The sequence below is a fragment of the Pygocentrus nattereri genome, chromosome 9 (assembly GCF_015220715.1).
Source record: "Pygocentrus nattereri isolate fPygNat1 chromosome 9, fPygNat1.pri, whole genome shotgun sequence".
Lineage (NCBI taxonomy): Eukaryota > Metazoa > Chordata > Actinopteri > Characiformes > Serrasalmidae > Pygocentrus > Pygocentrus nattereri.
Genome location: NC_051219.1, coordinates 32381576 through 32525754, shown reverse-complemented (window position 1 = coordinate 32525754; position 144179 = coordinate 32381576). Strand labels below are relative to the sequence as shown.

Below are 144179 nucleotides of genomic sequence, written 5' to 3'. Positions count from 1 at the left end.
TCATGCCCTGCTGAGGCACAAGTGCATGGCCTTCAATGAGTGGCCTCCTCTACTCTTGTGAGTTTAACCCCACACTTCCAGGTGAGGGCCTCATCATTAATTTGCTCAGCATGTAATAAGCTGTGAATGGCTTTGATTATGGGGTTGGAGCTGCTCTGAGTGAAGAGGGGGGAGGAGGAGGTGCCGAGTAGAGGTGAGGGAGATGAGGGAAAGGCCCCTCCAGTGTAAGATGAGGAGCGCTGAGGGACTGAGAGGGAGGAACTGCACACACAGCAACAGATGGGCCCCAATGGCGCTCTCAGGTTGTAAACTTTCTGTTAGGAACATCTGTCCGTTTGTCCATATGCCACTCACTTGCAGGAGCTGAAACGAGTAAGCAACCCGCCACTGTTTGGAGCAGGCCTATGGGCACCCGTCAAACTCAGAGTGACGAGACAGAAAGCGACGGGCTATGAGCAAAACCAGGAACAGAGCCGATTATTGTTCTCCATTCTTTTTGTGATGATGGGGATGAAAATTAATAACAGCACTATGGTGGGCTGCTAATTGCCAATGCTAATTGCTTGATTAACATAAAGACTAAATACTGTACAAATCCCCAGCACCTGCTACAGTTGGCATTTACAAACGCAGCTGGTGCACAACACCGTATCCACGGATCAGGATTTTCAATTATGTGATGCAATTAAAAATCACAAATAGAAATTAAAACAACCAAGAAATCTATTTTGTGAATATAAGAGGACTCCTCTGAGCTCTTCCTCTTGACTGTTACATCATCTTTTTTTTTTTTTTTTTGAAAAAAATGTCTTATTTTTCTATTTGCTCCGTAGCGAGGGGATAAAGGAGAATTAAGCAGCTGATCGGGGCTCAGTGTCCAGAGCGCTGCATTAGACATTAATCCAGGACAGGGGAAGGGGGGAGATGGGATAGTACCTCTAATCCCCCCCCCTCCATCCTACCACACAAACACTTCTCTACAGCAGAAGTGACACATTATCATCCCTCAATACACAGTGAAGCAAAAAATACATTACATGCAAGACCACAGTACATCAATAAAGTTGATAAATAAAAGGGGGGCTTAAAGGGGAATTTCACTGTTCATTTTTTTTAGATTGTATTAACTTGACTTCACAACAGCTCAAAATGAAATTCACTGTTTTAGAATAACTTGCAATTAGAACTGTTTACAGTGATGGTAATACAAACCAGACTACTGAAGAGTTCTATTGCCTTCAAAGCTATATCAAGTTACAAAGCTGCAAGTTACTGCATGAAACTTATGTAAATGCTCAGATGAGTGACCTAAAATGTGGTTTTGTAAAAGTCATAGCAAAGCAGTATGCATAAGGTACTGCAAGACAACTCCACCTCTTAGAAGTACCATTCATTATACCATTATCAACAATACATACAACACAAGCATATTCAATAGTAAGTACGATACATACACCTTTTTTGGTTGTAGATATTGTGAACATTGTCCTATGACCACCACTAAACAAATTCAAGTTGGTTACTTTCTCTACAATGAATCATTTCACACAAAACTACTCAGAATTATTTTGGTTACATCACAATTAAAATATGCAAAAACTATCAGTAATGATAGTTATAATGATAACTGAGCAGTAGCACTAACATTCACCTGATCATCACTTTAAATGACAAACTTTGTCTTCTCCCTTTCCTCCCCTATACGAAGAGGTCTCCACAGTGACAGATGTTGCTGGGGCAACAGTTGGTATTGAGAAGGAGGGGCTTAAGACCATCTGCCCAGGGTCAAGGTTTGGAGGGGGGGGGCTCCCCCACCCCCTCCCAAAAAAAAAAAAAAAAAAAAAAAAAAAAAAAAACAGCTAGTGTCAACTTCAGATAAATGGCTAGAACTGTGGTAAACATTTCATTTATTCAGTTATGTAGCTGCAGGCCTGCGCTCTTGCTTTGTGGGAAGGTGGAGCAAATATGTAAAAGAACCAGAGTTCTTCAGAACTTGCTCTGTTGTATTTAAACTAAACACTGCATGACACTGCCTCCTTGTGGTGAACTGATAACTGTACAAGCAAGGCAACCATTTCTTTGCATTAAATGAAAATGGTGCTATAAAAGGGTGTAAAAGCAATTTATTTAAGTTAATGATTGAAGATCAAGCACAAAAGCAATACATTTAAAAAGAAATCAAGTTGCAATTTCAAAAATAACTCGCAGATTTTTGCTGATATTTTCCACTTCATCACGGAAATGTGCAATCTTCATGTGTACCATTTTCCTCTGGGAAGAAAAAGAATTGGCATTAGAAAGTTAAAGAACAAGTTCACAGGTGTCTTTGCATTAGTTTTAAATGCAAACTGAACAATAAAGGATCCTAAACTGTTCCTGGCATCGATGTGTGGTATACATACATACATACTTCTTAAAACAGCACACTCCTACTTACTATGTAGTTGCGGATGCGCCCATGCTCCAGATGGAAAAACTCGATAGCTGCAAGCTCATCCCAAGATTTCATCTGAAGGAACGCACAGTCTGGTGAGCGCTTGGCGTGCTCAGACCTTTTAAATTCAGACAGAGTGAAAGAACAAAAGGTAGACAAGGTGACACCATGTACACCCCTTCTAATGCACTTTCCCACCTCCAGACCTGTAGTTCACCACCTGCACTGCAGCTTTGCGTTTCCCTGCCTTAACAGATCCAATATACACTGCTCAAAAAAAAATAATGGGAACACTCAACACATCCTAGATCTGAATGAATTAAATACTCATTGAATATTTTGTTCTGTACAAAGTTGAATGTGCTGACAACAAAATCACAAATCATCAATGGAAATCAAATTTATTAACCAATGGAGGCCTGGATTTAGAGTCACACAAAGTAGAAACACACTACAGGCTGATCCAACTTTGATGTGATGTCCTTAAAACAAGTCAAAATGAGGCTCAGTATTGTGTGTGGCCTCCACGTGCCTGTATGACCTCCCTACAACGCCTGGGCATGCTCCTGATGAGGTGGCGGATGGTCTCCTGAGGGATCTCCTCCCAGACTTGGACTAAAGCATTCGCCAACTCCTGGACAGTCTGTGGTGCAACGTGGCGTTGGTGGATGGAGCAAGACATGATGTCCCAGATGTGCTCAATCGGATTCAGGTCTGGGGAACGGGCGGGCCAGTCCACAGCTTCAATGCCTTCATCTTGCAGGAACTGCTGACACACTCCAGCCGCATGAGGTCTAGCATTGTTCTGCATTAGGAGGAACCCAGGGCCAACCGCACCAGCATATTGTCTCACAAGGGGTCTGAGGATCTCATCTCGGTACCTAATGGCAGTCAGGCTACCTCTGGCGAGCACATGGAGGGCTGTGCGGCCCTCCAAAGAAATGCCACCCCACACCGTTACTGACCCACTGCCAAACCGGTCATGCTGAAGGATGTTGCAGGCAGCAGATCGCTCTCCACGGCGTCTCCGGACTCTGTCACATGTGCTCAGTGTGAACCTGCTTTCATCTGTGAAGACACAGGGCGCCAGTGGTGAATTAGCCAATCCTGGTGTTCTCTGGCAAATGCCAAGCGTTCTGCACGGTGTTGGGCTGTGAGCAAAACCCCCATCTGTGGACGTCGGGCCCTCATACCATTCTCATGGAGTCGGTTTCTAACTGTTTGTGCAGACATGCACATTTGTGGCCTGTTGGAGGTCATTTTGCAGGGCTCTGGCAGTGCTCCTCCTGTTCCTCCTTGCACAAAGGCAGAGGTAGCTGCTGGGTTGTTGCCCTCCTACTGCCTCCTCCATGTCTCCTGGTAGCACCTCCAGCCTCTGGACACTACGCTGACAGACACAGCAAACCTTCTTGCCACAGCTCGCATTGATGTGCCATCCTGGAGCTGCACTACCTGAGCCACTTGTGTGGGTTGTAGAGTCCGTCTCATGCTACCACGAGTGTGAAAGCACCACCACCATTCAAAAGTGACCAAAACATCAGCCAGAAAGCATAGGCACTGAGAAGTGGTCTGTGGTCCCCACCTGTAGAACCACTCCTTTACTGAGTGTGTCTTGCTATTTGCCAATAATTTCCACCTGTTGTCTGTTCCATTTGCACAACAGCTGTGAAACTGATTGTCAGTGTTGCTTCCTAAGTGGACAGTTTGATTTCACAGAAGTTTGATTTACTTGGAGTTATATTGTGTTTAAATGTTCCCTTTATTTTTTTGAGCAGTGTAGTTCAAGTCAGACTTGATTAACTAGTGACGTGAGAGTTGCAGGTAAACCATGAAACTGCAGTGCAGACAGACTACATGATTTTGGTTTTTTTTTTTGCATTAGAGCAGGAATCTAAGTGTTTACATGCTGAAATCTCTCAAATAGTCTTCACATGGACCTGGGTCTCCCATTTTATTTCCCCAAGCTTAGGTCAAAGACCTTGGTCAGAACATGATAAATCAAACCATGCTGGTTATATACACACAGCTTTGTTAGACCAGCAGGTATGGCTAATTTGTACTGAACCATTAGTGTGCATGTAAACAGTATCTGTTAATGAAAGTGACAAGAAGCCTACCAAGGAACATCTTGAGGCTCCCAGCCCTCAAGCTCTTTGAGGCAGTAGAAACAGCATACCACATCAGGCTCATTCTCACTGGGACAGTGCACGAAACCTGCCTTGGCCATCTGAAGGCAAAGAGAGACACGTAAATACACATGACTGGCAAAAGACATTTGGAACGAGCAGTTGTGCTACAATGGGGCCTTTGCTTCATCTGATGTTTTGTTTAATTAGTTAACAGTAAAAATCACATTTTCCTATAGCAGTGAAATGTTGCCTCATTGAGGAATTGCTCTTCAGACTGAAGGTGAATGTGCTATAATATAGTTCTACACAGATTCTTCTGCTCTTACAAGCTTGGACATTGTAACAGCAGAACCATTTTGGTGCCATTTTCAAAGAAAAAGTTTATAGACCTCTATGCAGCACATTCCCCATCAATCTAAAGAGCCATCTCACCATGCAATTGTCTTTACTAAAGAGCCCCTGAAGAGCCACCTTTTTAAGATTCTCTAAGCTTTTTAAATAGGCCCAGCTCTTTTTCCACAACTCGGAACAACTGAGCTCAACCTACAGGTCAACTGGAAGTACAGCTACTACAAATCATAAGTTCAGCTGCTTAGCGGTCTTTTGAGCCATGTGGGAGACCGAGCTCTACATAAATCTGTAGGCAGGATATTCTGATTGCCTAAATCACATGAAGCTGAAGTTGGCTCCTTATTCACCAGCTTCATGCTCGAATCTCATTCCACCTTAAATGGTGCAGCAGTCACATTCTGGCACCTGAATCGGCCCAATCAGGCACGATTTAAGGTGGAGCAGGAAAATTCAAAGAACAATACAGCAAACAGAAACCCGATTTCAAAACAAGTTTGAACTACACGCAGATATTAAATGAGCACCATTTTCCCCCAATCTGCCCTTTTGATGGCCTGGATCCATAATCTGTAGTGTTTAAGAGTTTTTGAATTCTAGTCCTAAAAGTTTAAATCAGTGTCATGTTTGATCAGGAGGTCAGTGAACAGCCAGTGAGCTGCTCCTCTCGTCAACCAATCAGCCCTCAGTAGCAGTAATGATCGCGTCCTGCTGCTGTAGAAAAATGGAGACACGCAAGTAGGTTTTCTTTGCGAAATACAAACTTCTGTTTTCTACAATTAAAGGAAAATTCGGGGGGAAAATCAATAGAAACTTAACTTTGTTTTATGCCACTCAACTCTCCCCATTCACTGAGGACTCGCTCGCGGGCGCCCTCTGCTGTTTTGCAGCCATGTTTTTGATTAAAAAGTGGCACAGAGGAAGACGCCAGGTTCCTCGTCAACCAGCTCTGATCTGGTTGAACTTACGTGAACTTAGAGAAGCTGCACGTAAATCTAACATTATGGGTATCCCCAATCTGAGTACTATATGGTACATTAGCTGTGTACAACTCATTCCAGTGCATTATTGGATTGTTTGAGTGCTGTGGGCCTACTGCACAATTTTATCTAGACACCACTACGAAGCGGCAGGACCTTAGAATAGTGCATTATATAGTGAATAGGGCACAGTTTCGGACACATGTGAAATGTGCTTTTCCCCCCTCAAATAGTACTAATTCAGAAGAACATTCACACCTGGAAGCAGTTAAACCAAGAAGGAAACACATGAAGCATGCAGGGACGCGAACTCAGACGGGGCTTCGAGCATAGCCGAGTTCAAAAACGCGTCAAGACATTTCATAACGCAACGCAAGCTGCATAGTGAGCGTTACACCAGGGGGCGCTACAGCGACAGCCAAGCCCGTACAAGCGGTTTTATACCGAGAACATGTTCTCAACTGCTATAGCGGACGAGCAGCTGAGATTCACATAAAAACGATACTCTATCGTCTTTTCATCCCCACAGAAGAGGTAAAGCAGCTCGCTTCCCTTTACCATCAACCGGCACAGTAACATAAGAATTTGTACAGATGGACCGAGCGCCGTCATCCGCCTTACTTGAGTTCTGGACTAACTTTAACAAAAAAGGCGCCGTTTGAACAAGTTGACGGTGGGCAAACTCGTGCTGAAACCGACAGAAGACACAAAACGAGAGAGTCATGTTCAGCTTAGCAATGTTGGTGAATGCATTAGCGAGTTGCGGCCGGTTGTAACGACAGTTTTGAACGAGTGGCACCTTTACGGTAAATTAGCCACCCCAGCTAACGTTAGCTAGCCGAGAACGCGTTCGCCACAAACGAGGTTATTTTTTCATATAAAGGATGATGTTCCTGTATCTTTGCGGTAGAAGCTGGCGCATTTTACTCACCAGCTCAGGTGTACATTGACAGTCTTCGCGAAAAGGCCAGTCGGAGAAAGTCTGTAAGCGCTTCTCGAAGCTGTACATTTGGTCAAAACACAGGAATCGGCACGAGAGTATTTCAGCATGAGACATGTTGACACAAGCGTTACATAAAACTAGCCACTGTACGTGAACAGAGCGGCCCAGAGAACTGCTCAGTCACACAAAAGCTCTAACCAGCAAAGATGAGGATCTAGTTTAGTTCTCACGACTGATTAAGGGGTTTCAGCTGAACCGCCCACGTGATAACTCAACATTTCAACTACAGCCGCTTCACGTACGTCAGAGCAGTCAGACTAAAGTGCACTTTTCCTTTCTTTTCAGACATACAACTACAGCTTAGGTTAATGTTTCTCAGCCCTGTTTCTGGAGATCCGCTGCACACACACATGATCCACCTAATCAGCTCATTATTGAGTTGAAGTGGGTGTGTTAAAGGAGGACAATGAGCAGGGCAATGGGCCTCCAGGACTAGGCCTGAGAAACCCTCGCTTAGGTGACACTGCTGATTCAAATATGTCATAAAATTGTCAGAAGGCTTAACTGTTGAGGTTGTTGGTCGCTGTTCCTGAATTAGGAGGGCTTCAGGTCAGGCTTCCAGGTTTTGTCTTCTAAGTGTGTCACTGGAAGTAGCTGCTGAGGCATGAGAGGATCATTTGAGAGGAAAGCTTTTCGGTCCAAATATAAAGGCACACGTGTGCAGTTTTAGCTCCACTTATTGCCCTGCCATCTTCTACAGAGACCAGACTGTCTGTAATGTGATCCACATGCCTCTCAGTTACTTTATAGCTTCAAAATAAACAACAGTACCAAAAATAATATGATAAAGCTGCAACTCAGAAGACTGTGCTGTATTTGAAGTAGAAGCCGCTTAGTAATACAAAACTGAAAAGGATTCTCTTATTATTACTACTACTTTACATGATTTAAAATCTGCTATGGACTGGAGACCTGTCCAGGGTGTATCCTGCCTTCCGCCCGATGACCGCTGGGATAGGCTCCAGTACCCCTTATGTACTTATGTTCCATTCAACATGTTCACAAACATTTGTTGGGCAACTCTTATAAACAGTTCACAGTCTGGAGATGTGTGTCATTAAGTCGCCTGTGTAGTCTCACGCATTCCTTTTATCCATTGCACCTGAAGCTGATCGGGAAGTGATAGGATAGGCCTTTTTCACAGGCCTTTTTCCGGTCAACTTATTTCCCGGTTTCCGCGGCATTCCACTACGAATATGGCTGCATTTCATTATTCATACTCCCGTGCTTTAGGCAGGACGATGTGTTCAGAATTGTGGAAGAGCTATCGAGCACCAAACATGCAAAACTCGATAAGGGATATAAATTCTTTTTTTGAGCACTTTATTTTTGATTATGAGGGTAAATCGTAAGCTGGTTCCCAGTGTTGTAGCTACCTTACTTAATGTCACAGATAGGATGAGTAATGTTAGGTAGTTTCATCATTTAGAGATCTTTAAATATGTGTCTGTTTAAGAAGTAAATAAACAGTGGCTAACATGAATTGTTGTGTTAAATTGTATCCTTCTCAGTGTCCAATGCTATAGACAGGGAGATCCAAGTAAGGGCTCGGTGTTACCAGTCCTTAAAGAAAAGCGAGGAACCACAGAGACTAGAGGTCCCAAGGCTTGAAAGAAGTTTGAAGGAGTTTAACCAGTTTATTGTTACGACATTGCAGTTCACAAACCCATTTTAATGTATGCAGTTAGAGTTACTGTTTTATAAGATAATTCACTATTAGGTTTTTATGTAGCACATGTAGTCACACATCTTTCCAGTAACCATCTGGGTCACGGAATGATGATTCTTTGATGCCAGTCTCAAGGGTCCCGTACACAAGCCATGATTTCATTACATAACAAAAAACCCACGCATACATGGGTAGAACATGAAAACTCAACACACATGACTGTTCAAATGTAGTACAAAGCTAAATGAAAATAAATAAACGTGTATTATTACAATGGGAGCAGACTACAGTTGTTTTTGAAATTTTAAGGGTATATTTTAATAACAGCATTTCACACACAATGTAAGTAATGGTTGCCTCTTATATAGGTTATATATATTATATATAATACATATATATATTATATATGCCTGCCCTCCTTGGTTTGTTCTTCCTCCTCTATCCTCCACCACCCCCTCCTCCTTGTTAGTAGAGTCTCCAAGACGAGGCAGGCCCTCTCTCTGCTATACACAGACTGCCTTGCTTGTTGACTCCAGCTGAAGCAACATGGTACTGCAGCCCCTTTTCACCCATGTTTTTCCCTTCAGTGTAACGTAGATGTCCGACAGGTTGAAATGAGCGATGCACACGTGCATGCTATTTCGGATTACTTTGAATGTCGGCTTCTCGCTCTTTTTCATTGCGATTAACCATTTCTGTCTGAGCTTATCAGATGGAAATAAATGAAAACTCAAAACTGGAAATGATTTTACACAGAACTTCCCAAACCAGAAATCTTGACCCCGGAAAATAGAGAAAATAGAGAAAGGCTCATTGACCTCACTTGATATCCACAGAAACGAGTAGAATGACTCAAATTGTGTGTACTGTCAATGGCTCAGGTATTATAGGTGTTAAGTAAATAGAGGGTAATCTTATCCTCTCTAGTATAACTTTGCATTTGAGACTTAAACATTGAGTCTGACTTTCTTTTGGAGCCTCTGAGTGTGATGTTAATACATAAAGATGTTGGACTGGGTTCAAAAACTTCTGTGACATCCAACCAAACACCCCTGACTTTTAAATGACTATTTTCGGTTTTACAGGGTGACTCACAGCTACACACATACTCCACATTTTAGTGTGTTTTTTTTCTACTGAATACTAATTCTTTCAATTAAAAAAAAACTAACATACTCCAGCTTTAAGAATTTCTTGTTTAGACTAACTGCTTGATAGAAGATTCTTTTTAAGGGAAATGCTGTTAATAGGCTAAATGAATTATGGATTTTTTAAATGAGAAATGATAAGAGAATGTCGTACTCCTGATATTATCCATCACAGTGTATTGTATGACCTGATAGCCAATAATACATGAATCCACCTGACATCTAAAGTCATAAAATGTTTGAAGGGCTCCCTCTGCTGGTGGAAATGATTATATAGCAGTAATGGAATTGCCTCTGTTACTTCAACAATGCAGGTAACTAGTGCAATTTTTATAAAACAAATAAATAATTTATTCATGGTCTGGTGTGATCGCTTGGTCATCTGGTGCTAGAGAACTGTACCCAGTAGTCAAGATGTAATCATGAATTGCGGTCTAGGAGCAGCAGACAATTTTAATGGTTTGTGGTGTGAACATTTGGGAGCTGTTTATGATAGGGAGACACGGAGAAGGCCTGTGACTGCCGCTGTGTTCCTGTAACTCTATCCTCCCTGCCCTAGCTGCTGAAATGTGCTTACTGGTCCAAAATGCAGCTTCTCAAACCCCCTGTGCCCTTCTCCCACAAAGTCGTGCTCAGTGTGTGGCCTAGAGCAGTACTTATATACTCTGCACTAGGCTTTACTGCTTCTCTGTCTGTACCAGATTAACAGTTTCTTCCAAGTTGAATTAATTTTCAGAGATGTTTAAAATTCATGTACAGTGCATTGATGATTTGGCCATTTCATCTTGTTTTTATGCTCTTTGATCATCTTCTTGCATCTGCTGAGAGGAGCTACAATGTTGTATGTCACTTGATATTCTGTCTAGTGTTTCATATTAGACATGACATTTGCCACATTCATTTTGAGGCTTGGCTTCTGTGGGTTTGACCCTTCACAGTCCGAATGGATGAGTCATAAACTGAAATGAACTACTGTAGATGTTGTCCATAGTGGCAAAGAAACCGTCATGCAGAGTGACTGGAATTTTCCTCATATGTAACAGCAGTTGGAAAGTTTGATGGAATCATTAATGAAAAGTAGAGGACACTGGACTTGTTCGCTTTACTGCTATTGTGGCACAAGTGGCCTTTTACCTTTATGCTCTTCTCCAGTAATATTGTGACATAAGAACTTGTGAACTCAGTGTACATTAATATGGTAATATTTTATTCCAATGACTTTTGGACTTGCATTTGTTTTGGTCCATTAATTGCAAAATATCCATAGAATGTAAAGAAGTGACTGCATTTATTTTGCCTTTGAAATACACAGTTGTATGCAGTCATTTGAGCATCCTGGTCAGATAGTGTGTTTTGTTGATTTTCTGAATGCAATTAAGTGAAGACATCCTTTACATGTTTTAATGCACAATTATGGTATATTTGAATTCAAATAGCATGGTAAGTCAGCAAGTAATAAAACGTATAATGTAGCCATTATATTTTATTTTTTACAATATGTTAAACTCATAAGAAATAATCGCTGCACACTAAATGTGTGAACTTATTTTCAATTAGAAAATTAGCTGAACAAAATTTGACTTGGGTGTTTACACTTCTGTACACAATTGTTTATAACCCTGCACAGCAGCAGCTACACGCACTGAAATTGCAGAAGATTAAAACACAGTAAAGCCCATTAAATCTATTTCTTTTGTCATGAAAATAGTTTTTTAATGCTGTAAAAATATGAAAAAAATCCAGTAAGTTAGTTTTGAGTCTCGCTCTCCTGAGACCAGATATTCACTCCCCTCTGCAGAGGAGACGCTTTGATGGAGCAGATTGGAAAGTGGTGAATGTTTGCGGCGAACTGTGATTCTACATGCATTGCATCACAGTGCCCTGGGGAAAGATTAAAGGGCAATCACACCAAATTTCTGCATAATTCAATCACTGATATTTACACAAAATCATCCAGAATGGTTTGATGTGAAACCAGTTGTAGAGGACATTAGTTAATTGTAGAGGAAATGATGCTACAGATTTCTTTACAGTGGTGGAGATATGATCCAGGTGTTTCAGTGTGTATTGGGGTGCACCGATTATTCGATTTAGTCGACTAAAATCGGCGACCAAATTAGTTGGCAACTAATTTAGCAGTCGATTAGTTGGTGACGTCATTACGCGTCTTTCTCTCCCTCACTAGGAACGTTTTGACATTAAACGCTTCTTGGAGAGTTAACGAGAGCACAATGACAGCCTCATGAACAAAATCTCGAAAGGTGTGCGATCAAAACTTAGAAAAAAGGTTGTCAGTAGAGCTGTTTGTAAAGCCGAGCTTGGCTGGCACGGAGCACATCTTCCATGCTGGAGCGTGTGAAGAGGAAACTCGGCAGCTACCGGACGGCGAAGAATCGTCGCGGGAAGATGCGCCGCGTCCTAAACTGCATACTAGCTCACTATATAGTGTGTAAAAATAGCGCATATACCATTAGAAGTGCACTCAACAGGGTAATGTGTGAAACACAGAAGTGTGTGGTTCGAGACGCGGCGATAGTTGTGCTAGCGAGCTAGTTAGCTAATGTTAGTGTTAACTTCCGTCCTTTTGTCGAGCTGTAACATTTTCTATTTCGAAATGCAGGTTATCTGGTATCGTTAATGGAGCTGGAACAGAGAAGCAAGTAACTATTATTCACAGCGACCCTGTCCATTTTACAGATAACATTTACAGTTGTAAACACTGCATCGTCTTAACGTCGACACAGGAGGTCCCAGCAAGTTTCTGTTCTCCGCCAACGTTTGGCTCCACTCGCTAACCGTTTAAGGAGGTAGTTCTTCGTGAACACGCAGGGCAGCTGGACAAAGGGACACGTTGAAATTTACACAAAATCGTTCAAATTTAATTGTTCATAGAGAACGTTCTCCACTTTCCAATCCGCTCCATCAGAGTATCTGCTCTCAGGAGAGCGAGACTCAAGTGTAGCTATTATTTTATCCAAATAACCAGTAGAACCTACGTGTTCCCTATGTTTTTATCTGTAATGTTGAAAATGGCACAATAGTGTTGAATCTGAGGAGAAAAAACAGTTTGTGTGCTGTTTAGTCATACAAGGCTCTACATGTATCTTTCCACTGCCAATGTATTTAAAATATTTTAGGCCAAAATGTCCAAATGTCAGGCAGCATATTTGTAATCATCTGTGATGTAGCTTTGAGAGGCATCAGTCTCTTTAGACGTCTGGTTCCTATCATCACTACTGTGAACAGTTCTGACTCGGTGAAACAGCACAACGGCAACTACTGTGAATGACTTCTCAATCATTTTATTACGTAGAAACTTTGGAAAACTGACGGAATGGCACTGCAGTTTTTCCACATCTCCAAAGCTGAAGATATGTTTGTTGCGTTGGGTGTACTGTATGTCTCTGTACCGTATGTCTTTCCATGCCTTCATTGACACTTGACTCTTCTCCCTGTCACCCACCAACCCCCACTGCGCTGCTCTCCAACCCCGTCACTCTCTCTCCTTCTCTATCTCTCCCGCTCTCCCCTTCCTGACACAGTTGTCCTCACTTATTAAGGTTCTGCTGTGATTAGCTGCTGGAATGTCTTGCACTTGTTCTGTATTCTCAGTGTGGTGAGATCGAGTGGAGGGAGAGAGAGGAGGGACGCAAAGGGGGCAATGTGTTTGCTCACTCTTTTCTCTTCACAGCATGGCCTGTGTCTCTGCAAATGCGTGCTGCCAGGTGCGGGAAAGTTCCTCACTTTCACTTGCAGCTGACCAGAGTTCACAAGGAACAGTCTGCTTCTCTGTTCAACAAGCTTGTTGAAGGTACTTTGCAACCCACAAGGTGTTCATGCCAGAGAGGACCTCTACGAGACGTTTTTTTTGTCAGGGTGGAAGCAGAAAGCCTTGAGGGTGTGAAAGAGGAGAACTAGAGGAAGGGAAGAGGCAGAGGAAGAGAGTTTAATGTGGGGCTCAGGTAAGAACGTCCATTTATTTCCTGTGGCAGCTTGTGTGGAACAGTAGACTGCTGTGCAAAGTAGATGACCCTCTACACCTGAAAGGGATCTTTGGGACAAATTCCTGGAACCTCTTTATTAAATAACCTTTCAATTGATTGTTCTTTTTTAAAATGAGATGTGTGAATGTGAAGAACCTTTTAAAAGGTTACAGAAACCTCTACATATTGTACATGTTCTATACCAATTAAAAGTCTTAATACCACACATCAATCCCAGAACCATTTAGGAACCCTTGTAAGAGTGTACTCTTAATTACATAGTATGGTATTTAAGAACCATGTTTGTGTCCTTAGAGGACCTTCCCATGGAACTAGTTTTATAAATGAAATGTGTTTTAAAGAACCTTTCAAATAAAGAGTTCTATACCATATGTCCAAGCCCAGAACCTTTGCTTTTGGGGGCAGTCATGGGCTGGAGGTTAGGGATCCAGCCCTGTGACCGGAAGGTTGCCGGTTCGATCCCCAGGGCCGACAGTCCATGACTGAGGTGTCCTTGAGCAAGACACCTAACCCCCAACTGCTCCCCGGGCGCCGTGAATAGGGCTGCCCACCGCTCCGGGCAAGTGTGCTCACTGCCCCCTAGTGTGTGTGTGCTCACTAGTGTGTATGTGGTGTTTCACTTCACAGATGGGTTAAATGTGGAGGTGGAATTTCCCTTGTTGTGGGATCAAAAAAGTATCACTTAATCAAGAGTGTACTCTTAATTATAAAGTGAAGAACAAATTTTGGTACCCTAATGAACTTTTCCAAGGCACCAAATTTCTTATTTTGATGTGTGAGCATTTTTAAGGGTGTACTCTCATTTAGAAGTCACATTATAGTAGAACCACTTTTGGTTCCCTGTCAAACTTGTCAGTGGGTGGTTGTTTAACTTTTCACAGAATGTAAAGGTTCTAAACCGATTTAAAGGACCAAATGTCCAAGCCAAGAACCACTTCGGCACCATTTTTACGACAGCACTCTTAATTACAAATAGCACAACTACTTTTAGTTCCCTTAAGTACTCTAAAGAGACATTTTGTAAATTAGAAGTGTGAGTGTTAGGAGGTCTGTTAAGGTTACAGGATCCACATAATGTGAAGGTTCTATAAGAATATAGGCCCTAGTTGCAAACCTCAAGGCCAGTGACCTTTTTTTTCAAAGAGTGTATTCTTATTAAAAAATGTACACTGTAAAACAGAGGTGCTCAATCCTGGTCCTGGAGATCTACCACCCTGGAATGTTCAGATCCAACTCATCTCGCTCTAATGCCCCTAAAGAACTGCGTTGCCTGGATCAGGTGTGCTAGATTAGGGTTGGAGCTGAAATCTGCAGGGTAGTAGATCTCCAGGAGCAGGACTGGGCATCCCGAATATAGAAGAACCATTTTTGGTTCCCTAAAGAGCACTGCTGTAAAACCAATTTTGGATGCACAATGTGTGAATGTCATATGTAGTTTAAAGAACTTTCTGGAGAAAGTAAAGGTTCTGTACCAATTTAAGGTCATTCCTAGAACCATACTTTCAATCCAAGAAGTGTTTAGTGGCATTTTCTTTGCACAGTGTAGCTACAGTAGGACAGTGCAGCTGAACAGTGTAGGGTCAGTATTGCTTTGAAATTTGCCGTTCTTAGACGTAAAGCCTCGTCAACAGATTAACAGTCCTTATAGTAGTGGGCAGTATGGTGGTTCATTTGGTGTACCAGTTGAAATTCTTTTTAAGGTAGTAGTTTTGTCATTACACTTACATTGGTATGCAAACAAATGTAGATAACGCAACATACAAACAGTGCAAAACACACTGATTCCCTCACCTCTTGTGTAGTGAGCTGCAGCTATAAGTTAGTCCAGTTTAGAACAGCCTAGCATAGAGACTAGCTGGCTTTCCATGTGCACAGCCTATGGCGCTCCTCAGCTCTGCAACTTCTCAGCTAAAAGTGTGAACAACTAATATTTACTCATTTTCAGCAAAGTCTGGTGGTTGTTAATTAAAGCTTGAGCCTAAGAGACGCACATGAGATGAATGACTTTCTGACATAAAACAGCACTTGCCAGGTTCAGAGAAGCTGCTGTGGGCTTTACATACACCCCCTTTTATTTCATTAGGGTTAGAAAACATATGGTTACATATTGCTTGTTTGTGCTATTTTGCTCAATTGAAATATTTTATATTTACTTTAATATGGTTCTTGTTAAACTAATGGGATGTCCATAAAATATGCTGCTGTTATTTTACAAAAAAGGTTTTCTTAAGCATCCAAAAGGGTTTTATTTGAAGAAAATACACACATAAAAACACTATACTGTAATCTTCAGTAATCTTAATTATATGGTAATATAAATCTTTGCCCATGCCTCAAACTACTAGGTCATTAGAATGCTTTCAACAGTACATGTAATACAGATCTTTCACAATAAGAAACGAAACACTCTAGTTGAGTTATGTGCTGTACCTCAAAGACTGTAGGCTGATATAGCTGCAGACATGCACTAAATAACTGAACTATTAACTAAAGTATTTACAGTAGTGTTAATGTCATGATGTAACCTCTGTGAGCTATACATCAGCATGTAGGACATAAACTGATAGTATGTGATCTGATACATCTTATGAGGTTACAGCACTCTCCGTCCTGCAGTCTTTCGGTCTCTGAATATAGTCGTGTCAGTCTTGTCAGTAACAAGCTTGGATTACCTTCAAGGATCAGTGACACACTTTAACATTTAACACAGCTTTCAAAAAAGTTTGCTTCCTTTTTTATACCCTCATATTCTTGGTCAGCATGAACTCATATAGTTCTCATGCAGTCACTTGTCTTATTAATAATGCACTGATGAGTTTATGAGTTTGACCTCAGAGGTCATGAATGTGACCTGTTCAAAACCACAGAACATTCCGCAGAGAATGATCGCACAGTTTTTAAACTGTAAAATGCAATGCATGAATTAACATGTGTACATCATTTATACACAAATAAAATATATTACATGCCATGTACTTCATGTGTAAATGAATGTACACATTTGTAAATAAATGTGCACATTTCATCATCATCAACATGTTTTTTTATTTAAGCTCATGTTAATAGTGATGGGATTGTTAGAAAGGGGCCATCCTACACCCCCGACAGAGCGAGGCCAATTGTGCTCTCTTGGACTCCCAGCTACGGATGGCTGTAGCATCACCAGGGATCGAACTCGTGATCTCCTGATGATGGGGCCAATGCTTAGATGGTTGTGCCACTAGGGAGCTTCTTGCAGATTTTAATGCCCTATTTTGCACAGGCCACATTTTTTTTCTAACATGTTACATTAATCAAATTAACAGTAATTGTTCATAAGTTGTGCAAAAGTCTGTTCTCTGTTGCGGATGTTTTCACTTATTTTCACTTTGAAAATCAACAAAACATGTAATTTGATCAAAGCTTTTGCATATGACTGTATAGCCTATATGATCATCACTGCTGTCTGAAATTTAATGTGGGGAAATTTGACCTACAACCCCAATTCCAATGAAGTTGGGATGTTGTGTAAAACATAAATAAAAACAGAAAACAATTATTTGCAAATCCTTTTCAACCTATATTCAATTGAATACACTACAAAGACAAGATATTTAATGTTCAAACGGATCAATTTTGTTGTTTTTTGCAAATATTCACTCATTTTGAATTTGATGCCTGCAACACGTTCCAAAGAAGTTGAGACAGGGGCAACAAAAGACTGGGAAAGTTGAGGAATGCTCAAGAAAAACACCTGTTTGGAACACTCCACAGGTGAGTGTCATGATTGGGTATAAAGGGAGCATTCCTGAAAGGCTCGGTCGTTCACAAGCAAGGATGGGGCGAGGTTCACCACTTTGTGAACAACTGCGTGAGCAAATAGTCCAACAGTTTAAGAACAACGTTTCTCAACGTGCAACGTGCAAGGAATTTAGGGATTTCATTATCTACAGTCCATAATATCATCAAAAGATTCAGAGAATCTGGAGGAATCTCTGCAAGTAATGCCTAGTTCACACTACACGATTTTAGCCTGGTTTTTCAGTCGCTGACTGTTTTTAGTAGATCGCTGACAGAAACCTGTGGTCGGAGGCATATCGGCGATCACTTGGCGCTCGCTCAGTCATCTAGTGTGAACGGCTGAAAGACGCTCGCTGAGTGGTCGCCGACTAATCACAGACAACTGGCAAATATCTAGCATGTTTAATATCTAGCCCAGTCGGCGACTGTGAGTCAACAGCAGTGTCTAGCTACAGCCAATGGGAACGCGTAGAGAGAGAAAGTCGTTTAATTCGTGAGCCTGTGTTGCCAATCAGTTATGTAGTGTGAAAGCCACAACAACTGAAAGACTACATTACAGCACAACCAGTCATGTAGTGTGAACGGCACAAAAAAACCTGACGACTGAAAAAGTCGTGTAGTGTGAACCAGGCATAAGCGGCAAGGTAAAAACCAACACTGAATGCCTGTGACCTTTGATCCCTCAGGCAGCACTGCATTAAAAACCGACATCATTCTGTAACGGATATTACCACATGGGCTCAGAAAACCATTGTCAGTGAACACAGTTCATCGTTTCATCTACAAGTGCAAGTTAAAACTCTGCCACGCAAAATGAAAGCCACATATCAACACCACCCAGAAACGCTGCCAGCTTCTCTGGGCCCGAGCTCATCTGAGATGGACTGACGCAAAGTGGAAAAGTGTCCTGTGGTCTGACGAGTCCACATTTCAGATTGTTTTTGGAAATCATGGACGTCGTGTCCTCCGGGCCAAAGAGGAAAAGGACTGTCCGGATTGTTGTCAGCGCAAAGTTCAAAAGCCAGCACCTCTGATGGTATGGGGGTGTGTTAGTGCCCATGGCATAGGTAACTTGCACATCTGTGAAGGCACCATTAATGCTGAAAGGTACATAGAGGTTTTGGAGCAACATATGCTGCCATCCAAGGAACGCCTTTTTCAGGGACGTCCCTGCTTATTTTAGCAAGACAACACCAAGCCACATTCTGCACGTGTTACAACAGCGTGGCTTCGTAGTAAAAGAGTGCGGGTACTAGACTGGCCTGCCTGCAGTCCAGACCTGTCTCCCATTGAAAATATGTGGCCCATCATAAAGAGCAAAATACGACAACAGAGACCCCAGACTGTTGAGCAACTGAAATTGTACATCAAGCAAGAATGGGAAAGAATTCCACCTACAAAGCTTCAACAATTAGTGTCCTCAGTTCCCAAACGCTTATTGAGTGTTGTTAAAAGGAAAGGTGATGTAACACAGTGGTAAACACGCCCCTGTCCCAACTTCTTTGGAACGTGTTGCAGGCATCAAATTCAAAATGAGTGAATATTTGCAAAAAACGAAAAAATTTGCAAAAGTTTATCCGTTTGAACATTAAATATCTTGTCTTTGTAGTGTATTCAATTGAATATAGGTTGAAAAGGATTTGCAAATCATCCCTTTCTGTTTTTATTTCTGTTTTACACAACATCCCAACTTCATTGGAATTGAGGTTGTAATTATAATGAGTTTATGACCTGCCTGTTGATAAGTTAGGCCATTAAGAAGCAACCAGACACCCACACTGTGTACTTAACACAACTACAAGTACTTGGCAGTAAATGGCAGTATTCAAGCCTTAAGCGAAAAAAAAAAAGCAGGTATGCTGTTTTTTCCTGGACAAAAAGAATAGGCATGGACCCTCACATATGGATCCCAGTGGTCATTGAACGGAAGGCAAGGTCGCAATCAGAAAAATTGCAATTAGATATTTTCCATTAATTGTACAGCCCTAATCTACAATAGTGATCCAAAGTTTGGAATCACTGATTTCAATAATAAACATAGCCGGAAGTGGCACTGAGCGGGTTCAAGAAAGCAACAGCAGTATGGGCCCTTCTGCAGATTTAGCCCATTAGCCCTAAAAAGGCCTCAAGCTGTTTGGGTCGTATTTATAGGCAGAGTGAATAGAACTGAAAGGATGTCAGTTCATCAAAAGGCCTTCATTTGGCATAAACAACAAGCAGAGGTCTTTAAACATTATATACGTTTACATTCATATGTACTGATCTGTATTCATTTGTAGAACATCCAAGAGATTGTCAACATAGATGTCAAAACTACATGAGTAATGGCTGCATTTCTTACATAGTAGCACTTGCACGGAGGTTTGGTTCTACATATTTAACCCTTTGATTTGATGTAGGCCATAATGAGGCTCAATGCACTCAGGGGCCCTTTAGGTGTAGAGGAGCTCAGTGAAAGTGGGTCAGAATTTGTCAAAAGGCCTTAGTGTGATGTGACTATTGATCAGGGACCATAACCAAAGATGTTTACCAAGATTTGGTCAGATTGACCTTTTGACCTTTGTGTAATAAATCTTTGTATAATGTAGTCTTTGAATGAATAAGGCAAAATACAACACAAAGCAGTATAATTTTTGACATAACATGAATTAAAAAGTTGTTCATGTGAATGAACTGAGTCACATTGCACCAATTGTGTATATGTTGTTCTTGTAATGACATTGTAATAGCATTTTTTTATTTTTAAGTGTTTATGAGTGCTGAAGAGCCACCTAAAGTCCAATCTAAACTCAAATTGGTGTACACCATTAGTATATGTAAAAGTTCTCAGAGTTTGGAGATGATGTGACCAATGACTGTTGAGCTATAGCAAATCAAGCTAGCCATGCAATGGTCACAGTAATTAATTGACTGTTCCACACCACCACACTGAGTAAAAAACTCAATGTTTTTGATAATTATTTACCTAGAGAGGCCACAGAGTTTTTTTTAGACCAATTTTGTAAAGTTTTGATCAAAATCTAAAGACAAGTTTGAAAAGTATGGTTTTCAAACAGTTGATGATTACTAAAAGCCTATGCAGTTTTGTAATAAACATGTGTTTGCAGAATTGTTTGGATTAATGTACTACATATGATACATAAGTGCTTTCTGGCAAAATTGTGATAATACAATAATAACGTGTAATAATAGGTTTATTTTTATGAATAGCGCCACCAGTGGTCAAATCTTTTGAAACTTTACTGGTTGTGGGTACATGTAGACACCTTTCAAGTTTCATGATGATTGGTCAATGCTTAGCCTGTGAAAAGCCTGCTAAATGCTGATTGACCGATGGTGACCATATACTTGAATGAATCAAATTGTCCTCATGGACTCACTTATAGTCTGGCCAGCAGATGGTACTTGCAGAGTTTCAGCTTGATTGGATGTTGGGATGCTGAGAAACAGCCATGTTGCGTTAAGTCCACCCCTTAATGACATTTGCGTATAAAACTTGATACGCTCCCTCAGAATCTTCTGCCGAATGTACTTGCCAAGTTTAACAGTTTTTGGCTGAAGGATTGTGGAGTTACAGAATTTTCAATCAAATATGAATTATTCTTAATTTATCCAGAAGGGTTCCTTTGCATATGGCAGCCATACTGTATAGAAAATAAATGTTTTTTGATGAATATTGAGGTTCAGGCTTTTCTGAATTTTTTGACACCAAATACATGAGGATGGGGAAAAAAATGTAGGACTAGTTTGCAAAAGTAGGTTTTGCATATTATGCAAATTAGCAAAAAATCTTTGGGGGTGAAGTTAAATGGTCCAAATTGCAAAGTTGTTTGTTTGGACCCAAGGAATCAGAAAAAAATGAATTTTGTCTGTAAATATTTTGGTTTACTTAGATTTTTCTGTGCTATAGCACCCCCTTCAGGCCAACGGTTCTGAGTTTGTGCGCCTGAGTAGCGGGAGTGACTGCTACCTATTGATCGAGTTTTATGTCTCTAGGATGGGTTTCAGGGTGCAGGAATCAGAAGAAATATCTTGACAATTCCATTGGGGTTCAGTGCACTGCGTGGTTAAGCCCGAAATAAACCAGTTTCATTTCAGATAAATGTAAATCTACATATTATGCAAGTCCTGTGCAATTTATAAGTTATTACTAGGTGGCTGTTAAGAATGAAATGCTAGCTGTGTCCAGAATGTTGACCAGACCTGTAGAGCATTCTAAAATGACTTAGAAAGTTGTATTGCATTGAGAATTAACATTAACAGAATGTAACAGAATGGCTCATATTTGACAAGTGAGGTAAATAACTGGAAATATTGTAAACAGATTACAATATAGAATATAGTCAATAATTGATTGTAACCTTTTGAATGGTAGTGTTTGTGTCTGTAACAACTTTGTTTACATATTGTTCAACTTTTAAGTCACTTTTTCTAGGACATGAAATGAAACGGTTTGCTGACTGGTTGTTGAGCTGAATGAGAATATATTAATGGACCACAGTTAATTCTGATACGAACAACTTCTATATGTTGCTGTTTACTGGGATGGACTTAGGGTATGTGTGTGATATAGAGATCAGTGGGCTTCGAGGCAGAGTCAAGAGTCTCTATATTTTCTGCCAAAGGTGTGAAATTAGTGTCTGTGTGTGAGAGTGTGACAGTCAACATCTACATTCTCTCCAGAAACAGACCTGGAATGATTCACACATTTGCTACACATTTGGAGGCCTGACATATTTCCCGTGTCACTTTCTTTCCCCATTTAAAAAAAAAAAAAAAACTAAATCATATCTTCTTTTTCCTGTTTGTTGCACAGGAAACTCGCATATCTACTCATTCCTGATCAATGATCTAATTTTAGTGTAACCATGCAAACTGATACTCATGCCAGTTCTTCTGACTCTGTGCTTTTTCAAGGGCACTCTGAAGCACAGGGACTTTTAGCAGCAAGCATCCGGCTGGAATATCGCAAGGAAAGCTTCACATATGCAACCAGATATGCCTTAAAATCTCACGTTTTAATAATGTGACTGAATTGAATGTACAAGTAGCCCTACAAAATGTCAAATGAATGGACACAGGTGATGCTTTATGTCCTATTGGCAGTTTGGATAAAGCAAAGAGAATGAAACCAAACGTCTTTCCAGCTATACATTCATAAGCTTTAACTATAAACTTTTATCTGTGGCCAGAGTAGTTACAGTGCAAGCGTGTCAACGTTAACTGTTGTAAAATGTATCAGAGTTTAGAATTGGCGCTTTCTGCGTAACTGCATTTTCTATCACTGTATTATAAAAATGCACAGGGCTGTTTAATGCACTGTAATGTGAGCTTATCCAGGGCCTTGAAGGGATAACAGGACTGATGACACTGACAGCCAAACACAGTACAAATGATGTAATTGAGAGTTAAAAGATAAAGTTTCATTTCTTTCAAATACACAATTAAAATGCCTTTTTGTTAGAGAGAAAAACCAGAGAAGTATACATTTTCTCAGCAGTACTCTTAAGCAGTTGTGCAATGGCAGAAGCATGGTGGAGTTTTAGACGCTTGTAGCTTTTTATTGAAAGATGCTCAGAAATTATGATTAGATTTTGATTAAAACAATGATTTTACAGAAAGAAAATTAAATATGCAGAATGCAAAGTTGTGTAAATTTATATACATAAGTGTAAATATACACTGATCAGCCATCATATAAAAGCACCTCTTTGCTTCTAGCATTTTTGTCCATTTTTGTCCAATTGCTGCTCTGCATACCTTATTAGTTCACTTTTACCCTGATCAGGAACCCCACAGGACCACCACAGAGCAGGTATTATGGGGTAGTGGATCATTCTCAGCACTTCAGTGACACTGACATGGTGATGGTGTCTTAGAGTGTGTTGTGCTGGTATGAGAGGATCAGACGTAGCAAGGGCTGCTGGACTTTTTAATCACCTCAGTGTCCCTGCTAGACTAAAAATATTCCATCAACAAAAAATATCCAGCCAACAGCATTCTGTGTTGACTGGTGAAGGATTAGAGTAGGCATGTCAAACTAGGGACCTTCTGGGCCAAAGTGCTGCAGAAATTAGTGTTAACCCCCATTTCATGAAAGCCTTGCTAATAAATAATCTCACTGCTATTGGAAGTGGAAGGGAGGGAAGGTAAAAATCTGGTTCCATTGACTTACATTAAAAGTGAAGTATGCTTTTTCCTTCTCCTGTAAAGTTATTATTTTGGAGATACAAAGTTTTCTTCTGACAAAAATGATATATACATATATTAATATAATATAGTGTGTGTGTGTGTGGGGGGGGGGGTGTAGCATAAGGAAAGTCTTTGAGTGGAATGAAATGTTTTATTTCACAGATTGCATGTTATTGTTGTTATTGTAAAATGTGAAAAATAGTTCCATGTTCTTTTGATTAGATGTGTCTAAACATTTGACTGGTTGTGTATGTTAAATAATATGGATCTCACTGTGCACCTCTGTCTATAAGTCGGCCACTGAAAAGAGATATACCATATGCTTGTCTGGTAAATCCTATATGTGCAAAGATTTGAGATATAAAGTCTTGGATGCAGGAGTGCAGGCAGGAGAGCTGCTGTGACCTTTTAGCGCAGACTCAAAATTCTCCATCCTCACGCCAGAACACACAGTACTGCTGGTCTACGCACAGCATGCTCCCAATACATACAACATACACTAGGCCTTTTCACCACATACACGCCTGAACAGATGCTTTCCAGTGAGAGAAGAGAAGAAAAGAAAACCTAGCACAGGGCTGTGATATGTACCCCCCTCATACCAGTGGTCTGTAAGGCTGTGGACTTGTGACCTTTATAGCCTGAATTTACTTAATTTTAATGTATACCTCCTTACACAAGATTAAAATAAATCATTTCAGTTGTTTTGCCAAAAAGTAAGTGAACTGAAAGTTTCATATTTTTGTTGATGTGTACACATGTGATTTAAGGAAAACAAATTAGCGCATCAGTTTATTCAGGGTCCATGGTATGAAGGGGGGTATGCTGTTATTAGAAGCCTTTTTAGAGCAGTGGAGCTACTTTTCTTTCTAAATGTATAAATTAATACCATGATTCATCACATGCTAATGGGGAATTTTAAGTGGAACCTGGTAAAGTAATTTTCATTTTATGATTCAGTCGGTTATTCATTGATTACATCATGGTTGCAAAAATTGCATTGCTTATATCAGTCATGTGCAAAAGCTTGGGGTGCCCCTTTCACATGGCATGTTCTGCACGTTTTAACACACAAATGCTGTATATTCACTGAAACAAATAAAACATAACCTTTGCCAGGCCACAGTTTATTGCACATTTTATATTTTGTGTTTTTCCACTATGTTTGTCTGGCAAATTGTTGTGCAAAAAAAATTATGCACATTTGCAGAAATCTTACATATTTTTAACCATCTGTATCCATGTATGTATTGAAACTAGCTTCAATATATTTTTACATCTTGTCCAAGGCTATAACGTCTTTCCTGGGCATTTGCTGACCATTTTGTTTACCATGTAGTTGGGTCATCTGACTTCTCATGTGCAATTCCTCAGCAGTGTGTATATACACTTTTTGTCAGGTATGACAAGCATCCCAGGAAATTGCTTTGGCAGCATGCAAGGACATGTAAGGACATCCAAGGGCATCCAAGGACATAGGACATAGATTTGCTCATACTTCAGATGACTTGCTGGGAGCACCATTTTTAGTGGTGCAAACAGAAAAATACGCTCCCAGTGTGCTGATGTATGCAGACATGACAACAGCTGATCTCTGTAGACATGAAGACAGGGATTGGAATGTGACTTATCTACTGTGTAATCGCTGTGCAATGACATTTACCAGTGACTGATGCAGAAAGAGCATAAGGGTAGTGAACAAATGCAGAATAATGGCAGCAGCCACATGTTACTGAAAATGCATATCAAACAATTGTACAATTTTTCTGGTAACAGTGAAATCCTTGAGCAGTGTTGGTGACGAAAAATTGCTAAAAGGACTAACAGAAGTGTAGAAGTGGCAGAATGTGCCCGAATAAACAGTCTAACAGTTGGGCCGTATTAGCAGGCAACATTGTGGTTTAGTAAGCACCAGGAGAAGGAGCACCACAATGAATCTTGGTGAGTGTGTGTGTGGTTTTGGAGTTGCCAATATGATGCAATAATCATCTCATTTGACTCATGACTCATAGTCAGAATAGGAATATTACTGTATGTGTGCTAGCTAATGCTCCTGCTTGTTTAAGCTCATGAAAATAAGATTTATCAAGTTGGAAGTGGCATGGCTTTGTTTGTATTGGCTTACAGTTAGTGTAGCTGGTGATGTTCTCGCTATAAGTTGATGTCAATGAACATAAGAATGTTAGCTTGCTTATAGCATATACACTATATAGGCAAAAGTATTTGGACACTACCTATGCTATGGGTGAGTTTGGTGTGGAAGAACTTGACTGGCCTGCACAGTGCCCTGACCTTAACCCTATCGAACACCTTTGAGATGAACTTGAACAGAAATTGTGAGGCAGGCCTTCCCATCCTGACACAAATGCCCTTCTGGATGAACGAGCAAAACTTCCCACAGACACACTCTAAATTCTTGTAGAAAGCTTCCCAGAAGAGGATAAGCTGTTATAGATGCAAATAGGGGACCAACTAACTTTATTACTCTGAGATGGTCCTACATGCACACTATCAAATAAGACTGGTGTAAATGGCAAATTGGTGCCTAAAATGTCTTAAGCCATGCAGTCAGCCAGTTATGACTGAGCCTGGGAAGATCTTCTACTGAGTTATGACTGTCCTAAGTGTTTTGAGTACCTGGCCCTTGGCTTATAACTCACACTCACGTAGCAGGCTAAAGGTTCTCCACAGGGGGTCGCTATTTGCACTAAACTAGCTTTTGTGTGCATCACAGAGTAAAAGAAGCTGGCAAAAATATTGGATACGGAAATAATTATGGTTATGATATGAGGAACACTTGTTTCATCAGCTAGGTTGTGGATGACCAAAAAAAAAAAAACATGCCACTGTTCTTGAGTATCTCACTGAGGTCTGTGGTGAAAGAGCAAGTTAGGGAAACATTCAGAAGCTGGATTGTTCCAGGGGGAAATCTTTGGTATTGAGCTGCTGAGTGAGTTATGAGCTGTCAGTGGTAGGCATTTTGCCTACAAAATACCTAGAAAGACTTGAAGAGAGAAATGATGATGAAAGAGCTGTCAAAAGATTTGTGCTGCCCTCAATCCTCAGATTCACTTTGCTGTATCCGGTATCTGCCTGACTGGCCAACACAGAGTCCATATTTAATCCCATGTTCTCTTCTGGCACATTAAAAATAGAGTATGCCTACCAGTACTCCAACACACTGCTAGACCTCTGGCCAGACAGGGAAGCCTCTAAGAATCCCTCAAATCCAATGGCCCTCTTCTACATTGTGATTTGTCTCACTGCCATGGACACAGCAGCTACCCATGGAAAACAGTGCTTCAGCAGTCTGGCTTGGGTCTAGTCCAGTGCAGGGTGTTGCAGTGTTAATGAAAGTCACTTTTATGCTTTCACTTGCTGTGAATTGCCAGTTTATTATGTATTAAATACCTATACCTTTTGGACAGTTTCTTGTGTACTTTTATGAGCTTTTTAGGTTTATAATTACTGACTCACTGTGCAATTGGTCATTCGCCCTCTGTCCGATCCATTGATGGGAAAGAGGGTTGCTACTGGAAAAATATTATTGGATCATTCTCTATACAGCCGTGATACCAACATAGTAGTGGTCTGTTAGTGTGTGTTGCACTTGTACAGTTATATTGGGCACAGTAGTGGCATTACTTGGCTGAGAATAGTCCACCAACTAAAACATATCCAGTCAGCAAAGGTCCTGGGGTCAGAAACTCGCCACTGATGAAGGTCTATAGCAGAGTTGTTCTACACCCAACGGTGAATACAATTTTCTGATCCTGGGTCTTGTACGTACTGATAGTTGAACTTATTTCATTGGCATATAGTTTCACTGGATAAAAATACTTAAAAGAAGTAAAAGTCTTCAGAAATAAGTTAAATAAGTTTGTAATATTGTTACAACGATGCCAGTTCAGGGTGTTTCCTGTCTTCCACCCATTGACCGCTGGGATAGGCTCTGTCCCCCCCTGTGACTCAGAAGGATAAGCGGCTTAGAAGATTACAAAATCCAAGGTATGAAAATAGATTCAAGGTTTGGACATCTAGTACATCTTGTAGGATGAAAATAGTGCATGAACAAAGAGTATCTATAATATACTAACAATGTAGGTGTGTGATAAAGTTGCCGGTAAGTGTATAATAGTTCTAGTCATGGACTAAGTCTATGTAATAGAACGACTTGTACCCAGAGCAGCTGTTTTGTAATGCCTGCAGGATTCTAGTCCAGTCAACAGGTTTGGTTTGTGTCCAAGGTGGGAGGTTGCTTACGTAGTGGGGTCAGTTTGCAGTTGGGGTTGATTTCCCATCTGGGGACGATCCATGCTACAGCTATTGGGGGGTCTCCGCTTGCTTCAGGGTGGTGATTGTGGATGTGACACCCCATGGAGCTATCCGGAAAGTCTAAAAACAGCTCTCTAAATAAACCATAATTCTCATGGTATTTGGTGCCCTTTACAAAAAAAATCCTAAAAATACCTGGTATGTGTTAAGTTCATGTGGGTACAGTGATATTTTTCTGTACAGGCTCATCACACAGTCCTTACTGATCCTGCTAAAGTAGCAAAGAACTCCCAATGTAGTCTACATGTACCTTTCCTAGCATTAGCAAGTACATGCATTTATTGCCTGTTGGTTGTTATTCTTGAGAGATTATCCACCCTGTTGCAGGGAGCAACACCATTAGAGCCCATTAAGTATTGATTTGAGAGAGGAGCAATGTTTGGTTGAGATGAGTTGTTTCTTTGAAAGCTGGCATGAGTGCTGAGGTAGCATGTTTTTTCTTTGTTTACAGTTGTGTTTGTGTCAGTGTACCTGCAGAGGGCAGCAGTGTGCTTTTATACCAGTACTGTTCTGCTCTACAGCTGCATATTAAAGAGCCTTATATCGCTGTAATTGCAGTTAATGTAATGGTGAGAGCGACATGAGTGGAAATCCTCTTCTTTCTGTCGCAGTGCAGCTTTGCCGTCACAGGGCTCTTACTCCTGCAGCCACGCAGTGTAGACACCCCCCCCCCCCCCTCTCTCTCTCTCTCTCTCTCTCTCTCTCTCTCTCTCTCTCTCTCTCTCTCTCTCTCTCTTTCTTTCTTTCTTTTCTTTCTTTCTCTCTCTCTCTTTCTCTCTCCTCTCTCGCTCTCTCTCTCTCTCTTTCTCTCTCTCACTCTCTCTCTTTCTCTCTCTCTCTCTCTCTCTCTCTATCTATCTCTTTCTCTCTCTCTCTCTCTCTTTCTCTCTCTCTCTCTCTCTCTCTCTCTCTCTCTCACTATATTTCTCTGCCTTTATCTCTGTCTTTCTCACATGCGCACACACAAACACACACACACTCCCTATCTCTACCATTACCTCTTTCTCTTTCACCCTCTTTCTCTACCTTTATCTTTCTGTCTCTCTCTATTCATATACCTCTCTCTCTGTCTTACTTTGTTTTCACCATGTCTCTTCTCTCTCTCTGTCTCTTTCTTCTCTCTTTCTCTCCCTAATTTTCTTTGCATCTCCTCTCTTTATACCTTTCTCTCTTCCCTTCTTTTTTCTGCCCCTCTCTCTCACTAACTACCCCCTCTGTCTTTCCTCTCTTTCTTTGTCTTTATCTTTCTGTCTCTCACTCTCTCGCCTTCCTTTATCTCTCTCACAGGTTATGACTACAGCTTTTCTCTTTCTTTCTCCTTTCTGTCTCCTCTTTCTCTCCTCTCCTTTGCACCTCTCTCTCTCTCTCTCTCTCTCTCTCTCTCTCTCTCTCTCTCTCTCTCTCTATCTCTCTCCCCCTCCCTCTCTCTCTCTCTCTCTCTGTCCTCCAGCTAGTGTCAGGGATCGTGGCAGATTACAGGGCTCACCCAGCAGCACCTGACTCACTCACTCTCTGTCTTCAGATTACCACTTTGGCCCAGCTTGGCTTATCCCGGCCTGCCATGGCCTGGCATGACCACTGGCACAGTGGAGCCTGGGCTTTTCATGTGCTGTTTTAACTTTTAGCTTTATTAATATCTCAATGACAGTTCACTCTATGGGATTAAATCCCTGGCGGCACCTCAAAAAAAGCATCTCTTAGATCATAATCTGCAATCATATTTCATGGGTAATAGATGCTTAGTATTGGTTCATTCATTTTATGTGTGCATTTATCTTCATAACTATGAATATCAAAAGGCAGCATGACCTTGAGAGGCACTGTACCGGCACACAGTAGAGTTCATCCCAAGAGAGGGGGGCATATCACTGCGGCTTGAAGTGTTATTACGCCTCTGAATCTCCATGAAATTTGTTTGAATTAGATGCGGTTTGTAACGGTCAGTTAATTGAGCTTTGTTGAAGGTCAAGTACTCAGTCTTTGTGTTCACAAATGTTTCTCAAAACCCATGGTGAGAGGAGTCTATGAAGCACACTTATACAGTCACTTCATACCAACAACCCAGGGCCCATCGGCAGGCCTGATATTTTATTGCACACTTCTATAACCTAAGAATATTTCAGCCAGTTTATTTTCAAGTTGCTGTAATTACTGTAAAAATATTAAAATTTTCTATTAATACTAGCCCCTTTTACAATGCACTGCACTACAGACCCCAGCATGCACTGTAATGTAATGTATGCTCTGACTCTCCTACCCCAACAATAATCTATGGAACTGTCTATTCTACACAATTATACACAACTCCACACCAGTCATATCACTTAATGCTCTAGCTGCATTTCAGATGCAGTTTAACATACATAAACTAAAAATGATTTATAAACACTATAAATATTTAGCCTTGAGCCCAAGTCTTAATGAACTTGCTGCAAAGAAACTTGCCGTGCCACATGCCAATTCAAGCAAATAGGTAGCTTGAAAAGACAGAGCTTCTAGGGACGTTTACATTTGGAATATTTCAAGTATTCATGTCCAAGAAGTGTCTGTATTTTACTGCTGAAGCTTGTGTGCACTTTGAATAAACACAGGCCAGTTTGGATTATAGCACAACATTAAAAAATATTGAAATGAATCTTATTTTTCTTTAGCCCACAGATTTGTTGACATTTTTTAATATGGTCCCTCAAGTGGTTGAATTTGACAGCCCTACCCTAGTATGTAATAAACACCATATTGTGTTTCATAACAGATACTACAAAATAGAGCTTTATCACATAGAATGCATCACATGTAGCCATGTTTTATCACGTTTGTTATTAACTAGCTAACTAACATTAGCTGAATTTCATCCTCTTGAAATGATGTTCATATCTCACATTTTTGTCAAATTGTTCAGATATTCTTATTCTGTGACAACTTTTTAACATTATGTGAAGTGTTTTTATAGTTATATGCAGTTATATGCAGTTTTAGAGACTATCAACAAAACAAAAGGTTTTATCTCCAAAATCAAACTCTAACTTGTTCCCTAAAAACCCAACCTAATTCAAACCCTAACTCTTAAACTCAACAAGGTCCTACTTGTGAGCCAGTCATAATAATAAATAATACTGTAATTAACTAGTTACATTAATTTTCTTATTATCTAATTTGATATTTGACTTCTGCTTGTCAGTGATGAAATCTTTATATTTAATTTTTTTATTGTAACTTCATTTGTGATGTTATACAGTTTCCCCAGTTATTTTACAATTTTCTATGATTCCATTCATTCCGGACATATCAAACATATTTCTTTATTTATAGTTACAGCTTCCTAGTGTCCTAGTAATTATTTGAAACTTGTGAAATTCAGACATTTTACACTTTACACTTTTACACTTGTCACTGGGGTGGTACCCTCAAGGCTACATCTCAGTATTTTTAGTCCATGAACGTAATTGTTCCATAATTCATTGAAATTATATTTTATATAAAATTATATATTGTATTGACTCCACACCCCGTTTCTTCTCCAGGCTTTTTATTTTATTGCTCTGTTTTAAAACATTAGGTATATATGTACTTTTCACCTGGGAAAAACTTAATTAAGGTACAGAACGGGACCTTAAAACCACATTAAAATTCTTTGTTCCTTGGTGAACAAAAAACCTACCTGCACTGCATTTGGACCAAAATAGCAACCAACTCCCAGCTTCAAAGGGTTAAAAATTTAGTAAGTATGAGAGGTTTATCAATCGTCAGCCTGGTTTACTGACCAGTTGGTGACCTTCTCCTCTCCTCCTGTGGTGTGTAATGGGTCTCATGACCTCAGGAGCTCACTCTGCAGGGCCATTGCTGTCAAACACACAGTGACCAAATAACGGATTGATCTAAATAACTGCTCAGGCATGGATGCCATTTACTCCTGTATTTCTTTTTCTACTGTGCCTTCCACTCACATTTCTCCAGCAATCCTGCTGTCGCACCTCTCCACTGATGTCCACTCCCTTCCCTGTCTGTGACCATGTCTACCATGAGTTCCCTACCACACACACACCACACACACACACACACACACACACACACATAAACGCACACACACCAGAGCCAGGGGGTGACAGAGGATCCCCATTCTTGGATTTCACCCTCTCATCATGACATCCATTAAAGTCCTGCTGGGTCCCAGGCCCCAGTGGGTAGACAGCACATTAGCGATCGGCCCATTGAGCTCAACAAGGCCCGCCTCTGAATTATTGATATCAACACAACTAATGAGGAAACACGATCCCCTTTGCTGCTGACACATAGTGGGTCACACTCCTCCTCACCACCCCCCCATCCACCCAGACACACCGACGACACTGCTGTCTTTCAGCGCACCTGCCCAACCTGTACCTATAGAGAGCAAACAGAATCCAGCTAGACTGAAGGACAAAAGTGCCACACTTTAAGCACAGCTACTCATTGCTGCTACAATTAGTCAGCTGCAGTTTTGGAAGTAATGAGTTACAAAGTATTGCGTTGTTGTAATTTCGCTACTTTGGGTGGTAATGCGGTATGTATTTAATTACCTTTTCATATTAAATCTGAAACCATTACTTTTGGCTAGCATTAAAAAAATTAAAGGACAATTGCAGGCTATAGCAGAAAAACAGCCATTTCCTGTTGATGAGCTAATGTCAGCCGATCTTACGGTGTTGCAATGAACGAGTGAATCATTCAGCGTTATCCCACACAATGGCCAACAGTTCGGGCAATGTGAGCTTGCTGTCCTGGAAATATGGCATTGATTTTTTTCCTCCTTGTGATCAAGGACAAGAATATACTGGTGAGTTGTTATCTATGTGTAGGTGTGAAAACTCTCCATATCGAAGAGTAGTAATATTAATCTTCTGAAGCACCTGGTAAAGCAACATGCTTCTATAAAGCTAATCATGAAAGACCCCAGTGCTAATGCCACTGACCATGCCATCCAGTCACATTTTGAATTCAAATCCAAGAGTTCATCTGGACAGTCTGTGAGCCTGGCATAACTGATTAGACTGATTGCCAGGTATGTTGTCAAAGACATGCAACCCATGTCAGCTTTTAGAATGTCAGTGTTCAGAAGTAATGCAAAAGTTATTTTCCTTTGTAACTAATTACATTAATATACAGTAGCTGATGGTGTAATTCAGTTACTTTTGAAAGAAATAACTAGTAAATGTAACTAAGTTTCAGTAACTTCTATGACACTGACCATCAATGATGGGGGAAAAAAAAATTCCTAGCTGAATTACTGCCGCGAGATCGGATACGTCTTACAGAACATAGACAAAAATCCCTTTCCAGCTAATGAGAAACTGTAGTGCACAACAATTTAGAGTGTGGTAGTAATTTCAAATAAGAGAGTACTGGGCAAAAGTCTGGAATATTTTTCACACCTCTGTTGTTCTGTCTTAGAAGTTGGTGACATTTTTGCTTCACACAAATAATCTCAATTAATTTAGACTCATCAGTCCATTAAACCTTATTCTACATCTCCCATGTCCAGTTTAGGCGTTCCATGTTTTCTTGGTGACGACTTCATAACAGCTGCACATCCATATCATTGAGTGTCTTCTCACAGTGGAAAGATGGACAGAAACACCTGTGGATTTTTTAAAGTCTGAAGGCAGAGTGGAATATGATTTTCTCCTCTCTCTAAAAGATGAAAGCTTTAAGTGCTGTTTGTCTGATGGGGACAGTTTTGGTGGCTTACCAGGTCTTGTACAGTTGTTTATCTTTTTTTTTTAATGTTTTGAACTTTTAGAATGTTTTAAGTTTTAGAAACTCATTTTTTTATGTACTTATTTTATATGCAAGTAAAATTCACACTGTTTGGATCAGATGCATTTTTTCTCCTTTTTTTTGTTTATTTAGCATGTCATTATTCTAACATTATCGTGGTGGCACACACACACACACACAAAAATGTATTATTTCAATACAATAAAAAATGGTATGCACTCCCTCTTGTTTAGTACAGCATAAAGACACTCTATAATGCGCATATGATATGAATGATCATTCTGGCAAATTGCAGTACACTATAGGAAACACAGGGGGCTCTACTGCACTTATTGCTTCATTACATTGTAAAAGAGAAACTCATTTGTCGTGTAGGTGGAACTCTGAATGATGATGGGGCAAAGTGCCAGGAGCTGGACAACAGCATAGCCAATGTAATAACTGTCAATAGATTGAAAGATTCGAGAAATAAGCATTAGTTGTAGTCCTGCTGCTGTGTTCTGAGTGATGCCCTTCGATTGGTTGCTCTTCTGCAGTCTGGGCCAAAAGCAGGTGCTGTGACTTTGGCTTTGGTGGGTGCTGCTCATGATTAAGAGGTGAAAAGGGTAATCCAGGCTGCTTTGGCATGGCCTTTGAAAAAAGCAGTGATAAAAAGCAGTTAATAAACACTCAGACTACAAGTGCACAGAGCTTTATTATAGTGCCCACTTTCTGATGAGGTTCAGCTGCGTAACAGTGCTGTTTGCTCAGGTGATGGTGTACAGTATGAGCAGTGTCTGAGATCAGATGACAGCATGTACGTGTGTGTGTGTGTATCCAAGGGTGTGTTCTGTGCGTGTGTATTTGTATAGCTGTGGTATTATAGTATTAGCAGGCTTAATACACAAATAATACACACAAACAGTCTCCGGTTTTGGCTTGGTTTCTCTCTCTCTCTCTCTCCCCCTCTCTTTTTCTCTTGATGTCTCTCGTCCTCTGTGCTGGCTAGGCACTGCAGTGCCTGTATTTGTCTAGCTGTCGTATTGTGTTAGTAGGCTTAATTCAGGCAAAATGTCTGTGGCTTTGTCTGGCTCTCTTTCTCTCTCTCTCTTTATCCCCCTGTTATTGGCTGTCTTGTACTGGGCTGTTAAAGGGAAATTCTACCATTTTCTTTTTTTATTTTTTAAATCTGTTTTTATCATTAAGTTGTAATCTGTCATTCAGATTGGTTTGATTTGAAATGCTCTATTTTTTAGAGAAACGTACTTGGAATTGGTGGTGGTCATGGTGGTTGGAACCAGATGTCAGAAACGTTTAATGTCTCTTAAAGCTTCCTCATAAACAAAGTTAATACACACAGTAGTTAAAAATATGCTGCCTGATGCCTGAGACTGTGTATTTACATGCACTCAATAATTCGCTCATAACCTGATTTCTGCAGTTATCTGATTATTCAAATGTAAACAGCATGTAAACAGCACACTCCAATTTCTTAGATCGGAGTAAGGTCTAGAAATTCAATTAAGAAATCGGATAAACAGAACTGATTTTAGCTCAGTGGTCAGATTTCTCAGTGCTTGTAAATTCTTACTCTGAATTATTTCGGCAGCAAAACACTTTTGAAAGCAATGGTGAAACCAGCTACATGGTTGACTATATTTAAAAATTCTTTTAGAATATTTGTCTAGATGATATACACTGCTCAAAGAAATAAAGGGAACACTTAAACAACACAATATAACTCCAAGTAAATCAAACTTCTGTGAAATCAAACTGTCCACTTAGGAAGCAACACTGACAATCAATTTCACTGCTGTTGTGCAAATGGAATAGACAACAGGTGGAAATTATTGGCAGTTAACAAGACACACTCAATAAAGGAGTGGTTCTGCAGGTGGGGACCACAGACCACTTCTCAGTGCCTATGCTTTCTGGCTGATGTTTTGGTCACTTTTGAATGGTGGTGGTGCTTTCACACTCGTGGTAGCATGAGACGGACTCTACAACCCACACAAGTGGCTCAGGTAGTGCAGCTCATCCAGGATGGCACATCAATGCGAGTTGTGGCAAGAAGGTTTGCTGTGTCTGTCAGCGTAGTGTCCAGAGGCTGGAGGCGCTACCAGGAGACAGGCCAGTACACCAGGAGATGTGGAGGAGGCCGTAGAAGGGCAACAACCCAGCAGCAGGACTGCTACCTCCGCATTTGTGCAAGGAGGAACAGGAGGAGCACTGCCAGAACCCTGCAAAATGACCTCCAGCAGGCCACAAATGTGCATGTGTCTGCACAAACGGTTAGAAACCGACTCCATGAGGATGGTATGAGGGCCCGACGTCCACAGATGGGGTTGTGCTCACAGCGCAACACTGTGCAGGACGCTTGGCATTTGCCAGAGAGCACCAAGATTGGCACATTCGCCACTGGTACCCTGTGCTCTTCACAGATGAAAGCAGGTTCACACTGAGCACATGTGACAGACGTGACAGAGTCTGGAGATGCCGTGGAGAGCGATCTGCTGCCTGCAACATCCTTCAGCATGACCGGTTTGGCAGTGGGTCAGTAATGATGTGGGGTGGCATTTCTTTGGAGGGCCGCACAGCCCTTAGGTACCGAGATGAGATCCTCAGCATTGAAGCTATGGACTGGCCCGCCCGTTCCCCAGACCTGAATCCGATTGAGCACATCTGGGACATCATGTCTCGCTCCATCCAGAAATGCCACGTTGCACCACAGACTGTCCAGGAGTTGACCGATGCTTTAGTCCAGGTCTGGGAGGAGATCCCTCAGGAGACCATCCGCCACCTCGCCAGGAGCATGCCCAGGCGTTGTAGGGAGGTCATACAGGCACGTGGAGGCCACACACAATACTGAGCCTCATTTTGACTTGTTTTAAGGACATCACATCAAAGTTGGATCAGCCTGTAGTGTGTTTTTCCACTTCATTGGTTAATAAATTTGATTTCCATTGATGATTTTTGTGTGATTTTGTTGTCAACACATTCAACTTTGTACAGAACAAAGTATTCAATGAGAATATTTCATTCATTCAGATCTAGGATGTGTTATTTGAGTGTTCCCTTTATTTTTTTGAGCAGTGTATTATCATAGTTTCAGATAAAGGGCTGCAGTGTTTTTAGAAAAAAGCTGTTACGTCACATCTTCTGTTAATTTATTGGCTGGTTGCAAAGCAGAAATCTGATAACTGCCCAACTCAATTAAACCCTGAGTTTTCGCATTATCTGAGTACTCATGTGCATGTAAATACGTTGATTGGATTACTGACAAAATCTGACTTTCTGCATTTATCGGATTATTAAGTACATCTAAACGCACTTATTGTTTTACAATAATTTTTATATAAGGGTTTGGCCTGAAATGTATGTTTAAGCGATACACGGTGGAGAGATACATGCACAGCACTGTGGGTGAAACAGCAAATAAAATGTATATGTAGACAGTGTGACCCCTGGATGACCACTCTGAATAAGTATCTACATCCCAATCACTGAATTATGCTGAGAATTCAGACAAAGATTGGTAGAATTGCCCTTTAAGAGTGCATATATTTGTACAGTTGTGGTATTATGCTAGTAAAAGTTATGCATACAGTGTCTGTGTTTGTGTGCATTTCTCTCTCCCTCTCTGTGTCCCTCTATGGTGGCTAGGCACTGTAGTGAGCTATGAAGGGTACATTTGTATAACGCTGGTATTATGTTAGTAGATGTAACCCAAAATGTCTCTGGCTTTGTTTCTTTCTCTTTCTATCTCTGTGTGTCTCTCTATGTCTCTCGTCCTCCATGCTGGCTGTGCACTGTAGTGGGCTATTAAAGAGTGTCAGCTGGCCTCTTTAGTATTCCCTTCACTACTCACTGACTCACTGCACAAGCCTGAGACAAGGAAGATGGAGAAAGAGCGAGAAGGATGAGAGAAAGCCAAAATAAAAGACAGCATTTCTCCACCTTCCGGCTCACGTGTGCGTGTGGGTCCCTGTGAATGTGTGTGCCTGGATGCGTGGGTGTGTGATATTGTATTGCTTTGGGGGATTAATTTTTTGACAGCTTTGTTGAGCCCTTTTCCTCTAAGTGCCAGTCTCTCGTCAGCAGCATGGTTTCTCTGGGTTTGAAAGGCACCGTTGAGCTCTGGATGTGCTGTGGCTGTGTGCTGCTGCCTGCTTTGGGTGAGGGAGGGTTTTCATACCAAAGGCACTCTATTTACAGAGGTTTATGAGCTCTATTTCATCCAGAAAACAGTGTTTTCAAATCGGCCACATTGAACTGAACACGGTCGCAGCTAATTTCAGTCCCCACACTTCTTACTTGTGTCTGTCCTTTTCTCTCTCTCTCTGTCCCTCTCTCTCACACACACTGTCATTCTTTCTCACTCTTTGTCTCTTCCTCTCTCACTGCTGATCTCTCTTTCTTGTTGTCTTTCTTTCTCTTGCTCTCTCCCCTCTTATTCTCTTTCTCTGTCTTTCTCTCTCTCTCTCTCTCCTACATCCCCTTCTAACTCTTTCTTCTCTCCTTTTTTTCTGTCATCTACCCCTTCTCTCTGTTGGTCTCTTTCTCTATCCCCTTGCTGTGTTTGCTTCTCTCCCTCTCTCCTCACCCTCCCCTTCTCTCTCCCTCTCTCTGTCCCCTCGCTCTGTTTGTTTCTTTCACCGTCTCTCTTTCATTCCTCCCAGTCTTTTCCCCTTGTCACTCCATGTCTCCTCATCCCTCTGTCAGTTTGAATTTAGTTTAATCTCATCCCCCCTTCTTCCGCTCCCTCCGCCCTGTCGCTTTCTATTCTGTCTCTCCCCCCCCCTCTCTGTCACGCCCCCACCACCTTCCTCTCCCCCCCAAAACTCACCTATGAGGCGATAGACAAGAACGCTTCAGGCGTAATCCCACGCATAAAGATCAGAACCTGCAGAAAGATGGAGACAGAGACGGAGACAGGAGAAGTTAATCCCCTTACAAGTCCACTGTCACATGGAGTCAAAGAAGAGAGGGAGCGGGGGAGGAGGATGAATGAGAGCGAGAGAGAGGGAGGGGGGGGGTGTCGGTCACCCTGACTGCCATAAACAAACTGATAGAGAGAGGGAAAGGGAGAGAAGGGGAGAGGGAGAGAGAGGGAGAGATAAAGACAGACAGAGAGGAGGAGAAATGGGTGAAGGGGGGAGAGAGAGAGAGAGAGATGAGAAAAGGGGGAAAGGGAGAGAGGGAGAGATAAAGACAGAGAGAAGGAGAAATGGGTGAAGGGGGAGAGAGAGAGAGAGAGAGATGAGAAAAGGGGGAAAGGGAGAGATAACGACACAGAGAGAAGGAGAAATGGGTGAAGGCAGAGAGGGAGAGAGAGAGAGATGAGAAGAGGGGGAAGGGGAGAGAGAGGAAAAAGGGGAGAGGGGGAGAGAAGGAGAGAGAAAGGAGAAATGGGGACAGAAGAAGAGATGAAGAAAGAGAGCACTAAAGGAGAGAGAGAGAGCATGGGACCATGGCATTCTGGGTCCAATGCTGCATGCTTTCCCACTCTGCGGAATGACAAGCGACTGCTGCTTTCCTGATTGGATGCAACTGCTACCAATCAGGGTGCAGGCATGTAAGGTGCCTTTAGGTTATACCCAACCCCAAAAAACGAGGAGGGAGGGAAAAAGAGAGAGAGAGAGAGAGAGAGAGAGAGAGAGCGCACTAGAGGGAGAGACATGGTGGGAGAGACAGAGAGTGAGTGAGAGAGCGAGAGAGAGAGAGAGAGAGAGAGAGAGAGCACTGAGCAGAGAGTAGAGCAGAGCAGGCACCGGCTTGACAGTGTTACTGAGGCATTTTTGTGCACGCTCTCTGATGAATGGTGCCGTTGAAGGGAAATAGCTCATCAGCTTGGCTTTGGAGGCGTGTTGCCCGTCCTGCTTTATCTCCAGTCGATGGAAATCACTCACTGACCGGAGGTCTGCTGTTTCTTCTCCCGCCTTCTGCCCCCTTCAAAAAGGAACCCCTCCCCCCTCTAACTGCCCTCAGTCTCACCTGAGTGGAGCAGAAGACCTGTGGCCCCCCTTTCCCCCCGGCTCCCCTTCCTTACTCCAAAGAATACCGCGTTTCACCTGGTGAGAGCAGTTGCAAGGGACGCACAATGGACTACAGCTATGCTGTCGCTCAGATAGTGCCGGCTGCTTGACTTGCTTCTGTTTTTTTGGGGGGAGAGCAGAAGAGGAGCACAGAGAAGAATTCGGTTCCAGGAGCACCGTAGAGGAGAAGCTGTGCTGTTTTCTTGTCCAGCAGCAAGAAAAACAACTTTGTCAGGATGATTTTGGGTAAGTTTCTTTTATTCATTTCCAACAATTTTCCTCGCAGGCTGAAGTGGCTCTCTCACATAGAACTTCACATAGGGCTGTAGGTGCTGTATCTCTCCATCACATGCATTCCTTTGCTGTCCGAATAAATGACTGTAGAGTGTGTGACGGGGGTGGTAGAGAGCATGGCCCCCGTGCTGTTTTCTTTAGGGCGAATGCGTCCTGGCAGTAAAGGTCACAGTGCTGGCACTCAGTGGCTGGCTCTGGGAGTTGTTTTACCCCTGGCCAGACTGGCCACATTGGCTATGTTCCTGTTTCTCTGCTTAAAACGCCACAGAGATGGACTTAAGTTTGTTAATAGTTCATGATGTGGTGTTCAGTCGCTATTGCAAACAGGTTAAACATGAAGTGAATTTGAAGAAATGTTTTTCAGAAATGTAATTATATCATACTTCTGCACCATAGAGGACTATGCTATTGATGTGCTGAAGTTTCAATCACCAGTATGTGTTTATATCATATGCTACTATTAGGTAAGGGTCTATATGTGATAATATAAGGTATCCACATATGATGTGTTACTGTAAGATAAGGGTCTATAAATGATAAAGCCCCTTAACATATTGTAAGTTATGTGTTACTGTAATGTAAACTATGTTTGAAAAAAATACTATATAAGTCTATATATGATAATTTACTGTAAGAAAGTGTCTGAAATATGCGATACTGTAATGATTTATCATATAGCTCCTTATCACTATATATATATATATATATATATATATATATATATATATATATATATATAATGTATATTATATTAATGTATGGTAATATGTAAGGTTCTATGAAGGGATCCATATATGAATACTACTTATTCAATTAAATTCATATTAAAAATAAATCTGTATATAAAGGCATAGGTTTGCATTTATGATATATATCATAAATACAAACCCATTACACACACACACACACACACACACACACACACACACACACACACACACACACACACACACAATATTATATGCACAGGTAGTGTCCAGTGGCTGATCCTCAAGGTTGAAGGCAGTGTTTTGGTGGAGTTTCTTCACCGCTTGGAGGCTCCAGCCTGCAGCTTCAGAGTAGAGCTGCTGCTGATAACCTCTCTGCAGAAACTCTGCACTACAACAACAGAATTCATTGTGTGTTCATGAGCAGAATAAAGCCTTGTCAATCAGGAATATGCTTGCACTGAAATTGGTGAGACTATTGCCACTACAACATGTAACCTATACCATAAATAATACCTAAATTACATAAATTATAATTGAACTCATTCTGCGCCAATGACCAACATCTTAGCTAAAGCTACCGCATCTTTAACCAGTTCTCTTTTTCGGGAAATATGTAAGGCTAAGCTTTTTCCTTACGAAGTGAGGCAGATTGTTTTGCTTCCTCTACACCTAATCTACACCTAATTTGTTTGTGTGTTTTAACTCTTTCTTTGTAGTGTGTTCTGAGCATGTTCATGTGATCCTGTGTGAATGCACACTTCTTCAGTGTGTTGTTGTACGGGCCTGTGTGTGTATTCACCGGTTCAGGCTGCATTGTTTAACGCATGCCTGGGCTAATTCAGAAGCGAAGCTGCTACTTTGCTCACCGGCTTTTACTTCAGGGCATGTTTTTCTAAGGGGCTGAGCATAATGATTATAGGGCATGCGACGTGGAGCCTGTGTGCATGTGTACATGTGAGACAGAGATTATTATACATTTAACGAAGGCTTCTGTTTCACTTGCAGTAAAACAGTAGGACAGTTTGCTCTGTAATGGCTGGCCCAGGCGCCATGTTTATGTATGTGTATGTGTTGGCCTGGAATCTGTGGATGGCTTTCTCTGATGCGTAACGTGTTCTGTCTAAGTCCAGCCATTGTCAAAACATGCAGGAACTAGAGTCGTTGCTCGTTGTGTTTTCACTGTGTAGTCTAAAGCATTCACCTTTCAGAGATTTCTGAGGGTGTGCTAGAGAGATGCTGATTTCAGGCTCATTTAACACACAGCCATGTGCAGTTCCACTCCACACATCAGGAGAGGTGATGGTAGTGACTAGAGAGAGGTGTTAATGGCATCATTAACCCTCTAATAACAGCTGTTCTCCTCCAGACTAATCACTCAGCGCTACGTCTCACACCTCCATTTACTCCAGTGCATTTTTCTTTTAGTTTGTTCTGTGCACTGTATCTATTACATATACTTGTTGTATATTGTCATGTGCCTATTGCAAAACTACAATATACATAATAATCAGCAAATGAGGTTATATGGTATTTTAGTCAATTCTTTACATTGCACATCATCACTGTTGTGTGTTTGTTGGGGGGGGGGGGGGGGGGGGGGGCTGTATGTCCAAAATGGTACCTGTATGAATCCCTGCTGGTGAAATCCCATATAAGCAAAATTAGTGTGTGGCCTTTTTAATTAAGTTGTGGACACCACTTAGTAAGGCATGGGAATAGGATCATGCCTTACTAAGTCATGGCCATGCATTAGAATCTTGTTCCCTTGACTTAATTATCTTGTTCCCATGCCTTACTAAGTCATGGCCATGCATTATATTTATTTATACAGGATGTCATCAATAGGGCTCTGTATAACTTTATAGGAAAAGAAAAACCTGCTTAATTTTCAGTATGAGATTTGTAAACCTTGGTCCATCCATCCATCCATTTTCCAAGCCGCTTCTCCGTCAGGGTCGCGGGGGGGTGCTGGAGCCTATCCCAGCAGTCTTCGGGCGGAAGGCAGGATACACCCTGGACAGGTCGCCAGTCCATTGCAGGGCAACCTTGGTCCAGTTGTCATGATTACATTAATTGTCATTTAATTACATTAAATAAACACATGTTAAATAAAACACATTAACAATGAAAAAAAAATCCACAGTTTTAAGAAATATTTCAAAACCTACAGGTGATGTAAGGTTCTGAACATTGCTGATATACAGTCAATTAGCTAGCCCAGAAAGAGTCCATAGCTGCAGGGAAAGGTTGAGAAACCTTGTTGCTGTGGTGTAGCATTGCTCAGGCGGCTAGAACAGGCAGCTTTTTAGTTGCTGTGTAGCATAGCTCAAGTGTCTAGCCTGGGAGGTCTTATAGTCCAGAAAGAGTCCTTAGCTGCACAGGAGGGTCCCAATCAGCTTGGAAGGCCTCTTAAATTAAATAACTTATGTTTAGTCATGCTTGCATATCCATAATTAAAAGCTGTGAAACACTAATTGCCTTTGGTGCATTTGTGTTGGACTATGCAGTATATTTATTGTGTATACATACTGTGCATACGTCTGTTGCATACATGATTTGTGAATTGCCAATTTGCATGAAATCTGTTGCACAGATAATAGTTAGCAAAGGGGCTATATTTGTAGTTTGCTGGTAAATGCACACTTCATTTACTCTAGTGCATTTGTTTAGCGGATTTTTGACGCTGTATTTATCTGTTGCATAGATTAAATTTTCTTATAAATACACTCTGTTTTAATCTATTGTACATAAATCCATTGCAGTGATAACAAAGAATAGCTGTTGCATGCAAATCTGTTTTAAATAATAGTGACAGGCCTTTTTGTTTCCCTTTATTTTACTCTAGTTCCATACAGTGCATTTATCTGTTATGCATACATACTGCTTATGAGTCTATTGCATTGGCAATAGTTACTGAAGGTCCTGTTTGTTCATGGAATTTTCATGTTGCAGCAGAAAGGTCATATGGCTCCCAGCGCTGGGGTGATCTCATGTTTTTAAAGACGCATGCACATTTAATGCTTTAAAGTTTGCGTGCCTGTGCAGGAAAAAAAGCCAACCGAGACGCAATCTGTGTCTGTTGCGTATCAGACGGGGTGAGTTTCCTTATCTGAGCCGCTCGTCTCTGGCTCTCTGCCTTTGTGAGTTATGTTCTGCTATTTGCTTGATGATTTGGCACATTGATATTTCCTCAGAGGCTCTTGTCATTGTGATGACCTTTAGAATGCCGACGCAGTCACATCCCCTCCGCTCTGAGCTGCTTCACACTCTGCTAAATACAGACCATCTCACCACAACACTGTCTAACAATGCGCTGCGTATTACACTGAAACGCTCAAACATTTCACCGTTTCACATCCTGAGTGTTGATGTCTTTAATATGCGCTGTGCTCGTGTACTTTCAATGACCTTCAACAAATTCTCCGCCTCGCTCAGATTTTCCTTCATAACTCATTATTACTTTATCTCTCTCTCTCTTTCTTCCTATTTTATCTATCCCTTCTCTCTCTCTCTCTCTCTCTCTCTCTCTCTCCCCTCTCTCTCTCCCCTCTCCATGCCTCTTACTCTCCCTCTGTCTTTGTCTTTCTTTCATTCACTTTGTCCATCCTTTTTTATTTCTCCCTCTCTTTTGCTTTCTTGTTCCCTTTCTCTTTCTTTTACTTTTTCTCTAGTCCTTTCTCTTTCTTTCTGTTTTTCTTTTAACCTATGACTATTTTCTGTTTCTCCCACTCTGTCTCTTGTTATCTTTCTCCCTAGTTCTCTTTCTCTTGTGTTCTGTTTATCTCTTATATATATCTATCCTACTCTATTTTCTTTCTCTTTCTCTCAACCTTTCTTTTTTCTTCTCTCTGCTTTTTTCTGTATTTTTCTCTCTCCCTGTCTGACTCTCTTGGTTTTCTGCCTTTTCCTTACTAATTTTCTTTTTCTTTCGTCACTTTTTAAATCTTTTTTCGCGCTCTGTCTGTTTCTGCATTTCTTTTTCCTCTCCCCTCTTTTTTACACTCACTCACTCTCTTACTCCTCTCTCTCTCTCTCTCTCTCTCGTTACTTTTTTTTCTTTCTTTTCTCTCTATGAAAATAAGCAGGGTGAAGTATTTATCCTGGTTAATGGTAATGAAGGTAGTAATGGGACTGAAATGAGGTGAGGACTCTAGGATACTGGTTATTGCATTCTTTCTTGTTGCCTGTCTGTCTATCTGTCTGTTTGTCTCTCAGGGATGCACCAGTTTTTGTATTTTCCTTCTGCCCGATGGTGTAGCAGCAGCATTCAGATACAGCACAAGTTCATTTACCCACCTCACGTTATTCACCTAAAAATTCACCTATAAAACTGCATCACAGATCTGAAAAACGAATAGCAAGCTCATTAAAATCTCATTAAAGGCAAACCAGTTGAAATCAATTCAGTATTTGCTTTATTAAAATGTACATTTGCATTATTGAAGAATTAAAACAAGCAAGATGCTCTCTCTCCCTCTCACGCATACATACACATAGGCTAGTTGTGGAGTCATGGCGTGTTGCTCTCCCTCACTGTTGTCATCAGTAGGGTTGAAACAGAGAGCGGTCTGGCCGAGTGCACGGGGACCACTCAGTAACCTGAGCAGCGCCTCCACCACCAGTGCCACTGACTGCTGTGGGCTTTCCATTGTAAACGTGAGCCAAAAATTTTGCCCCTGCATCAAACACACACAGATGTACACACACCAGACTGAGACAGGCAGAGAGAGAAAGAAAGGGGTCATGAAGTGATGGCTCCCCTTACCCCAAATGTAGTGGATCAGCTAAGACAAGAGTGATGCAGAGAAACTTGTTCATGCATTTGTTACAAGCAGAGTTGATTACTGTAATGCTTTTCTTACTGGACTTCCTAAGAAAACAATCCAACATGTACAAAATGCATCAGCATCCTAACAAAAACAGAAAAGATATATCCGATCACTCTTAATAACTGCTTTGGCTGCCTGTAACCTGTAAGTTCTGCTACTAGTTTTTAAGGCTCCAAATGACCTCAAAGCATCCGCTTGCATCACAGAGTGTCTGTCTATGTTTAAGCATGTGATCTTGGATCTGCAGATAGTGGCCTTCTACAAATACCTTCTGTAATATCCAGAAAACATGGAGAGACTCGTTCAGTTATTATGCTCCTAACCTGTGGAACACCTTTTGTTAGACAGTCGAGCTCAGTGCACACTTCTAAGAAGCATCTCAAAACATATCGCTTTAACTTAGTGTTTAATTACAACTACATCTCATGGTATTTATTTTGTATTTTGATCTCTGTCATTTTCTTAAATTTTTCTAAATTAATACTTTAATAATATTTTTTAATTAATAATTTTTTTGTATTAGTGTTAATCTTAATTACCTGTCCATAAACCACTTTGAGCTGCCACTGGCATGAAAAGTGCTATATATAAAACAGTTAATATGATTATTATTGTTAAATTATTTTTGACTAGTTTAGACTTTAGTTTTGAACTGCAGCTACAATACGTATGTATCTAATAAGTAACAGAATCCAGCAATGAACACTGAGCAGACTGCATGCCAAAATCATCACATATTTAAAGTGATGCTAGGCCTGTCACAAGCATACAAATTTAGCTGAAGATTAATTGCCATATAAATAACTGTGACTAACAATTTAATTGTCTTTTCAAAAGTCTATTAGTTGAGCTTATAGGACTTATTGTTTCCCCAAATTCTAAAATAGCCCAGATGCAGTCCTGTGACATTTTCCATTAGCAAAAACCGAAAGCTGACTGCAAAAAACAACAGACACTTATTCAACCTTCCCAGTAATGTATTCGCACAGAAGCCCCTGGTTAGTTTCCAAAATGCACCAGGTCTTGAGATATAAGCTTCTATTATCTAACTACATTAGCTACATTAGCTTCACAGTAAGAAGGAATCTATCTACACATGCCTGGGCTGATCGAGCATTTGGGGTGGGAAACTGCTTTTTTTGTTCACATTTTGTGAACTGTGGCTTTAAGGTACGAAGTTACAACTGTACATACCTGCGGCCTGCAGTGTGCTGTGCGTGGAGGGCTGGCTCAGTGAGATGATCTGATGGTTACAGTGATTGAACACCTCCAGTATTTTAAATATGTAGTCAGCTTCTATGTCTGTCTGCTCTGGAGAGACCCTTCATCGTTTGTGGCGTTTAGGCGCAGCGCCCAGGGTCATCTGATGTGTTGGCTGTCTCTCTGTCTGTTTGTCTCTGGGATTTTATGTTCATTGCAGGCACATCTGTCTCTATAATGCCTCCATTTCTCCTGCTGCCTGTCTGCTCAGCTATCTATCACACCTCTCTGCTTTCTTGCTCTATCTGTATGTATCTCTCTCTCTCTTTCATTCCTTCTCACTCTCTCTCATTCTCTTTCTCTCCCACTCAGTGTCTCTCTCTTAACCTTTCTCTCTCTGTATCTCTCTCACTTTCTCATTCCTTCTGTCTCTCCCCATTCCCTGTGGCTCTCTTTCATAACCTATTTCTTTCTCTTTCTTTTCCCTTCTCTCTGTCTCTCTCTCTCTCTCTCTCTCTCTCACCCCACTTCTCTCTTTTCAAACTCCCATCTCTTCTTTTTCTCTCTTATCTCTCCCATCTCTTCTTCTTTCTCTCTTTTCTCTCTCGCTCGCTCTCTCTCTCTCTCTCTCTCTCTCTCTCTCTCTCTCTCTCTCTCGCCCACTTCCTGGGTGTCTTTCCCTCATAACCTCTAATTTTTTTCTCTGTATTGTCCTTTCTTTCTGTCTCTCTCCTTCTCTCTCTTTTCCCCTCTTCCTGTATATCTCTCTCTCTCATTACCTTTCTCTTTTTTTGCTTACGTCTCTTCTTCTTTTTCTCCCTCTCTCTCCCTCGCTCTCTCTCTCTCCCTCTCTCTCTCTCTCTCTCTCTCTCTCTCTCTCTCTCTCTCTCTCTCTCTCTCTCTCTCTCTCTGTATAATGTCTACTCACCTGTCCCCAGAGGTTGAACAAGCAAGAAACAAAAATGTGTTTGTTCAAAAATCTCAGCAGTTTTCTCTGTTTTTTTTTTCCCTCTCTCATCTCTCCATTCCTCCCCATGTGCTTGTATTGGAGAGGCGCAGCAATTATGAACTGTGCTCACTAAAACTCCCTAAACTCTGCCATGCTCACTGCCTGACAGGGTTTTAGTGTGAACTCAGCCTCAACACAAATGTACCATATCTTTACATTTGTACTGTTCCTAATGTTCAGCGGTACAAAACTCAAAAAACCTTGTTCGTGTTACACGTTTATGTTAGAAGAAAATCTCCTTACCTTTACATTTGTATTAGAGGAGCTGGCGTGTGCTGTCATTTCTGACATTAAGTGGCCCAGTTATGCTAAACAATCAGGGTTATTTGTGTATATATAACTTCTCCAGCTTCTCCAGATGGCTTTGTTAGGCCTATGGAGAAATGTTAGCTGTCTTTTTTTCTTTGTCTGCATAATAAGTCTGTTTTTGTGCACTTATTCATACATGTTGACTTGGTTTTGCAGGCAGTTCACCCAGGGCTGGCGTTAAGCTCCTGTTTTGGGGTTGGATAAATTGCAGCAGGGCAGCCACAGCACTGTCATTCTCTTCGATATAACCTGATATTACGGTCAGCTAAATGGTTAAGCGAAAACTACATGTTTGAGTTCTATAATTGACCTGTGTGCTCAAAGGACATGAGGAAATACAGTGATTAAAAAATAAAAAACAAGAGAAAAAGCCCAATAGCAGCCTAAATGGGTTTATATTGGGCAGTTTTAAAATTTTTAAAATGCTGTTTGCTTAATTTTCTGTTTTGACTCTTTAAGCCATCTGTAGTAGTGCAGGCTAAAGCCCAGCTTCTCACACATGGTTGCATGCAACTGCAACACTCTCTTGCTCACATATAACTCTAAGATTGGCTTATATGGTGAAACTCATGTGTGCAGTGAGTTGCCTGCAACATGATTTCCATGTAACTTGTAACTTCCATGTCAGTAATTAAAAAAAAATTATTACAAAATAATAAAAAAAAAATTGATACACCCTATAAATCTTGCTATAATGTTGTCCATGAGGTGTAATTTGTATATCTTCAGCATTTTATCATCCCTGTATCATTGCCACTCTCTTCTTCATTGCCAAAGTTTAAGTAACCATTACACTTATAGCTTACGTGATGTCTTGCTCATCCAGTCCTAGAAACACAACAAGTTTTTCTTGGACTGAATATGTCTTCTCTTTCAGTGATAATTTTCATTCCAAAGGAGTCTGAGCTTTGTGTATAATTATGGCGTGTCAAGAGACAAGAAAATCTAGCTACATAAATCACATTAACATCAGGCTAAAGAAGAATAAATGGTGGCACGAGCAGCTGTTTAAACAGCTGTTACCATTAGCTTGCTAGCTAATCCAGCTGGTTACAGAAACTTTAAAGAAACTCAGGTCATGATCGCTTGACACCCTATTGGCATTTTGTTTGTTCATGAAACTAGTTTCATCGAGCTGCAGCTGAGTTTCAGGTTAGTTGCAGGCTGCTTTACGTTATGCAATTTAGGTTCACTTTAGTTTCATGTAGGTTTCAAGCAAATGAAGTTGCATGAAAGTTTCACCATATAATGTCAGCATGGTGTGATACATTCTGAGTCTGAAGTACCATTTAACAGCAAAACACACCACTGACACTGGCAACAACAGTACTTCTGTGGAATTTTCAGAACAGTAATACGTGTCTAAATGTCAGTAAATGTCAGTGGAATTGAATTCCACTCTCTGTCAATAGAACCGAACTTTTTAAGTTCAAGTCCACAACCACCACCCCCCCTGCCCCGCAGTCCTTACCACTGCAGTAAGCTGGACCGACTGACTGTCTGTCTGGGTGTTGGGAGTCTGTCAATAGTGTGTGTAACAGACACTAATGAATTGGCTGTAAGTGGAGCTCTGGGAGAAGGAATGTATCACACACTGTGTGAAGCTGGAAGTGCTTGTCATAATGCAGTGCTGGTAGATACAGCCGTCTGCACAGTATTTTCACCTGCACACACATGCAAACACACATACTAACCTACTTCTTGTTATATGTCAGGATGTTATTTTTTGAATATCTATTATATGTGTTTAAGCACCAATATGTTGTCATTGTCAGAAGATAACCTTGTGTCTCCAAAATGGTAAATTTTCAAGTGAAAAAAAAACATTTTATTTCACCGCAGCCTGTTATTAAGGGTTGCTATCATCAGTGATCTGATTTGGCTAACCAGTGCTGCATAAAATGAAATCTGCTGTGTTGGTGAATTTAACAAATCTTGCTATTTGTATTATAGAGTGTGATTCAAAAAGATTAATTAAATTTCCAAGTGCTCCAAGTTTTCAACCGTGAGGCGCCTAGGAACCAATCACATACCAATTGAAAGAGGGGGTCATAGAGGTTCTGATTGTCACCAGAAGATGGCTCCCTTCAGTCTGCAAGGAGATGGTGACATAACTGTGCAACGTGATTTTCGTCGACAGTGAACCCCCAACAGCTCAGAGCACTCGTCGTTGGTTCCACAACACTGGATGATCTCCGAAATCGCACCGAAAGAGCCATGAGTACAGCAACTCCCGACATGCTCAGTCGAGTATTGGATGAATTAGACAATCGCATTGATGTTGTCTGTACAGCTGGAAGAGGCCATATTGAGCACTTGTGAAATTACATAAACTTTATGCTCACTTAAACCATTTACATTTTATTGCATTCTGTAATGACTTCTAAGTGAAATGAATCATTTTGAATCAGATGGGTCTTTTTGAATCATCATGTATTAAGAATTTTCTTAATCTAACCGTGAGCTAAACTGTAATCCCAACCTCAGTGACCAGAAAAATGTAGCTTTCAGTTAGAAAAAAAGATAAATGGTTTAAAAAAAACTGTAATAACTTGTAAAGAAAAACATTTTGTTTGTCTTTTTGGGTAAGCACTGTTATTTCAGATTGTCCTACATAGACAGGACATTTTTGTCCTGAAAAAGTACAAACACAAACACACACACACACGCACACACAGGCTGGGTATCGTGTCTGGTCTGCCAGCGTGAGACCTCTAATGCTTTAAGTGTAGTGTGTGTAAGGGTGCCAGGTGTCTAATAGAGCAGCTCTTTCAGGCAAAGAGCTGCTTCCTCAGTGGGATCATATCACACAGTGCATTTACTGCAGGAGTGCGACACAGTCTGTGTATGTACACACGCACACACAAGTACATTGAATGTGGGATACTGTTTATGTACAAGATCAGGAAAGAAGGTACTTGTTTGCTTTTCAATCTTTCATATAGAATAACTCAGTAAACAAGTGGATCATACCAGGAAATGTACAGAGAAAATGTTGACCCGTTACACCCAGAACAACAGCTTTTTCAACTCCTCGCTGCAGGTGAGGACTTCGGTTTTTATAAGGATTAAAACAACCACACTTTGAAAAAGTTGCTGTACCCATGATATGAGACTCATGAATAATTAATGCACATTAGTGCGGTTTGTGATACTGCCACATTGCATCAATCGTGTTTTTCCCAGTAAAGTGGGAAAGTCTTTTCACAGTGCTTTGCGTACTGTTTCTGTACAGGTGTGTGTGTGTGTGTGTGTGCGTGTGTGAGACAGTGTAGATGGGTGGTAAGATTCAAGTATAGCGATCCATGTGACTTCACAATAGTACATTTCTTCTGTCAGTCACAGCACAATGTCAATTTCTGTTGTCAGTCAATTGAAGAATTATAATTTTCTGTTTTTAGTGACTGTGCAATAGTAAAATTATCGGTGGCCGTTTAATTTTCAAATTCTGTTGTCAATGACTATACAGTGGTAAAAATCATTGGCGGTGAATATACAGTTGTAAAATTCTATTGGCAGTGACTACACAATGAATGAAATTCTGTTGGTGGTAATTTACATTACATCTACTATGCAACTGAAAAAACAAATTTCTTACATGTACAAACTTCTCATTCTGATCAGTACTCGTGACGTAGTGGCGGTATGGCCAGCCCGACCTTGTGAATGACTGAGAGGATCTTTCTGAAATGTGCCAATGCAGATGGAAGATAAATACCGACATCTGTCAGCAAACAGCTGATACATTTATCTCTATTCTCAGATCAAACAGCTGAAAAGTCAGAAGGATTGGATCAGCTGTGACAGAAGAGAGAGAGAGAGAGAGAGAGAGAGAGAAGTGAGAGAGTACAAGAATGGATCACATCCTCATAAAAAAGTAAATTTGCTGAGGATATATGTTTTCTCCGACGACAATTGGAATTCCAATATGTCGTTCTGTCATTAAGATAAGGTTTCACAGTAAAACGGGGAAAAATCAATTCTCCTTGAAACCGTGCAAGGTTAGAGCACAGGGCCATGGAACAATGGAGAAAGGGTAAGGAAGGGGAGGAAGAAGAGTGGTAGATATGCAGTAGTTCTGAGCAGAGAAGGCAGGGAAATGTCCCTTTAAGCCCACAGTATTCCGAATATACCCAAATTCTGACTCATTCTAGCCAGAGAGACAACACTCAACAGGGCCACATATACTTTTAATGAGAGAGAGAGAGCTGGTGTGTCTCTCTGTTTGTTTCTGTGCTTTTGTGTCCACGTTGTCCCCTCTATTACTGTTTCAGTTATTGTTATGATCTGGCTATATCTCATGTCACACTGAGGGCAGCAATGACCAAACTCAGCATGATAAAACCAACCAGCTACCACAACGGTTCAGTTAATCAATTTCATTAGATACGGTTATGAGCTTTTAGGAAACAATTCAGTGATTTCTTGAAATCTCAAACTTCACAGCAGCTATATTTAATTACTTTGGTATGATTCGGAAGCATACTTAGAGTATGAAAATGTAACTGGAGTAACCAGCTACTCAGAGAGGAACCTTCTCGGCCTGATGATTTCTGTGAAATAAAAAAGAAATGGATCTAGTCTGTAATTTTAGTTCATTTTTATTTAATATGATCACACTTATATTTAAACTCTTTTAAAATATTGAAATTTAAGTAATATTGTATATTAACATTCTTATTAATCATTACATTTGGGTTGGAAACAAAAATAAAACAAACATTTTGAAACTCAGTGGAAAATCTGTTTTTTTTTTTTTTGGTGTGTCTAGGTAGATACAGCCAAGCAAGCTCTCCCTTTGGTTAGAACTTCATGAAATTGTTAGGAGGCCTAATTTTGTCACATTAACCACTGATGTAGTGTGGAAGTATCAGTAGAATTAACCAATCACATTTTGATTAACAATTTCTAGGGCCTAAGAAAAAGCATCAATCTGGAGGCGCTACATACATCAGTGACTGAAGTACAAACTGTAATCTAAACAGGCTTCAATCAGTTGTTAGGAATGGGAAACAGTGGCAGGTCTATGCCTGAACTCTTTACTGAAAAAGTCACTGTAAACCATCAACATACAAGGTAAAATATGTGGAATGTTTCCAAGCTTCAAATGTATGTATTTAATTTAAAGTGGCCAGTATATGTAAATACGGATTGCCATAAGCTTTGCGCTAACTCACTACTAGAATATGTATGAGGGTGCTAACAGAAAGTAGAATTAATGTAGAGGGATTTTTATTTTTTACTGTTTTATCATTTAAATTTTTACATTTATAAAGTAATCATGGGTCGCTACTGTAACTACAGAGAGTGTAAATTTCTGACTTCTATGATCAGGGTTTTGTAAGATTTGGTTGAATGCATCATAGAATCTTAACTTTTACAATTCAAGTAAATTAGCATTGTTAAATCTTGTATTTCACCGTTATTCAGCTATATAACATCTTTGTTGATTTTGGTGGTTCATAATTATTTACCAAACAAAACAGTATCTAGTAGTGGAATGTAGACATTATAACAAAGCATCTTTTTTGGATAAATATGTTTGACAATAGATTGAAATATTTGTTCTGGCCAAAAATATATGCATATTTAATAATAATATTGAATATTATTATAGCCAATGACAGTCGATTATAACATTTCCAAAATGCAGTTGAATCAGACTGATTCATCATGATGCATCTATGCATTTTTGCACAGCAACTGTTGCTTATCCACACTGAGCTCCAGCCAGCAACCGGCTAATACTGTGTTAATAACTCAGAGATGCCCTTTGACTGTATTGTATGGCGTTTAAGAACGCATGGTGTTAATTTCCCGGGCGTTTGGAGGGCAGGAGTAGTAATGAGAGAGTTATGCGGGCTGGGTTTAGACCTGCTTCTGAATGGCGTTGTGTTAGCGTTGCGTGGCTGCTGATGTTGACAGTGTGTATTAACATTAAGCACTTTGGGAACAGGGCTGGAAAAGTTGCTGGCTGGCAGGTAACTTTTCAGCATCAGCGTGGTGGACCTGTTTCGAGCGTCTGGTATGCACACCTGTCCCCCGACACACCATCCCCCCACACACTCCTGACTGAAGGCAGAGGATGTGAGAGGTTGTGCTTAGACCTGTCCAAGCCCAGAGGGCGGCGTGCATGTGTGTAGGAGGAGGCAGAGGTACTCCAGGCTGACAGGGCCAGCCGGGTGCAGTGGTGCACCACAATTATTCCAGTCGCTGCAGTTTAAAGGAATCCTTCAGCATTTTAACCTAATCAGTGTCTGTATAATACTGTGTAAAAACCATCCTTACATTAATTCAATTTCCAGTCAAAACAGCCATTAAGTACAAATAATTCATTTATCAGCACAAAGAAAACAAAGATTTAACCAAAAATTAGCTAACCAAATATAGTATGTATATTTGCATATTTATAGTGTCCACACTTTGATAAAGGACATTATTATATGTATTTTGTGTATATATTTTAACATATTGACATATATGCATACAATATTATGCATTTAAATATTAAATAATGTTAGTTAAATATATTTAGCTTACATATTTTAAAGCACATCATATATATTGTACATACGTTATGTGTATATGAAGGGGAGCATAAGGTCAGTGACTGCTTTAGGAACCGCATTCATTGGGAGGACTTGGCTGTAACTTGTTTGTTTTAAGATGTAAGTTTAAGAGTTTAAGTGGCACAAATCATACTTATCGATTTGATAGTAATTATTAACATGTTACCTCTTAGTGTTTAGTCACTTGAGTTATTTACTGGACTTGACATGCACCACTGCATTGTCACCTGCATAATGCTTATCTAGTTTACTTATATATATGTGTGTGCATATATATATATATATATATATATATATATATATATATACACACATACATTTATGCCTCTGAATAATAGAGTATGCCAATAGTTTTGCTCTTGTCTGTCACATCTGCTATGCAATTTCCTTCAAATGTAGGTTTTGCTGCCTTTTTTCTTTTACTAGATATGGGAAAAACGTCAAAATTACTCCTCTATGTTAATCGGTTACAGATACCACACACCAAGAATAGGTTGAGTGTTCCTTTAAATGCCCTTAGGCATGTTTGGACATATTAGACAGTGTTTCAGCCATTGTGCTGAGGCATCGTCATTGTGTGTGTATTGTATTAGCAGCTAACCTTTGAATATTTCACTCATTATGATCAGTGACCTTTATTAAATCATGTCATGACTAAGTGTTAATGGAGCAAAAGCGTAAAAGTTTTTGAATCCTCTCTGTTTTGTAGAGCTGGTCCCTTGTGTGTTCCCTGTTCAGAGGCACACAGACTAGAGTTTAGTGAACTGCTGTAATGGGCATTTCCCCTCTCTGACTGCAGTCTTTTATGGTGTTCATCGAGGGCTGGACCATCCGGCTCTCTTTGATGCTCTCCACGTGCTCATTGAGATGCAGGCTGTGGCTGTTAACTCGTTTGGTGAGATACACTATGAACGGCAACAAAGCGGATGCTTGAAAAAGGAATAAGCCATTTCCATAAAATTAGCTTAGCAAATGGAGCCGAGAAGCGGCCCTGCGGAGCAGAGACAAGAGCAGCTGGTGGAAAGAACATGCTTTGAGCCCACAAACACACACTGTTCTCCACTGATCTCAACAAAAGGGTCTGTCAGAATTGGCGAGGAAAATGTTTACAGTGAAGGGAGGTGCGTTCCATTTTGTTTTGAAGAATCCAGAGCATTGTGTAGCATATTCTGAAAATGGCATGGAAAAAATGTATTGAATTTGTTAGATTCAAATGTGTGCATCATTTCCACATGAATCAGTATAATGACTTTTGGCATGAATGGATAATGTACCCCAGATTTCCTCCATAGATTTATCTGGCTAGCTGCTATATATATTACTCTCAAGGTGGAGTATTTCTCTGAATGGTAGTAGATGTGTTTAGACATATTTAACAGTTCTTTCCACTACTGTGCACAGATGTAGCCATCATTTGAAATCACCAAAGACAAGGTCTGTGGGCCAGATTGGGCCCACCTCACAATCCTGTCCGGCCTACAAAAGTGTTTTTATTTTCTATTAATATTAGCCTGTTTCACAGTACGCTGCACTACAGTCCCCAACATGCACTTCAATGTAATGTGCTCCGACTCTCCTACCCCAGCAACAGTCTATGGGACAGCAGTTACACCTCAGTTCTACACAATTCTACACAATTCCACACCAGTCATATCAATAAACACACTAACTGCATTTTAACTGCAGTTCAACCAATATAAACACTTCAGGTCAGCAGCTCGGAAACTGAACCCAGGTCTTAATGAGCTTGCAGCAAAGAAAGGATGCCAGGTTGCCTAGTTCAAGCAGATAGGTAGGTTTTAAAGACTGAGTACCTGGGGACATTTGAATATTTTAAGTATCCATGCAATATTTTAAGGTCTACTACAAGTATCTGTAATTTACTGTTGAAGTTTTTGAATAAACACTGGCCTTTTGTATTATAGCACAACATTAATTAAAACTGAAAGAAACCCCTTTTTTCTCTGGTCCACAGTTTTGTTGAGATTTTTTTATATGGCCCTTTTACGGGTTGAGTTTGACAGCCCTAATTTAAAAGGACCCTCTATCCAGACTAGAAAACCGCCATCTGATTATGTATCTTGAATATGGGAGGAGCTTCTGAGGAACTGCAACTGCTTTAGTGTGGATTTTTGGGAGTCGGCTGTTTGCTAGTTTCCTGTTAGTTGTAGTTTTTTCTCCCATCTTCATAATACATCATCAGTAAGGGTTTGTCCTAGTCTTGCTATCCTTGTAATGTTTCTATCTGTCTGTATGTCTGTCTGTCTATCTGTGTTATTCTTTATTCATGAGGAAATGATCAATGATGTGCACATTCGTAAATCCAGTGTATTATTTTATTCCGTCTAAGGCTTTAGCACTGGCTCCTTTGCTGTTGTATATTTTTCTATATGTGGACCTTTCTATGCAGGGTGATAGGAGTGATTTGGCTTTGCAGCACCCCAATAATCACAGCACAGACAGTGCCACACATCTTCATTAGAGGATTAGCTGTGGGAGAGAGATCCTGCACCGTCTCTCACTCCTGTGCCTCCACCTCATCCTCTCTTTTCTCTCCTCCTGTCACTTCCACTTAAATTGTTCTCTTGCTTCGGACACACACACACACACACAGTCAAACACATTAGAACAAAGTTGCAAGCACACACACTTTAGGGGTCATGCACATGCCTCTCTCTCTCTCTCTCTCTCTCTCTCTCTATATATATATATATATATATATATATATATATATATATATATATATACAACCCCAATTCCAATGAAGTTGGGACAGTGTGTAAAACATAAATAAAAACAATACGATGATTTGCAACACGTTCCAAAGAAGTTGGGACAGAGGCATGTTTACCACTGTGTTACATCTCCTTTCCTTTTAACAACACTCAATAAGCGTTTGGGAACTGAGGACACTAATTATTGAAGCTTTGTAGGTGGAATTCTTTCCCATTCTTGCTTGATGTACAACTTCATTTGCTCAACAGTCCGGAGTCTCTGTTGTGGTATTTTGCGCTTTATAATGCGCCACACATTTTCAATGGGAGACAGGTCTGGACTGCAGGCAGGCCAGTCTAGTACCCGCACTCTTTTATTACGAAGCCACACTGTTGTAACACGTGCAGAATGTGGCTTGGCATTGTCTTGCTGAAATAAGCAGGACGTCCCTGAAAAAGACGTTGGTTTGATGGCAGCATATTTTGCTCCAAAACCTGTATGTACCTTTCAGCATTAATGGTGCCTTCACAGATGTGCAAGTTACCCGTGCCATGGGCACTAACACACCCCCACACCATCAGAGATGCTGGCTTTTTGACTTTGTGCTGATAACAATCCGGAAAGTCCTTTTCCTCTTTGGCCCGGAGGACACGACGTCCATGATTTCCAAAAACAATTTGAAATGTGGACCTGTCAGACCACAGGACACTTTTCCACTTTGCGTCAGTTCATCTCAGATGAGCTTGGGCATTCAATCTTGGCTTTCTGCCTTGCCGCTTACTTGCAGGATTTCTTCAGATTCAGAATCTTTTGATGATACTATGGACTGTAGATGATGAAATCCCTAAATTCCTTGCAATTGCACGTTGAGAAATGTTGTTTGTGAACAATTGAGCCTTTCAGAGATGCTCCCTTTATACCCAGTCATGACACTCACCTGTTTCCAATTAACCCGTTCACCTGTGGAATGTTCCAAACAGGTGTTTTTTGAGCATTCTTCAACTTTCCCAGTCTTTTGTTGCTCCTGTCCCAACTTCTTTGGAATGTGTTGCAGGTATCAAATTCAAAATGAGTGAATATTTACAAAAAACAAATAAAGTAATATATATATATATATACACAGACCCATTCCAAAATTTTTGAATATCATGGAAAAGTTGATTAAAGTCCATAAAAATTTCCATTCAAAAAGTTAAACTTTTATAGATTATAGATTCAGGGCCAAAATTTAAACGATTTCAAGTATTGTTTGTTTATTTTACATAATTTGGGCTTCCAGCTCATAAAACCCATGAAAACAGGAATTTAAAAAATTAGAATACTGTGGAGAAATCATCCCAAATTTTGCAGGGCATGAATGTTTTAAAGACTAATCATCTGCTAAACTCAAAGCACCTGCACAGGTTTCCCCAGGTGTCATTACATTGCTTCAGTTTGGTTCAATTGTCTCAGTTCGGTTCAATATGGGGAAGACTGCAGACATAACAACTGGCCAGAAGACCATCATTGATACCCTCCATAGGATGGGTTATCAAAAAGTAAGCCACAAACGTTCATAGCTAAGGAGGCTGACTATTCACAGAGTGCTGTGTCCAAGCATATCAGTGGAAAGTCTAGTGGAAGGACAAAATGTGGCAAGAGAAGATGCACCAGCAAAAGAGATGACCATGGGCTTCAGCAGACTATCAAAAAGAGATTCAAGAATCTGGCAGAGATCCAGAAAGAGTGGAATGAGGCAGGAGTCACAGCTTCAAAGACCACCACATTCAGGTGCGTCCGGGAGATGGGCTACAACTGTCGGGTTCCTCGGGTCAAGCCACTTCTGAACCTGAGCCAACGTAGGAAGCGTCTCATCTGGGCCAAGGGGAAGAAGGGCTGGACCGTTGGCCAGTGGTCTAAGGTCCTCTTTTCCAATGAAAGTAAAGTGTGCCTTTCATTTGGGAATCAAGGTCCAAAGGTTTGGAGGAAGATGGGTGAGGAATAGGACCCAAACTGCTTGAGGTCCAGTGTGAAATATCCACAGTCAGTCATGATTTGGGGTGCAATGTCTAGTGCAGGTGTTGGTAAACTTTGCTTTCTTAAATCCAAGGTCACCGCAACAGTCTACCAGAATGTTGTAGAGGACGTCACGATTCCTTCTGCTGAGGATCAGTAGTTTGGGCTGATTTCTCCACAGTATTCAAATTTTTTGAATTCCTGTTTTCATGGGTTTTATGAGCTGGAACCCCAAATTATGTAAAAATAAACAAATAAATACTTGAAATCATTTAAATTGTGGGCCCTGAATCTATAATCTATGAAAGTTTAACTTTTTGAATGGAATTATGGAAATTAATCAACTTTTCCATGATATTCTAATTTTTTGGAATGGGTCTCTGTGTGTGTGTGTGTGTGTCTGTGTATATATATATATATATATATATATATATATATATATATATATATATATATATATATATATATACACACATATATAGGAAGGATGTGTAGCTGTCAAGAAGCTCTTCCTGAGACTAAGACAAAAATTTGCAAGTCAAAGAAGCTGTTGGTGTTCTCAGAACAACCCCAGAGTCCAGACCTCAACTCCAAGAATGAACTTTGGAAAAACTGAAAGTCAAAGAGTGGACATACCAAATAATGAAAAAATGACATTCAGATGTTGAGGCCTCTGTGTAATTGTCTGTTAAATATATGATTTATACTTTTTCAGATGTTGAAAAGTTAAGGGTTTCACACACTGCTGTAGCTTTTGTAAAAAGCACTTCACTCCTGTCCACCCTGCTTCTCTCTTGATTGTTCTACAAAGTCAGGACATTTTTGTCCTGAAAGTGTATGAAAACAAGCTCACACACATACACGCTCACCCAAACACACGTCTGCTATGCAGGCTCTTCATTTGTTCCCTCAAGGTGCATCAGCAGCACAGTAGGGACACAGACTCAAGACAGAACAAATTAAGGTCACAGCAGGCAGTGGACAGCTCGTGAAAAACCTGAGGTAGACCGAGCTGGACTGGCTCTCTACCACCACCATAATCTATACCAACCACACATGCCAGAGCTCAGTTTAGCCCAGCCTTCTGCAGCCACCGGGAGACCCTCAGGAGTCATTTATGTAATCCCCAAATCCCCCTAGTGGCGGAAATGACCCTTGTTCTTAGCCCTGAAGATGAAAGGTGATGAGCACATCTTTGAATGTAAAGAAGAGAAAGAACGGAGATGTGATGCAGTGTGTTATTACAGATCCCAGGCTGGCCTTTGATTTCAGAGAGAGAGCGAGAGAGAAAATGAGAGGGATTATAAAGAAAGCACGAGAGAAGAAAAGGAACGAAGAGAAAAAAATAAAAATAATGACGGACAGAGGGAGAAAAAATACAAAGGGAAGAGAGGATGGAAGAATGAAATGGAGAAAGAGGGGGAAAAGAGAAAGAAGGAAAGAGGAAGAAAGAATGAGGGGGCAGAAAAAGAAAAATGATAAAAATATAAGGAGAGAGAGGGGTAGCAGTATAAAGAAAGAAAAAGGGGAAAAGAATGGGCACGAGAGAGCTATAAAAGAAAAGAGAATGAAAGAAAGAAGGGAGAGAAAAGGTAAACTAATGAAAGAAAAATACAAAAACAAGAGGAGAGAAAAAAGTAAGAAGGAAAGAAAAGACGACAGAAAAAGAAAAAAAAGTATGAATCTGAATGGGTTTGGTTCAGAATGACTCATCTTGCTCCTCAGTGCAGTGCTGCTTGCTGTACTTGAGTCTCTTTCAGTCTCTGCGCTGCTGTTAATGTGCTTCATCTCTAAAACACTTCCATAAACAGCAGCTGTATCATGCGTTGCTAGGCCAGTTTTAGGCGGTCCTTTTAATATTCCCACTTCCCAAATTCATGTACATTACTAGTTCAAATCATCTGTAGTTTATTCTCCTTCATCCTTTATTCAACCATGCCATCATCTCCAAATACACAATATACTGTAATAGAAGGCTGCAACCTGGGAGATGATGCTGCTGCTGCTCTAATGCAATGCTGTCTCTGCTGAGCTACCAGAGATTTACTAATATAATGTGAAACGTGGAATGCTTGGCTCAGCCAATCATTTCAGACCTCGTAAGTTGTAAGCCAAACATAGTAGACTTTGGTTTAACTTGCCCTGCAACCGCTGAAGCTGAAGACAGGAATTAGGCTAAAAGCTCCCTGAAAATAATATTAGACCTTATTCAAAATCTGTAATATATAAAGGGAAACAGTGAGTAGTTACAGAGTGAAGATACCCACCTACAGTATGGATTTGTGGCAATTTATGGTCAGTATAGTTGGTTATGGAGTTTTTACTTGGTTGCTTGCTAGCCTAGCTAGCCTAATATTGGGTTGAGGCAAGGCTGACACAAATGTGAAAGTGTATATTTTTTCTTTTCATATTATCTTCAGTATTTGGAAATGATGACACCAATATTTGCCATAAATGTGTTGTTTTCCGAAAGTTATTGACAGTGTAAATGTCTTAACGAGTTGATCATAACACAATTTTATGTCCCTCAATTCTTCAACCTATAGAAGGAAATTAAGAGGCAGAAGCTCTGTTACATGAGATTTTTAGCAGTTGAAGCAAACAAAAAATGTAATTCATCTGTATTTCCCCGAGTTTTTGTAAATCTGAGTTTAATAAATGAGTATGTTACTAAACACTGGAAGAGAGGGAGAGAAAGACACTGAAGGAGACTGACAGAGCTAGAGAAGCACATGTGATAGAGGTTAGTGGTCCAAAGAAAGTGAAAGAGACTTGTTTAAGCTTCCAATTAATACCAAATTTAGTTAAACTTACACAAAACCACAAAATTCTGTCACCTAGCTTATTAACTGTGCCTACAGAGCAAAATCACACTCTTTCTGGTGGCACCAACTGAGGCTGAACTGATCTAAAATCTGTTTGAATAATATATTTAGGACCTTGCAGTTTAACTGAGAGAGCAGAGAGCATTGCATGACTTCAGTACCTTTGCTTAATCTGTGGCTGTTGTAAGTGGATAAATATTGTATTTAAATCATACTTGCTCTGTGCACCAGTTTGACCAAATAGCCATTTTTTAATACATTTTCTGGTTGCCACTACTCAAAAGGTTAATGAAGAACAGACATTTTGGGACCATTAAAAAATTCTCATGGGTGACTATTCCCCCATGCCCACCTAATGCAGACTAAGTCCCTATCCATAAACATCTAGAGATGCTCCTGTCATGTAATGTTGCTCCATTTTGAAGATAAATGAACTACTGATGTACATACATACACCTTATGACTTTGTCCTCGCCCTGCCATCGGCCACCCAGCACCTTCAGTGGAGGTGGACGGACCTCTCCTCAAGGGCAGTATCCAATTTTGCCTGAGTTTGCGCGGCTGTGTAATCCATAGCTGCGGGGAGGATGACCTTCATGAGAGAGAGAGAGAGAGAGAGAGAGAGAGAGAGAGAGAGAGAGAGAATATACTTCATATAACAGGGCCACAATGCAACCCATGTACAGTCTTAAAAACCGTGGTTCAAGAGTTCGTCAGTGTAGAAGATGGTTCTACATAGAACCATGAACACTCAAAGAACCCTTAGCATGATTAAAGGGTTCTTTGGTTCATTTAATGGTTCTTAATATTGATGGAGATGTTGCTGTAGACGGCTCTATATAGAAACCTTGAAGAACCATCTTTTTTTTGAGTGTGTAGCAAATAATAAAAACATTTATGTATCATTCATCTTAAAATGCAGCTCAAATAATGGATAAAAAACAAGCATGTGTGAAGAATTGAAAATGAGGAAAAAATTACTAAATGAGAAATGTTAACTGAATGAATATAGATAGAAATATAAACAAAACATGTAAATGTTTATCTATAAATTATAAAAACTGTAACAATAAGGAAATATTAATGGAATTTTGGAAGGGAAAAAGTGATGTTTTTTTATAGGAATAAGAAAACCTGTATTTTTGTATGTTTCTTATTATCATTTGTACACGTTAGCTGCCGCTTACATTATGTGAACATTTCATGAGGAATGGGGTCGACAAAAAATTTGAAAAAGCAAAACATTTCAAGATTTATTTTTTAAATAGAGTAACAGATGTTGAGTTTTACTCCTTCCTTCTGTAGGTGTTCTGCAGTGAGAATATGTGCTCTCTGAGTCCCCCATCAGCCTCTGCAGGCTGTTTTGGGACGTCACTGACAGGAAAAGAGCGTTTGCCTATCAAAGATTAATTCATTTCTGGGAGAGGAGATAGTAGAGGCGCAGTGATGGTGGGAGTAGATGCAGTGCGTGCAGTGCAGATTCAGCGTTTAACGAGGTCTCGGTTCACTTTGGGGGATTTCCGTCATCACAGCAGAACAGAACAGCATGCACAGGTGCTGCCACCACCTCCAGCTCACAAAATCACTGACCTCTTAAACTGCCTCTTTTCAAATGTCTGTCTTTCATTTTTCCTCTCTCTCTCTCTCTCTCTCTCTCTGTCTCTCCCTCTCTCTCCCTCTCTCTGTCTCTGTCCTCCCCATCTCAATGTCCTTCTTTTTCTCCTTCCCCTCCCCTAATTGTTTTTAATTTTCTGATTACTTTTGACCTTCTTTCTCTCTCTCTCTCCTCTCTTTTCCTCTCTCTCTTTGTTGCTGTCTTCCTCTCTCAATGTGTTATTTATATTTCCTTTCTGATTTCTGTTACCCCCCACTCTCTTCCTTGCTTTCCTCTCTCTCTCACTCACCATCTCTAGCTTTTCTCTTATTGATGTGCCATCCTCTTATATTAGTTTTCCCTTCTGATTTCTTTCACCTCTCTCTCTTTTCTCTCTTTCTGTTCTCGTTCACCCCCCACCCCACTCTATTTTTGTCAGAAACAATCAGTGGATTTTCCAACTGACTGCCCAGTGCTGCCGCAGTCACAGACATGGGTAGAGGTATGGAGGGAGGGGGGAGAGCAAGAGAGAATAGGAGAGAGAGAAACAAACAGTGAGAGATAGAAAGATAGAATGTGTGAGGAGAAAAGGCTGGAGAAATACAGACAGAAGCAAGAGCTGGAGCCAAGAGAGGAGGGCTGTTATGATTTGAAGTCTCTTTAGCCGTAGTGTCATATCTGTCTCCGCTGGTGACCCATGCTGAAATGACGTGGTTGCTGAATTGTATTTTGTCACTGAGCAAGAGAACATACTGCTCATTTTTCTCGTCTCTCTTTAAACCCCTCCACCATTAGCCCAATTTCCTTCTCCAGAAAAGCAAGGAGGCATCTCGCATACTGACGCCAGAACCTGTGAATTTACATGCTACGGTCCACTCACTGGGGTGGGCTATGTAGCAAAGGTGTAATCATGATGCTCAAAATTGCTTTTTGTATATCGCTGTTGTTGGAACAAAACCTCATATCTCCAAAATGAGACTTTTATAGGAGAAGGAGAAAACATTCTCTACTTTTAGTGGAACTATTTTTTTTTTCCATGTAATTTGGGTTTTTTCTGTTGGTCCATTCATCATCATATGTATGATTTGTACTTTCAAATAATGTCAAAAACAAATGACAAAAATAGAGATATAAGTTCTCGTCCCAACAGCAGCGATATGTATGTGTATATACACACAATACATGTCATAGTACTTTGTTTCTCTGAGAAAGGTTGAAATATACACAATACAACATTAGTGCAGTTTAAAAAGCTATCAAAATTATGATCACATTGTTTTTTTTTTATACTCACTATATCCAGTTAAACAGGACTAATTATATGAGATTGCAGTCTCCCAACAGTACAATGAAATCTTAGATTTCATGCCACTTGGGAGCCTCTTATGAACCTCCTTTTAATGAAACATCGCTGTTGGAACAAAACCTTGTTTCCTGATAAATGGAAGAATGTACAGTGGGGTCCAAAATACTGGTGAAAATGCTTCTATGCTTTGCAAGTGTTTCATTATAAATTACATTATCAATATAAATGTTTGAGCGAAAAGTAGAATCTTTGAATGACTGAAGAATTTTTGAATTTTGTAGTATTTGGTAAGTATGTACCTTTTGAATTAATTGTATCTCCAAAAAGAACTTTACAGGAGAAGGAAGAACATTCTTAACCTTTAATGGTAGTAAATGGAGAAATACATTTTAACAAGTGATTTTGAACATTTCTGTTGGTCTGTTAATCATAAAATTTTGAATCATGATAGGCTGACTTTAACTTAACTGACTTTTTCAAATTATGTGAAAAAAATGAAAAATGACAAAAATGGAGATAAGAGTTTTTTTCCCAACAGCAGCAAGCATATTGTGACGCAATATATCATCTTCATTGTCACATCAAATCATCTTATTGCCTATCCCTTAGCCCACTCCAGTCAAAGAGACTTTTGAGATGTGGAGAGTAATGTGTTCATGCTTTTTTGCTGCAGAGTGGCATCTCAAAATAGCAATGGGGTAGACAGAGAGGAGTGGGCAAGTGAGGCAGGTGGGCTGAGAGAACGCTCTCTCTCTCTCTCTCTCTCTGTTGGCTGGCTCAGAGGATGCAGACTGACATTGTTCTGGATCAGCAGCCGTATTGCCCACATATGTCACTGGTGGCCAGAGGTGCACATCGATATTCATTGAATTAGAAACTCTGACTTCTCCAATTTGTTCCACCCAGACTGAGAAGGGTATTACTTAAAGGATAATTGTAGCAGATAAACCAGCCTGCTCAGACATGCTCATTGATTTGGATGGAGGAGATCACGAACAAAAATTATTGTTGATGGATCTCGAAACTTATTACAAACATACAGCTGCTTAAATAAGCCGTCAAGGCCAAGCTAATGAATGTGATCTACAGCCGTTATGCTGAGACTGAGTGAGGTTGTGACAAATGTCATACCCTCTGACTTTTGTGGTATGCAACACCAATCGCATAGATGGATCAATTTAATGGGCTGCATGAGATAACAAGCATGGCTACATGATTGCCATCTGCATAGCAGCAATGATATTTGCATGGAGGAGAACAATGTTCTGGTGTTGACCTCAGTGTCTTTCCCTGAAGATCACTGTAGTTCCTATTAATTTTCATGACAAAGATATAGTTCTGGACAAGGGCATCTGCAAGATGAACACAGAATCAGGCAATGTTACGATGTGAAACAGTCCTCCCCTCTTAATCCACATGAAATGTAAGGACTCATTGATTTCACGGTTAGCTGAGTGGAGAGACAGAGGCTGATAGAAAAAAGCAGGCTATTCTCTGCTCAGAGCATTTGGCACAGTCAGAAGAAACCTTCAGTTATCACCTATTAATCTCACATCAAGGACGAAAGCAAGGCCGTTTTGAGAGAGGAAGAGGAGAAGAGGAACTCACGCAAATGTATGCAGAGGAGAGCTTCCAAATGCACTAGAGAGCCAGTGCATCAAATGCAAAGAACTAGCAGATGGATCTTCTATAAACTCTTACCTACTGCTTTTTTTTTTGCGAGCTGCCAAAATTCATTTCCTAAACTTAGATTTTTACCATTACCTTAGCGTACCGCCTAAAATGCAGAATGTCCTTTATGTCTCTTCCTTTATGTCTCCTCTGTCCCTCCCCCACTCTAATTCTGGGAAGATCAAAGTCACCAGAGCGTTGGAAATGTACCTGCAGGTACACACTGGCCTTCTGGGAGAACTCATCGTAGACTGCTTCCACAAAGCTGGACGCCTAGGCTGGCTGGATTTGCATAGGCTGGGTTGAGGTGCAGTGAGGTGTAGAATATTTGAGGTGTATGATAACAAACTTGGCTGGGCTGAGTGTTATGTTTGCCTAGGCTGAGTTGAAGTACAGTGACTGGCTGGATCACTGGGTTGAGAACAGTGACTGGCTAAGGTACAGTGGCTGGGGTTATGGGAATATAGGTAAATTGGCTGGGCCTTTCTGCACTAACATGGGATGACTGGCAAGGCTAAGGGATTGTGGCTAAACTTGAGTGAGCTAGATTGTGGTAGTTTGATTTGACTGGGCTGGATTGAATTCAATAGTTGGATTGGGCTGGCACAGTGGTATGGTAGTTGGTTGGTTTGTTTGGATTGGGCTGAAATGGAATAGGTTGGTTAGATTTGTCTGTCCTAGGTTGGTTGGACTGAGCTGAACTGGGTTATATTGATTGGAAGGGACTGGACTATGGAGGGTTGGCTAGTTGGGCTGAACTGAGGTGGACTGGGTACAGTGGTTGAATTGGGCTGAACTGTGATAGGTTACTTGGATTTGGCTCAGTTTGATTGGATGGTTGGACTAGGGTGCAGGGTTGACTGTGCTGGTCTGGGATAGGTTGCTTGGATTTAACTGGATTTGACTGACTGCGTTAGACTGGACCAAAGTGCTGGCTTAAGATGGAGTAGAAAAGTCTAACTGGACTGAATTGGCTCCTCTCACTTCTCAAGATGTTGTACTTGGCCTACTGGTACTGGTACTGAGGCCCACACTCTCACTCACATTTTACCACATCCACTACTCATCATTCCATTACTAAGAAATAGAGACAGCAAGAAAGAATGGAAAACGAATGACCGAGAGAAAGAGAGGAAAAGAGAGAGAGAGAGATTATTGGAAAGTGGATGGACTAGGAAGGACAGAGATGGAGAGGAAGAGAGGGAGGGCTGATTTGGGATGCGCACCACGTGTGGAGGCAGGATAACCATCTTTTCTGCAGCCCTCCTCCAGAGCGCTGTTTGCTCAATCATCATTTACTGCAGAGAGAGCAAGAGAGAGAGCAAGAGAAAGAAGAAAGAACGAGAAAAAAGATGGGAACAGGGAACAGGGGTGGGGGTTTCAGTGATGCAGGAAGGAGGAAGTGAAAGAGTTTGAACAAAAAGAACAAGGGGAAAAAATTGCTCCGGATACAGAGGCAGGCTGAGAGCAGTGCTGCAGAGCTGACGCAGAGAGCCAGATGTGTGTGCGTGTATAAGAGTTTGTGTAGCTAGTGTTAGAAGCTACAACCACACACTTATTCAACAGCAGAGCCGTCTGGTTCAGTGTGTCTGCTGCGCTCCGTTGGGTCCAGGCTTCGGAACTGCAGCACTCCGCTCTTGGTTCACACCACACATCACTTCTCTGCTGTCTAGTTGAGCCTGTCTGCTCTCTAGCAGGAATGTGTGTGTTTGTGTGTGTGTGTGTGTGTGTTTTGCGCAGTGTTGTATAATAGTCCACAGCACACCATAACAGTGCACAAAAGATCGCTCACCCCAGGAGACTCTTGAAGCGGATTTGAGAGAAATCTAAGGATTCACCTCCCCTCCCCCAACAAACATAGACACTCCTCAAAAAAAGGGTTCCAAAAAAGGTTCCTTTCAGTGGATGGCTCTTTAATAACTTTTGTTTTTGTTTATGTTGTGTTGTAATATGTAACTTGTTTAGAGTAAACAAAGTCATTCAAATTGATTTCACATGAAATGGTTCATTGTAAAATAAAACTTGTGGTGGTGAAAGGAAACCAGAGGTTGTGATATCTGCAACACAAATATAGTCATTTTATTTGCTCCAAAATGACCTGTGAACTTGCTCTTGTCTATAGAGTGTTTAAATGGAAAACTGATAATGGCACAATAGCAGGAAAATTGACAAAAAGCTTCCTTTTGGGACTATATTGCCTAACAATGCCCTTCAAGTACCTCACCACCATTTTTCTTATAAAAATGAATACAAACATTTAGAAAGAAAGCAATTTAATCCCAAAACTACCATAAAAATGTTTAGGAATCAAACAGCATATTATATGCAATAGCTTCCTATGATGTAGCATTAAACACTTCAGGTGTCTGGTTCCTGTCTCCCACTGTGACCAATTCTGGCTTGCCAAGGTGCATTTCACATCAAACCACCATAAATTACATTCTTAATGATTTATTTATGCAGAATTTTTGAAAAATCAGTGCAATGACCCTTTAAGAACCATCACATAATGTAAAAGTTCTTTACCAATTAATGCTTTTGCATACGACTTTATCAAAAGTCCAAGCCAATATTTAGGAACCTTTTTAATAGTTCACTGAAGTAAATAAATTTACTTGATTCAAATGTGTACTTAATTTTTCCTGAAATGTTTCAGTGTTCTCCGGCAAACAGACACGTGCACATGGATAAACACACATGTACCGGCTCCAGAAATTTCCTAATCCATCAAGCCCCACCACCCCCAATGAGCTTTTCAAAACTGTGAGGGAGTGTGTGTGTCTCCAGTACGCAGCAATTACTCAGATGATATCGGCTGCCAGTCAGCGGCTCAAAGATGAAGCTCCGGCTCTTTTACATGCTAATGGAACGCCACATTCAATCAGGCCTTTGTGTGTGAGAGGGAGGGCAGTGCACTCATTAAAAAATAAATCATAATAACAATGAGGGAATCTGCATCACCTCACTGTAGCCCCCCCCCTTGCACTCAAACACTTCTCCATCCTGGCTCCACAGGCCTGGTGGAGAGGGGAAATAAGTGTAGAAGTGCTCAGAATGTACGTTAACCTCTTGAACTCTGTCCACAGCAGGTCCACTCTGTGTATAATTAAGGACATGTCATTTGGACCTTCATTTCTTCCATCTTGTAACTACATACTGTACATAGTAGTTGATGAGTAAGTCATAGATTATGTAAATGGGGCAAAACCAAATTTGCATAGTTTATTGTTCGGTGTCTAAAGTTTGCTTCTTTAGTTTTATACTGGATCTACAAGGCTAATGTAGCTAGCATATTAACAGTAAGCTTAGACTACAAGCTAGGTACCAAATCAGCTAAATTCATTGGTGAACTATGACTATTAAACTAGGCCTTCGGTTCAGGACATATCAGTGAGAAGAAAAAAAATCTCTGATCTAATTCTATCTTCTGCTGGCACTTCTGCCATTCTGTATTAAATGTGAACATTCAAAGTTGGTAAAAGACAATCCATGGTTTATTTAAAACTTCCAAAAGACATGTTAATGTATGCTTAACATGTAGCAGTTGTACAATGACTCCTTCGGTAAAGAGCCCTGGCGAGGGCTGCTGCTGTTTAGGGCTTATAGCTAGCATTTACAGCCAGTGATGTATCTAGGACTTTCAGAATGCCTAGTATGATATTTTCCCCCCAAAATTGGTCCATCTCATGCTATATGAATACATGACTAGTTAATTCCATTGTCCTGATTGTGCAAGAGGTTAATTTGACACATTAGGCCTTCAGCTCTTGAATTCATAGACAGCGGGAAAGCTCACTAGGCTGTATCTACATAGATACCATAGAGGAAAACATCCACTCCCACTTGACTTGGATAGCCCTCAAAATATTATACACAGATATGTTTAAATTGTTAACAAACATGGTTAGGGTAGTATTAGCACCAGGGTGAGGGTTAGTTTTAGGTTCCATGTATGGAGGGTTGATGTTAAGGTTAAGACTAAGGCCACGGTTAGGGTTTGGGAAGATTAAGGTGGATTGAATAAATCTACTACACATCTACAAAGGACTATCCAAATAAAGAGTTACCTAAATCCTGATTTTTCCTCTTTAAACCTTGTGTTTCCAACCAAAAAACTGAACAATGAAATAATAGAATTGCTATAATATATGAAGTACTTATTTTAATGGCACAAGCATGATGATTATATCAAATAAAATTTGTAATCTAAAATTCCAAACATGTAGAAAAAGAAATTATTAGGCTTTCTCTGAGGACCTTGAAGGCCCTGTTTGTTCCCCACTTGGTAAATTGCATGACTAAGCCATCACCAACTTGCCTCAAACTGTCTCAAATTGAGTTATTAATTCATGCTTGTCATACATGGACACTTTTGTTATATTTTTTAAAATAGATGCTACAGTATTTAGAAAAACCTTTAAAATCATGGGCATATTTCGTTATGAAGTACAGTGCTCTACAGTGTCAGAAACTGCATACGCTTGACTTAGCTGAACCACATTATAAGTCTACTTAAGCTTACTTAACAGCTCAATTTGGAATGCAGCTTGCACAGTTAATTATAATTATAGAGGAATAAGCTTCTATTACTTGTTAGCTACATTAGCCTTGTAGCTAAATAAACACACTTTTGTCAAACATGTCTTTGCTGAATGACTACATTTAGAGTGTAGATAAAATTGTCCAAATTTTGAGTTTTAACCAAAAATCACTAAGATTAATACCTGAATAATTCACCTAGAGTTTAAGGGGTTAAAGCAGGTGGTAAACAAAGAGAAAGCCCTAACTCAGCGCTCTGTCTCTATCTTTTACTCTTTTTCTCTTTCCGACGAAGCACCAGCCCCCTCATACAGCCACCCGCCTTTTTTAAGCAGAGCACAAGGTCAGGCTGTAGAGCTTATGTAAGGAGTGTGCCAGCATGAATTTATAAGATGTGTGCATGCACTGCTGTGATCATTCTCAGCTGCATGATTCAATGTGTGCGTGTGTTCGTTTTTGTACAGTTTTGAGGCAACAATGGCCAGACTTGAAGGAAAACCAGTGAAGAACAGGTCTACATAATGGTCCTGACTTCATAAAATGCTGTTTACAAAAATTGCTTGCTTCATTTGTTTAAACTGAAGAGGCAGAAAAAAACATCTTTTGGTTACTGAGGTTAAATTTAGGGAGAAGATTTAGAGTCACTCTAAATGGCCTGCATATATATATATATACTTAAACCTGTATTAGCTTGTTGAACATACTGTTGAAAAATCATAGGAATTAATGTGGATTTGCCTCCCTTCCTTCCTCCCCTTTGCGGCTATAATATCCTCCACTCTTGTGGGAAGGCTTTCCAAGATTTTGTAATGTGTCTGTGGGAATTTGTGCCCTTTCAGTCTAAAGAGCATTTGTTGGACGAGAAGGCCTGACTTGCAGGTGACGTTTCAGTTCATCCCAGAGGTGTTCAGTGGAGTTTAGGTCAGGGCCGCAGGAGTCAAATCATATATTTATGGACCTTGCTTTGTGCACAGGGGCACAGACGTGCTGGAATAGGAAAGGGCCTTCTTCAAGCTGTTGCCACAAAGTTGGAAGCATATAATTGTCTTAAATGTATCTTTGTGTGCTGTAGCATTAACATTAACCTTCACTGGAATTAAGAAGCCAAGCCCAAACCCTGAAAAACAGTCAGCAACCTTTATCATTCTGGTAGGTAGTGTTCACCTTGCATCTACTAAACAAAGAGATGACTATCAGTGAGGCATGATTTACTGCTCCAGAGTCTAGTGGTGGTGTGGTTTACGCCACACCAGCTGACACTTGGCATTGCACATAGTAATCTTAGGCTTGTGTGCAGCTGCTTGTCGATGGAAACCCAATTCATGAAGCTCCCAATGCACAGTTCTTGTGCTGATGTTGTTTCCAGTGGCAGTGTGGATCTCTGTAGTGAGTGATGCAACAGAAAATAGATTATTTTTACGCAGTACATGCTTTAGCACTTGCTGGCCCGGCTCAATGAGTTTGTGTGGTCTGCCGCTTTGTATCTGAGCTGTTGTTGCTCCTACACATATCCATTTCCAATTATAGCACTTGCAGTTCAATGGGGCAGATCTAGCAGGGCAGAAATTTTATGAACTATGTATGTATGTATATACACTAGCATAGCAGGTGATAGAGCTACAATAGCAGAAGACCATGATTTCTGCTGAGGTACACAGATGGTAGGGTCAGAATTAGGTGTTAATTCATGAATCCATGTGTGATGGAGGTGGTGTGATGGTGGGGTAACTTTGGGCCTGTTAATACCAATCCATCATCGCTTGAATGTCATAGCCTCTGAGTAATGCTGCTGAGCATATATAACCCTTTGTGGCCACAAGTTACCTTATAATGGATACTTCTACAATGATAATGCACCATGGCATAATCCAAACAGATAGATAGATAGATAGATAGATAGATAGATATTAAATAAAGCATTATTACATATAGGCATTTACTGTACATGTGTCCCAACAAAGTAAAAATGCGTGTGTGTGGAGGAAAATGATAAAGAAAAAAGACTGCACGTACACTGAAGGTTAAATTAGTATGTTACCCGCATGGGGGTTGCAGATGCGTTTCTTAGAGGGTGGAGAGAAGCATAAGGGAAGGTTTATTTATAGACCATTTGCTTTCCTTCTGTTAAGAGCAAGGCTGTAATGGAAGTGAAATGAAAAGTCATGACTCTCATATGCTAACTGTACTCCCCTCAGATATATGGGGTGACCGTGTTCAGTGTGAGCTCTGCAGAAGTGTAACATTCAGTCAGGCAGGTCAGGATTCCCTCTCTGCTTCTGGAGTCTTTGTCTCGCTCCTGCTGTTTCACTGCACCCCGCCTTTGGGGCCTTCACTTTCAAAGAAGATGTGTTTCTAGTCTAACCTAGATCTGCTCTCTCGCTCGTCTCTCATTCTCTGTCTCGCATGCTCACGCTCTCTCTCCCTGATGAGAGGAATGCTAAATCACAATAACAAACATTCACCCAGCATATGCTGTGAACAGAAGCGATTTTGAGGGTTGTAGGCATTTTTTTTAGCATTATGTAGAAGTGCAGACGTGCCTTTATTAATCTCTCTCTCTCTCTCTCTCTCTCTCTCTCTCTCTCTCACTGTCACATTATGCAGAAGTACCTTTATCTGTCTTTTTCTCTTTCTGCCTATATTTTTAACATTAAGTAGAAGTGCCTTTACCAGTCTCTCTCTCTCTCTCTTTCTCTTGCTCTGGTTCTCTTTCTCTTTCTCTCTGAAAGTGAGATGGCAATTTTTATCTCTCAGAAGAGTGTCAGATTTTCTTTCACTGTTGTGCTGGCAGTATTCAGATAATTTATGTTTTATTTAATTATGTGTAATGAATGGCTAGATGTTTGTCTGCAGGAAGAAAAGAGAGCACAATGTTATGCTCGATCTCTTAGATGCTCTGTGAAACTGGCCTGTCATCTGTGGTCATATACCAAGGACAAGTGACATTCAAATGGCCCAGTGCACTTAGAGAGATTGGACCAGAGCTAATAGCACACCCCCCCCGACAGACCCGCACATACACACAGAGTGGGGACTTGTGCCGAGAACTCGTTTGTCAAGCAGCTACATATTAATAAAAGACACACACCCAGCCACTCTAGAGATATGAACTTCTCAGATGTGAACAGCACCTTTTCCATTATTCATATGCTGTGCTCTCCCTAACGGTGACTTGACTTCGCTTGCTTTGCAGTTTTTCTTTTCTTCCTTTTTTCTTCTCCTTTTTTTTTTTTTAGCTTGCTGGAAAACGTGATGCACAGAATTTTGACTTTACTTGGTTCAAATGTGTATGTTATTTTCCCATTAATAAAACATGTTACGTCAACATGTACTGTATGTCCAAAAGACAGCTTTTCTTTTTTTGGATTTTTCCCCCAGTTTTCTCCCCAATTTAGTAATTTCCAATTCTACCCATTAGTTAGGACTCCACCAATCACATGGGATCATCAGCGCTAGGAGGGCGAAGGCTAGTACAGGCGTCCTCCGAGTCCTGTGAAGTGCTACTGCATCTTTTTGAATGACTGCTAATGAAATATCACTGGACAGCTGAATGGAGGAAAGCACCAACCGCCAGATCTGTAACATTAGCTAACATCATGCCCACCCAGAGAGAGTGAGGCCAGTTGTGCCCTCTTGGGCTCCCAGCCATGGATGGCTGTAGCATCACCAAGGGTCGAACTCCTGATTATAGGGCCAACACTTAGATGTTTGCGTCACTGGGGAGCAAAAAGACATCCTTTCTAATCAGTGAATTCAGCTACTTACTCTCTTTTTGCAGACCCCTTGGTGGCTCCTTTGCCTGCGGTATGGAAATTGACCCCGATATTTTAAATTGTATGATCAAATAAAACATTTCTCCTCATAGATCTATCATCAGATTAATTCTAACTCTTTTTGCTTTTTATGTGTGAGATGTTGCCACTCTGCATTGAGCTGCTAATTAGCAATAATGAGCGAAAGGGGAGGGGTGAGAACCTTCTGCTGTAAAAAAAGAAATAAATTAAAAAAAAAAACAATTCACATCTCCTCTCAAAGACCAAATTAAAACAGACAGCACAACTGCAGCTTTCTTCTTATAAAAAAATTACAGCTGCCACAAGCAAAAACCTAGCAAAACAATTAAAGGATTTTGTAAATCTCCTGCTTGCTCCACTGTGAAGATGAAAATCCTGTCTCTTGTTTGGAAATCATGCACAATTCTACCGAAATATATTCTGTCAACATTACTGAAGCAGAACTGCACAAAAAAATCCCCAAAGCAGGCAGAAATAGCTTTTTATGAATTCTGTGAAAAGGAGTTAAAGTGCACCCCTTGCTGACCCAGGTATTCAGTTGTGCACAAATAGTAGTATAATAGTATAATCAACTTAGAAAAGCATTGTCAGTAGAACGGAGCATGCCCAACGCTAAGCATAGATGTGCATAAAGCCCCCCAGAATTGGGCTGAGTTGAGAAAGTGCCAGAACTAATAATCCCACTTCAGTACCTGACCTCACTTATGCTCTTGTGGCTGAATACAATCAAATCCTCACAGCAATGTTGCAACATCCAGTGTAAAGCCTTCTCAGAATAGCAGAGACTTTTGCATCTGCGTTATACTATATTGTACGTAGTACTGTATTCATGTGCAAAAAATATTAGAAATTTAAAGCAAATAACTGAAATTGTATATTGATTACTTTTTTAGTGTTCTTTTTTCCCCCAAAAGCAGTGCGGAATGCTGGGGCTTCTGGGACCTACCCATAAAATAAGGCGAGGGGGATCAGTTTACCTGTGGTCTGGTGCGTTATCTGTGGAGAAATCTCATCTCCCTCTCACATGAATTTGGGCTAGTCGAGCCATTTTGTGCTGAGTGATAGAATTTCATACCTGAGGGCAGGAGGCTTTCAGAAGGCGGGTGGGAAAGAAAAGGTGGCCATTGTTTTGTATGGGCGTGCACTCCTGACTTTTAGAAGTTAAGAGAGAAAGAACAGTGGGCGTGGGGCTTTTTTGGGGGAAGGGGTTTTGGGAAACAGCCTGCAGGCCTATTTCGGACAGGTAGAGGAAGGGGATGAGGGCAGGGGTTTGGTTTCGTTCCACAGTGATTATCAAAGATGGAATGTTTCTGTCTTTATGGGAAGTAGGAAGAGAAGGCCATAGCACTTTAAAAAGCATTGGTGCATTAAATTTATCTGACTGTATATTTTCACATAAATAAAATATATTACTTCAGTACAATAACTGCCAAAGGAGGTGACGCAGTTCAAAATCACTGCCATAAGAAAACCTATCTCTGAAACACCAACAAACAGCAAAAAAAACTTAAGGTAGCAAATTTTATTCTAAATAGTCTTGCACCATTTATGTTGTTTCATTTGATCTCATTTGTTGTGAAAAATTCTACAAAAATGTTATCTTTGTTCGTAATAGTCTTAACTGTACTCAGTATATCTCATAGCTCTTATACTGAAAAAAATGTGTTTTTCAGTAATTTTATATTTAAGAACTTAAAACAAGAAATATTTGAATTGAATAAGGCAACTTCCTCAATAAATTGACATAAAATGGTATAAAAAACTTCTAGAAATACATAAAAATCTAGGAATATTCTTACAGTCTCACAATGAGAATTATTAGATATGCTGTCTACTTAAGATGCTCACACAGAGATCATTTTGTATCACAGGCTGTGAAAGATTTTAGAAGCCAAGTCTCGCAGAGAGCAAAGCTGATCCATGATAGTAATGGTGAGAATGTCTGGGTGCATGTCACTCCATTCATACAGTGTGACAGTGGTGTCTAGCTGTCATAGCGAATGGAGCTTGTAAGTGTACGGAGTGTGAGATCACCAGCCAAACTGCCTTAACGTCCCTGTATTCTTCTGTACCTTCTCTTCTTTTTTTATTCTTTTTTTTCACTCTTTCCACCCCCTTCTGCCTCTTTCCGCTTTGGATCGTTCTCTTTTCACAGCCACTAGAACTCCATGAGCTTCGCAATACCATCCTGTCTATCCCTCAGTGAGTCACTGTGCCCACAGCCAGGAACATGCAGTGGCTAGAGTAGATAATCTTACCAGCCAAGCTGGCCTGCAGCCAGACACAGCTCATTTACAACAAAGATATGAATTGGTGAAAAAATGCAGGGAAGTTTAGACTAGCATTAGTGCAGGAGGGGGAGGAGACATGCAGAAGAAAAGATGAACGAGGCATAATTAGAAATCTGTAAACCATTATCATAGCATTGTAGCATGTGTTTGGATCTATGGCCTGGAAAAGCTACTTTGCAGCACAATTACAACAAGGTATTCGTTGTATTAGATATGGCAGCCTTGAAGCAGGTGTGTCTGTTCATGCGTTAATGATGGGCATAAATCCAACATCACTATACTCAAAGACAGTTTCCTGATACATGATACAGTCGGGTCCATACATATTTGGACGTTTGGAAGTTCTTGTGATTTTTGTCACTCATATTAAGCCAAACGTTTCAAATCTCATTGGACGGTGCTTCACAGTGCAGGTGGAGAAAGTCTCAAAGCATACTGCAGAATCAGCCCAAGACTTTTTTTAAGCAAAGAAGTGGAATGTACCTGCAGTGGCCAAGTCACTCACCTGACCTCAGTCTAATTGAGCTTACATTTCACTTACTGAAGGCAAAGCTAAAGGTAAAATGTCCCAGTAGGAACTGGAGACCGGTGCAGTAAAAGGCCTGGAAGAAGAAACCCAGCATGTGACGATGTCTAAGGGTTCCAGACTTCAGATAGTCATTGACTTCAAAAGATGCACAACCAAGTATTCCAAATGATGATTTAAATTATGATTATGTTTGTCCAATTATGTTTGAGCCCCGAAAAATGGATGTAATGCCTACACCACCTAATTTGGGTGTAAATCAAAATCAAGCTGAAAGTTTGCACTTTGAGCTTATATTCTCTCATCTATTGTATATTATTTAAGCCCAGTAAGCCGTAGTAGACAGCTACGAAAACAATAACTTTAAGGATCTGACTGCATGTATTATTATGGTTTTTCTGAGGTTTCTGAATAAGTTACAATGGACATACACAGTCCTATCTGTAGAAACTGTCATGTGGGGAGCTGTAACACGTGTGGGCTTGAGTTGTACCTGCAAGTGAGTACTAGCAGTGTTATGTGGGCATAGTGGTGCATATTTCTCTCAATTGCTCTGGATAGTGAGATGAAAGGATTTAGCCTTGCTGGATTTGTTGTTCCATGCTCTGTCTAAGTCTGTACTCTGTCTAGTCATGAATGATTAGTTTTCATCTGTTGAGCTTGACCTCAATACTCCTACTGCTCTTACTGTTAACCTTGCCAGTTCCCTAATGTCCAAATCTGTTGATTTCATGCTGGTCTTTAATGTCACAGTAGCTGCTGGTACTGGATTTGCGCAATGATGAACCCAAGAAGTCTTAAGTTATTGTTATCATTTTGCTGTGCTATTTAAATATTCATTTGTGATCAATTTAAACAGTGACATAATGGATTGCATTCCCATTAGTTTACATTTTGTATAAGCAGCTTGTACTTTCTAGACATCTTTTTTGAATTCAAAAAATGACAAAAACGTTCCACAAAAGTAAATAATGTTTCTACAGTTTCACCAAAATTCAACTTGTAAAACATATTGAAAGAATGTATAGTAAAAATTGTTTGAAAGAACTTCTATGTGTTAATGTATGTTTGACAAAGTTAATAATTCAAACAAAAGATTTTCTTGGTAAATATGTTGGCGTCAGTGTATTTCTCAAATTTCCATGCTCATCTGTATTTGTATTTTCTTTATACTGTAAGCATTGGTGACTATTACAGGTAGGCCTTCAGTAAAATGTCAAAACTGTCAGAAAGGAGGGAAAAGAACACCTCTAAATGCTAATATCTGCTAGCATCCCTTGGGATTCCAGTAATATGTCAGCACACAGCTAACAATGACACACAAGAACATTTTTTGGCCATTCTAGCTGTAATATAAAACATTTGAAGCTTGTACCACACATGTTTTCCACACTATTATTCTACCTTGTCAGAATTTACTGTAATCTTTAAATAGTTTTTTTCAGAATCCTGGCATTGAGCTGCCACTGCTGTTTTCCTTTCTTACAACTGAAAGTACCTTGTTATATTCACAGTCAGTTGCATATCTAAGACTTCCAAAAGGTCTGCAGTGACATTTTTGCCACAAAATTGGTCCCATTCATTGGACATCAACAAATTATTTTGAATCCACTGTTAGTTTCTAAGTACCTTAATGGTTGATCTGGCACATTTGGGCTTACGTTTTTGCAGAACTAAATTTCAACAGGTATAAGGATTATATCAATTAATTACAGACATATTTTATTTAACATAAATAATTAGGCCTTCTGCGCCGAGTGGGTGTTAGCACATGTGATTAAGGCCCAACACCATTTCTATTTACCCGCCCATTTTTCTTTATTTCCCTACCCCTTGTTTTTGAGTGTCACCTTTGCCCCTTGGAACTGAGTTACAAGTAATAGTGGTTGAAATCTTCTCCTATGAATGGAACAACCCTCAACTAAAAAGAACATTACTACTAATTATTTTTATGCATACATTGAAACGACATTACACTAAGAATGTACGATGGATAATGTAATGTAAATAGAGAAATTACTCGCATTTGTGGGTTTCTTTGGTCACTTGTGCAGCCGTCTTTCTGGTTTTTCTTTTTTTCTCATATCACTTCATTTGGATTGTGACTCTGAAACACCTCCATCTCGAGGCCCATGTAGCCTTAACACTTCGCCCTACCCCGATATCTCAGCTAAAATGAGACACCCTACTCCTAGGCATGAACATGCACACTTGAGGGCAGGGGTAAGTGGTAGGGGCAAGGGGTGAAATGAGATTTGGCCTAAGTCTATATCATGAGAGGATCTTGTTCTGAGCTTGAGTTACTTGCCTGAATTAAGATTGTTTTGATGTTGTACAGTACTGCAAAATCCCTCCTTATGAACTATTTCCACAATATTTATGAAGGTTAGCATCATTGAGTGTAGACCCAGACTGTTGCTTCACAGTGGAGCCTGATGGTGGGTGCATTTCAGGCCTGCCTCCTGCAGTGTTAGGCCCCACAGTGCAGCCAAGAGCAGATTTATCAAAGGATTAGGATATGCGTCTGCTCCTGAGCCTGGAACACGTGAACAAGGCTGGGGGGCCATGAGGGGATACACAGGAAAACAGGGAAGCGGAAAGCCCCTGTAAACTTCTCCTAAACTTTTTCTTAGCTTAAAGCATCTTCATGAAGCCCTGTGTGCAGGTGGGTTTGGGATGAGACTGTTTAGGCCTGCAACTCAGGAGACAGACTCAGCTTTTTTTTCCACCTGAGAGACAGGCCGGTAATTAATGTCTCACAGCCTGGATTCACCTACTTACCAGATCAAGTCTGGGTCCTTTTAAGAGCTTTTGGGCTTCAGTCATGTTATTATCTCTCTGGGATGTTATTACGTACATACTGTATACTTTGTTATTTCATTCCAGTACAGTTGAGCGTTTTGCAGCCCTGACACCCTCCCTTAAAACAGGAAGTGTTTGTGTGCATGGCTGTTCAAAAGTTTGGCGAACAACTTATAATATATATATATATATATATATATATATATATATATATATATATATATATATATATATATATATATATATGTTGTAGATGCTCATGGATCTGTCTTTTATGTTTGCTATGAGTCGCCCACTCTGTTCTAAGTTTTGTGGAGCAGCAAGATATAAATTCTAGATTTTAATGTTGCGTTAAGTTCAGGCATCTCACCTTTATGCAACTCAACAGTTCTTCTAAGCATTTGCAATCTCTAGTAAATAAGATAACATCAGATAATTGCTGGCATATTCCACTTTGTTTCCAGTGGATTTGTTTTTGTTGTAATCCCGGTTTTAAAATTGCCACTACATTTCACACAAAGCCAACAGTCTGTGGCTAGTGATTGTGCAGGTCAGTCAGACGACCCCATCCTGTCAAAGTAGGCAGCTGTTGGCCATGTTAAGCATAAAAGAAAACACACCAGGCTCTCTGACAGAAGTCTGGCCTGCGAGCCTCAGCACCCTCCAACTTTTGACGGGCAGCGTACATGTGGGCGTTTGAGTATGTGATGAAACTGGAGTCTGGAGTGTTGGTAATGGATCTGCTCAATATTCTACAGGGATGTTCTTGCTAGCTCTGCTTTCATGGTAGTTAGAATCAGGTTTTGGGAGAGGAGGGGGCTGCAGCAGGTTGCATTTCACTAACCTGTTTATTTGGTCCCTTCATTATTTCTTGTGGGCAGAATATGAGAGTGATGGGGATCCCCCTTCAACAAGACCTTGTTTAACACGCCCTGGATTGAGAAGGATCTAAACTCTGCTGCAGGATTTGGAGCTCATGCTCTGCTGTGCTAAGCATTTGTACATAAACCATAACCCAGTATATAATTCAGAAGGCAGCAAATCACGAGAAAATAGTGAAATTATAGCACTAGTAAATTGCGTTAGGGTCACTGTGATGCCACATTTTATGTAGGCATATAATTTGTCGTGACATTTTAAATCATAGGTCTGTGCATGCACACATTTTTTTGTTGTTGTTTTTATCTCCTATGCTCTCTCTTTTGCTGTCTTTCCACACAGAAACAAACACACACCACATGCCAGTCCTGGGTGATACATCTTTTATACCAGTATATATGTGTTGATTTCACCCAACGATATTGATTTTTCATTTTATCAGTATTGGCAGGTAAAACATGGAAATGTTATTATTAAAAGATAACATTAACTTTATTACTGCAGAATTAAATATATATAAACACAAAGGCTTTGCATCCAGAACAGACTGCTCATTTTTTCTTTCAGTAAAAGTTTTACTTGGTGTAATAAAACGGCAGTTAAAATGGAGCCATAGGAAAAGGCTGGGAAAACGAATTGATTAAACAGGTGATAAACTCTCGGGACAACTGCAGTAAATGTTTCTATTGAGATGTGTCAAGTTACATTAGCACCTCCTTGTGGACAAAAATAATTATCTTCTCCTTTGTGTCTTAATATTAAATAATATATATTAGTTTGGATGCTGTGTTACTTCCATTTTAGGCGCTAATATTTTCACTGGACATCTGGTTGCACTGTTTTTTGGTAAAGGGAAATGTATTTAAGTACAAGTAAATAATATTTTCTCTATAAACAAATAACATGTTATTATCAAAAATGTGCTGTTGTCACTCAGGCCTTTTTTGGCACTTACGATAATCACAGCCAGTCCGATCTGGTCCTTTCAGTTCCGTTTTGTAATTATAGTGGATGCAGATATTGTTCCTTAACTCAAGACAGTTGAGACTGAGTCTAGACAGCCATCTACCATCTAATCCTCTTAACTCAAGCACTGCTAATTTGAAATTACTAGTTGGACCATTGGCTTTAATTATTAGCCTTATGTAGAGACCTGTGTTAAAAGGAGCACTGAAAAGTTACACTCAGACAGGAGCACTTAAAGGAATACTGCAGCAATCGGCTCACATAAACTCTATCTGCCGTAGCTGTAGCATATGGTCGATTACCACAAACGGTCATTTCCCTGTACTTAAAAACAGGACAGAGAAATGATTCACTCAAAACACACTCATGAGAGAAGCCAAAAGGCAGATGCTTCAGCTGTTTCAGAGACTGTCCACTGGCTTCTAATAGAAGTGTATTTTGAGTTTGTACTACAAGTGAGTCATTGAGTTTTCTGTTGTCATGAGCTGGAACAGTTTTTGCTAATGCAACAAGGGACCCATAAAGCCCATGTCTTTTATGTTTTGTCGCATTTTATTCTGTCCTCTCTGCACTGATTGAGTTTCAACCCCCTTGCTCCCACCGGAAGCTTGATAATAAATGATTGTAAAAAAAAAACCCACAATGGCTTTGAAGTGCCCCAGTTTATTCAATATAAAGTGTATTTTATTTGATATATATATATATATATATATATATATATATATATATATATATATATCCATCCATCCATCCATCCATTTTCTAAGCTGCTTTTCCATATATAATATGTATTGTAATTTTGTGCATCTCAAACTGCTAAGACACTTTCGATACTTTTGACCAGTGTTCACACCTTTAGTAAAAACAATGCTTTCGAATTTATAGACTTTGCACCGATCATGGTACTGATATAAATATAAAGTTAAAAGACTAGTAATACTTTTAAAAACCCTACAGTGGTGAAAACATATACTGAAAATAGTATTCATCAGTATATAGGTCACAGCATAGTCAGATTTACCAGCAGAAGACCCCCAAGATCTCTGCCACAATTCAAACCGTGATTGTATCTTGACTAGTTTGTTAGCTTGTGGTTAGTATGTCCAATTAGGGCAATCCAAAATTCCAAATTTCCAAAAATTATGATTTTCATTCTTACTTCCACTCCTTATTTTGCTTTGTCAAAAATGTTTCAACCAGTGACACCAGTGTATCAGTGACATGAACAATGCACACACATGCTACGCTTGTGAACATGTCCACTACTGAGGAGTACTGTTTACTATAATTGTCCCTCAAAAGAGTTCAATATTACTGAGATTAGTAACTGGCTCATCACATTGATTTATCAGGCTTTAGCAGGAGTTTCAGTGTTTGAAAGAAATTGTTTCTGCATTCCGAATGTCTATAAAGTCTTGTATTCTGTTATCTTCTGTTTCTATGCAGTTAATGCATTTTTGTTGTTAGTTTACAATTTATTTCATTTTATTTTTTGTTGATATGCACAAAAATGTTCAGTATTCATGTTAAACATTAAAAACACGTAAAGCCTTGTTTACACCTCTGTAGAAATAGCTGTTTCCTGTCTCAGATCAGAATGCTGTGATGTAAAGGCCTGCAAGTGCTTTGGACTGCCAAGGTTGTTTATTCATGTCAGTAATTGGTATCCAACAGTCAGCTTATGTAAATGATCAAAAACGTTCTGTTTATTTGTATTATTGAACGCTTCTGTTATTACTTTTAATGGCCGTTGATATTTTCTGGACCTGGCCCATGCGGTTGAGTTAGCTCAGAGGACATGTGGATGAGGACGGTTGCCTGACTATGGTGCAGAGGATTCATGCTAATTAAATGCACATGTTAAATGAGGAGTTCTCTCCACAGACCCGGCATGGCTTTCATGTGCTGGCGGTGAGGTAATGGGATTCCTGCATTAGTTTATCTGTTGTTGACCCAGACACTTTGAACAGAAGCACTGCAGGATAACTCAGTGCAGCAACGCAGAAGCTAACAGCACTGTATACACAGTGTGCTCTTGAGGTGAGGGCAGCTAATGTCCAGGTAGAGAGAGAGAGACTAAAGAAGCAATGCATTGGATGTGCTTGAATCAAATACGTATATAATTTGAGCCACCTGAGTAAAATTTTGTCATTGTCATTTCAAAACCTCATTCATATCTCTCCCACCATACTTGCCTTTTTACACCACTTGAAAATGCCAGCAAGCCTTTGCATTGTGTGATCATTTCATTAAAAAAACCCAAAAGGTATGGCACAAAATAACTATAAATGTACTTTTTTGTGTAAAGTTTCCATTTCAGAAATATATTTTCTTCTTATGACAGTAATTATATATTACACTATTATGCATCCTTCATTCATTTAATTTAAAATCAAAATGGCCCTTAAGTAGAAGTTATTCATTTTAAATGTCAGGGGAAAAAGCAGAAAACATACATTTAACAGAAAATTAGATTTAACAACTACATACAATATCAGAGTTTTACTATCAAGTGTTCACTTTTTGCCATTGTTACATCTTCCATTCTTTTCAGGAGACTTGCTTTCAATTTGTCAAAGAAATCTACAGGGATATTTTGCCACACCTTAAAAGTTTAATCTTAGAAGTTCTTAGAAGTTTTCCTCACGATCCAAGTGACCCCAAAAACGTAGTGATGTTGAGGTCTGGACTCTAAGGTGGTCAGTCCACCGGTGGTAGACTCTTTGTGCAGAGAATGCCTGGAGAAGAACTCCAACTTTACTGCCTTAAGGCTGCTGTGAAGCACAGAGGTGGAAACATCTGTCTGGTTCCATTTTCTCTACAGTGGTGTCATTGAGCTTGTGTTCATTGATTGGACCATAAATTCAGAGGTGCACAAAGGCATTTTGAATGTAAACCTGCAGACATCTGCAAAGAAACTGCTCAAATGATAACAATCTGATACAAACCAGTCATCTTCTGAAAGTAAAGGGCAGTCTTGGAATAGTCTGATTAAAAAGATTGCTGCTTGGTTTGACATTTTATTTCCAAATACAGTGAGCTTAATAAATGTTTAAGCATGGCACTGTATGTATGTATATGTCTGCATGTTGTTGCTGTCGGATGAAACCCTTGTATCTCCATTTAAAATTTTTTTTAGATAATTTGAAAGTATCTGTTACTCTTTACATTGTTTGTAAATTTTATGATGAATGGCCTAAAAGAAATTACCCAAAATGACATGAGAAAAATTCTGGTTGAAAGTGAAGTATGTTTTTTCCTTCTCCTGTAATTCGCTATTTTGGAGATACAAGGTTTTCTTCCGACAGCAGCAATATGTATAAGGACACTGCAGTGTTTTCTCTAGACGTTGATTTGGATTGTATATAGTGGCTTGGCAAGGTCAAATGAAGGTCCTGTTTTTCAGTGTTGTGCACTGAATGTACTCACTCCAAATGTATGCATCTTTTATACATGAATAAAATATATCAACAAAGCTTTTCAGTTTACTTTCAATTGGTATTAATCTTGTCGAAGTAGTCTGTTTTATTTATGTGGAAAGGATGTGCTCAGTAGAATTGAGTATTGCTTTTGTCAGTGCTTGTAAGCATATATAAGTACATGTGAGTGTGTGATAATACACTGCAGTGCTGTTTTGTCTGGAGGTTGATTTGGATGGTATATTGGCTTGGCAAGGTCAGGTGAAGGTTCCAGCTCTCTCCTGCCTCTCTGCAGACAGCAGTGGAATACAAAGCAGAGCTGTGCTGCCGGTCCGTTAATTGGACCTAAACTGGCTAAATGAATGAGCTATTTCTGCAGCTTTGGTCACAGCTGAGCACAGGATGGGCCCAGGAGCTGCAGCACTGTGGCACAGAGATAGGAGGCAGCCCAGTTGCTTTCTTTTTGTTAAATGTGGAAAATAAATCCTGAAGATTTGTGATACATGAGGGCATATTTCTTGGTTTTAATGATTGGAATGTTTAGTAGAAGTTAGCACATCAGATATGGCAACTAGATTTTGTTTCTTGTTTGATGGCACAGCAAAAAAGGTTTTGCATGCATAAAGTACAGTATTTATAAAAGCAAGAGACTACTTTTGAGGTATTTTTGTAGTCAAAATAGTCATTAACCCCTTACATGGCCATGGGCCCACCAGCTGGCCCAAAGTTTTATCCTTTAAAGCAAGAATAACTAGTTATATATACCTTATATATACAATAACCAGTTTGCATTGAAGTCCCTGTGGTTACTGCTTCTCGTGATCCAAGTAATCCCAAACATTTTCAGTGATGCTGACGTCTGGACTTTGGGGTGGTCCATCCATAGTTCTGAGAATACCAACAGCTTCTTTGATTTGCTATTTTTTTCTTTTTTGTCTGTTTCTTTTTCTCAGCATCACTCAGATTTCTTGACATCTTCCACAGACCCATAATGTTTTCTCACAGTGGAAACAGGAACACCTGTGTATTTTCTGTCTCTTAAAAAAAAAAAAAAAAAGGAAGCTGTTTATTTAATGGGGATAGTTTTTAGTTTGGTGGTCTAGTAGGTCTTGCACGGTTGTTAGGAGTCTTATTTTCCCTGTCGTTTGATTATTATTTTTTTTTTTGGAAACTCGTATTTTTTCGCTTATATTTCTTTGACTTTCATCTTTCTTAAGCATGTGGATTATTGTTCATCTAATCAGAAGTTTTTCCTGGAAAAATGTAATAACTTGGATTTCATGGCTGTTTTAACTGGATGTGGTCTCTGAGCATTTTCCACCCATTATTTTTATATTACATTATTTTTATACCAACACAGCGTCATCGGACAGCTCAACATGCTTGGAGAATAGTGAATACACTGGGTGTTGAGGGGAGAAGGAGGGGGAGAAGGATGGCCACCTAGGAAGAGCAATGCCTGTTATTCTGTGGCATCAGCTGTGGGATCAAACTACTTATTTCCCAATGTTAGGGCCAACTTATATGGTTGTGCTGCTTCGGAGCCCATGCTGTAGCTTCCATTTGTTGAGCCTTTAGAAATGACAGGGTAAAGGAGAAGTTAATGGCCAGGTGAATGAGATTAGATTCAAATGAAGAGCACCTTTAGTACCGCCATTAATAAATTAATAATCCATTATTGTCTGGGGGCTAATTTTTGAAATGTGTCAGAACAAATGTATAGATTTCACTAGAATTGATTTTGACATTCAATGATAATTATAATAAAATGTTCAGTATAGCAAATGACGATGCAAAACAAACCAATACCGTGCCTGAAATAACAGTGAATGGAAAAGATGAAGCGTCCTGTATTAAGACGTGTTAAGAATAGTGCAGCTCAGAGCCTCAGCCTTTAATAATTAAACTGTCAGAAGAGACAGCCGTGTGTGCATTCAGTGGCAAAATAATGATGATGAGCAAACGATTCTTCCCCTGCTGATTGCTTTCTCAAATATGCACCAAATGTTCCCACTTACAGCATTCATTTGATCAGCGAAGGAGGTGTCACCTGCCTACTTTAGTGTGCCACTGTAGTAATTACTCATTTCTACCAGGCTCTGGATCATTCACACCCAGAGTTCCTCCTCTTTGGCTATTTGGTTTTGAGATGTATGCTTGCAGAGAATGTTCTCAGAAATCACCTTTTTACATCCAAACTCTTAATTTTTTTTACAAACTATCGGCACAGCTGTGTTTCTTGGTGTCCGGTATGAACTGCATGGTATTACATGCATTTTACTGAGGTTTTGTTGAGTGACACTGACATAATTTGGCTTAGAGTTCTGTGAAGCAATAAGATAAGGTAAGATAAGATAAGATAAACTTTTATCCACTGGGGGAAATTTGCATTGTTACAGCAGAATACACAGTAAGCAGATAAAGAGCAGAATAAGTAGACAAAGATGGGCATCATATATAAGATATATATGATGATATAAGATATACTATAGAAATAAATAAACGAACAAGGCGTCTGTTAGCAGAAAAATATAAAAAATAAAAATAGGATTAAGAAACTATACAAATTTACGGTTTACACATGCAGTTGTATGGATATTGCACATTTCTGTGCAGGAAATGGCTGGATATTGCACATAAATTATGGATATTGCACAGAAATAATTACAGATATTGCACAGAACTTGTTTATGTATTACACTACCATTCTGTCAGCAGCAGATATTGCACTTAGAGGTAGGATAAGTTATAGGTCTGTTTGTGATAGTGTGCACTATGATTGATAAGAGAAATGTGATACTTTCTGAAGTAATGCACTTAAACTAGGTCTGAAAGATTAATTAGCTGCAGTTTTTTAAATCATAAAGTTTGTTCTTCAAGACAGTTCTTTGGTAAAGACAGTCATTCTGCTTAGAACCATGAACACTCATACTTAAATGGTTCTTTTGGTTGAAAATGTGTTGTATATGGTTCTGTATAGCACCAAAAAGGTTCTAATATTGTTAGAATGTCAAGCTTGTAACAATAGAACATGTTTGTGCTGTATAGAACCCTTTTCAAAAAGGTGTTATATCAAACCATATACAACTCCCACAAATAAATAGAATGGATGAAGGTAAATTGAATTGAATCCAAGGAGCAATACTAACTGTAGACTTTTGGACATTTCTCCATTGACCCTTAAAATTCCTCATCTGAAAATATTTGGTCTTGTATAAAAGATTTAGCAAGTCACTGCTTGCTGAAGGCAGTGGCTGCTCTCCTGTATGCAATTGTGACAAATGTGTATCTGAACATAAGCACTGTGCTCCTGCTGCTCTGGTCTAACACTCAAGTGAAAAGGCATGTCCTGCATAAATTCACGCGGTGAATAAGGCTATGTTCACACAGCAGGTAAAAGTGGCCCAAATCAGATTTTCTTACCAAATATGATCGTTTTGTTTGGCTTTTCACATTATCCTTTAAATGTGACCTGTGTGCAACTTCAGTCTGAACAGATCAGCTCCTAAACTGATCTGCATTCTTTAAATGTTGTGTTCAGGCATTTCTCTGACGCTGCAGCCTCGTTCTCCCACGGCCACATTCAACCATTTCTTTCATAACCTTTTCAGACCTTTTCACCTTTGCGATAAGTGCCTTCTAATTTTTTAGTACAAAACATCAGTTTAATAAATATTTGAAATCTTGGCAGTGCGAAATGATGGCGATTGTTGAGTTGGATTGACTTTAAAGTCATATGAATTCCTACCTGGTTGTTCAGACAGAATTGCATTGCTGCAGATTGGATACAGATCAGATTTCAGAACCACATATGAAAGCATCTCATATTGGAATTGACAATGTCAGCTTCACAGTGTTTCTGCTGTTCACACTTACACATAGACACACATCTGTGTCACACATGAAGAAAAAAATCAGATGTGGGCCACTTTTACCTACCGTCTGAACAAAGCCCAAGTGAGGCCTGAGTGAGGGTGGAAGATATAATAAATACATAATATAATGTATAATAAGATATAATAAAGTATAAATCCAACATCGCCATACTTGAAGAGGTTTGTGACCAACTTGTAACATAAACACAAAGTATTCTAGAAATACTGATGATACCCATCATATACTAAGAAGATCATGATGATATGACATCATCTTATTGCCCACCCACGAAAGGTAGTTTTTCTTTCAAGCGATGGTTTCACTGGCCTGATTTTCTGAGACTATAGCTGCACCAGTTCTACATTGCATGGAGGGTGCTCAGTCAGGGCCTTGCAGGGGTGAGAGATGTTGCCATTTCATTCTCTTTCTCTTTACAGTTTGTACAGGGTCACTGCTTCTCACCTGGGGTTCACATTAATCATATTCACATTAATCCAAAGCTAAAATCCCTCTGTCTTCCTCCTCTTCTCTTCTATTCTCTCATTCCTTTCTCTTATCTTCTTTCCTTTCCCCCTATATGTCTGAGGCAGAGAGTGAGAGTGAGGGAGAGGAGTGGGGTTGTGGGTGGTTGAAGGACAAAGACAGCGCAGTCAGTGGTTGGGGAGTACAGCTCCCAACTCCCTTCACTACAAAACAGCCCATGTATTCAAATAATGATTTGCTGTAATGTTGCACAGGGGAGCAGGCTGCCTGAGCCCGGTGCTGTGGCTCTGCTCCCCCGGGTGACTCTCTCTACACCTGAAGACACAACTGCACTCATTTCTGCCCCACCTCACCCAATTAAACTACTGACCTCTCGCATCTGAGCTGGTCAGCTAGTTAATGAGATGGAGTTCAGATAGTTGAGAAAGTCCAGCAAAATTTGCTTGTACACATGTGCAAATTGTGCAGGATTATCTTTCAGTTATTAAGTAGAATTAGAATTAATTAGAAATTTCTGTGTAATAATATATTTAAGATGTACACAAAGTCATTTGGAGTGGTGTGAGATATATTCATGGTATTATAAGGTCAAATAGTCCCCAAAGACCACTTTTTTAGATTTACCACCATTCTACAATATCAGTATTATATACGAAACCAGAAAAAGGTTCACTGGTCATTTTGGATAGTAAATAAAATGCCTATTTGTGTTGTAGACATTATGATCCCTGGTTGCCATCACCACCACTGTATAAAAATCTGTATCAGATTTTCATCTGATCTGTACTTAGAAACTTACAAATCTGTATCAGATTCTCCCATTCATACATTGTCAAAGGCTGCTTTTGTTCTTCAAATGGTTTATAAAAAATAAAAGCAAAGTTGACCATATTTTCTTCAGAAATTGAAGCAAGCACCATTATATTGGCCCTGAGGGTTTAAATTTTGACAATTTTTCAAAACTTCTTTAACATTAAATTGGTAAGATGTGATAAGTTTCGCTACAGTGAACCATTTCACATTAATATGCACTGAATGCCTTTTATATATGTTTCAGAGCTTGAATTATGTGGACAGTTAACTGAGTGAAATTCTCCTTTAACCTAGTAAAGTGGGGGCTTATTACTCAGTTATTAATCTGAAGCCTATACAAATGAATGGGTAATTACTATAAACTGATATTTACATTAGGCATTTTTGTATGTGGGGAACAAAAGGTGGTTTGAGTTATTTATTAGTAGTATTTTTTCTAACCCACAGTGTCTTATTTTTTTGACTCTGTGATGATCACAGCTTATCTCCAATTGTTTTTTAATCTTTACCCCTTCCACTATTGCCTCTCCTATTCTATGCAAGCTTGGCGCGAATGACAAACGCGCCAACTAAGAAACACGATTGCCTGACTGGAGTATTAGAGAAAAGCACAAATGTCTTCTATTCCATTTATCAGGGCCGAGCAGACCCGGAATTATTTCAGTTTGGTGAATCACTTTCCAGTGCCTTTGATCTTCCCATGCCCTTCTCTCTATTTATAAATCCACTGCACCTCCCCCCACCCCCCCACATTAAAGAACTGTGCTTCTGTTATTCACACCAAATAGCGGCTCCCAAATCCTCCTTCCAAGCCGCACTGAGCACATCTTTCGTACTAGTACCTGGAAACCTGTGCAGTTAAAGGAGCAATGTGTGGAATTTACTTTATTCAAATGTGTGAATAAAACATATTACAGCATTATGATTATTGGAAAGAATAAGTAAACAGGAAGACATACAATTACCTATTAGTGTCCAACAACTACATTTAGTATGATACGGAAACAGGCCACAGAACTAATTCTGATTAGTCTAAAGTGAAAACATTTTGTAAAGTTTTATTTTGTATGATCATCAAACAGTACCCAGTTGATACAGGCATATGCATAAGTTTGTGCACCCCTGATCAAACAGAGTGGTACGATTGTATCTCACAGGTTTCTATTCCCCGGCCAGGCGACCAGTGTCCAGGGCCTCTGTGTGGTGTTTGACTGTTATCCCCATGTTTATGTGGGTTTCCTCTGGGTGCTCCGGTTTCCTTCCACTATATAAAGACATGCAGTCAGGCTAATTAGAGATACTAAATTGCCTCTAGGTGTGAATGTGTGTGCATTTGTATGTCTGTGTGCCTGCCCTGTGATGGCCTGTCCAGGATGTTTTTCCTGCCTTCTGCCTAGATAGGCTCCAGCACCCCATCACCCAGGAGGATGAGTGGGCGATGACTAAATGAAATAATTTAACATGTCCTCCTTCCGCATATTTCCATGCACAATTATCATTTATCTGATGAATTTAAAGATCCTATATCCTGCCATTTTATTTTCTTTTTCTGCCTTGAGGTCCACTTATAACATTTATGTGGCCAAAAATGATACATTTTTACATAACTTGTTTCCAATGTCTCTTTATCCTTTAAAATTAAAAAGACTGTTTTTGTTATTGTGCCTTGAAGGCTGATATATTGGAGGTCTTGACAATTAGAAAATCAACAAAACATATAATTTGACCTGAGGTAATCAATCTTTTGTACATGACTGTATATATACAGTATATACATTTTTAAATACTTTTATTCGCAATCAAATTGGACTTTTCTGTTTTGTTAGAAATCTAAAAGATAAATTAAATTATTATATTTAATGTGACAAGTGATAAAAATGTGCTTCCCACAACCCATATGGTTAAATAGATTTTTTTTGCTCTGGCATGTGTAGAGAATATATGGACCATATTATATTATAACACCATGGGGCCTCTGGCAAGTTTTATCACAGACTTCTATAACCTAAGAATGGATCCGTTAGTTTGCAAGTCCCTGTGGTTACTGAACAATAAGCCTTTGTATGAAATAAAGCTGGAATGTTAAGGGGTTAACACTCATTAACATGTAAGTTAATATTAAGGTAAACAGATTTTTTTCTGGTTATTTAAAAAAAACATTGCAGAGATGCAAGATTTCATTACAATTATGAGAAAATACATTATGTCAACTCAATTTCATCTTTCACTTCATTTGTTCACTTGTCAGTACCTCTGCTGATCAAATATACTTTACTCACTTAGCAACCATGTGCACATGAGTTTGTATGAATATGCAGCCCATCACTCGCTAGCTGTATTTGTATACAGCATTGCGGTTCCTGGCTCGGTCTGTGCAGCGTGGTCTGTTTAAGAGCTGTGATTATGTTCTCCGTGTGTGTTGCAGGATTCTTGGCATGTCACAAGCTTTTAACGACTTCTAAAGGCTGCCCCCAGACCGCCCTGTCTGTCATTCGCTCGTGCCCCTATCGGGTTGCTGGGGGCCAGTTAGGAAAGAGCTCAGATCGTCCAGGGGCAAAACAACATAGCTGCTGGGCACTATGGGGGTTTGATTAGGCTGTTAAGACTGCAGTATTATCATCAAGGCAGTTTGTCCGTCAGCAGAGGATCTAGCAGTGCTGTCGGAGTCTAATCAGCTCCCTTGTTTGAGCTGATGAAGAAAGCCTCTGATCTGAGACAGCTGTATTTATTTATTTATTTACTTGTTTACTTTACTATATGTAGCCCTCTTATGCTAATTATACTTAATACACTCCATATGACTCTGTGCTGCCATGTGAGTGCTTTTTATGTCTGGTTATGTACAGTACTGTGTGCAGGTATTAGGCACCCAAGACACATTTTCAAAATCTAATTATTTGTGTAGTATGTGTTTATTTGCTGAGAAAAGTGCTAATATTTGAACAGACAAAATTGATAGAAATGAATTGATAGAAAATTATATATATATATATATATATATATATATATATATATATATATATATATATATAAAACCATTTTCAAGCCTCTCCTGGTTTGACCAATCAGTCCTTCATTAAATTGTGCTCATGATGTAATTGATGATATTAACAAGTCTCTGTGGCTGTGAAGGTGTCAAGGAAAAATATGGACCCAAGAAATTCTTGTTACTTTTTGTTTTTATGTTTATTTGAATGATGAATATGACTTTATTCTAATGTATATAATTTTCTATGTACACTGTCTCGTGAAAACCTTGTAAGTGCATGTGTTTTTTACTATATGTAACGCTCTTGTGATAATTAAACCTAATCCGTTATGTTAGCCCTGCTCCACTGTGTGAGTGCTATTTTATGTTCGGTCATTCGACCATGTGCTCTTATTAGTCTCACGAGGCCAGACATCATCTCAGAACAAGAATACAACATGTTACACTCTTGGTGCTGATTTGTGGCTAAATCTGCTGCTAATAAGAGTGTCCCCTCTAAAATTAGCACAAATTCTTCTAGTCTGTGCTCTTTTAAAATCTGAAGTAGTCAATAAGAAAATAATAATAATAAAAAAAATAGCTAGCAAATGCTGTTGTTGGCTAATGGACCCGCATTCCCACTGCAGGTTAATTGTGTAACACTTTACTTGAAGGGTGTCTACATAACACATTCATAGCATCTTTCAGAAATACTTCATAACATATTAATGAATGTTTAAATCAACATTTATTATGTCTATGTTCAACTACTATGTTGTTTTACTGAGATACATTTTTTTAAATAAAAAATGTATCTGCTAAAATGCTTTTTATTTAAAAAAAAAAGCACATTACCTGCTGTAAAATGCCTCATTTGTAAACAGCCAAAATAAAAATGACCTTGCTTTACCCCTTGCATTTAATGACCAAAGGGGTAAAGCGAGGTCATTTTTATTTTGACTGTCCAGAAATGAGGCGTTTTACTGAAACTAATATAGTTTTTGCAAATAAAAAATTACAACTTTTATTATGAAAAATGCCCCTGAAAAATAACTTTCATATTTATAATCATGTAAAAGTTTGCTTTATGAATGTTGATTTAAATGTTCATGAACGTGTTATGAAGTCTTTATGTAAGCTGTTATTAATGTTATGTAGACACCCTTCCAGTAAAGTGTTATCGTTTATTTATAATGCTTATTTTGTTTTTTTCAGGAAGACTATTTATGTTATAGCCTTGGTCTAATGACGGGCTTGTTGTGCATTTGACAGTATTGACAAGCGCACCCACGCCCCCAACTTTGAGCTTTGGATTGGTTTAGAAATTTCACAATCAGTTTGTTCCCACCCTAATGAGTTGCCTCTGTGTTTTTGTTAAACCTTTGTTAACTCTGTTTTTGTCCACCTACTCTTTACGATGTGTCAACATTGCATGGAAATGATCCCGAATTACCTGTAACCAATCTTGCATTTAAGTATATTAATATTAAAAATGTTTTTTCCTTTCCATGAAATGTAGTTTTGGCTATGTAAAGTTTGTTATGACAGCGATGATCTATAAATGCACACACCCACACGTGCGCTGACTGTGATTTACTATGAGAGCCAGGTCCCGAAAGGGTGCTTTAATTTAATGAGGTAATTATACACTAGGTCAAGGAAGCAGCCGGGACCTGATTTATACACACTGGCGCACTGTCACAGACACACACACACACACACACACACGCACACACACAGTATGACTGTGACTGCAAGGACAGCTGTACACTCAGCCTGCCCATCACACACACACACACACACTGCTCCTCCCACTAGCACTCACTTCTCTCAGTCCTTTATCTCTCTTTCTCTCTATCTTGCTCTTTCGCTTTAATTTCTCTCTCTTCTCTCTTTCCCTAACTCTCTCTTACTTCTCTCTCTCTGTGTGTCACAGCTGGCGTCATTACAGACTAAAGAGGCTGGCATCATCTCTGTCTCTGATTGGTCGAGCTGCACTCTCGGTGTGATGCCAGTGCCGCATTGCAATGACAAATGCAGCAGCAGTGACGTGTGCTGCGGTTCAGAGGGCACTGTGCTGTAGGCTGCGGTCAGGGTCTGCAGGGACAGTCCCTTAGCGCCCTGTGTCTGAGCGCTTTTCTCAGGCTCAGTCTCAGTCTACCTGCAGTGTTTGAATGTGTGGAGCTGTGAGGTTGAGGGAGTGTGTGAGGGAGTCACGACCACTAGAGCCTCACAGTGTCTTCTGGAACACATACTCTAACCAGCAGACTTACAATTAGGCTCTTCTCTTCTCTTCTCTTCTCTTCTCTTCTCTTCTCTTCTCTTCTCTTCTCTTCTCTTCTCTTCTCTTCTCTTCTCTTCTCTTCTCTTCTCTTCTCTTCTCTTCTCTTCTCTTCTCTTCTCCTCAGTGACAGTGACACCAGCAATGGCAGCCCTGTTTTCAGCCCCATCCATTGATGGCCCTCACTAAGAAGCAATCTGAGAACTGCTGCAAAATCAAGAGAGGGAAGGAGAAGCCTAACAAACCATCATAAAGGAGAAGCAGTAATAGGGAAAAAAAAGTCTGAGTTTAAGGAAGAGGCTGAGAGAGATAGATGGACAGAGAGAGAGACAGAGAAGTGAGAAGAGATTTAAGACTGCAGGGAATTGGAGGCGAGGAAAATCCAGCTGTGAAAATTAAGCAGCTTTAAGTAACTGCTTGCTAAAGCTGCATTCTGAAGAGTGGCTCCTTTCAGAGACTCATCCACAAGGTTGCACTGGTGGCAGGGGATAAGAAGAAAGAGAGAGGGGGAGGAAGGAAGAGAGAGGCAGATGACAGTGACAGTAGCTCAGGCTGTTTCATAACATGTGACTTACAGTTATGTGCCGAATGTTGACAAAAGGTGCTTCTTCGGAACAGCTACTTATTCCAGCATCCTCATTACTCCTCTCCATGCATGCCAGCCCAGGATCAATGATGATAATTGTGTTCCCAGAGGTTAAAAGCAACCCATAACAACTTCTCCTTTGTTGTTTACAGGAAGTATCAACCGAACGGGGGCAGTCCCAGCATTCCTGAGGACCCCCACAGTCATCCAGCCTCATTTGGACATGAAGCCCTTCCTGCAGTTCCCCATGGAGACGCCACCGCCTCATAGCGTTGGACTCTTCCACAATTTTAACACTGTGAGCACCTCATAATGATTCAGTTTGATTCTGGTTCTTCAGGGATGATTGAATGAATCATGAAATGTTCAACTAAATCACCATGATTCAATTCAATCACTTTCCTACACATCAGAGTGATTTTTAAAATAACAGTCAATACACAAACATGACTGGAGGAACGATTTATACAATAGTATATTAAAGACAATAAAACAGTAAAAACAATGTTCTGGACAAGAAAGGCATGCATCATTTATTAAATAATAATATTAAATGGTTACCATTTTCAAAGTCAGTAACGGTAAAATTTCAGTTGGCTAGTATTACTGTTTCATATTTTAACCCTTGTGTGGTGTTTGTTTTTGTTACTCAGTGGTCTGGTTGATCCACCATATTATTGTCTTTTTTCTTTTTTTTAAGCAATACAGCCATAACAGTTTATGTAAAAGTACCAGATGCTTAAAATGAAAAAAAGTGGCCTGCATACAGTTATTCTTTAGCAGCTGTAGCCAGTCAGCAGCCTGTCCATGTTGTGCACCCTCACACAAACACACACACGCACAGGTCCCCCACAGGTTCACCCTAACACCACATGTGTAATATAAATGTGTAGGAGGGTGAACAGTGTGAAGTCATTATACTGGTTTGTTGTTTTACAGGCTTATATTGTAAAGGATTGGGAATTTAGAGCATTTACAGTAACTTACCAGACAATTGTAAAGGCAATTGTAAAGCAGATATGCAGTAAAAAACTGTAAAATATTTACAGGTTATTATTGTTAATATTTTACAGTACTTTACCAGGTATAAGCTCTACATTTATTTTACTGTAAATATACAGGTACTTACTTGCAGCTCTGCTGCCAGTAAATTGCTGTAAATTTTACAGTCTATTTTACACATTTAAACATGGACATTTGAAACTTGAAGCTGGCGTTCAGGTAACGTATTCTTAAATTGTGTTTTCTGTTTTACCATAACTCCTTTAAAAGCAATATATGTCCAACATATTATAGCCTGTTTCTGAATGTTACCTGTTGGCCTGTCAGCTGTCTGATGGGTTGAGCAGCCTACTCTAATGAAAACAGACTATGCTCTAGTTACAAAGAATATAGAGCGTAGACATTCTACCAAAAGCCTGGTAACAACATCCATAATGCTCTTTTGGGAAAATTACTGTTCAAAATATTGGGAAGTAATTAAGCAATTGAACATTTGATGAAGTGTATTACTTCAAGTAATTAATTACTATCATTATCCATTGAGCGTGTTATGTTTTATTTTTTGATAAATATTTTTTCTTCCCTGTATATTTCTTCATATGGGTTGTAAAGATCCATCTCCAAAACCTGCTCATTCATTTTAGCATGTCAGAGGTCTTGAATGAATGCACATAAACTATTAGCACATTGCCCTACATCATTGAACCATTCTGCTGATTCAGACATATTGTGTCAGCTTTCAGTATGTAGATTTATCAGCATGAGCAACCAACATAGTTAGAATAGACAGAAACAGTGTGGCTTAAAATATGCCATCATGCCACCCAGGGATGCTTTCCTATGTCCAATATGTCAACTGTTGCCTGTACCTTTTCAAATGTCTGTGGGGTGTTTGTCTGCGTTGGTCGCTTTCATTGATTTATGCCAGGTCTGGAATAATAAAGTGAGAGTTATGGCTAATCATTTCGGTTCCAGTGCTAGCCATTTCTCTCTCTCAGCACTCCTGCTCCTTGTCCACATGGTGCATTTTTCCCAGATTGTGTTCTGCAATGCAAATGAAGCTCCTGGTCAGCAAAACGATAACGACAGCCAGATTGTCTGAGCAAAGCATGCCTGAGGCTTTGGGAGTGTATAGAAGTCCATTTTGATTTGCGATTTGGGGCTTGGCTTGGTTGTATGCTAGCACTTGTTGCCACTATAAAATATGTCATGCCCTTTGGCTGTGTCTGAAAGTGGAGAAATACTGTCTTTATGTGCCAACTTGACAAATCTAAACCAAGTGACTCAAAATTGCCCATTTTACTCCCATAACCTATAAATTATGTATGTAATAAGATGCCAAATGATGTTTTAATGTTGAGAGAGATAAATGAGTAAGAGCTTATGATTGTGTTGGTCTCTTTCAGTTATAGTTTTGGGTAAAGTGTGTTCAGGGACAGGCATCTGTAGATTGTTGCAGTTTTAACTTTGCGGCAGGCTGTAAATCTTTGCAGTCATGGCTCCAGAGGGCCACATCGGTAGAGACAGGGAGAGGAAGATGGGGGAAATGTGCCTGCTGCCCAGCAGATGGGGGTGTTGGAGAAGCTGGGAGGACACACTGACCTCCGTCTGTAGGACATGCGCCACTGAAAAAACACTCTGCAGTGCCTGCGCCATTGCCTAATGGAACACTGACATTTACAAGAATTCCCCCTCACAGGTATTAATGACTGGGCTTTCTGCTGCAACAGGACAGCACACCTGGACAGTGGCTCTGAGACTGCAGCACTTAGCAATCAGATAAGACAGTCTGCACTCATTAGCACACGTTGTGTGTCCCTGAAACCAAAGCATGAGGTAGAAATTTTACAGCGTACGCCTTGCTTTGTGGTAGATATTTAAATGCGTATACAATCCCTTAGTTTTAAGGTATTCTGTCTTTAACCCTTAGAAGTTGAGAATTATGACTTTCAATTTTCTTTGTAATTACATAATAACATATTACATTTCATAATGCACTACATTTACATTAGGTATTATAACACTTTCTATTTTGATGTAAGGCAATGACTAAAACTTGGCAAAGAATGTGCACAACAATAACTTTTTGTCAAATTCAAATCCTTCTCTCCTACAAACCCAATTCCAAAAATGTTGGAACAGTTGGAAAAATGCAAATAAAAACTATAGAAAGCAGTAACTTATGCATCTTCTTTGATCTGTATTTGGACAAAAACAATACAAAACAAGATATGTACTGTTTTACTTTATTGTTTTTTCTAAATATGCTTTCATTCTGAAATTGATGTCTGTAATATGTTCCAAAAAAAGTTGTGACAGGGACAGTTTAAGACTAGAAACATTATTAAATGTTTTCTGGACTGAAGTTCATCTGAGATAAGGCACTGTGGAAATGTATGTGGTACTCAGACAACCTTTCAGACTGTTTTAAAAAATAATGGATGTTCTTTGGGCCAGAAATGAAAAAGGACCACCCAGATTGTTAGCAGTGTAAAGTTAAAAAAAAAAATCAGGGTCTGTCATAGTATCGGAGGTGTTAGTTGGTAACTTGCACTAATAATGCTGAGCACATTTTAACGCCACATTCCCTGCCTCTTAGTATTGTTAAAAAGAAAGGTGGGTTGTCAAAAGGAAATGGTAGACATGCTTCTGCCTTTTTCAGAGTGTGTCACAGGCATTGACTTTGGACTAAGCATATATTTACAAAACAATAGTGTTTATAAGATAAAGTTTTTGACATAAGATACACATCAAAGAGTTTTTACTAATTATATATTTTTTTTCTGTTTTTATTAGCATTTCACATGCTGTGCCACCTTTTTTGGAATTGGGTTTGTACATACACACTGTGGTATTTATTAAAAGTTTAATATCTGTAATATTAATGAAATCTCCACTGTAAAAAAATTCAAAGATTGTAAATTCAAAGACTTTATCCAGAAACATGAACTCTCCTATGGAAAGTCGTTCACAGTTTATGGAAAGAAATGTACTCCTTCCATTGGTGCCTGAAGTCTTGACCAGCAAAATCGTTGTAGAATCTACACAATGTACTTAAAATGATTAGTTTTGTGTCTTGGTCCAGGCTGCTTGGATAGGGAAAGGTTGTATAAACAGCCAAAGAGAGAAAGTTTCTCTGTTTGGGCCCCACTTGATGAAGCTTCTCCACTGAACAGACTAGAAGTTTAGGCTGTTTCTGTGTAACTGTTACTTGAATCGAATGAGTTACTGATGTATAAGACTGAGGCACTTTAACCCTGCTGGAGGCATTCTGGTTGAGTAGTGTCTGGAATCTGTCAGGGAAAGTGAAAGGAATGGGGATTGCCTGCATATGAAAACTTGAAGGAATTAGGTCTTGGAAATGGTTACACACCACATTTTCTAACCACGATAATAGCATTTGCCAATGCTTAATCTGCCTCACTTGGACTCGGAAGTGGTCTTGTGTATTTAAGCAGTCGGTGACAATTGACAGTTCTGTCCTGTATTCCTTCACGCAGGAGCTTTAATGTGACTTTAATGTGATTTGCCATCTACCTGCTTGTCTGAATGGATGTGCTCATAGGCACAGACGTGCCTGCATAATTTATCGGCGGCAGCTGGCTGTGGTGTGGACGCTCACAAGTGCCTAGCACACACTTGCTTATGCTGCAGAGTTAGGAATTTCCGTTGAAAGTCGTTGGAGTGGACAGGTTGTGTGCTGACTTGTTGCTGTTCACCTGCTGAGTCCTCCAGGAATTTAGCTCCCCGTCTTCTCCTTCTGTGGTGTCTCTGTTTTCCATAACACAGTTCAAAACCATATTGGAAGTCCACGTAGACTTTTGCAGGCTTTGAGCAATTTCTGACTTGCCTCTAATGACCCTGCATAGCTTTCATCCAGTAGACAAATTTACAGTTTCCCTTCATTCGCCAAACATAGTCAATCATGCAAGATATGTTTAATGCGCAAAGTTTACTTCTTGATATTTGTATTGGAGCTATGAAGCACATGTGGCTAATGTTTATAAGCGCCAATTAGGATTGCTAAACTGCATGGCTGAATCATCACACCTGCCTCAAAGCATATTGAGATGTTTATTAATATTAAATAAATTGCTTATGTGGTTTCTGACATTATTGGATGTTGTCATGCTCACAGCAAATCATTGTGTCTCCAGAATAGTAATTTTACTGGATAAGTAAAAAACATTTAACAATAAATAGATGGTCATGTAATGAGATTTTATTCCAAGTCATTCTGGAAGAATTCAATTTGTCCATCCACCATGAAATTAGTATTTACAAACTATGTCAAAAAATAGAGTATGTGAATGAGAATAATCCCTTGCAGTTCAAACATCAGACCTGCTGGACTATTTAATGTGGAACGGGAAATTTAACTACCTAGCTACCAGAACATTAGCATACTGTTAGTGATTTTTATGCTTGTTATGAAAAAGAGGACTATAATACATTGAAACAACATTAAACTATAATACAATGGCTATTGTAATTTTTTATGGAGAAAATAGTTACATTTGTGTGTTTCTTTAGTTGCCTGTGCAGCCATCTTGCCATTTTTCTCAATTTTCTTTTTCCTCAAAACACCCCATTTGGAATGTGCCTTTAAAAAACCTCCATTTGGAGGGTCATGTAGCCCTATAGATGGTAGTAGGTCTTACAGGGTCAGAAGCCACATAAGCAAGTCTATTTGAGATTTCTTAGCAGCTTGGTTTGAGGCACATGTGATGGTATTAGCATTTTTTTTACAATGCTAATTAGTTGAGTATTAGCTACATTAGACTTGCACTCAAAGTGCATAACTAAAAAAGCAGACTTCAGATGTCAAACATGTCTTATCGACTACATTTTTGAAAAGGGGAGAATTGTTTAAATAGATTTTTAAACACAGCTATGGCTTTAACATGTAATTATAGTTATATGATCAGCCTCCATGCTTCATGATGTTTTCACATGTTCCTCTAATAGAGGCAGGGCTGCAGCTGTCTGAGAACAGTTCATATTCGGGAGGCGTTTCGTGTAAGTGTTTGAGTCACTATGGGGGTGCAGGAGGAGGGGTGAAATCGACAAGCTGGTCAGAGCTGTGTGCTGATAGACACTGTGAAAGAGGAGAGTGAGAGAGAGAGAGGGAATAGAGAGGGAGAAGAGAAAGCAGGAGGAGAGTGCATGACATTTCCACTGCTTCTGGACAGATTGAGTGAGTATGTGTGTGTGCGTGCCTGAATAAGAGAGTTTGTAAAACAGAGTAATGGAAGGAAGTTGGTGATGGAAAGAAGAGAATAAAAGAACTTAGTGAATGAATAAGTGAAAGTGAGGGGAAAAGTGAGAAAAAATAAAGGAAGCGGCAGAGCAAAACAGAGAGAGAGTCAAAGAGAAGGAAGAAAAAAAGAGGCACAAAGAAATAGAGAGTGAGAGGAAAAGAGAGCATTAATGGCATGAGCTTGGCTGACACTGAAGCAACAAGAGGAATGAAGGGGGAGAGAGAGGGGGAGAGAGAGAAACCAAAACATAATGACAAAAGTCTGAACATTACAGCTTGGAGTGTGGTGAGAGAGAAGCAAAAGAATACAGCAGAAGGAAAAGAAGAGAAGGACTAACACAAGAGAAACAGGAGAGGAGAAGGACAACAGACGTATCTCTGATATGTAAACACGCCGGTGTGTGTGTATGTGTATAGACTGGAGTTTCTTAAGAAGGGGATGCTGAAGTTTGTGTGTGTGCACACGTGGGTGTGTGAAGAAGCGAGCGTGGGAATCAGGTGGTGTGGTGGGACAGCCAGGATCACTTCTGAATAAGCGGCACACTCACACTCCCCTTACTGCATACACACACACACGCGGGTGCTCTTGCAGGCAGACGGATGCAGCTGAAAGCTCCTAGCAGCACTGAGGACACAAAGGTGAGTGGCTCACATGAACGAGGAGCTGAGGCACAGAGAGGTAAAAACAGAGCAAAGCCCTTGCTGCACTCTCCAGGCACGGCAGGCTGGACACTGTTCAAAGCAGTATAGTTATTTCAAAGGTTGTTTTATCTGGCGTGGTGCGGGTTTTGTTGTTATTGCCAAAATATTCCTGAGTGTACGCTGTGGCAGTACATGTTAGGCTTTTGGAATGTGGCACTGATATTTGTCGAGAAAAGATGATAATAGATATCAGACAGAACAGAGGGATGGAAATGCTGGTTCTCTTGAGTTTGCTCTTGAGTCTGTGTGAGGTAAGCTCTTAAGGTCCTTTGTATTTCCACATTCTAAGGCTTATTGTTCGGTATAGTTATATAGTATAGTATATAGTATATATTAGTTATGTGATTGGCTCAGAGACATTGTATGAGGGTCAACATCTAACCACATTTTTAATAAGAGTATCGCTTTGCCTCATTCATATGTGACCTATGTATTCAATAATTCATAGTAAAAAAAGCTGAATGACTGCAATAAGTTATAGAAGTGATAAATGGTAGCAGTAGGAGTTTCACAGAGTTTAAAGGGATACATGTTGCCATTGTTTCATCATCATAGTTTTGCCAGTGCTTGATTTTTTTCTGGGATGGAGCTGAAGTGTGTCTGATGGTCTACTGGGTGCTAAAGCCTTATCTGAGCTGTACTTGTCTACCCAAGGTGGTACTGTAATACTGCAATTTTAATCCAGTATGTTTAATCCAGAGTTCCTAAAATGTCTGGAGTAAGTGATGTTATGTAATTAGTTGAGGTAGGCGTAGTAGTGCTAATATTAGTTGTGTTTGAATCTACCTCAGAGTAACGAAATAACAAAACCTAATAGTAATGTCTGTGCTCCGTGTTGTTATTGTTATTGAATCTTAGCCCTATCACTCCACGTTGACATGAATATCTGGCCTGATAACTTTTCTATGTGGGCTTTCTGTGGTAATTTGAGAAAACTACATAGATACTGTATTCTGTATTCTTAAACTTTATCATCCAGTCAAATTACAGATTACACTACATCTGCCAAAACTAATACTCACTGTTACTCCAGGAGTAGGCTCTGGTTTTTACTCTGACACTGTAGTTGTAAGTTGCTGCTGCTTAGTAGGTCACTGTGTTGATGGATGTTCTGGGGCATCTTTACACATCATAACCATCACAAAAGAAGAAAATAATGCAGATATTTATATCCCTTCTACACCGGCCTCCACCAACTCAGGATGACAGGCTTTGTTTTTGAAGACAGTGTTTTGATGTTTTTTTTCCCCTTAGATATCATCTGTATGCTATTATCATCATTTTAGCCAAGAGTGCTTTTGTTGTACTAGTGAGATCATATGATTCACTATGGCATGATTCATCTCTGTCCTCCAAAGTGAATGAAATGGTTGTGTTAGATATAGGAGTAAACTGCAGAAGAAGCAAAAGCCGCAGCTCTGTATGCTGGGCTATTTTTATTCTGATTCTCAAGGCGCAGAGGGGCGACTCCCTGGATTTTTGGGATGGAGCAACATTTTGGTGCTTATGCTAGTCTTTGTTATAAGGGTGGTCTTCTTAAAGTGCTTTGAGTAGACTTTCAAAAGCTTCATCGCCCTAAAAGTAATCTGAGGCTAATTAGAGGCCTTTTCCAAACCTCTCCTTTTTTTCCCTGTGTGCTCCTCCAAAGCCTGTCGTCCATCTCCTGGCAGAGCCGGTTAGCGCTGACAGTTGTATCTGTTCTATTGATGCGCTCTGGCTTGAGGCGTTCTGATTACCCAGCTAACTGCCAGCTCCAGTTAATCCCTGGAAGATTCATGAAGGCAAAGCCATAGAACAACATCATTGTGGCTAATCCAGTGCCTGTCTGGATGTTGCAGCACTGTACACTTTGCACATGCATGGCACTGTCACCAAACCCCCACCCCTTCCAGAGTGCTGGGGTGGATGGATGAGTTTGGGGTGTGCAGCCAGATGAGATAAGAGGGAAGCTATCCCAGGAAGTCCAGCGCTGGGCCCGTTAGCCTGCAGATGGTGCATGTCTGCACTGTCACCCCCCTGCTTCATGTCTCAACCCCTTGCATATTTACTTCTAATAGAAGGTTGCTTGGATACGATGCCTGTGCTGACTTTCAAACTGTTTTTGTTTGACTTAGGGAATATTCATTTCAGCCTCTCCCCTTCTTTAGCCAGCTAAGGGAGGACGTTACACACGGGCCTGCTAAAGCCTTTTGTTCTTAGAAGTTGAAATGAAAGGCATGACTACCATCTAAATTAGTTTTGAGCTCTTAAAAAGATGTTCTGTGTAAATTTGGCAAATGTTCTTTGTGTCTACTACAATGTTATTTAGTGTACTTCTAAACTAAACCAGAAGAAGAATTTGACTTATGTGTTGTACAAACCTTGATCAGTATACTCAGTATATAAACATAGGACACAAAAACAACCAACAGAACAAGTCAAGCCACTGATGATAAATGGAAATTGGTTGCTAACAGCAAATACACAGAAAAGTAAGATCTCTTTGTGTATGGAGCTCATTTTTTTTTCATGTTTTGAAGCCAACCGGTTAAATTTATTCCAAGCCTAGGGTGATGGACACCTCCGCTGAAACAATTAGGGTGATGTCACTGGATACACCACTGCTAGAGAATGTCTGACAAAACAGTCAGCGCAGCGCTATCCTTCAAGGACTGCTCTGTTTACTGCCAGGAGGAAACTCATCTCTGGGTAGAGCAATTTATGATATTTCTCACTTCTCGAGATCAATGCTTCTCAAGAAACTTTTTATCACATTTGAAGTGATTATTCTTCAGTGTATGGTGAATTTCAGGCCTCATAATCAGTATGTTCTACTCAAATATACTGATGAATTGGCTTTGGTGTGCATGCTAATTGCTAATTCCCTAATTATCACACATGAGGCATGGTGGGGAACCTGCTCAGTGTTATCAGTGAATTAGCTGGGTTGTTTTGTTAATTAGCCAAGTCGTTGGTATTTTGTAATACTATAAGGGGTGTGCAGTCAGTGAGACGTGACACTGACCTGGAGTGTCTCAAAGTGACCTGACCCTTTTCTCTCACCGACCCCGCTGTACTCGCTGATCTCTAACCTACAGGCCGTTTAGACCACTCCATCAACTTTATTAATGACCCTGTCTGTCTCATGGATGCTGCTTCTGTATACAAGAGTTGAGTTTCACTCCTTTCTCTTTCCCTCTCTCTATTCCAGATGGATCCTGTTCAGAAGGCAGTGATCAACCACACCTTCGGAGTCCCATTGGTGAAGACCAAGCGACCCATCATCTCCTGCAACGTCTGTCAGATTCGATTCAACTCTGAGGTGAGCTGTCTGTCTGATTTCAGTGCACTGGCTGCACTGGCCGTCTAACGGCTCTCTGATTGTTCTGCTTGGTCCTGTGTTTATTATTGTTATGATTTTGAAGACAGAGTATCTGCACATGGCGATATCAGACATGTGTTTCATATGTATGAAGGGTGTTATGTTTGGGTTGCTGAGGACTCTTTTTGATCCCATTTTTCACTCCAGAAGTAGAACACAATCCACCTCTGTGCAGCTGTGCTATGTGTCCGCATAACATTTCCTTGTTGCTGGGGAGGCTCTGAGCGTGAAATGGGATTTTTTTCCCCTTCCTCTTGATTTCAAAGGCTTTTTAAAATCCCTGTCATCACGCAGAGTTGATTAAGATCTTTTAGGGGGGGTGGGCAGTAATTTTAGCCAAGCATATGAGTGTGTTTTTAAGAGCCCATATCATGGAAAACACTCCCTTTTTTCTTAAAAAAAAGCATGGGATGTAAACACTGATAAAGCCTCAAATGTGCCATTTTGAATTCACTGTTTTTGTGATGTTACATAAATATATTTAAATATATCCGCATAATCAACAGGCAGCAGTTTATCCCCACCTACTCAGTCTTAAAATCACAGTAACATAAACAGCCTGTTTAATTCTAGGATACATAAAGACAGGTTGGTAAGTACAAGTGAATTATTGCCGTAAGTACAAGTGAATTACTACCGTTTTTGGCGTATTAGAATACAAAAGCATAAGTTGAGGGATAAAAATATCACACAATAAGAAATATAGGCTATGGATCCTTTAAATTCTCTAGCTGCTGGAAAAAGCCAATAAAAGATTCTCAGGACAGTGTAACACCATATATTCTTCTTATTCTCAGAGGAGACTGAGAAAACAGTTGGTGTAAGAACACAGTTATCGTTTCTGTAGATCGTGCATTGAATAGCATTTCATTGGTTAGGCTTGTCAAGGAGAAACTGGAGCCTAGAATATTCTGCTGCTGAGTTCAGGTGGCAGCTGTGATAGGCAGTGCACAACATACTGGGCTAGTTACAGAGTGAATCCTGGGAGTGTCCTGCAATCCTGCGCTATTTTTATGGCGCAGCACTGTAATCATGGGTAGAATGTGGTGTTCTTGGTGGAAGGGCTGTAATCTCAAGCTTCCACTCAGCAGATGTATGGCCCACTTTAAGGCCAGACCACAGACACTAAGAGGCAAGGGCTGAGGTGGAGAATTTTTGGTTTGCCTGTGGAAACCTGCAAAGTAGCTATTGGGCCAAAGTAGTAACAAATGATTTATGAGAACACTGCCCAGCTTACAATGGCTTTAAAAGTAAGCGTGTCTTTTTTCCACCCCTAATGTTTACTTTAAGCAGCTCGATCTGCTAAATATAGACCTCATTTGATAAATAGCAATTAGTATGCTTAGAAATGATTTATTTACTTGATTCAAATGTGTACATCAGTTTCACAAGGATTAATGTGTACATCAGTTTCACAAGGATTCTTAAAATTAGATTGTTGTAGGAATTACTGATTTTTGCTTGTTTAAAGTCATTTTATCTTATGAATTTATCTCATTCTGTTGGCAGATAATTGTATAGTTTTGATAAATAATGCAGAGAACTTTGCATGTTTTCAGGAAACAACACTTAAAATAAGCCATATTTATTGCCAGTGGAGTAAGATAATTAAAATTAGATAAAAAGTCTGAAAACAAGTAAAATAAAGTCTGGAAATAGACTCTAATTTTCTTTCACAAATAATAACGTGACGCACAAGCGGTGCAAACCATGTTAACGTTAGCCCAGTTGTCACAGAGGTTTCATGCATGTTACAAATGAAGATGAAAACCATTAGTCACCTTCTGCTGTCTAGTCTGTTCTATCTGAAGTGGTCTACTACGTTTTTAAGGCAGCAGCTGTAAAGGAATGGCCAGTCTTTTGGGGTTAGGCCAGAAACATACTCAACGCAAGGACGCGAATGCAAATGAATGCTCGGTCAACACATTGCAAATGTTTGGTCCTTCTGTACAAACTCACCACACGTTCTTACGTTATTGTGGAGGTTAAAACACTCAGGACTGAAGGGGGTGATAGAGTACAAATCAGAATGGGGATCTTCTGTTATTCCAGCAGCCTCAACATCTAAACATGGACAGTAGAGGAAAGTGAGCTGCTTTACCTCTTCTCTTGGATTAGAAATGTGATAGTTAATCATATTTTTATGACATCATTGCATGAGACTTAAGTGGTCATCTGCTATGCTATTGAGAAAGCACGCTGGTGGTACAAGACCACTTGGTCAGGCTTGGCTGTCATTATAGCAGGCCTTGCTGTAATGTTCAGAATGCAGCTTGCACTTCTGTTGCATTTTTGAACGCAACTACACGCAAAACCCTGCCTGCATAGCTCGAAGTGCCTGCGTTTGCATGGAGTATGCTTCAGACCTTAGCCTTAGCCTAGACTGACATCAGAGTGATTGCCAGGCCTCTGTTTCCCCTGATTCTGTAAAAACTGTAATGACTATGAATGACTATGCATCGTTTCCCTAACTCCGGCAGTGTCTTATGGTCAGACACACAGGATTATGCGACAAATGACTTGAGAAACGGCAAAGCTAAGGTTGGCTTCTTGCACAAATGTCCCAATGTTCCACCTTAAACTGCAGCAGTTTACATTAAGACTCCTGTACAGGTGCCAAAATGTAACTGCTAATTCATTTAAGGTGGAACAAAAAGCTGCCAGCCTTACAGAATTTAAGTGATCAATTACTGTTTATCTCAATAAAAATGTTACAGATTTACAAACAAAAAAATACTTATTTTAAAAAGTAAAGGGATATTGCAGAATATTAAAACACTTTTAACCTATAAAAATAGGTTTGCTTAAGCATCTAAAAAAATATTTTTTTTATGAAAATACATTCTATATATACGACACTGGCCTTTACTAAAATCAGGTCTTGGGTTTTGTTCAGTCACACAAAGCTAAGTAGCTACAGAGACCATAGCATATATATATATATATATATATATATATATATATATATATATATATATATATATATATATATATACATATATAAAATTATTATTATTATTATTATAGCGATACTATCTCTTCCAGTAATTTATAGACAGTTTCTAACTCTGCAGCAGATGTGGAAGCAGTAATAGCGTATGAGCTGAAGCTTAATCTTTGTCAAATAAAAGAATCTAAAAGTAAAAGTAAAGTCCTATTAAAGCTGTAGTTATGCATTGACATCACAAAAGTATCATTAATCTAGTTCACCATGGTTATTTTCCATACAGTTATCTGAATAAGAGGATTCTGTTACCAGCACAGGCCTGATGGAATACATTTCTTTCATGTGGAAATGTTGTGCACATTTGAATCAGGAAAATTCATTGTATTTTTTTCAGTACAGTCTTACTTTGCTTTTCTTTTTTTATAATATAGTCGTTGTAGTTATCTTAGCTGTGCATTCCGCATTGGCCCATGTTGACTGAAGAAGCCTTCTTTTTTATAGCCTGGCTTGTGACCTGCTAGTCAAACCAGTTTCACACATAGCACCCTTGTAAATATTAGCACATGCCGAATAACAAACCGCTAAGCACTTTACCTCTTAGTGGACATCTTTTTGACACTTTTTGTAAAAGACCACCATATTATTTCAACATCCTCTATGGGTTTGGTGCCCCCTTGCAGGTGTATATGCACCATTGCATCCACACACCTGGACGCTACTGCCTTTGTGATGTATACTTGGTGATTGGAGTCCCATTTAATCCGTACATACAGCAGACAGAGACAGATGGATAACTAATCAACAGGAGACAAACATTCTGCACAACATCAAAGCACCTGAAGTTGATGCGATGGAGACCCAAGCACATCTATCATTCAGCATTAGTCATGGCAAAATATTTCAGCTGTCTTTTGTTGCGCCACTTTCAGGGAAGATCATGTTATAATTCCCTCATGTCATTAATCGGATGCACGGAGTGAACGCAGCAGTTTCCCACAGCAGTGCCGCCTGAAGAGAGCTCTGCATTGATTCCCTTCAAAAATCCGTCCACTCGCCCCATGCCACCATCATTTCACGCCTCATTATGGATTCATATATTCGTAATCCCCCCTTTTCTGATAAGAGAGCATTTTAACTCTGGGAAAGAAAAAGCTGCAGATTGGCTGCCAGCATTTATCATGCGCTGCATTCATCAAGCCAGAGGCTGGGGGCATTGTTGGAGCTGTGTGGCTGTGCTGTCGCAAGGCAGCAGCCTCTAGTGTCCTCTCTATGTCTCTTGCCCCTTCTCCCTCTCTCTCTCTCTCTCTCTCTCACGTGAGATCGAGGTATAACCTTGCTGCGCTGCAGGAGAGTGATGTCACTGCATTGTACCGCTGTTTGCTGCAGGATGGGGTTGAATGCGTGCCCCCCTCCCACACCTTCCCTCCGCCAACCCTCAGCTTTAGAGCTGCAGTCGCCCTCCCCTGTGGCTTACTGTCTGTCAGTCTCTGGGCCCATCACTCTCTGTCACTAGAGGAGCTTTACCCCATAGCAGGGTTTACACAGAGCTCTAAAAAGACTGTGGCTGCTGCTCCCCCTGCTGCCATTTTAGTCTATTGGCTGTATTTAGTGATTGCATCTGTCATCGCGTGCACACGTGGCAGAGAGAGAAACAGTAATCCATGATTGCAGAATGGTACAGTGTGGTTCCCTATGAGATGGTGTCCTTATTTGACCTTGAGAAGAAAAGCCTGTGGTCATGAGCTGTGATCTCTATTAGATGCATCCAAGGTCCTCTAAAGATGCCAAATGAGTTTTTTGGCTTCTATGGAAGAACCACACTTGGTTCCTAAAAACCTTTCAAAGGATGGTTCTTTGAGACTACGTTCACATTACCAGGTTGAAGTGGCACAAATCAGATTTTTTGCCCTAATGTGACTCAGATCTGATGTCAGGAGTGAACGTTCCAAAACATGCCATTCTCTCTGTGCTTGTTTTGAATGCTTTGCTTTTGTGATGTCAAATAATGTACAAAAAGACAACATGAATGCAGATAGAAGGTTTCGTTCCTACAGCGACATCATATCTGCCTCAAGGGTGCAGAAACAAGCATGTTTAGTTGTAAGGGATAAAAGAGTTGCTGAAAATGTATTATGACTTTCTGTTACCTAAAACCACGTGAATATCAAAATTAGAACTAAATATAAAATACAGAGAAGTGTAGGATAAGGATTCTTTAAAGAACCATCTTTGTAAATCAGTGGCAAACCATAATAATAAGAGCTAGTCGGTCAGTTTTGGCCATAAATGTCAAAACATGAGGAAAAAGCCCATCTCTATGATAATGCCAACTTCCAATAGCATCTCTGCGGGATTCTTGTAGGTTGTCAGTGCTAGGCTTACAGCAATTTGCATTAACAGTTATTAAGATTAAATACAGACATTTACATCTTCTAAAAGACATTTGAAGTTTTTTTGAAGCCTATGACATATTACTATATAGTGTACCTTTTCAGGTTTCTAACAACCAGTTGATTAGGCTTCCGCTCATATTCCCAGGCAGTAATGTATCTAGAACTTCCAGAAGGTGAAATATTGAGTGGGTTTTTTCTCAACAAATTAGTTTCCCTTACTGTAAATAAAAACATAATTGATTGATAGCTCTGTCAATTCACAGTCAGGCTGAGGGTTAATCATTAGGCCTTCTCTTCAGTTCTTGAAGTCCTTACCAATAGGAGAGTTCGCTTAGCTATATACACAGAGAAAAATAATTCCTTATTGGCCAGTTTTTCTTTTGCTGTTTCAATAATTGAACCTTTTTTAAATCCAAAACTTAACAATGAAACAAGCAAAGCACTATGAAACTTGCAGAGTTTAAATACAAGCATGATTCAAATGAAAAATGAGCTGAAAATTACTGACATGTATTTATGGATTCCCAGAAATTATTTGGTGTTTCTGAAGGCCTAGAAAGACCTGAGAGTTTAATGAACTTTTAAAGAACCTTTACATAATGTAAATGTTCTGTGACAGTTAAAAGCTTTTCCTTTATGCATCCAAGCTGAGAGTCATCTAAGAAACTTTTTTAATGCACCATAAACAGTCTTTCATTGTTTAAAAATAAGAACAACTTGCACCACACCTCAGCAGAAGCAGATGTTTAATATTATCCCATGACGTATGCTTTATTTTTGTCATTATTTCTTATGGAAACTGTCTATGTTTGCTTTTCTGTTGTCCTTTCCAATCAGTTTTTAGTCAATCAGTGTGACATGTATTTTTCTCTTCCAAAACCTAAGACCCAAGAGTCTGTAGTATAGTACATACTGAACACCTGGACCTGAGTATGTTATTTGTGGCTTGTTCGTGGGGGGTTAAGAGAGAGCGTACGCTTCTGCTGGTGTCATTCAGAGCCACAGATCTTCTCCTAAGCCATCCTTGATCCCAGAGATGTGGGCTTGCTAAGCAGTGACCTATGTCCTCCTCAGTGACCTCTGTTCTGATCTCACAGCTTTAGACAGGCAGCTCCTTAAAGTCCCCGAAGGGCTTTGATTACAGACCACCAGCTATATAAGGCTCTGTCATCACCAATTACAGCCCATCCTGTCCCCGCAATGTGTCTGTCTGTCGCTGCCATAGAGGTGGGCTTGGGTCAGCCCCTCTTCTGTTCTCAGCTCCAACTCTCTCAGCATCTGTGCTACCACGCTGCCACATGTCTGTGTTTGCTCTGATCTTTGAGCTTCAGTGCCATGTGTCTCCACACTGCCGTTAGCCTGTTAGCCACAACAGTCTGCTATTTTGCCTCAGAACCATGCCACTGAGAAGAAATGGGCTTTGAATTTACTTGATTCACATCAGCTCCACATGAATAAATTATATTGCATCAGTGCAATTATATCTAAAAGGAATCAAAACAAAATACAGAACTGTGCTTATTACTGATGTAATATATTTTATTCATATGAAACTAATGTACACTTTAAAAAATAAAGGCACACAAATGGGTTCTTTGGAGTGCTTTTGTAGACGAACAAATACTTTTGGTTGCCAATAAATGACTCTTTAGCCGTTTTCACGTTAAAATGTAATTTCCTCCTGTTTTGGAGGTCCCTCAATGAAGGTATGCAGTATTGTTTTTCTCCAATAATAATAATTGATATAATTGATAAAACTGGATTTTCATTTTCATTGGTGAGCAAACAGATCAGTATTTATACTCATATTTATAGTATACATTCGTCTTTTTTTGTTCAAGAAAGCTGCAGCTGGACTGGATGGCGATTTTTGTGGAAAGGTGTTCTCAGCAAGGGGTTCCCTCCCCCTTCACCCCTCATTGCTTGCTAGCAGCTTATCACAGAGTTGGGAATTACAGGGAAAAATACTTTACTTGATAACATTAATGAAAAATATCTGAGCCGATTCTTATTCTTCCGGTAGAATGAACATTGGGGGCCTGTGGGAAAAGGTTATACAACCATTTTTGTAAAGTATGTGAGAAAGTGAGAAGAATCTTTTTAAAGATTAAAGAACTGGCATAAAGTGTAAAGGTTTTCCCCTAAAATGTATGTTTAAGTGTGAATCAAGTAAATTCACAATGTGTTGTTGCAGTCTGTGGTGCAGTCTGTGTTCCAGCGCCAGCCATTCACTCTCTCTGTGCCTTTCCATGCCTGCAGCAGCTGTCATCAACTTTCAGCTCTTCTGGGAGAATGACAGGAGATAATCTTGCCACTTAATAATCATGAGTACCATCCTGATAGCCTGGATTCTGCAGTGGGCTGCATTTGATGCCATGAGTTGCTGTTGGCTCGTGTGTCTGAAGTAGATATGCACACTATATGGGTGACCAATTTATTGTTAGCCAATAAATGTGAAACTGAATTTTTGTGGTCTGTAAAAAATTGAAAATTACCTCTGATAATAACTGATGGCTTGTACACTAATGCGTGTTGAGTGATTGGCCTCTTGAGAGGCCAATACAGTTATTTTGACCAGTTTAGTATTTTAAGATGTAATCATTTTGATGAACCCCTCATGTTTCCTGATTTTTACTAAATTAGTGCAAACCTTAGCCTGATATTGTTATATTACAATATTGCGAAGGACAAAATAGTTCTGAGTATTTCTACCTCAAAAGGCCATTAGTGCTCATTTCAATACATTGCTATACGTTAGACTGTTTTAATTTCTGTTATGTAAAACTGAGTGCACATGGACTTCAGCAATTGATTGCTCAACTTTTGATGGTAAATTTCACTGACCACTGTGGTGTGCTGCTGATGCTACTCTTTTGAAAACAGTGGAAAATTCAGGAGGCAACTGAATTTAAAACAAGCTAATTGGTTGGTTATTAGTGTATGTATTAGTCATAATAGGGTTTTAATTATCAGTTATCATTATCATCCCAGGAACTCCATGTCGGTACATTGCTAATATGAAGTATTGAGGGACACAGTGACCACTAAGAACTCTGTGCACCACCTTTCTCCTCCATAATAACGATGTAGACCTCAGGGAACTGTGCCTACGTGTGCATTTCTGGAAACAACCGCAGCGTGTCCCCACCAGAGGTCGAGTCAACAGTATGATGGATGAGAGGAGTGTACCATCCCACACCACTTAGGGGTGGGATTGTTCCTGGAGATTAAGGAGCACAATAGTCTGCCATTTTGTGTGCATCTGTGCCTCCTTTTTCATTGACCGCAGCCTCCTCTTTGCCCTGTCCATTCAGACGGCTAAATATATAGTACTCGCCAATGACATTCTCAGACAAGTGTGCCCTCCAAGACAAACAATTTTTATTTCATGGTCTGACCTACCAACAGGACTAGGCCTTGAAGGCTTGGAAGCCTGCTATGTTTGCCTGTAAAATAATTCTACTAGGCTCCCTAAAAGCCTGCAATCTTAACAGCCAATAAGGATGTAATATAGCCCTTGTCCCTGTGAGCAAATATTTGCTGCAAGGCAAAGTTGGACTAAACACAGTCCATCCAAGTGAAGGATGGTGAGTTAATGGAAGGCAGTTTAGCTGTTTGTGTTTGTTTCTCCACCTGGCTTCAATTGTTCATACATGTCTTTCACAGCTCTAGCCATAATATGGCAGTCTTTGCATGCTCTTTTGAGCTAGAGAGCTAGAACAGGCCAACAGGATGCCTCAGTCATGACCAGTCCCCAAAACACCAGTACCAGGGTGAGTGGTGTTCATATCATGTTGTTGTGTGCAGTTTAGATTCTAATGTCATGTGCCTGCAGTCTGCTAGTCTGCAGTCCCCTGTGGATATAGAATAGCACTTGTAAGTCTGACAGGCATTATTTAGATAGGGTTCATTGTGCTCTACTGTGGCCAGGTTGGTGTACTGTGTTACTGTAGCATGACGTCATGACTGCTACTGTTGTGTTTTCGTTGCTGTGTAATGAATGGGTTGTTTTGGTAATGACCATTTATCTGTGCTGATGGTGACTACATCATATACTATCACTGAGCTGGTACAAAGTTGCAAAAACAGTACTGTGGAATAGTCAGTTTTTCATTTCCAGTCAAAACGTCCAATAGAAACAGTTTATTTATTTTTCAGCACCAGAAAAAAGCAGAAATCATATATTTAACAGGGAATAACACAAAGGTCTTAACAACTAAATATGAAATCAACATTTTCAATTTTTTGTGTGTGCACGTTTTGTCTTTATTAAGGCTTCTATTCTTTTCGGGAGACTTGTTTTCAGTCTTTCAAACAAATGGAAAAGGAATGTTTTTCCTCACCTCCAGAAGCTGGTTGCATTTTTTGCTTCTCACGATTCAAGTAATCCCAAACACTTTCAGTGGTGTTGACTGGTGGTCAATCTATTGTTCTAAGAACACTAAAATCTTCTTTGTTTGATTTGATTTTTTTTCCTTTTCTCAGTAGCAGCTTTTTGATCCTTTCAGACCCATCATGTTGATTTGTCTTCTCACAGTAGAAGGATGGACATAAACACTGGATTTTTTTTCAGATCTGAAGCAAGAGTGGAGCTTGATTTTCTCTCTGAAAGCTTTAAGTATATTTACTTAAAATAAAGTATTTACTAAGTATGTTTATTTGATGGTGACAGTTTTGGGGGTCTACTAGGTCTTGCACAATTGTTAGAAGTCCAATTTTCTCTGTATTTTAAAAAAATATATAGTTTTATATTATCTTGATGTTCCCATTCCTTATGTAAGAGGGTTATCTATTTTATCTAACATGAACAGAAATGTCTCCTAAAAAATAAGTAATTTGATTGTAAATCAAATTAATGAACTGTGGTCTCTATATATTTGTGTATTAATTGTGTGTAATGTACTTATTATGAAACTATTATGTGAGTTAGGAACTGAAGTGAAGGCCCAACACACAAAAAATGCGCTACAGTCTTCAGCTGTACTTTTACAAGATGTACCAACAAGCTGTCTGATAAATTGGTCAGTAGCTATATATGGACAGGTGTTCCAATGGGATCTCTTAACAAAAGCCCTAAAGCATCTCTTTTCTTTTCAGAGTCAGGCAGAGGCCCATTACAAGGGGAACCGCCATGCCAGGAGAGTCAAAGGCATTGAGACCTCCAAGACTCGTCCACAGGAAAGTGACAAGCCTCCCCCTGGGCCAACCTCTTCCCCCTCGCCCCCAGGTGCCCAGTCGGCCAGCACTGATACTGACTCCAGCAAAGCAGGTCAGAACATTACAGAGAACATATCTATCTATACCTAAGAACAACCATACACAAGTCAACAGTACATGTATTGTTATATTCACTAGAACCATGTCCATGGGCAGTGGGCAGTATGACAATATTGTGATAAATTATGTCACATGCTCTTTTCTGAGCAACTGTATGCAGCCTAAATCTTATTTTTCCACACATCCAATTTGAGCAGGACATATTTTTCGCAGTCTGTACAATAAAGAGCCACATGAAATATGACTTAGAAAACTGGATTCAAAAAAAGAAATTGGATTTCTACATATTTGACTGGTGAAATCAGACTTTGTGTGTTATTTGGTGCTGACTTTCACATCACAACGTGGACACAGGGAGAAGAAGCTTTTAACTTGGTTTACAGTGACTGTTTCATAAAATGTTCCTGCTACTGTTGCAGCCTGTGGCTTTTTACCAGTCTGGTGACCAGGTCAGCCTTCAACCATGTAATGTTCTGTTCACGGCATAATTAATAAAAAGTGAAATGCTGCTGTGAAATCATTATATTAGATAGTTATTGTTGTTAAACTTACTAGGTTTTGCACCTACCTGGTCAGCATACGTGCATCATTACTACGGCAACCAATGCGGAAATGTGAGCAACTGCAACGATAGTCTGATGATACAAATCAGATTTAGTTACTTGTGATGTAAAAACATGGTTGTAAAACAGTCAGTCAATTTAAAAAGTCAGATAAAAGAAACACATCTGATTAACCCTGCAGGGTAAACAAAGCCTTAGTGGATGTATTGGTTCTTTTTTTGTCTGTTTCCATTTATCAAAGCTCAGAAAAAAGAAATATTGTGATGTGTACTGACACACTTAATCTATTAAGTTCCATATTGCAGCCACTTCATCAGTGACAGACACACCATTTGGCAAGGCTGAAATATCCTTCCTTATCCATGCCTGTATTTCATTAGATGTTCAATTAAAACCATATCAAAATATTCAGTGAAGGAATGGGTGCCCTTTCACTAAAGATTCAAGCATGTGAACTATCTAGGACCCTACTAATGCTTCAAAGTACAGCAAAATAACGGCACAGCCCATTAGGAAGTCTTGTCATGCTTTATCTCCTCAAAATGTGTGGTCTGACCTTTCTCCTTCGAAAAGAGCCACTGCTACTTTCCCAGCACTGGGGTTTGAAAGGGCAGTCACAGGCCCTGTCCTGCAGAGCTGGAGCAACGCAGAGGAGAAACGTCTTTTCAACCTAGCCCAGGAAATAGCACAGCCAGGCTGCTAATAGCTTGGATAGAGCAATGCAATCTTCAGTTATGGTTCTGAAATTCTTGGAGGAGGTCTTGACGAAGACTGTAAATGTGAGTCCTCGTTTAGAGGCTGATCTCATGTAGTCTGTGTGACTTTGCACGGTGCCACGGGAGCATGGCACTTGTTTTGCATCTTTATTAAGCGCGACCAGCTGAAGTGCTTATGACACCGTGGGTGGCATAAATGGGTATTAGAAGGCCATTTGTCTCAGAATCAAAATAAACTGTGGGATTGAGAGGGGCTGACTGGGAGTGTCAGGTGAACATTGAGTGTGGGGGAAAAAAGTGAAGGAGCAGAGAATTCACTGGCCTGCGGGATTTGCTGGGAGAGTGCATGTGGAATGGCAGGGAGGAAACGTCACAGCTGATCTTTGTTTAATCAAAAGTGATTACATGTTGGCAGATCATTTCAGCTGGCAGGTTGAGAGTACAGTGCAAAAAGCTGGATAAAGGTGCCTCTTCCTCTTCTGATACATCTTCAGCCTTATTGAACAAAGCATCTTGCTGGCTATACATTCTCTGTAGCCCCTTAAACCCTTTAATCTGCCGCAGGAGGAGTTACAGCATATGCATGCCCATATTGGCCACAGTGAAACGTTTCAGTATGAGGAATCAGAGCTTTCTGTCCATGTTTTCTATCACCGTATAAAAGATACACAAGACATTCTTTTTTGTTGTACTGTGAGTTTGGTTCAGTAAGTGCTTGTTATTGACCAGGTTTATCAAATAAATGCAACAATATTGCTAATGAATTACATTATTAATGCAAGACAGTAGATTAAATGGCAAAAATGGACATTTTTTCTGTCTGCCATAAAGGAGATTTCCACCAGTTTTTCAAAATATCAAAATAATAAACAAGGCAAGGTGTTGCAAGGCAAAATAGTCCCTAGAGAAAACATTTTTACATATTTCAGCCACTATGTTACCATTATAAACAGTACATATAAAAAGGTCTCTCACCACCTCTGTAAAGAAATCAGAACACTCTGAATGACTGTTTTCAGACTGAGTTTGTCTAAGCAAAGTAAAGAAATGCTGATGAATCAGTGCAGTTCTCCTTTTAAGAGTTAATTAAGCTTGAAATGTTGTCCAAATCAGAACATGGCTCACCAAAAGTCTGTTTGAACTTAACTTGACCCACTGCACAAAGTTTAGAAACTTAAGCTGACCCAAGTCTTTGTACTCTTTTGTTGTCACTTTGGCCTCATTGACCTTGGTGGAGGTTGTTGGATCTTGCTTGACCTTGTTGGACCTCACTGCCAATAATGAATAAAAATTAGGCAGAAAGACTAAAGCAGGGAGACATGCGAGATGGAGATGGTCAATAAGAAAGCTAAACATAAAATTTGCACCTGATCCAAGCTATATTGGAGCAATTCAATGAAAACTGATGTGACTAGCTGGGTTCTGTTCGGTTTGGACTTCACTCCCTTTTCATTTTCTTTCTGCCTTTACCCTCTTCTTTCCATTCACTCATCACCAGTGCTGGATCAAAATATTAGGAAAGTGGGAAGCACCCAAAGCTGCATGACATTTTCCAAAGGTTGTGAGCAAGTGCTGGATTGCCCTTTTCAGCTTTACCCTAGTTGTCATTACAGATAGAAGCTTTGAGAGAATCCTGAGGCGAAAGACATTGATTAAGTTGCTGCAAGTCATCCGTACAGAGCCGACTTTACTATATTTCTGCGCCACATCATGTACAAATCCTGCTCTTCATAACAATCTCTAAAATCCATGTTGTTCTTCCTGCCTGCATCCTGCTGGCAGCCCATCCTCAATAGAAAAGCACAGAGAGGCCAGGGTTCAAGAGATAGCATGTCCCTCGCTCAGGGATTTTCCTGCTCATTGAAAGTGGTCATCTGTTCATGAAGGCCAGGAAGAATTCTAGCAGGAGGGAGCCAAAACAAGCCGGCCCATGATATAAATGTGAAACCAGATACATGTGAAAGAATGCCTTTTTCCATCCAAACCTCGATCATGTGACCCTCCCCCTCATAACACTCAAACACACACACACACACACACACACACACACACACACACACACACACACACACACACACACACACAGAAACGTGCACACACACAGAATTCCAATGCATTGGCCATTAGTTCATATCTCTCAGCGGTTTCTTTGTTTTGATGGCTTTCTGTAATACCAGTTTCACGCACAGCTTCCATGGAGCCGACAGCCCCAAGGAAGCCAACAGCTGCAGTCCCATATGGCTGCTGGAAGTCCTGTATCCAGGGGTAGAACAGAATGGAGTGTATGTGTGTGGTGTGTCAGAAATGTTTGGGGGCATTATCTAGCGCTTCTCTGAGGTTCATCTTCATTACCTAACACTTGCACTCTTAAACAAAAGGGATCTTTGGAGCAATGCCATAAAAGAAGCATTTTTTGGTTCCCTCTGTAATCTTTCCATGACTGGTTCTTTAATCCTCTGATTGGCTGGCAAACAATGACAAACCAAACAAATGTGTAGAAAAAATGCATGCTGACCATCGATCTGTATACACTGCAAACTCATGGGTAAGCAGAGGCCTCTGTGGATGTACTGTAGAAGAGGGATTTACTCACAACACTCATAATTGGCAACCATTTTTATCCATTAAATGGTTCTTTATAGAAATAAAAGTCATTCTTTCAGTGGCATTGCTTCCAAGAACCCTTTTGGCACCTTAGTCTTAAGAGTCAACCAGTGCATTTATGAGTGTGTTTATTTATTTGTAATATTGCAACATTGTATAGGGGTCCTGATGTGGCTTATCCACATTTGCTCTTTTGGCTTGTGCAAATGTCAGTGCATGTGTGTGTGTGTAGTTGGGGTGGGAGGTCGAGTTGGAGGGAGAATTCCCACGCTTCTTGTGAACCGCTGCCTTGCGATGCTGAACTAGACCTGCAACTGTTATTATTTATTGAAGCTTTGCTTTCACGCATCATTGGAGCCAGCCTCTTCTAGAAGGAAGAAAGACAACACCGCAGGTCTGAGGAGTCACCTTCTTAACCGTCCCGGGTGTAGAGTTTCAGCTGCTGCCAGGACACCCAATCAAATTTATCTCCACACTCAGAGCTTGTTTCCTGGACAACGATTAAGCCCAGGTCTCCAAGGAGAAAGAGGCCGGGTCAGTCCTGGGGGACTTAAACAGAGGAGCTGGAGGTTTGACATGGATCCTCAGACTTTGTTTACTCCCTTTTGGTTTCACTCTTTCATGATCACTCCCTGCTTAATGGAGGGTTCTGCTAAAACCAGTACATCTTAAAAAGGTCCCTTGGCCTGGGCCTTTCACATCCAAATGCTAGCTCTGGCCGACACATCTGGCCTGCAGCTACAGCAGAAGCCTATTAGTGTGCAGAGGCTGAATATAGAAACTGTAAATTGCAATACAGGACTCATCTGTGCCTTCACATTTGCTAGCAAGAAACCCAAGTGACTCTGAAATGATACTGTGTTTTTAATTTTAATGCATGCTAATGTAATGAGATTTCATTCCACGTCATGGACCATGTGTACTGTCCATTTATATCCACAACAGTGGCGTAGACCAAACTGAGTGCAGCAGGTTAATGTTAATCGCTATGTGTAGATAGAATAATGAGATTTTGTTACAAAGGAATTTTGGACCATTTTTATTGGTCTATTTATCATGCAATATTCACACAATTTGTTGCAGTTGGTATTTTCATATGGTCTACAAAAATGGAGTTATGAAGTTTTCTCATGACAGAGACGATAAGCTCCTCGGATAGCTTCCCTAAGCACCTCTAAATCTCCTCGTCTGCTTCCGTCAACATGCACCTCCTAAGCTACAGTGGCAGGATCTCTGCAACACCCTGAGTCCATAAAGATGACAGGAAAGGTTTGGTAAACAGAAGAGTGCTGCTGGATGGGAGTTATGGTTCTGGAACTGTGTATGACTCACTGGTGGGAGCAGGAGCCAAAGCGAGAGAGAGAGTGCGAGCAAACGCACCCTTCTTTATTATTAATCAGTCGCAGTGCTCGTATTGGGCCTTGTGTTTCAGTGGTCGTTAATGATTAACGAGGGGATGGGCGGCCGGTGGCTTTTGGACCTTTCTTGTGTCTGACCCCTGTAACACACCTGTCACACACTCATAGGATGTTCTGCTATGGTTCTGCCTGCTGCTACTGAGCGACTATAGATCTAGTGTGTGAAAAGTGCACTGAAAAATCTAATTTACACATTTTCCATCTTAACCCTGACATAGTCTGCTGGTTAAGACATGCATGGTGTCTGAAGTTTGCTTCTTTAGTTATGAGGCGAAGAAGAAAAAATTTGTAAAAAGTCCAGCAGCAGAATTGCCAGACAAAGCCCATTAACATTTTAATTAATTAATTAATTGTTTTCTGAATGATCGTGAAAATCTCAGAAATAACAGTAATATAATTTCTTAGAAATACTGCCTTCGCTTTTACTGTGATCCCAGTTTTTACTAGCATTTTGCCATAATAAAGACAGTAACAGCAACTGAAATAAACATAAATGTCTGTGAAATAAGGGTGATCAATTGTTTTTGTTAATTTCTGAAATTAACAACAGCAGTGTTAAAATATATCATGTGCATAGTTTGATTACATACATTTAACCACTTTTTTTCCAAAATCGGGAATTGACCATTGTAGAATTCAGGAATATTCTACAATATTAGCCTTGCAACTCCTCTGAAAAATTAGCCAATCAGCCAAAACACAGTGGTGTCTGAAGTTTCTTCTTTTGATTTGCACTGAAAAGATTTTTGGGTTTCCCATCACTGCTGTTAGCTTGTTAGTGCCCTTGGCATGGGTAACTTGCACATCTGTGAAGGGTACATTCAGGCTTTGGAGCAACATATGCTGCCATCCAAGCAACTTCTTCAACGTCTTTTTCAGGGACGTCCCTGCTTATTTCAGCAAGACAATGCCAAGCCACATTCTACACACGTTACAACAGCGTGGCTTCGTAGTAAAAGAGTGCGGGTACTAGACTGGCCTGCCTGCAGTCCAGACCTGTCTCCCATTGAAAATGTGTGGCGCATTATAAAGCACAAAATAAGACAACGGAGACTCCGGACTGTTGAGCAACTCAAGTTGTACATCAAGCAAGAATGGGAAAGAATTCCACCTACAAAGCTTCAACAATTAGTGTCCTCAGTTCCCAAACCCTTATTGAGTGTTGTTAAAAGGAAGGTGATGTAACACAGTGGTAAACACGCCCTGTCCCAACTTTGGAATGTGTTGCAGGCATCAAATTCAAAATGAGTGAATATTTGCAAAAAACAAAGTTTATCCATTTGAAGATTGAATATCTTGTCTTTGTAGTGTATTCAATTGAATATAGGTTGAAAAGGATTTGCAAATCAGTGTATTCTGTTTTTATTTAAGTTTTACACAAAGTCCCAACTTCATTGGAATTGGGGTTGTAGAGCATAATGTAGGAAAATAAGCTTAGTTAGGGATCGGAATATGATCAGGCTTAATATAGCTAACATTGTCAATTAAAGCAGGACTGAATCAGCTACGGTCTCTCTTGGATTGGATTGAGGCATTTTACACCAAAAAGTGCATTGAATTTCTTATATTCACATTAATATGATATTACATCAACATAATTTTGTCTTTCAGTTAACTTACTTGTGATGGTGCAATGTGTTTTATTCCTGTTTAAATTATGTACACATATCAAATAAATGTAGTCTCAGTGGAGAACATGCAGCAATATGAGAGCACACTGCTGGAAGGATATGAGGGTCCTGCTTAATTGCCATATTTGTGTGGTGTGCAACAATTCTGCTAGAATCACATAGCATGCCCACTTTTGGTTCTCTACGCTTGGTTAAAGCATTTTGCCATTAGAAAGTAATATTTAGTGTTGTTTTCCCCCTGAACCCGCTCTTAAAATATTTATGGTACGGCTTGCCTGTGTTTGGATAGTGCCTCTGTTTCTGATTTTTGAGTGTGAATATGTGCAGTGTGGGAGAGTGGACGGTCCAGTCGTGCTCTGAAGTATACAGGAAGGAGTGCAGTACAGGCAGAAGGGCACCTGGTGTAGTATGGAAGCAGGGGGTGGAGATGATGGTGGTAAATGGCAGCGGTTCAGCAATAAGAGGATCATGAGAACCCTTGTTACACTCACTCCACCTCCCTTCACTCTTATGGAGTTTAACACAATCCACATGCGCACTGCAGAGTACGCAGTATCTCACCAGCCACCCACTCACACTAATGCTTCTTTCCAACAGAGACCTGATGTTGTGCTTAGAGAGCGTGTTTGGGGGCATGTAATAAGCAGCAGTGGGAGTATTAGATTGGGGTAGAAACTTAGACTTTTTAAAGCCACATTTTCTCAAAGAGAATTCTATCAAAGTTTCAGTGTTAGTGCATAATTAACCCCTTGCATGGCCTGCTGGCAGGCCCAAAGTTTTATTATACACTTCTATAATTTAAGAATAGCTCAATCCATTTGCATTGAAGTTCCTATAGTTATTGAATAATAAGTCTTAGTATATAATAAGGCACAGATTTTAAATGTTTAAATAGTTAGACTTCTTCACAGTGGTGGTGATGACCAGGAGTCTGAAGCTACCTCACAGAAAGTTGTTATGCTGAATAGTTATGAATACACTGCCTGATGCCTGAGACATTGTTTTACGATAGATGTGAGATTCATTGTACATTAGAGAAGGAAAGCTGCTAACTTTTTTTTCAGATTTACCTTTATCAACATATACATATAAGTGTAATCTTAGAAGGTTCATTGGTCATTTCGGATAGTAAATACAATAGTTGTATTTTTGTTGTCGAAATCACAACCCCTGGTTCCTGTGACTTCCTTTGTAAAGAAATTCTGAGTCAAAATTTTTCCCATTTCAAATCAAACCAAACTGAATGAATTTGTTTACATCTCAGGGATTGAATTATGCTGAAATTTTAAATTACCCTTTAAAGCAACATGCCATGGAGTGTTGTTAGGCATGATATGAAATGAGTGTTCAATCAATTATTTGATTTAATTTTAATAATAATCATATTGAACACCATGCAGTGTAGTGAAGACTATGATTGTCAAGCAGCACAACAGTTTTAAAGGGCTTGTATCATGGAAAACTACATTTTGTCACTTATTTTTAACTTAAATTTGGAAATACTTTGAAAATTATATAAACTCATGCAAATGTCATAAGTGGACATCAGGGAGTAGATGAAAACACATGACAAATGTAGGATATAGTCCCTTTAATAGCTTAGCATGTTTTAAATATGTTGTTATACATGTCTATAACTAGAATTATATAAAGGCTTTTTATGAGAATTATCACTTTGTAGAGCCTTAGCGCTGTCTGTTTCATAAATACTGCGCACTCAAATATCTCCATACATTCACATCCATAGAGTGATGATAGCACACAGCGCTGTAAGCATAGATAGAGTCATTACCCCTCCCTCTGTGTGTAATGGGTCACGAGGGTCGTTTGCTCGAACATCCTGTTCCTCCCCGCAGAGGCATTCCCCTTTACACTGCGCTTTCATCCAGCTGATCTTCATGAGCCTCTGAAAGCCGGTCAGCCTGGAAGACATACAGGCCCACATGTGCTCTGCAAGCTGGAAAAAGAAAACAGAGAAGGAGAGAGAGAAAGAGGGAGAGAGAGTTGGAGTCAGAGAAGTAGGCACTGGGGGCTTCCAGCATGAAGGAAGAAAATACTGTAATTTTGAGTTTCCACCTGTCATACTGAACCTGACACAACCAATATAGGAGATATTCATTCAGCCATAATATCTGATACATAAAGTCTTATGTGTGGTGCAGTCTAACACTTTAGATAAATTTGTTAAAGAGCTTATGGCCAAAGTAGCTGTCAATGTTAAAAGTCCTTAAAATGAAATTGAGCATTTCAAGTCAGTGTTTACATTTCTCATGCATACCATTCTCTCCAAGACCATAATGTGGGGCTGAACTTGCCTTAGGTTGGGAAGATTTCTTTCTGTTTTTACTGGAAGTGACAGGCGGAACTCTGTAATACTCCCCCACCCCAAATTTAGGGGGTCTTTGCAGAACTCCACCCAAAATCTTGGCGAATGTCAAAGGCATTACTCATAGCAGTAATCATCTTATTAGAAACAGGCATGTATACTGTATCCCCATGTCCTGTATGAGGGTGTGTGCATTTGTTTCTGTACATTTCAAAGACAAATGGTCCAAAGTTCTTACTGTAGCTTTTTCTTTTTTAACTGAAAGGGAAGAAAACTGTTCTTTAACTTACTGACACTATGCATATTATTAGCTTTTGAAGGTTGTTATTACATATAGGTGCATACACATATTACATAATACATGTGAGACATATTACACAGGTACTTTAACTTCCAGTCAAAATGGCCATTCAGGGGCGAGGGGGGACAGAGGGGAGGGGGACAGCAAATGTGTAACTCCTAACAACCATGTGAAATCTGGTAGACCACCATCAGACACCATCAGATAACCAGCACTTAAAGCTTTCATTGTGAAAGGACACCATGAATGTGTTGAAGATCTTCTTGATCATGAGAATCAGAAAATACACTCAACCCTTACGACTTTTTGGCAGCAATTCTGCCGAAAAAAAAACTGAAGCTGTAATAAACACAAAGGGTGGACACACTACATACTGAAAAATGTGATATTTGTTGAGGTTTCTGTGTAATTTCCTGTCCTACGTTTCTGTTTTTTGCTAAAACTGAAAAATGAATAACTTGTATTTAAGGGCTATTTTGCACAGTACTGTATGTTTGCGTGTGTTCTGTTTCATGTTCTCACCCAAAAATAACAGAGGAAAGGAAAAAAAAAACATCTGTTTCATATTTCTCTCCTCCAGGACAGAAGGGTCAAACCACATATCTTGGTAACGCTCCTCAGCTGTCTCAGCTTAGTGTCAGAATACAGCAAACTATCCCTTTCATTATTGCTGTACAAAATAAAAAGAATGTTTGGGAATTTGGAGCGTTACATGTAAAATACCAGAAATACCTTTTTTGTAAATTTTAAGCAATGCACTTCAGAGGCTGGTGTTTTTTAATACTATTTTTTTAATGCCCCATAAACTGTGGTTTGTGCTACTTGGCAGGTGTTCAGGGCCAGGGCAGACTGAGGTTCAATAAAAAAAAAAAAGGCAAAAACAGAAACTTGAAATACTTACATGCCAGTCTCATGCTTTGTTGTCAGGAATGCCAAAAACAAACCTGTAATTTTCTATTTACAGAGAACGCACCATTTGATATAATGGTGTTGTTTGCTTTGTTTTGTAGATGAGACGCAGCCTGGCCCACAGTTGAATCGGCCTGCTTCGGCCCAGGGTCCTGTGCCTGCATCAGCCTCTCCTACTCCAGACTCCCCTGGTCCCTCTGCTGGAGCCCTCATGCCAAGCCCTGCCACCCCTCTACCCCTGCCTGCTAGCACCTCCTCCCCTGGCTGTGGCTCCACCAACCCAGAACAGACAGGCTCTGGAGCCCCAGCAGCAACCACAACCCCCTCCGGCAACCCCGAAACAGAGGAGGACAAAGCCAAGAAGCTGTTGTACTGCTCACTGTGTAAAGTGGCCGTCAACTCTCTCTCCCAGCTGGAGGCTCACAATAAAGGTGAGCTTCCCCACACATCTCACCTGCAGCCCTTCAGGTAACAAAAAGTGTTCCTTAGAGCAATACCATAACAGAACCACTTTGGTTCCCTAAAGAACCTTTCAGTGGAGGAACCCATCTCAGTCTTGTCCAACAGACCCCAACACACAACAAATTCAAACACTGGTGTGTGATATCCATGTGTGACTGTTGGAAGACTCTAGAACATTCTCCTAAATGCTCACTGTTCTGCAATGATCCCCTCCATCTCACTGTTCTAGTATGTTTCTCAGCATTCACACTGTTTAAAACCATTTACACTGTTCTAGAAATCTGTCCTCCATTCTCCTCTTTCACATCGCTTTAGAATGTTCTCTCCCATTTATTTTGTTTTAGAATGCCATACCCTGTTCACACTGTCCTTGAATGTTCTCCCCCTATTGGCACTGTTCTAGAATGTTCTCCTCCATTCATACTGTTCTACAGTTTTTTTTTCATACATGCATAAATAATTAGATAATTCAGTGTTCTAGAATGTCTTTCCCTTCAGCATGGTTCTGCAATGTTATGCCCCATTTTTACTGTTCTAGAATGTTCTTCTCCATTTGTACTGTTGTAGAATGCTCTGCCCTATTCATACTGTTCTAGAATGTTCTGCTGCTTCACTTTGTTTTAAAATACTTTAATTCACATAGATTCAGTTTGAAATGGCTTCTGCCAACACTGGAATGTTGGTGTTTGTCAGGGAAAGTTGAGTCAGTGTTCATGGTCTTAAAAACATTCCTTAAAACAAGACATGCTAGTATAAAGAACATTTTTGAAGTCTGAAGAACCTCCACATATAAAGGTCTTGATCACCTTTTTCTAGACTATCTTAGCAGGCCAAGAGCCCTTTAGGAAATTTGCTTGTTAAGACTATACAAAACCAAATACAGGCCTATTTCTTCTCATCCTTTGCTATAATACATTTAAGGAACCATGCTTCATTTGAATAATCGATGCAAAATAGTTCATAGGTATTTTAAACCCTACGCGTGCTTCAGGCTCCACTCATTACAGATGCTTTGGCTGGTCTCCCTGGGCAAACAGGTCATACCTTTGAGTTTGTGGTCTGATTATTTAAAATGTAAAAATCATTTTAGGCTGGAGCAGTGACAGGTCTTCAAGTTAACAAATTCAACACAGGGGTTCCATTACTTAAACTGAGAAATTTCTGTCTCTGCTGCACAAAAAATGATGGGACATAACCAAGGTGTGCTGTAAGATAGTATTTCTGCTCTGCTGCCAGAATTGTTACTACACATCTGCCTGGGGCTGCATACCTGCATGAGGCTGCCCTGCTAAATGCATAATTATTTAAAGAAATCACCTGCTAAAGAATGCGTGATTTAGCTTGTACTTTGAGGTGCAGAAATATGCTGTGCCTAGCTCAATGCACCACACTTGACTAAGCTGGAAGAGTAGACTAGCAATTATGGTCAATACCGAACGGCTGTTTAAATGTCTAAAATCAGATGGTTGGTGTGCCTCTGTGTAAGAACTTTCACTCACTTCTCTGTTATTTACACATGACTAGACTCTTTTACAGTGCCCTGGAGACACAAAAGCATTAGACAGTCTTAATGCAGAGTAGCTGTATGTATTCCTGTGTTCCAATTTAGATTTTATTTATCACTGTATACGATAGTTTTTCTTTAAAGCATTTTTTTTTGTGAGCAGGCACTATAGTTTTAGATTTCTGTATTTTATGTAATATTCCATTTGGCGCAGTATACTTAGCATTCCCTTCAGTTGGCCTATTCCCTTTAGTATGGTGCACACAGTATTCCCTTTAGGAAGTACAGTGGTGCTTGAAAGTTTGTGAACCCTTTAGAATTTTCTATATTTCTGCATAAATACGACCTAAAACATCATCAGATTTTCACACAAGTCCTAAAAGTAGATAAAGAGGACCCATTTAAACAAATGACACAAAAATAGTATACTTGGTCATTTGTTTATCTATCAAATGGGATCTATCAAAGTCTGCTCTTCACAACACGTTTATGGAAGTGTATCATGGCCCAAACAAAGGACATTTCTGAGGACCTCAGAAAAAGAGTTGTTGATGCTCATCAGACTGGAAACCATCTCTAAAGAGTTTGGACTCCACCAATCCACAGTCAGACAAATTGTGTACAAATGGAGGAAATTCAAGACCATTGTTTCCCTCTCCAGGAGGGCGTGTAATAGTCTGCGAGGTTACAAAGGACCCCAGGGTAACTTCTAAGCAACTGAAGGCCTCTCTCACATTGGCTAATGTTAATGTTCATGAGTCCACCATCAGGAGAACACTGAACAACAATGGTGTGCAAGGAGAAAGCCACTGCTCTCCAAAAAGAACATTGCTGCTCGTCTACAGTTTGCTAAAGATCATGTGGACAAACCAGAAGGCTATTGGAAGAATGTTTTGTGGACAGATGAGACCAAAATAGAACTTCTTGGTTTAAATGAAAAGCATTATGTTTGGAGAAAGGAAAACACTGCATTCCTGTATAAGAAACTTATCCCTTCTGTAAAACATAGTAGTGGTAGTATCATGGTTTGGGCCTGTTTTGCTGCATCTGGGCCAGGACGGCTTACCATCATTGATGGAACAATGAATTCTGAATTATATCAGAGAATTCTAAAGGAAAATGTCAGGACATCTGTCCATGAACTGAATCTCAAGAGAAGGTGGGTCATGCAGCAAGACAACGACCCTAAGCAGGACTGGTGTGAAAATCTGATGATGTTATAGGTCATATTTATGCAGAAATATAGAAAATTCTAAAGGGTTCACAAACTTTCAAACACCACTGTATATGCAGTACACCCTTTTGCACAGTATGCTCAGTTTAATATAATACACTCAATATTTCCTAAGTACAGCATAGGCACCTTTACCGCTCTCTTTAATACTGTTTACTCATTACTCCCTTTAGTCCAAAATACTATTTAAAATTACTTTTGCAGGGGTGTAATGGTGCTTGTTTCAATACAGACAATGATGCATGTACATAGAGTATTTCTCAAAGCAGAATGTAACACATGGCTATATCCCTTTATCTGTTTTGAATCACTTCATCTCTTCATTTGGTGGGTTGGCAGCCTGTCTTTATCAAAATGAAGTGCATGTCATTTAAAGGGAACCCTGACTGTTAAGACCTTTATACTTTGAAAGGGTGTACATGTCTCATACTATTAAAACATAGAAGTGGACCAAAAGGAAATGTTTTGTCTATTGTAAAATGCAAAATCCCTATATTAGTAGGTCACCAGTGTCACACATGGGGGATGATGTCATATGGTTGCACTGGACTCATTCCTATAGAAAATAAAGCAATCGAAAAGGTTTTATGTTGGGTCATTTTAAATTGGTATATTTAGCTTGCTGTCTTTCACTCAGTGGACCAAAGAGGGCAACCAGTTGATGCTGCAAGATGGGAATCTGCTAGTTTTTGTCTATTTTTAATGATCAATTGAGTATTTTTGCCTGGTTTATGCAATATATTTTACTGGTTGTACTGGACATGCACACCGTATTGAGGCTTACATATCACAGTCAGGGTTTCTGAGTACCCTGGAAAGAGATCAGCTGTTGATTAGAGCAGAAAACGTGCCAAGCTTGTTAATTTGTTTAGGCAGGCTTGTAAATCATTGTTAAACTTTCCAGATGATATTAATGACCTGAATCAGTATTATCTGTTGATTACATTTGGTCCCTTTTACTGACACAGACGATTTGTTGTTTTTCTGGAAGTACGAGTTCAAATTCCTGCTTTGATGTTTACACATGAAAAGTGACACTGTGTGTGTGTTTTAAAGTAGACACTGAAGGCTGAAGAGTGTGTGTGTGTGTGTGTGTGTGTGTTAGGGGGGGGTTAATAGTCCTTTCTTAAACACTCAATCTGGAAGTCATATAACCAAACAAATCTCGAAAAATTTAGCGAGACCCAAAAATAAAAGCACATGTGCAGATGTGAAGCCATACAGTGCAAGTGGCTGGAGGAACGGAGCTGGAAGGGCTGTGTGTTTGCTCATAAAGGCGGCTCTGCTGGTTTCGTCAGAGTGTTGGCCAAACTCATATGTCAATACTTGTGTCATCTGTTTGTTTATGCCTCAGATCGTATTTGCAGATTGGGCCCAGACAGAGAGGACTCTTATTGTCTGTCCAAATTAGAACCAAGATGGAGACAAATATTGCAAGAGTGCATTTTTGGCCAGTGAGCTGCTCTGTCACTGCCCTCTCTCTTCCCCCGCACTCTTCCCCTCGTCGTAACCCTAACTCCACACACTGGGGACACAGGGCGAATTCTCGGTCAGAGGGAGATGATGGCTGCATTTGATTTGAGCGAGGAGGGGTGTGGAAAATACTGGAATTGTTTTGGCTGTTTTCAGTCAACCCAAAACATGCAACTCTAATAGAGCTGAGCTGGCAGGCCCATTATGTTTTTATATGCGTCATGAAAAACATTGATGGTTTTGTTTCCAAGCATGTGGCTAGTGCGTGTTTTCTGTCTAAAAGCCTTAGCAATGTTTTTGTACTCACAGGCCAGGGACATGACACTCAAACATTTAAACAGAAACATGTGTTAAACTTTATTAAGCCCAGCAATGAAAATTGATGAAGTTCATGTTTGGCTAAACGTGATGTCTGCGAGTCAGAAACCTAAAGAATGCAGTTCTGCAACAGCAATGCAATAGTACGGTTTCAACTACTGCCCTTATTGCTCAAGTCGAAACTTAGAACTGTGGGAACAGTAGATTTACGGATAAATTACTGCTTGTGCTGGATTGCAGTCAGTACCTATATCAGGCCTTCCTGAGGTTGCCAGACTGATTCTCAAGGAAAGTAAGGATGTGTGATTCTATCAAACTGACAAGGAAGCAGAAAACACAGAAGAAAGATTTTCCACTATATCTCCATCTATGTCAGTGTTTCCAGCCAACAGGCTTTAGCACAGTGCCTGTGAACAGCGTGTGGTATGAAGATTACTGACTGAGCCCCCTAGTGCCTGAGGCATGCCATTACTGTTCACACATGTGTTCATTTAAAGCAGAAACTTGTAAAATGCTTAAATGAATCGCTTGTCTTCCCCTTGAGGTTCAGGGCTACATTGAAGAGATGGTTCAGACCATCACTCTTTCTGATAGAGCAGATGGTGTTAGTCTGAGTCATAGCTGAGTTGCCTGAATATAGCCCCTGGTGTTATTGTTCTAATATATCTTCCTTTTGGTTAGGTGAGGCATGTGATTTATTGAGTGCCAACATAGCACCTGTCTTATGTTTTTTTTGTGTGTTTTTTTAATAGCCATGCTCTGGCTTTTGGCATAACGTGTACTCATAGAGCACAATTTGTAGGCTTTGATTCACTAGTGTTATTTCAGTAGGGATTTTGGTAACACTTAACTGGAAGGCATCGTTCATAAAGCTACACAACACCTTCGTAAGCTTTTTATGACAGGCATATGGCATAAATCTAAAATAGACATTTAAGAAGACATATTTCAACAGGTATGAATTTACTTGCTGCAGTATCAAAACTGACAAAAGCAGAACTGATGCTTACTGGAATAAACATTTATAAATATTTACATAGGTTTATGTCAGAAACGTGTGTCATAAAGCCTTACCGATGCTGCCCTTCAGTAAAGCAATACTTTAACTGACATTTTTATGTGGACAGATCTGAAAATAAGTCATGTTTGTGTGTATGATCATTGTAGGATTGTGCAAAAGGATATATTTTTGTTTGTTTGAATGTGTTGTTTGCTACTTTTTAATGGCAGGCAATGAAAAACATGCTGTTCAATCCAATTAAATTCAATTCTGTGTCTTTTAGGCACCAAACACAAAACCATTCTTGAAGCCCGGAGCGGGCTGGGCCCCATTAAGGCATACCCCCGCCTGGGCCCCAAGCCCAGTGGAGAGCAGGGAGGTGGGGCGACGGACCCCAACACTCAGGAACGCACCTTCCACTGTGAGATCTGCAACGTGCGGGTCAATTCGGAACTACAGCTCAAACAGGTCAGAGAACAGCAGAACCCAGAAGGATTTATCTACTGATTTGCATTGAATTTACTGGTAGTATGTCAAATATGCCATTGCCAAAACTAAGTCAGAATAAAGAAAAAAGCATGTTGATGTAATACATTTTATTCTTGTGAAAATAATGTGCATGTGTAAATCTAAAGTCATTTCAGTGCATTACCTTTTTCAGTGTATACTGATTTGTGAAGAGAGCAGCGCATTCATGTATAATTGTTAAATCTGTGGAACTACACTGCATTTCTATTATCACACAAACACACACACTGTGATTGTGCTTTTTTGAAGGCTTCATGCAGAGCACAGTTGCTTCAGAACAATCATTGATTATTCTGCTGACTGCCTATGTTTACCTGTGTGTCTGCAGCACATATCAAGTCGAAGGCACCGGGATGGAGTGGCAGGGAAGCCCAATCCACTCCTGAGCCGACACAAAAAGCACAGGGGAGCAGACCTCACGGTAAGCTCTCATCTGCATGAACACACTGTACAAACTGGCTTGCTAAAAAGTGTGCTTGCCTCAAAATATGACAGATGGTTAAGTAATAAGCTTACATTAGCCTTGTAGCTCCAGTGGAAAACTGAAGAAGCAAACTTCAGACATCCAAGTAAATTTGATTTTTGGGACAGTTTCAGGAAGTAGACATCGAGTAAGGTTTTTTATTATCACACTGATTGGGATCTGGACATTAAGCATCTATTTTCTTGCAACATAATGCAAAGTAATAAGTATTATATATTTTATCAAAAGTATATTTAAGGGACAAATTTTGTATTTTGTGCTATGATGTCCTTTTTTGGCACCAAAAGAGGCTAAAAATCTCCCTGCAAAAATTCCGACAAATCAGAGAACACCTGCATCTGTAATCTGATGCACTTTAAATGTTGCGAAGTGAAACCAGCCAAACCAAATGAAAAATACAATGACACAAAATCCCAAACTGGGGTACAGACTAGGTGGGAAAACAGTTGAAGCACATAAAAGAGAACTTTTAGTGAGATTGGAGACTTTCTGTGGCTAATAGTAAGCTGTCCATTGCCCCGGTCAAAAAACAGAGTAAAATAAGAAGTATACGGGGTATATGGGGTGGGTTGTGTGTTTGGTGTGCTGTGCTCAAATTCGATATAAAATGGATATTCGGCACAGCAAAACGTATAGGATATATTCCTACGTTTATTATTTATCTTTCGTCTCCTCTGATATTGACACGAACATGACCAAGAATTTGCGTCAATTCATGTACATGAGGAGGAGCATCGCTAACAGGCCTAGCGACTCGCCGCCATCAGCTAAGCAATCCGACATGGTGGACACGAAAGCCGAGTTTCTTTCCTCTCTAAAAGCGGACATTTCCACACTTCTCAAGTCAGAACTACAATCTTCTCTTGTTTCCGAATTCCGTGGTGTGAAGGCCGAACTGCAAGCAGTAAAGACAGAAGTAGTTAACAACAGTGCATTACCTGACTCTGACTCGGATGTGGTGAAGCGGACTATATCAGAAACGGACCGTGGGCTTTCTGCATGCTCAGACGAGGTGACACCTCTCCAAGCCTCTGTACGAAAGCTAGAGGCGGAGGTGGCTAATCTGCCGGGAGAATGAGGAGATCAAACATTCGTATACTGAATGTGGCAGAGGGGCAGGGCTCGAGTTCTGCGACCGCTGTCTCAAAGCTGCTAAAAGAGTCTCTGCACATGGTGGTCACAGGTGTTGATCGATAGGTCATACCGAGGTCTTCAAGCCACGGGCAATCGTGGTGAAACTGCACTACTACCAAGATTGCATCAAAATTCTTCGCCGTGCCAGAGAAACAGGACCCTTGCAATTCAAAGAAGCTACAATTCTCATTTTCCCGAACTGCCCCCTCTGTGTGCCGCTTTCACCGACGTTAAGAAACTACTCCGGGGACGAGACGGCATTCGCTATGGCGTTCTCCATTCAGCCAGGCCCTGCCTCACGCACAGCGGAATAGAAAAGGGCCTTCGGGATCCAGCGGAGGCAGCACCTTATGTGAAGGCGAATGTTCTGTAAGGTGGATCAACACAACTGGCTTGGTGTAGAGTTGCTTCACTACAGAGACCAATTTAATTTGATATTTCAAGATGTTGTGTTATCAAGAAAGAACAAATGTTTACAATTCAGATTGCTTTCTTTATTGTGTTGTTTTATCTAGGCCTCGCCAGTACAAGCACTTGTGTGTGGATATTGTCTCATGGGGTCGTTGGGTCACCTTGTTCTTCTAGGTGACAAGGGTTGGGTTTTTTGCTGCACCAGAAGTTAATTTTGTTTGTTTTGTTTTTGTTTTTTTTCCATGTTCTATGTCAAATTAAGAAATGGATTTCACATTTATGTACAAAAACACAAAACTATGGTACTTAACTGTATTCTAATATATTTTATAACTTTAAATGGCAAAGGCACAAGCACTTAATCTATCTTAAATAATTTTTTGACACACATGGAATATCTGATGTTTGGCAATTTCGGAACCCTTTGTCTAGGAGCTACTCTTATTTTTCTCACAGGTTCACAAGATGTATTCACGTGTAGACTATTTTTTCTTAGACAGGAAACTTCTTGCTTTGCTAAGTGACTGTGAATATCATACAATAGAAATTTCTGTTCATGCCCCATTACTTATGACCCTATGTTTGCCAACTAAACATGATAACTACCACCCCTGGCTTCTGAACACACTACTGTTCTCGGATGAGACCTTTGTGGTCTCTGTGGTCTAGTGGGATTATCTTTTTTTATACATTAAAACGGTACAGATTTGGCCCAAAGTTCATTAGTTGGATCAAAGTTCTCTACTCACTTCCTTTAGCAGCAGTTTTTACAAATAATCATCTATCACTCTTTTTTTCTGTTACATCATGGAACTAGACAGAGCTGCCCCTTATCACCACTTTCATTTGTCAGAATGATTGAAGCACTAGCAACAGCGTTGCGTGATGAGACCTCTATTATGGGTATACAGAGGGGGTCTCAGAACATAGGGTCTCTCTATATGCTGACGACATGCTCCTATGTTTATTTGATCCCATTGTTAGTCTGCCTAAACTACTTAATTTATTGGTGACTTGTAGTGTAATATCTGCCTATAAAGGTAATTTGGAAAAAAAGTGAGCTTGTACCCATTATTGCAGCTTCCCAGAAGATTATAGTTCCTTCCCATTTAAGATAAACACAGAAAAAAACAAATACTTAGGGGTCTGGATTACGCAAGTTTAAAAACCTTTATAAAGCTAATTTTCCCCCACTTATAGCATGTCTCAGGAACGATCTTGAGCATTGGAATTTACTTCCCTTATCTTTAGGGGGTAGAGTTGATGCCATTAAAATGAATGCATTGCCTAGATTTTTATACTTGTTTCAATGTCTCCCCATTTTCCTGAAAAATCATTTTATTTATTTAAATGAATTGATATCTGTTTTTCTCTGGAGTGATCAAAATCCCCAAATATGCAAAGATTCACTACAACGACATCATCAGCATGGTGGACTATCCTTGCCAAATTTTCAGTATTATTATTGGGCCTCTAATATGAGGGCTTTACTCTACTGGATTAATATTCCCTAATGATCAGATTATTCCCACGTGGCTATCAGTAGAAAGTGCATCCTGTAGCCATACCTCACTGTGCACATTATTCTGCTCAAGGATGCCTCTGTCTGAGCCCATGTCTACTTATTCCTTAAATCCAATTGTGAAACATTCTAAAAAACAATAAAAAAAAAAAAAGCATACATTATGATCTTTCGTCTCTTTCATGTTTTACTCATTAGAGTTTTTATTTGTAAATACTGTTTAACTGTGTGATTAATTGTTTAATTAACTGTCTTGAAAGTAAAGACCAAGCAAACAGTAATCAGGTTTATTGATGGGGCTTGTTAAGGTCATGTCAGCTTCACTTCATTCAGCTCTGCTGTGAGGCTCAATGTGTTAATCTCCGCCCTTCTTCCAGGATCTCACCAAAGCGCTGGGCGCTGGTCTCCTGCCCAGTCCTCTGGCCGTCGCTGCAGCAATGGCGGCCGCCGCTTCCTCCAATCCACTGGCTCTCCGCGCTGCAGCTCCCGCCCCCCACCCGCATCATCATCTCCTTCAGGGTCCGCCCCTCAGCCATGCTATCCTGAGACCGGCCCCAGGGCCCATCCGCACCTCACACGGGCCAATCCTCTTCTCCCCCTACTGACACCCCACCCCCCTGCACCTACAGCCAGTCAGGAGCAGCACCTTCAAAAGCACACTGTGAAGAATTCAAGAAAAATCTAATATTAAAAAATTATAGAAAACCACAGAATTAACTCATCCATCTACTACTCAACCCTAAAAGCAAGCTAGAAAGAGGAAAATAAGAGAAGAGAGAAGGGAAAAGAAGACCTGACACGAGTTTGATCCCTCTTCTGTCCCCTTACCCTGCCCCTCCACCTTTGGAGGGAACTGACTGAGTGACTGGCAGATGAATTTGCGAATGGTGAGAAAATAGAGTAAATAGTTCTTACTTCAGCTCTGCTCAACTTTCTTTCTATTCACACACACTGTGAGACAGAAGCAATCATCTAGGAACCGGTGATTTGTCTAAGTTCATACAGACTTATAGCATACGCATACATAAAGACTACTGCAAGCTCTTTGTATATTGTACTGTGGGCCACAGTACATGTAGGATTCCCAACATTTCATTCTGGTTCAGTGTGTTCTCAACCCTATGCACCTTGAAGAAAAATCATTTAAAAAAAATTCTGTTAGTAGGATAGCTGCTTTGAGTGATTTCTGCTTTAATCAGCTTGTGCCCTATGAAGCTCTGGCCTCTGGGATATTGTTAGCATGTTAGTATCTTTCCAGTGTGGAGATGTTACTTCTGCATAGTGCACTCGCATCAATCTCTTAGAGGCACTTTGGTGATCAGCGTCAGACCAGGCCGTGGCAGGACGCAGGAGAAGGCACTGGATCAAATGAGAGGGATCCCACTACTGGCACAAAGCTGGATGGTGGAAACATCTACTTAGAGCATGACGTTCTACCATAATTCTGATTCAGAACAGACAATGATCTAAAAAAAATCTGTCAACCTTCATCCCAGTCAATTCCTCTCTCCAGAGGTGCAAGGTGCAGAGAAGACTGCTCCATATTTCTGTTGCCCATCACTCTATGCTGGGGTGATGGTCTGTTGGATGAAATCAATCCTGCACATCTACCTTTATGGTTCCCAAAGGAAGACCAGTAGATATCTATTTATTCTATCATGTAGTATAGTCTAGAACGTCTAAGCTGGTTGATATCAGTAGCAACTCATAACTGAAATATGTTACCTAGAAGATGGTGTAGCTGTTAGTAGATCCGCAGTGGCATTGGACTGGGTGGTGGGTTTCTGAGTGAAACAGGCAACACAAGCACATGTTTGGACTCTCACAGGCACCTCTGGCCATCCCCCCCACATTTATGAGTGTGAAACGATTATGCAACCTTAACAAACAAACAAACAAACAAAAAGGCCAGCAATATGAACCCAGGTCTTTCGCCAGCATCTGCTCTCGGCCCGCAACCCAGCCAGGCTCCACCCTCAGCTCCACTAAAGGGCCAACCTGAGATGGACACTTCGTAAAGAGGAGAGAGGGGGGGGGTGAAAAAGAGAATAGTAGCGAAGCAGGAAGTGAGGGGATGAGAAGCTAACCAGAGAAGGTCACGAGGTCACAAATGGACAAGACGTGCAATCTCCCATTCTTTGGTCTGAACTTCGTGTCTTGAATCTAAAGCCATGCAATGCATATAATTTTTATTATTTTACTATGATGGATTTAATGTTCTTGGGTTTTTTTGTTGTTTTGTTCATTTTCATAGAACACTGTTTTGTTGATTTACATAGTGATGTGAAGATTCTGAGGACAACAAAAAAAATGAAAAAGAAAAAAAATATTTTTCTATGTAGGTAGAAGACCTGCACGAGGGAGGGAACTTTGGGGGGGGGGGGTATGTGGCCTACTCACTGTAGATAATAATATTGTACCTGGGCAACCTGAAGTATGGAGACAAATGAAAAAAGTGGCCCACTATGTTGGATGCATTTCTCACAAAGTACTGCTGGAGATACACAATGCCCTTCCATTGACAAGCAATGCGCTAACATGTCTTACTGTTTGCTTGGATATTGCAATGCAATAAGTAATTGAATAATGTGACTTGTTCTAGATGAGCATAAACCAAATGTACAGGGTTCTGTAAAATGGTCGTGTGTGCCTGCTAATGGGCATCCGTGTTCGTCCACAGAGATGCTAGCCTTTTCAGTAGCAGCAGGAGGGGCTGAGAGGGGCAATTGCTGGCCCTTCATATTAAAGGGCCTTATGAATCTCTGATAGGGACACAGCAAAATCGGAGTGAAAACAATATATAGTCAGCCATACCCTTTGTGTATGTAGTTTAGTTTCAGCGTTTGTTGCTTTCTCGTGTGTTTGTGTGGACAGCAGGTTTAGTATAGTATCATGACAATGCCATTACTCGATGCTAACAGAGGTTAGCATCCACCATTGTGCTTTGATTGAACTGACCTCTATTTGGAGATGTTTTTTTTTTTTTTCTCATTAGTTAGTGAGGCACTAGCAAGGGTGCTGTAGTTCTTGTTAGTGTGTATCTTCTAGTGTTGTGCGTGTATAGAACTCGGAGTTGGACAGAAAGACACAGTGGGCCTTGGTGTGCTCACAACTGATTTTAAGCAAAGTTGCCTCTAAATGCAGACATGAGATCAGCCTTCTTTATCCACTACTTACCACATGGCATTGGTAGTAGAAAATGGCTAATGCTGATTCAGGATCTGCAGTTAAAGGAGTGCTGTGGGGCCCACCAGCACAGTAAAAATGGGGCATCAGATGCTTCAGCTATGCTCCGTCAGGCTGTGATACCCCACAAAAAGACAGTGATCCACCTTCTCGCACAAGCATGATTCAGTCACACTTAGCTCCATCCGTGAAACTCTGTAAAGAATGCATTCATCCCGTAGTCATCCCCCAGAAGCATCCTCAATGTACATAAATGTCTGGAGTTCTTTGGTAGATCCATCCAACCGTTCAGGGCAGGTGTAACGTTAGTGATGAAGTGTGTTTTAGCCGTAGCCTTATTCCACCCTAAGCCTCTCCAGAAGCCGAGAAAAGGGAATATACATGGAGAAGCTTTGGTCAAACCTCTTCTTGCCAATAAAAGTTATTTTTGAATTTGTCAGAGGGGCAAAGAGTATGTATGATGAAACGTAGCAATATTCAACTCATACTGGCTACTCTTGTTTATTGCAATAAGGAGTTCTATCAATAAATGCATATGTGAGTTAAATATTATAGATGTAATTTAAATGAAACACAAAACTTTATGGAAATATTATTGGTATCAAGAGAAACTTGGAGTTACCACAGAAAAAAAATGTCTATAAATCAATAAAGAATATTAAACCTCATTCCTTGGACTATCACTTGATTTATTATCTGTTCAGATACAGCCTTTTGATAATGATGCAGGATTACAGATGCAATTGTAGTGATATTTGACAGATATGTGATGGTCTTGGGTTCTCTGTAAAATTCTAAATCCATTTCTTCTGTTCAGACTCGTTCAGTATCATTTGAACACAGCAGCTGTCTTTTACATTGGTATTTTATGAGTGGACCAATAGAAATGCTCTAAATTGCTTGAGATAAAACCTCTTTACATTAAGTTACATTAAAAGTAAAGAACATTTTGTGTTCTTTAAATTTACCATTTTGGAGATTTTTGTCGGACATCAACAATATACAGTAATAACGTGTACAGATGTAAATATGACATTGTTCCATTAGCTATAGTTTGGTAGTATTTGATATTCCATATTTCAGGAATTCTGTGAACAAGAAGTGAATAAAATGACAAACAATATATTTACATCATTTTTTTGTCAAGTTATCTGTCAATCTGAGGTTTGATCATAACTTTTGAAAGATGATGAATTCTCGATATTTATTTTATTTTACCTCTTTATTTTTGAGGCTACACAACTTCATTTTAGAATCTTCTACAGCTCCATTCATCACTCTGGACACACACAAAAAAATATCTTTATTTACAGCTTCCTAGTGTGCTACTTTATCTGCAACCAAATTCAGATTTGGTTTGATATTATTAAAATGCTAATGCCAGACTTTTGAATGATGCTGTACAGTACTGTGTAAACATCAGATACCACCCTTCATTTGTTTAACTTTCAGGCAGAACTGCCATTTAGGCCCAGTCCCATTTCACCCCTTACCCCTACCACTTAGCCCTTAGCCCTCCGTTTTGCGCGTTCACGTCTAGGGTGAGGCTGTCTCAGTTTTGGTTGAGATAGAGGGGTAGGGAAGTGTTAGGGCTGTATGGATTTTTCAAAGGCGCACGATAAAACGGAGCGTTATGAGGAAAAAAACCCGGCAAGATGGCTGCGCGAGCGACCAAAGGAACACACAAATATAAGTATTTTCTCCATTGTATTATCTTAGTTTAATGTCGTTTAAATGTATTATGGTCACAAAAGCACAGAAAATCGCTAATAGCATGCTAATGTCTCGGTAGTTGGGTAGCTAACTTTCCCGTTCCGCCTTAAATAGTCCCAGCAGTTCTGACGCCTGAAGTAGCTGCTGCACCACTTAAGGTGAAACGGGGAAATTCGAACAAGAAGCTGGGGAATAGCTGACCTCAGCTTCGTATCACCAAAGAATTAGGAGTGGGTGATAATGAATAATTGTCTTAAACCCCCTCTTTGAAAGGATATGACGCTCTAAATGTAACTAAAGCCCAGTGGCGAGGTCGCTGAACTTTTCCCTCCTCTGCTATCACTAAAGACGGCCAGGGTAACCCAGCAGCGTTAGCCTGTTAATGAAGTAATTATGTGTTTTTTGGGGTTTTTTTTTTAGGGTTGCCCCATTTCGTAGGGCAATATTTTAACCACTACCCCTTGAAACTCAGTTCCAAGGGCTTAAGGTGACACTCGAAAACAAGGGGTAGGGTAAAAAGAAGAAGTGGGATTGGACCTTAGTATGTTATTTATTTTCCAGGAGCTGTTTCTGAGGGGATTAGATTGTGGATAGAGAGGGATTTAAAAACCATGTAAGGCCTGGTAGACCACCAAAACTGTCCCCATCAGAAAAACAGCACTTACAGCTTACATGTTTTAATGGGAGAAAGTCCAGCTTCACTCTGGCTTCAGATCTGAAAAAACGTGGTGTTTCTGTCCATCCTTCCACTGTGAGAAGAC

General features: G+C 40.0%; 2 protein-coding genes across 4 annotated transcripts; one reads left to right on the top strand and one right to left on the bottom strand.

The window, feature by feature from the left end:
• Positions 1-2105: 2105 nt before the first annotated feature.
• On the bottom strand, positions 2106-7199 carry birc5b (baculoviral IAP repeat containing 5b). Its single transcript, XM_017706268.2, has 4 exons — positions 6823-7199; positions 4552-4661; positions 2438-2552; positions 2106-2271 (listed from the first exon to the last, which is right to left on the bottom strand). The coding sequence occupies exons 1-4, from the start codon at positions 6946-6948 to the stop codon at positions 2179-2181; spliced, it is 444 nt and encodes a 147-aa protein (XP_017561757.1). The 5' UTR covers positions 6949-7199; the 3' UTR covers positions 2106-2178.
• Positions 7200-39247: 32048 nt separating this feature from the next.
• znf385a (zinc finger protein 385A) lies at positions 39248-142373 on the top strand. 3 transcript variants are annotated; one of them, XM_017708020.2, is made up of 8 exons: positions 39248-40036; positions 97192-97337; positions 107194-107304; positions 117802-117973; positions 128551-128880; positions 134724-134908; positions 135297-135389; positions 138897-142373. In XM_017708020.2, the coding sequence occupies exons 1-8, from the start codon at positions 40027-40029 to the stop codon at positions 139122-139124; spliced, it is 1275 nt and encodes a 424-aa protein (XP_017563509.1). In that variant the 5' UTR covers positions 39248-40026; the 3' UTR covers positions 139125-142373. The 3 variants fall into 3 exon arrangements, with proteins under 3 accessions (XP_017563509.1, XP_017563518.1, XP_017563528.1); XM_017708029.2 differs by lacking the exons at positions 39248-40036; positions 97192-97337 and adding an exon at positions 103128-103940; XM_017708039.2 differs by lacking the exons at positions 39248-40036; positions 97192-97337 and adding an exon at positions 103137-103238.
• Positions 142374-144179: the final 1806 nt, after the last annotated feature.

Coding starts and splice junctions, on each gene's coding strand:
- birc5b (XM_017706268.2), bottom strand. CDS start 6,948: ATGTCTCATGCTGAAATACTCTCGTGCCGATTCCTGTGTTTTGACCAA. Junction 4,662..6,822: donor GTCAATGTACACCTGAGCTG/GTGAGTAAAATG, acceptor CTTTGCCTTCAG/ATGGCCAAGGCAGGTTTCGT. Junction 2,553..4,551: donor GAGCCTCAAGATGTTCCTTG/GTAGGCTTCTTG, acceptor TGAATTTAAAAG/GTCTGAGCACGCCAAGCGCT.
- znf385a (XM_017708020.2), top strand. Junction 107,305..117,801: donor AGATTCGATTCAACTCTGAG/GTGAGCTGTCTG, acceptor TTTTCTTTTCAG/AGTCAGGCAGAGGCCCATTA. Junction 134,909..135,296: donor CGGAACTACAGCTCAAACAG/GTCAGAGAACAG, acceptor GTGTGTCTGCAG/CACATATCAAGTCGAAGGCA.